This window comes from Myzus persicae, unplaced genomic scaffold, assembly GCF_001856785.1.
Source record: "Myzus persicae strain clone G006 unplaced genomic scaffold, MPER_G0061.0, whole genome shotgun sequence".
NCBI classification, from domain to species: Eukaryota; Metazoa; Arthropoda; class Insecta; order Hemiptera; family Aphididae; genus Myzus; species Myzus persicae.
In genome coordinates, this window is record NW_019103862.1 from 128,909 (window position 1) to 250,134 (window position 121,226).

General features: G+C 28.6%; 7 protein-coding genes across 12 annotated transcripts; 4 read left to right on the plus strand and 3 right to left on the minus strand.

Annotated features, from left to right (window-relative positions):
* Positions 1-2,875: 2,875 nt before the first annotated feature.
* Positions 2,876-5,052, minus strand: LOC111035562 (tubulin beta chain-like). Its single transcript, XM_022317232.1, has 5 exons — positions 4,996-5,052; positions 4,748-4,856; positions 4,018-4,213; positions 3,781-3,940; positions 2,876-3,691 (listed from the first exon to the last, which is right to left on the minus strand). The coding sequence occupies exons 1-5, from the start codon at positions 5,050-5,052 to the stop codon at positions 2,876-2,878; spliced, it is 1,338 nt and encodes a 445-aa protein (XP_022172924.1).
* A 13,874-nt stretch (positions 5,053-18,926) lies between these two features.
* LOC111035555 (bestrophin-4-like) lies at positions 18,927-44,349 on the plus strand. Its single transcript, XM_022317217.1, has 10 exons — positions 18,927-19,558; positions 35,115-35,225; positions 37,346-37,517; positions 37,620-37,749; positions 37,900-38,141; positions 38,393-38,665; positions 38,759-38,974; positions 40,681-40,915; positions 42,519-42,646; positions 42,711-44,349. Exons 1-10 carry the CDS (start codon positions 19,488-19,490, stop codon positions 43,101-43,103), a joined length of 1,971 nt encoding a protein of 656 aa, XP_022172909.1. The 5' UTR covers positions 18,927-19,487; the 3' UTR covers positions 43,104-44,349.
* Positions 44,350-45,939: 1,590 nt separating this feature from the next.
* On the minus strand, positions 45,940-52,104 carry LOC111035556 (RE1-silencing transcription factor-like). 2 transcript variants are annotated; one of them, XM_022317218.1, is made up of 6 exons: positions 51,729-52,104; positions 48,461-48,759; positions 48,080-48,384; positions 47,944-48,025; positions 47,392-47,517; positions 45,940-47,328 (listed from the first exon to the last, which is right to left on the minus strand). In XM_022317218.1, exons 2-6 carry the CDS (start codon positions 48,752-48,754, stop codon positions 46,804-46,806), a joined length of 1,332 nt encoding a protein of 443 aa, XP_022172910.1. In that variant the 5' UTR covers positions 48,755-48,759; positions 51,729-52,104; the 3' UTR covers positions 45,940-46,803. The 2 variants fall into 2 exon arrangements, with proteins under 2 accessions (XP_022172910.1, XP_022172911.1); XM_022317219.1 differs by lacking the exon at positions 51,729-52,104 and adding an exon at positions 50,218-50,627.
* A 235-nt stretch (positions 52,105-52,339) lies between these two features.
* Positions 52,340-55,417, plus strand: LOC111035559 (protein YIF1B). The gene is made up of 7 exons (XM_022317220.1): positions 52,340-52,622; positions 52,686-52,973; positions 54,104-54,360; positions 54,479-54,591; positions 54,656-54,853; positions 54,956-55,049; positions 55,131-55,417. Exons 1-7 carry the CDS (start codon positions 52,595-52,597, stop codon positions 55,305-55,307), a joined length of 1,155 nt encoding a protein of 384 aa, XP_022172912.1. The 5' UTR covers positions 52,340-52,594; the 3' UTR covers positions 55,308-55,417.
* Positions 55,418-61,876: 6,459 nt separating this feature from the next.
* Positions 61,877-68,108, plus strand: LOC111035554 (zinc finger protein-like 1). 2 transcript variants are annotated; one of them, XM_022317216.1, is made up of 7 exons: positions 61,877-62,001; positions 62,120-62,336; positions 63,575-63,770; positions 64,647-64,885; positions 64,951-65,260; positions 65,969-66,257; positions 67,855-68,108. In XM_022317216.1, exons 2-7 carry the CDS (start codon positions 62,259-62,261, stop codon positions 68,075-68,077), a joined length of 1,335 nt encoding a protein of 444 aa, XP_022172908.1. In that variant the 5' UTR covers positions 61,877-62,001; positions 62,120-62,258; the 3' UTR covers positions 68,078-68,108. The 2 variants fall into 2 exon arrangements, with proteins under 2 accessions (XP_022172908.1, XP_022172907.1); XM_022317215.1 differs by lacking the exons at positions 61,877-62,001; positions 62,120-62,336 and adding exons at positions 62,379-63,252; positions 63,345-63,488.
* Positions 68,109-70,720: 2,612 nt separating this feature from the next.
* On the plus strand, positions 70,721-87,908 carry LOC111035551 (transcription factor kayak). 4 transcript variants are annotated; one of them, XM_022317213.1, is made up of 6 exons: positions 70,721-70,988; positions 71,592-71,779; positions 85,265-85,721; positions 85,807-86,165; positions 86,280-86,387; positions 87,114-87,908. In XM_022317213.1, the coding sequence occupies exons 2-6, from the start codon at positions 71,615-71,617 to the stop codon at positions 87,759-87,761; spliced, it is 1,737 nt and encodes a 578-aa protein (XP_022172905.1). In that variant the 5' UTR covers positions 70,721-70,988; positions 71,592-71,614; the 3' UTR covers positions 87,762-87,908. The 4 variants fall into 4 exon arrangements, with proteins under 4 accessions (XP_022172905.1, XP_022172903.1, XP_022172904.1 ...); XM_022317211.1 differs by having other exon boundaries at positions 70,723-71,057; XM_022317212.1 differs by lacking the exon at positions 70,721-70,988 and adding an exon at positions 71,112-71,425.
* A 6,035-nt stretch (positions 87,909-93,943) lies between these two features.
* LOC111035553 (neuroendocrine convertase 2) lies at positions 93,944-115,941 on the minus strand. Its single transcript, XM_022317214.1, has 13 exons — positions 115,810-115,941; positions 115,266-115,631; positions 109,596-109,700; positions 106,876-107,188; positions 106,186-106,223; positions 105,817-105,982; positions 105,340-105,515; positions 103,760-103,972; positions 103,309-103,409; positions 102,902-103,135; positions 100,179-100,343; positions 98,723-98,840; positions 93,944-94,401 (listed from the first exon to the last, which is right to left on the minus strand). The coding sequence occupies exons 2-13, from the start codon at positions 115,584-115,586 to the stop codon at positions 94,057-94,059; spliced, it is 2,295 nt and encodes a 764-aa protein (XP_022172906.1). The 5' UTR covers positions 115,587-115,631; positions 115,810-115,941; the 3' UTR covers positions 93,944-94,056.
* Positions 115,942-121,226: the final 5,285 nt, after the last annotated feature.

The following is a 121,226-nucleotide window of genomic DNA, read 5'->3' on the forward strand; positions in this document are numbered from 1 at the left end:
TTATCTAGATAAAATTTTGCCCAACACTGCTCTCAACAAATTGTTGGCTACCCACCAGCCACCGGTTGAGAATCGCTGCTACAGAGTCTTGAAACTTTTTAGCCATTGATTAATTTATTGTTAATTATTCTATAGTCTACAACGATAAAATTTTCAAAATATTTAAAAGAACTCTAATCTATTTATACCTCACAGTATGAACTTACAATAAATTTATGTGAATAATTAACATAGTTCTGCGGTACGTCACTTTTGACTCAGAAGTTCGTAACATTATAAAAAGAGAGGATCGAGGATGGACGGATAACTGTTTTATATACTTTGTATACTGTTTTTTGGCGAATTATTTTTAAAATCGTTGTTATATAGAACCGGGAACGTATTAAACAATATGGGTGACTTATTTAAAAGTATTTGAAACGGTGATTTTCTTTCTTTGTTTAACACACATGGAACGTACGAATTTACACGTGTTTTCATTCCAACTTACCTACCGATTGACCTAGATAATAATTCTAAAAACAGATTTGAATTTGTCGTCTAGTCTATATAATTGACTAATTTAAATATTCCTTTTTCTTTTTAACACGATTTTTTAGAATTTAGGGTCAAAATTTGGGAAAGTCGATCTCTAGTAGACATAATGACAAATTTATTTTGCTTAAGAATTACTATTTTTTTCACCTTATTGTTTTTTTTCAAAAGTACCAATAGATTATCTTTTCTATCCAAAAAGATTCTGAAGCCGAAAATGGGAGCATACGGACTTGATGACCCAAAATTTGATGACAAAATAAATCACATCATAAAAGTATTAATGGTTTTGAAAATATTTTTTTACCTGGTTTCAAGTCGTTACTAAACATTTTATAAAACAAAATTATATTTTCTAATATTTTTTATTATTATAATTGTATAAGTTTTTACTTTTTTTAGTGACAACACACTGTTTTAATTTCATCTTTGAAAGTACAGAATACAATATTTTTCTGAGTATTTCGATACATAAACATCGAATTTAGGATCAGTAGTTATGAATTATAAGTACAATTTATTATAATACTCATGTTTAAAGTTAAGATATATTAGACAAGACTTATCGATACGCATCCATCTATATTATACAATACAATATTATATTATTATGTAGGTATATATTAATCTGATCTGTACAGTTGTGCATAACTACAGAACATTTAATTTGTAATACAACATACCTTGTATGATGATTCCATTGCTTAAAATAAATTGTTAATGCGTCTCATTGTGTTATTATTAGGTAATATTTTTTTTATGAATTTCGTTAAATTACAACTAATAGATTTGTACATAACCACATAGTACATTCTCCATAATATGATTTATATTTGGTATACAGCTGGGTCCGTCACAACTATATTGATATGCCTATACACGTTTACTTTTAACTTATATGTATTAATATTTAATAATAAACTTATTATATACTTTAATATAATACTTAAATGAATCAAAATAACATTGCTAGGTACTAACAACTACATACTATAAGCTTATATTACGCAAAATTACACATACAAATTGTATGTCAATATTACATACAGGTGAGATAGAATAATTTTTGCGCACTTTTATCTGTGAAACAGAATTATTTTTATTTTACGAATGTTGTATAATTTTAGCTCTTCTAAGATTGATTATATCTATATAGTTCTGCCCAGGATTGGGCAGTATCTTCGATACAATTGTATCTTGTATCTCGATACAACTATATGAAGTATCGAGTATCTTGTATCGCAATACATTTTTAGACAATGTATCGAGTATTTCACAAAATAATTTTGTCAAAAAATTCTCGATACTAACTCGATACTTTAAAAAATTTGTTAGGATTATTTTTCCTCACCGCTATTGTTTGACTATGTTTTAGTATAATACTAATAATATGTGTAAAATAATAAGAGCGATGAATTTAAATTTAGAAATCCATAATTTAATTAAAGTACAACTTGTACTTGTATATCTATGTGTACTGTGACGCACCACACATACACGTTGAATGGGACTTTACGTCTTTACCGTATGTTTTTTGTCGTGCCATATACTAATCGATATGATATCTATTATTTATTGATGTAATTTAACAATTGACTTATAATGATATATTTATACTTAATTAATATTTGGAATTTTAAAGTTAAATGCATTTAACGTTTTTTGTCGTGTCATATAATATACTATTCAGTATTCGGTGTGATGATACCTGTAATTTATTTTTATTATTATTTATTTATTTATTTAATTTAACGATTGACTTATTATAATATATTTAATATTTATACTTAACTAATATTTAGAAATTTAAAGTTAAATGTATTTGTCTAGATTCACAACCTACCTAATTATGTATGAATAACATTTTTTAAAAATCCTGTGCGTCGTAGCCTCGTAGGCTATGACTAATTTTTTCAAATGTATCGAGTATCTAAATACTTAAAATGTAAGTATCAAGTATGTAGTATCTAGTATCGCGTTATTGATTTTTGAGTATCTTGCCCATCCCTGGTTGTGCCTATTACCTATGGGTATGAGGTATCACTAAACCTTTTTTTCTAATTGTACCCAAGGCAAATGCTCAATAGGACGTGGGACCCAATAGCTTCTTGAAAAATTAATAAAAACAAGTCAGTACTAAGACACTAAGTACCACAGATACGACAAGTTATTCCACTAAATTATGACCAACAAAGTCGTTAAAAAATAATAGCAACAACTTAAAAATACTTAAAATTGGAATATTCATAAAGCATTTATGAGCTGTGTCATAAATATTGTTTTATTTCATAAATAAGTGTCTGTTTTTTAAATTGTTATCGAATATATAGACGATAAGGATTTACGCTTCGGCATCCTCATCGTCGTCATCTCCTTCACCATCCTCATCGATGGTCGCGTCCTGGTACTGTTGGTATTCGGATACCAGATCGTTCATGTTTGACTCAGCTTCAGTGAACTCCATCTCGTCCATACCTTCGCCGGTGTACCAGTGCAAGAAAGCCTTGCGCCGGAACATGGATGTAAACTGTTCAGACACGCGCTTGAACATCTCCTGGATAGCTGTTGTGTTGCCGATGAATGTGGCCGACATCTTAAGGCCCCTGGGTGGTATATCGCACACCGCTGTCTTCGTGTTGTTCGGTATCCATTCGACGAAGTAACTGGAGTTCTTGGTCTGTATATTTAGCATCTGCTCATCGACCTCTTTCATGGACATACGTCCCCGGAATATGCTCGCGGCCGTCAAGTACCGGCCGTGCCTAGGGTCACACGCGGCCATCATGTTCTTGGCGTCGAACATCTGCTGCACCAGTTCCGGGACGGTGAGAGCACGGTACTGTTGACTTCCACGGGATGTAAGCGGTGCAAAGCCAGTGATGAAGAAGTGCAGACGTGGGAAAGGTACCATGTTGACGGCCAGCTTCCGGAGGTCTGAATTTAGCTGCCCAGGAAACCGGAAACAAGTGGTCACGCCGCACATTGCTGCCGATACCAAGTGATTCAGGTCACCGTAAGTAGGAGTGGTGAGCTTTAGTGTCCGAAAGCATATATCATACAGCGCTTCGTTATCGATGCAAAATGTTTTGTCGGTGTTCTCTACCAACTGGTGTACGGACAACGTGGTATTGTATGGTTCCACAACTGTGTCGGATACCTGTGTCGGATATGGTCCATTAAATTAGAGAAACTAACATATTCATGCAGTTTAAAAAACTTGCAGCACATTTCGAAGATGTTTAATACCTTGGGCGAAGGAACTACGCTATATGTAGTCATGATCCTGTCCGGGTATTCTTCGCGAATTTTCGATATCAAAAGTGTGCCCATCCCGGAACCAGTTCCACCACCTAACGAATGAGTCAATTGGAATCCTTGCAAGCAGTCACAACTTTCTGCTTCTTTCCTGAAAGACGATATTGTTAAAATCATAATCAATGTGGAGGTTGAAAGTCGAATAATATAATGATGATATTTATATACCTGACTACATCTAGCACTGAATCCACTAACTCAGCACCTTCCGTGTAATGTCCTTTAGCCCAGTTATTCCCTGCACCAGATTGCCCAAAAACAAAATTATCTGGTCGAAATATTTGACCAAAAGGGCCAGATCTTACCGAATCCATGGTTCCAGGTTCCAAATCAACAAGCACTGCTCGAGGTACGTATTTACCACCTGATAGATTAAAATGTTTTTGTGATGTACATTGTATATATATTTTTTTTTAATATGCCTACATTTTAATTAACTACGTTAATTACTACGGTCAAAGACCTATTAACTAATCTAAAAAAATATTTTCTGACTGTTACAGTTGCATGGCAAACACTAACTAAAATTATAATTTCGTTAATCGTTACTAGGTTACATAAATCAATCGTTATTCCATTAAATTGATTATTTTCTTAACGATTTCAAGTCACCTAATTGGGGAATTACAGATGCAATTAATAAATATATAAATAGTACTTTGCAAACCAATTTTGCAATTAACTGCATTTTTAGAAATATTAAAATTATTTTGCGCTATATTTGTTGTATGGAACAGCGAGCATCAAACACATATATCATTAAAATACGCTTCAATGTTTTCCGTGCAGCGAAGAAAATAACAAGCTTTTTAAAATTAAATGAATCAATTTTTTATGCAACTCAGTATAAAAATTGTATTATACCTACTATTAAATATTTTCTATTAAAAATTATTACCAAGTGCTTCAGTGTAAAATACATTAATTCTTTCTAACTGTAGATCGGAATCTCCATGATATGATCCAGTTGGGTCAATGCCATGCTCGTCGGATATTACTTCCCAAAACTAAACAATTATTCAAACTAGTAATTGTAATTTATAATAACTATACAACTTTGTATGTTTGTGATAATACACACAGTTATTTGTATGCCAATTGGAGCTCGAAAGTTAGGTCTTATAATATAGAATCGAAATATATTACCTTTGCTCCAATTTGGTTTCCACATTGGCCAGCTTGCAAGTGACAAATTTCACGCATGATTATTAATTAATAAATTACAAATTAATAAATAAGTAAATGTAAATTAGAACTCAAGTTAGGACACCAAATGGCACAGACGAAAACTAGACAACAATATAGAACAATTGTCAATTTATTTGGATGCAAACAAATATTAGTTATAGCAAAATTGAAGTGGCCAGCACTACCTCAGAAATTCAATAACACATTTTTTACAAAAAAACACATAAGTACAATTATAATTTATTGTAAATATATTATTATATTATAACAACTATACAACAATTATGTACCCATTTATACTGCTGAATACTGCAATGTGTATAAGAATAAAAAAATTCAAGGATAAAGTTAAAAGTTTAAATGATGGACAGCCGAGGCATATCCTAAATATTAATTGATGAAATATGATTTTAATATATACATAAAAAAATAAAATACCCAACGAGGTAAAGACAATAGACCCAGCGTCATCAAATGACAGGCTGTGGACGAACTTTATCTGGCTTGCAAACAAGAAATTAAGTGTTTTATTAATTTAAATACCTTCACTATAACTATTATACGATTTAATTTGTTAATGGATTTTTTTTGTAGAATTAAGTTGCATTATGTATATCATATGAATATCAAACTTTGTATACACCGATCAGACATAATAATTGTCACGGTAGGTTTATGCCTTTATGGTTATACTATATATTATATTATTATCATTATTTACGTACAAAAAACATACAGTATAATAATGATACCAATAATAACATTTATTGGCCAAGCACTTATAATTTTCAGTAAGTAGACATATATAACATATTTAAATATCCCATCTCACCACTAAGGAGTGAGGATAACCACTCGTCGGTGATGATGGAATGCTATTGAAAGATAAGTATACATTTATAAATTTTAGTAGGAAAATATTACAATATTGTTTAAAATATTTTTAGTATTTTAGTCTTTAGGTACATAGCCTAGCTACCTATGATTACTATATTTAATTTAATAACATAATATGGAATGTTCATTTTTACATTTTTGTAGACACGCAGTTCAAGGTTTATCCACACACTTCGGTATTCTAATATTGTTGTAGTTGAAGAAAATCAAGTCTTACTCAACAAAAAAACCCTTGAAAGTATTTTCCTGAAGGACGATGTTAAATATATTAAATTGTTGTTGTATACTCGTACCTAAAATAAGCTGTTACCGGAGACTGTAGAGGAAAATCATTTTTGATTAATTTTATCCTCAAGTATTTAAAAAAATACTGCTATTAAATAATCATAACAAATAATTATTCAACATAAGATTAATAAGTAATAATGTTGTAGAACTTATCAATTAATCCTATTGAACGATGGTGTTGATTGAATTGGTAATGAAGATACACAATTGAAGGAGTTTTTCTGGTCTAATGGACCAAGAATAGTAACACGCGTAGTACCTATTATTATGATTTAAAGCCATTTAGAAATTTGTGAAAACGCACATTTGATAGTAAAACTACTATCGAACAAGAGTCAGTGGTTTTTGCATTAAGCACCACTATGAATTATGATAATATGCTTACCTCAATACAAATAAATAACCTACACCATACTTTTTAAGAAAATAATTTACATAAGGTAATTATATTGTGTTTTATTTTCATTAAATTAATATTAATTCAATTTACTCTTAATTTTTTTCTTTTAGTATTGCACCACATAATATGGCCATTAGCACTTAAAAATAAAAAAATAGAAAACCATTAAAAAAATTACATATTTTGGTTAGAGATTTGTGATATTCATACGCTGCAGCTATAAGTGGTGCAGAAGGTGACATAAAATATTAAATAACTATCAAACAACTATAACAAACAATTAGGCCTTATCATACTAGTACTAAGTAAACCAGGCATACCTATGTAATTTAAACCAAAAACAAAAAATATATATATTATATATGTAATTTGCGTCACATCTAAAAATGTATTTTGGTAATTTCCACCACTTTTTAAGGTTATAGTTTGTGCCACATACAACTTAATAAAAGTGCATTATATTGTAATCTGCGCTATCTTGTACCGACAAAAATTGAACTTACTACACTTCAAAACAACCAAGCAAATTTTTTTGGAGATTTAAGTAATACCTATTTATTTTTAATCATTGATCAATCAAGTTCATTTTAGATTCTGATCGGGGCCATGAATGTATTCATTTTACATGATAAGTGTTTTCTTATTTTATTTTTTTTTGTGTCCGTCATAATGTTTTGGAACAGTAAACGTGCTTCGATTTTCTTTACTGGTAGGAAAATGGATCTAGTTGGTACTCTAAGGATCAAAAGCAACGAAATTCCCAATAATATTCAAAAGCGGCAGAAAAAACAAAAAATTAAGGAAAAATGGGAATTTGTACGGAAACCCGGTTTTTTACAAAATCAATTTTGATTTTTTATGTAAATCTAAAAAACAATATCGTAGATACATGAAATTTTCAATAAATGTTTGTATCTGCATTTTCTATACACCATACAATTTTTAAAATATTTTGACTCATGTTAAACTATCTATAGGCATATGAAATTTTAGATTATTATTTGTTTTTTTAAACTAATGTCGATACAAACATTTTCGATCTGTCAAAAAAATTGAAAATATATTAAAAGGTTCCTGATATATATTTACAATATCGGTTGAAAAATATTAAAATTACATTTGTACAATTTTCGTTATAAGCATTTAAAATTCAAATGGTGACAAAATTCATATCAAATAATTTTATTGGTGAAAATATTAACTGTTAAAAGTTAAAAATGTAAAATTATAACTTTTAACCTAAATTATTCTGTATTAACTTTCAAACAATTGTCAACTCGTTTAACCTTGCATATAGGCAAATGTACAAAATGTGTATCAGTCATAGGTATTTAACTAGCTGCCCGATCTTCCTCCGGGAGAAATTATTTTTTTATAATTTAATTTAAAAACATAAGACTATTTTTTGGCTATACAAATAATACAATGATTATAAAATAAAAAAAAAGAAACAGACATCGTTATCGGCGCATACATGAAAATAATTGGTAATTAGTTAATTATTATTATTATTATAATGATGGTTCAAAACCGGTTTCCTTCGTCTCCAAAATCAAGGTAGATTCTTATATATATAGATTATTAACTATTTTATTATTGTTATATATTATTCTACAATAAATATACATTTATAATATAACAACATTTTACTAATAGTTTATAATATAATAATTAATAATCAATGCTACATTATTGCTAAACTGATAGAACAATAAACAGTTTTATCTCAATAAAAGTTTCATTTCAAAATAACATTTATTGCTTAAATTTTATCAATGTCAACACTTAAAATAACTACTTGAAAGGGACGAAATAATAAACAATATATGTGTATATGAATTATAGTTTTGAGTCTACAATAAAATATTTACATTGAAATTACTAGGCAAATACACGAATATTTCAAATATTCATAAAAATGAATTACTATCTACGCTTACACCCTACAGTGTTTCTCAAAACAAAACTTGGTACTTGAAAATCAAGAGGAAAAACAACGAACACTTAGTAAATAAAATGTATAAAATAGTGCAGGACGTCGCTGTTGGTACTTTTGGTCGGTAGAATGAGAATCTGGTATTAGGGGTTCAGAAGGTGTCTGCTAGCAGATGACGATCAATTGAAAAAACTGTTTGTGTTTCACGCAGTTGCTAGTTGAATTCGAGTCAGAAGTGGATTTTATTCTTATTTCTAAAACCAAGTGTTTCGGTTTAAGTTTGACCCTCAAAAAATAAATTACACAAATATCAGTGTACACTGTACATACCTATACCTGTACCTACTAATGTTAGTAATGATTGGTATACGGTCATTAAGCCATACTGGTGTGCTATCATATTATATTAGATGATCTATACGTACATACAACATTCCACTTAATATAGATTATAGTACGTGTATCACGATATCAATACCACGCATTATCTCATACGTAGATACAACAAGTCTACAAGTTATAACTACTCTACTCAATCATATTTATTTTTTATATCATAATTTAAACCATACAGGTTAGATGAATAATAATTTTATACCTCCAGGCTGCTAGTAACAACCTACAAAGCACTCAAAGCAAATAGTTTAAATTATTGTTTACCATAGGCGTGTTTACGGGTGTTGCTGGGTATGCTATAACAACACCTGAACTTTTGTTAGATGATTTATCATACTAGTATACTACCAAGTATTAAGTAACATCAATTTGACAATTTGTATTTTAGTTTAAAGCACGGCTACTACAGCTGTTGTTAAAACTTTAAAATATAAAAACCTAATATTAATGTCTATGGCCTATGGGTGTAATTGTTATCAATATCGTGGTTTCATAATCTCGGTATACATAGATCGGTTCTCAACAGTAGATAACCGTAGTATACACCACTAGTTTACACCACGAAATTATGGTATCATGGTATCTTGGCATCTTGTTAAATTGTAATAGTGATAATTTTATTATTAAATGATAAGTGATAATTTTTTTATATTGTTTTGTTTTCCATTCAATCTTTTGAAATTTTACTGAAAATCTTCTGACACGCACAGTGATTATTTGAATATAATAAAAATAATAAAATATTAAAATGAATTATTATCAGAACTTGACTATGATAATATAATTGATGAGTTCAAAAATATCATTCCTCACAACAGACGTTTGATATTGTAATATTGTATTATTTTATATTTTTAATGTATAATTTACAATTTTTTATATGTTTGATTTAATTAGTTTATTTAATATTTTTAATTATTTATAATGTAAGAAATATATAAATTACCATTTACTACTCTGTAAAAATATCTAATTGATAAAATAAACAACTCATTAAATAAAATTTTTAATTTTTGGAACTTTTCAACTTTTGTGACATTTTAGCAACACTTGACAAGAAAGTCTGGCCACGCCTATGTTGTTTACTTACTGGCTACTGTAAAACACAGATTGACTATTCCTAGAATATGAGAGGGAAATTTTAAAAAATACACATTTTAATTGGTTATGCGTCAGTAAGTATTAATATAGTGTAATTAGTGACCTAGGGTCCGGAAGTTTATACATTTGCATGTTTTTACTAAGTACATCAAAAAGTTGCTGGCTCAGCTATAAATTTGAAGCACGACCTAATGAGTTCAAAAATGAAATTTCAGTTTAAATATTTTTGCATATTTAGAAGTTTTTTACTTAAACATACGTATTTTAAAATAAAATTGCATTTTACGTAATTCATTATGTTCTTATTTTTTTAAATAATATTTCATGAAAATATAGGACTGAGTTTACTTCAAAATATATTTGTTGAAAAATATGTCTTTAATGAAAACTTAATAACAAAAACGTCGAGAATAGAAATTAAAAACTTATTTAAAATTATTAAGCCGTACTTTAATATTATATAATTTATGTCCCGATAGTATTTCGGTAATAATAATATATTGTTTATATTATTCTCAAATACTCCATCGTATCCGTAGAACTATTATGTTTACTTTTGGAAGCAATCAAAAATGCCAACCATTCATGATATGGTTTAATGAATTATTTCATATGTTCCCACTTCAAAAATTGTAATGTATCACACTGTCGTGATACCACATCCTTTCTGAGCTCTATTCCAGCACAAGGTTTCGTTGTAATTATTCTTAGGCTGTATTTAGTTGAATTTCTAAGATATAAATAATAAATACAACATATTTCATATTAATAAAATTGTGCATCTTTTCCCCCTTCTTTTGATTATTAGTTCTACCAAAAACTTAATAAACCTTACAAAAAATAAAATAAAATGCATATTTTTAAAATTTTGAATGTATGAACTTCCGGGCCCTTAGTCACTTATTATTAATAAGTTATTAACACTTTTTAAAAGTCTAATTTTTGGCTAGGTACTATTTCCACAAAATATTAATTAACTAATTTTGGTTTTTTCTTTTTGTAGGTACCTAATATTAAAATAGTGTTTAACTATTAACTAAGTACCTATAATGTATTTGTACTAGAAAAAATGCATACATTATATTATAATTTATAATTATAGAATAGGTACAATAATCTTTACTCGGGTTTTTTATTTTTCAAACTCCGAATTACCAAACGTTACTCATTAGTCATTAGGGCAGATACGAATAAGAGGCAGACCCCCTTGAATTTTTTCTGGGTCAATCAGACTTGATAAATTCCTGCGAACGCAAACTATACTTTAGAGAAGGATGGTGTGTGTAGGCTAAAATAATTATTTGACAAATGCTGAATATATTTTATATATACTATAAATTAAAACACTACCACAATTAATTTAATTTACCAATACCTACGTATTTAAGATTTATCTTAAACTAAGGTTAGATACTAACTTTTTTCTGAGATATTTTCAAAATAGGTTTTTTAGATTTTCAGATTTGAAATCTACACTTCATAAATCAAAATAATGTCATACTTTGGTATAGGTAATTCTTGTAGTGCTAAAATACTATTACCAAAATTCATAAATATCCAAGCTCTATGAATTATACAATATAAATAATTACAATAATATAATATGTTAATGAAGTTAATATATTAATGACTTATAAGTCAATACACCGACATACCGTAGAATAGAAATGTAATTTTATGGTAAAAATGGCTTTGAATTAAAAATCTCTGAAATAATTAACATAAATGGTATTACATATAGGTTCCTAGGTAGCTAGATATTATATTTAATCTTGTTATGAAGTACAGAGTACAGACTATTATTTCAACAACAAAAATAATCTTAAAAAACCTGGGACCTTACTCTGTTGTAAAGAAGGTGTCGAGTGTATCCCACCATAGGTAGGTCACTGTAATAAATGTATTGAATTCAAATTCAATGATAAATCATTAAAATTTTAATTTAAAAATCATAAAAGTTTCTCAGTAGAGACAGTCGTCAATCTATATTATGCCGACAAAACAACTCACGTTTTAGATATCAAATGTCCATAAAAAAGTAATGTGACTTTACGATAGTAAAATAATTTAGTACGTTATAACTTAACTGTTATTTTATTGAATGTGAAAAAACATGAGGAGACCGTCAACATGTTAACACGGACGAGAGGGAAAGTGCTTCGGCAGTCACGAAGTACTGCAGTTAACAAACGGTTTTAACTATTTAATAAAAGTGATGTTTGTATTTATTTGATGATATTATACTTTGAATAATTTTGTGTTTTCGGGGTCAATACTTATTAAGTAAATATATAACAATATTATAAATGTTTGAAAATATAGTCAATGGTTCTAAGAAAAACTTGCGAAGAACCTTGTGTCAAATCGTCAAGTTTTTATCCTTACAAACAATAATTTTGTCAGACATAAATAGAATAAAAACTAAAAGAGTTGACAGTTTAAAATTTCTATGAAAAGCTTTATAAGAAATCCAAAATACTTTTAAAATTGTATCATGTCTATAAAAATTTTAATTTATTGTTTTTGAATAGCAACAATATAAAAATTTGATTTTATGTATAACTATTAACTATTATTGTGAAAATATTTCAGCATTTTCTTAATTCTGAGAAGAGCAAATAGATGGAATTGATTTTACAGTGATGCTTGTTTTTTTTTCATTTTTTTCTGTTTCTAATCACTTTTTGGGGCAATTAAAATGCTTTTATTTTTAATTTTGAGTTAGTTTCTGGTAATAAAGTAGACTTAATTAGGACTAGGGGGTGGGGGTTCAAAAGTAAAAAATTAAAAGTGAAAAACAAAAAACAATACAAAGAGAAAATGGGAATTTTTACAGCACCAGTATTCAATATAACCATACGATACAGTATTTTGGTTTTTTTGGTGTAACTCGAAAGTACCATTAGTATTACCAAAGTATTTTATTTTAAAATTTTTATATTATCATTTTATATAAACCACAAAATCTTCAAAATATATTGACTTATCTAGAGTCATTAGTTATTTTATATTACGTATATATGTAAATATTATGTAATATATATTTTTAAATATATTTTTCTTTAAATGGCATTAACCATTTTTTCTCAGTCGGTCAAAAACCTTGGAAATTTAATGCGAAGTTCCTCATAAGTTTTTCATAAACCAAATAAAAAAACTTGGAAAATATATGGTTACATTATTTTTTTTATAAGCACTAAAAGTTAAAATATTGACAAAATTCGTCAAAATCGGGAACATTCGCAAATCATTTTGTTGTTAAAAATTCATATAATGTTCAGTGTTAATACCTACGGTTATACAAGGGGCCTTATAAGTTGTGATTTTTAGAATTGTATTTAAAAAAGTTGAATATAATTCCAGAAATATTTTTATGAGAGTCATCTTATGTTTAAATTTTGATGAAATTGAAATAAAATAACGATTTCTTATTAAACGAATTTCTATTGTGTTATAATTCAAATACGAATAACTGTATAGATGGGTCTTGATATTTTTGTCGAAAGTTAGTCAATTCGAGAAAATTTGAAAATAATTTTGTAGTTAAAAATTTATAAAATGTTCAATTTTTAAAAATAAGGGTAGCAAATGTAATACAAGGTTTCTCGTAAGTAGCTAATACTGTGATGTATAGGTAAATATATTTGTGCATAAGCACTAATAAAATATGTATATTAAACCTAACATATTTTTCTTGCTCCACTCCAATATTTTTTTCGTGTGTAGCTCGAAAAACTTAAGTTGACCCCTTGTGTGTTTATAACTAACTTCTAATATCACTATAACATTATATTATCGTAAGTAACGTTCCATTTTCATTGAATTGTGGTGAAGTTATGTTAATATATTTGGAATATTTATTCAAATATATTAACATAAATAACACCAGTGGTCAAGCTCAAGATATACATCGTACGCGTTATAAACTTTACACACTTATAATTTCTTAAACGTAAGTATTAAGTTTCCCCTAATACAAACTATTACACATACGTTAAACATATCTATTAATATATTATGATTTTTAAAAATTATTAAATTCCTGAGAAACATTTTAAGTAGGTAAATATATTATTCATATAAGTCTCAACTTAATATTTTGTGTTATAAATTATTATGCCATCGCTTTAAAAAAAATATTCCACATACAAAATTGTCATGGTCCAAAGAAGAAAATATGAGAACATTGGTTAAAATTATATGAAAAATTATTTATAATGTAGGAAAAATATTGGTTAGGTAATATACCTATTCTTATTTTTTTATTTGTATTTTTCTTGTACATTATGATACTTGCCACTTGGTATATATATAGTAGAGTTAAGTTGGTCTCTATTCATTTAATAGGCTGGTTTATTATTATGCTGCACCTGGTATGTATTTGTGCTATTCAACAAAGAGAACAAATACATTCTTCACTCGGTATACTTGTATCACCTGTCGACCATCAGCGCAAAATATGATCCAAGGACAACCCAAAATGTACATAAAGGTTCAAAAAAAAAATCAAGAGCAAAAAAATCACCTTTTAAAAAACCCATGTAACAATTTCCGCAAAATAAATTATGACCTACAAATGTTTAATAATTCTATTTGAACAATTAGTTTCAAAAAAATAATTTAAAAAAAGTTTAAGTTTTAAATTGAGTACCTATATAGATAAAAACAACGATAACAATATAATATATTATCGAACATCCTTTTCTTAAAAATTTCATTCAGTAGCCAAATTGTCAATGTTAAAAACCAAATTGTAGTTCCACAACAATCGTATAATAAGTAGAAGAAATGTAAATAGTCATGTAATATTCATTAGAAATGCTATAATGACCTTGTGAGTTAATTCACGGGCTACTTTATAAATATCATTAGGTACTTGTCACAATAATTAGTTAGTTTTTTTAAGTTTTAAATTATTTTAATGAATGCTAGACACAAATATCATACGCCATAGAGTCCCAAATTCTCAACTCTCAAGGATAAAAAAGAAGGTAAATCCAAAATTGTCCAGCATCATCTTAGACCGAGGTAACAGTAAGTTAATCATGTAACCTGAATGATTAAAAAATATATTTTTTTTTTTATGGTAATTAATTAATTTAGTCTGCGTCACTAAACAAGTATTGAATCTTTCTTGAAAAATCCAAAATCGCATGTAAGTACTTAAATAATATTGTTCTCCGAAGAGCAGAAAGTCTGTTTTGCTGGAAGGTTATATTATTTCCTAAAATAATAAATAAATAATAATATATTGTAGACCGACTACTCAGTAATCACCGTCGAGTCGTACCAAATAAAACTGGTTTACAGTGGTGCGTGTGTGTGTATGTGCATATTGTATCACAGTATTTGTAATGCGTATTTAAATGGTTCAACGCTCCTCGGCTTGGAAAAGGGGAGGGAGATTTGTGCGTAGCACCGCAGAACAACCCAACGACGGATCAAACACGGCGGGCAACTACCGACCGCCAAGTGCCGACCGGCGACCACAGTCCACGGCCAACAGGGTTTGACTTCGGTAGTCTGAAATCAATGGTTATTGTTCATTTGAAACATAATGACTTTCAATTTTCAAATAAACCAATTCAAATTTTGAGAAAACAAATTGAATAATTTGACGGTTCCTGATAAAATTTAATTTCACACCTGAGCTCTAATAGAGTTTGTTTTTTAATTTTTTACTACTATTTAAAAAAATTATACTTTTCTATTCTATCAATATAATATAATTCTTTCTAGGTATGCTTATCAAAAATAAAATATATGGAGAAAGGCATAAAATTGTGAAACATTAATTATTGGTCCAAAAACGGTGTCTGGTGGATTTATCATTATAACTTAGAAGATATAACAAATATATAAAATTAAATCAAAATGATGATAATGTAGAAATTTAATTAACTGTAAGGGGTACTATGTCTCTTAATAGCCGCTCTAAATCCCTGTATTTTCAAAATAATTGTGAACATAATAATTTAGTAGGTAGTCATTTTACAAAATTAATGGAATATACTTATATAGGCACCTACCTTCTAATATTACAACTAATTTTCTGTTAGGTAGGTAGTTGATTTTTCAAATAAAAATGTCAAGACCAAAATAAGAAATTGTTCATTTTATATTTATTAAATTTCCTGGAAATCTACAAAATATTTCCATCAAACTTCGTTAGTGGATAAGTACGATTTGTGGTAAATGTCCAATTGTTTTATGTGACAGCATGCAACTATAGAAGCTATTCAATTAGGCATAAACAATATTCATAATACAATGTGTGTATGTTTAATGATTTAATTTGTAATTAACAAAATTAGTTTTTGTATTTACTAGTAAAAATAATAAATAATTCGTCATCTATGAATTTGAGAATATGTAGATATTTATTTAGTATACATATAGAAGTTATGTAATGTTAATTAAGTTGTTATACCACATTATGAATTACCTGCTCACGCATGGTGAAAACATTCGTATTTTACATTATATGCAATGACACATCGGTATGATAATATTTGTGACCTATCTGTTAACACTGTTAATCATAAATCATTTGTATCAATCATACAATTAAATAATTACTAATTAGTATAGTTGAAGCTAACAGACCACTTTCAGTGGATCATAGCAAATGTCTTACTTTGCAGAAATACATTTCAATTTAAAAAGTATCACAAATGGGATACTGATGATAACTACCTACTGGCTACCAATTATTATAATAAGTAGGAACAACACGTTATTAAAAATTTCTCACATTTTCTTTAGTAAATAATTTAGATTATGATTATATTATTTATCAAAGAATAAAGTACATAACTAAAACTTATTTAATTTACTTATATTTAAACAAAAATATAATATACCTATCAGCTATTAGACAGAATATAGTATTAAAAGTACTCAATAGGTACGTACCTAGATGGTGACAGAAAAATACGTTTTAATTAAATTTAAAAATATCGTTTGACGAGAATTTCGATAAAAAAAAGAATAGGTATTGCGTTTATGTAAAATAAATAGTTTTAAATTAGTATAATACTTCAGATATTAGATAACAAACTATGTCACTTTGCATTTTGCAACCATACGTTTTTTCAACCAATCCTCTATTTACTATAATATTTATTATTGAATACATAATCTCTCGTAGTCTCACGAGTCATGACTAATAGGTACTCTATAGTCTATGCAGTGTACAACGACAATAAAATAAAATTAACAATTCATTATCGTTGTCGTACATATATTACACATACCCTATTATCCTATCATATACTGACGTACAAGTTTTATGTCATTGACGTATTTTATTAGCTGACAGGTGACAATTGATCATGTATCAATAATATGTTGATTGTATTGACTATTGATGCAATGTATTTACTTGGTAACGAGTAGTTATAACGACCATTACTATTTAGTGACAAATAATAATACGTTAACATATTTATATGTTACGTATTATTATTTTTAAACGACAATAATATTAAAACTTTGTTCCTCACAATAATTATACGATTGCACCTATAATATGACCATGAAACAATTCATGTCCTTATTACTGCGGCCCGTAGCCCGTATAGGTTTTCCAACGTCCAACATACCTCCTTCAAAGATTTTATTCGAACCTCACCGGAAACTAGTATATAATATTATATGTAACCATTCTAAAAGATAATATACATAAAGCGCATGACATACCTACACTGTATGATGCATTGTATAAATATCAAAGGTTAGAGATATTATGTACCATTTGTCTATTTACTTGATAAATTCATACTTATTAAAATAGGTGATTAGGAAATACAAATGAATAGTTATTACTTATTATTAATATAAGCTACATAGAAAAAAGGTTAAAATATTACATTAATTAGATATTTTTGGAATCGATAAATAGAAAATATTAAATAATAATAAATATTTCTTTTGAACATAAACCTGGTAAGTATATAATTGGTATATGTGCATTCGTAAAAGAGTCTATACATAAGACATAACATCAATATTCAATGTCATGCATACAGCATACTGATATCTTTATTATTGAAAATGGGAATGATAATTTAATTTGATGTATTTACAATAATATCTCAATAGTTGACTACTGATGACTAAAGTTTGATAAAGCCCAACCTGTTGGTCAATACTAAAAAATTGTTCAAGTGTTTTAAAAAAAAAAAAAACAATATTCCGACTTAAAATGTAATCAAATGTTCCCATTTATCGATTTAAACTTTATCCGTTTAATTGATTTGTTCGAATATTTTGATAAAAATAACACAATTTGTTTGATATTCAACATTTTGGTTTTTTTCTTAATCAAGAAAACATCATATTATGTTAATGGAAAGGTTAAGTTTAAAAATATTACAATCGGCAACCGCAACGTTACGTGTTTATAGTTTATACCAATCGTGCTGACGTGATTCGAAATAAAAAAAAAAACGTATTTTCCTAACATTCGCTGCGGAGACCGTGAATATAGGGTTATTACACGGGTGTAATAAATACCTGTGAGTATATAGTCGTCTGGGTTAGGACGTTAGGCTATAATAATGTGGGGATAAATCTAGTGTGTATGATTAACCCACTCGTACACTGTCATTACACACGTATTGTTGTTATTATATACCGTACAATAAAAACACCACGCGATGTATTAGCATTATTGTTGTTATTATTATTATTTTATTTTTATGATTTTATAAAGTTCATTTGCGTGAGCAATCGCGAGTAAAAACTAAAGTCGCAAGTCGCCCGGCTGGCGCGTCGACCTCACGAGATATAGGTATACTCAGTGGCGGCGGCGGCGGCGGCGGCGGCGACTCGATGTCAGCGCGCGCTATTATATGAATTAGTTGGTGCACATGCCGCCGCAGTGTCGTGCCGACGTTCGCACGAGCAACTGCAACCATGATGGCTACTCGTTGGGATGTCGTCGGACGCCGGCGCCAGTAGATTTGTCGCACTCGCGTCCGGGTAAATTTTTTCGTTCACCTCCCCAGAGTGCCCCGTCGGTCAGAAAACAAAAAACATTTTGGCGACAATTTGCCACCGCGTAGACTTATAACAGGTGCATTAATTTTTTTGCTCGTGACGATATCATAATTAAATATTATACTATATTATAGTTTACGCGCGCCTTACGATCGCGACTAAACCGTCTGACTTCAGTCCGTCCGCCGACCATTCTACCGGTGTCGCCGTGAAAACTGTAGCAATAATATTATACACATAGTTCGGAATACCACGTGACTATAATAATATTAATTATCATATTTAAAAATTATTTTTACCACATCGTCGACTGCCGTGGTTTTTTAGCAGTACCATATAACTGTGTGGTAATATATTAATAAATATATAATATTAAAATAGTACATATTATAATATACGACGACGACGTGACGACAATATCGTACAACAATGACAGTTACTTATACAGCAGAGGTGGCCACGTGCAGGGGTTTCGGATGTTTTCTCAAACTACTATTGAGGTAAGGTTATAACTTATAACACGTTTAATATCTACCTATAGATATTGTACAAAACACACAATCATTATCGAGTAACCACGATTAAACGTCGCACTATGGTAGTATATAGGTAGTCGTGTATTATAATATTATTAATTACCTGTGATTAATTGGTTGATATTAATCAACCGTCATAATATACAATATATATCACCATTTTATACCTACTACCCTTCATTATGCACTTTTTTTTGAATAATAGGCACATTCGTAGTGTGTTTGTGTTTGTTCATTGCTATACATAATATGTTTAGGTCGCAGCTATGTACCTACTCGCTGTTATACATTGAACCACCGTCGTTTGTTAAAAACGTCTGACAATTTATAATTTATTGCTGTATTTATAAAGTATAAGTGACCTACGATTGGTCAAATACCACCTATACCGTTTATCGCATTACGCATATTTTATACATTACTTGTGACTGTTACGCAAATTTGCATTTCTTACACATACGAGTTTAGTTACATTTAACATCTTACTTACCAAATTAAACAATATATATTACTAATCTTAAGAATATGTCAAGCCCAGCATAGTAAATTTGAGTTCTGTAGATCTAACTTTGAGTAGCTAGTTTTAATTTTGGAGTAAATTGACATAATATTAAATTTAAAGTTGAGAATATCATCGATTTTTGTGTGACGGTTATTTTCTGAATATTTTAATTTTTAAGCTCAATTTTTTGATACTCATATGCCGGGTTGCATGAAGAATGTATTAATTTAATGATTCAATAAAATTTAATGGACCAACCACGGGCTACCAAATCATGTTTAAGGATCATAAGTTCACTACTGATTCGTTAAATGTTTAATGATTTTTCATGCAACCTGGCAGTAGTATGCGAAATATGACAATTTAAAATGTTAATGTCCTCCTTAAAAATGTAAATATTTTATAGTTGATATTAGATAAATTCACTGTAGAATTAAAATTAAAAACACAAAATTGGAACTGCTAAAAGTGAATTTGCTTTGTTGCACGTTTGTAGGACAGACACAATACATGCGGCGCCTTCCGTATTTCACTTATTTTATGATGACATTATTAGAATAAGGCGTCGTTATTACCAATTATAAGAACTATACAATAATTATGAAGATTAATTTTTGTTTTTATGAGACTTTTAAATTTTGAAATATTTTTAATGTCAATTAATTTCTTAAAAATAAAAAATATTAAGCAAGGATTTCAACATAACACAGATAAAGCTATTCTTTGTAGTTGATATAAATGATATAATAGCTTACATTACCTTAATTTCAACAATGTATACATTATAATCACAACGAGTGATATACTGAGAAACGGTTTTAACTATATTGCACGTGTCTAAGACGAGAAAAAATGTACTGGTGTGCCCTATTAAGTAATTAATTATTGCTTATACTACATTACAGAATAGTATTACTCTAATAAAATGTATTTTTCCTGTTTGCGATTCTTATAAATTTAATTAGAAGAAAGTATATGAAATAACTATAATAATTATGATTATCTAAGTTGATTATAGACAATAATAATAACAACTGAGGTTGATTTATCGGTGATGACAACTGGATCGCCCATTTCCCACTTGGTCTTATTTTGTTTGCACATATCAAAATTAATTCATTGATTTTAAAATGTACAGATAAAGATACTTCTTGACAATAATAGCTTTCAGATACGCTAATGAATTTTCATCATTTTATAAAATCCATAAAAAAATCAATAGTTGTAATGTTTGTTATGCTCATGAATACACAAGAGACACAAAGAAGTCTGCAAACTACGGCCCGTTAACAAGATTCTACTTGTCCTGCAAACTGCAGCCACAAGCTACCTGATTTACAGATTTTGGGTCCGGGAACTTTGATTTTCAAAAGGCCACCACCTCCGTGGGTTATATACTTATATGACAATAACATCAAAATAATACTAACAGTACTATCGTGGTTTATAATATGATCGACGGTAATACCATTAATACCTATACGTTTTAACGCTGATAAATAATCACTTTTAAGTTGTTTTTTGTAATGATTATTTTAATCGATACAAAAATGTTGTCCTTAAACAACATTGGTCTATTAAATATAATAAATATAATGAATCAAAATTAGGCCTGTCATAAATCGAGGCCAGGTGACTAGTCACCAAGGTACTATATCGCCTCAATCAGGGCCTGGCAGCGAATAATACAAAAATGAACTATTTTTATAATCTAGTTTTTTATTTGGTGAGGTTTTTCAGGAAGAACATTGAACATAATACTATTATAGTTATATTATAATCAATATATTAAACATAACTATGATGCAATTTTATTTGTTGGAGTATATGGGCGTACTCGGGAAAAATACACTAGTCACTAAATTTAAATGTCTCTTCTCTAAATAACGGCACGCCGTAACAACCATTAAAAACTTGCACTTATTTATCATGTTTATAAGTTCATTGCATTTCTATAAAACTAAAAATGGAAAATGTTGTTATATTTTTTGTTTTTTCTTTCAAAGTTTTTCATTTCTTATAAGGCTCTCGAGTAAAAAGTTTAGAGACACATGAGGCAATGCATTAGGATTAGACCATACTGTTCCCTAACGTATAGCCGTATAGGTGGTTGTGCCCTGTTTACGGGCCTCTCTATGAAAAAAATACATTATCACAAATTATTATTATTATTTTACTCGATCACTGGCCGATACGAAGGACCACGTGATTTAATGTAATAATGTAAAGATAATAGCTTTGTTCGAGCCGCCTTTTCTGTTAGTGTGCGTGCTCGACCTTGTACTGGGGAAGTGACTGATCGAACACCGGTTTTTAAATATTTTGGTATAGTTACTATTATCAAAAACCTCGAATGTTTTACTCTGTAAAATTCAGAATACTATACTATTAAAATTAATTTAACTTTGAATTAAATTGACTAGATTAAAATTTTTATTTTTTGTATTTCTAAAAATTCAAAAAGAAATTAAAACAAAGAAAAACCACAGTTAACAGATACACCTATTATACAAACCTAGTTAAAATAAATAAATAATCATAAATGTATGATTATTATTTTATAATAAAATATACATAATATGCAATAACTACATGCCACGGAATAATATATAGACCATAACACTAAGCACTTCTAGTTTTCAAAAAGACTGAAAAAAATAGTCACAGATTACGTTTGTATCTACATAGCGTTTTTTTTATTTTTTAACAGAAATTTTTACTGATGCAATTTATTTTTTAATGTATAAACATCAGATACTTTAAGTTAGTAGACAGTAATATAATATATCCAATATGCATTGTCTCTGACAATCATTATTAATTGGTCTCTGTGAATTTATTTAATTAATATAATATATATTATACATTTATGAAATCTAAATATTTAATATTATAATATTTTTTTTATGAAAAAATTAATTTTAACACTTTTTAATATACATAAATATAATTACAATCTTGTAACTTCAAATTGCTATATTGGAGCTTTGATAGCATTATATTTAAAAAAAAAATAATTATCAAGGTCGGTTACAATCATTAGGATGGATAGGAGAACATATATTTATTTCTCTCAATCATAACAATTTTCTATGATGACTATTGTCTATTATTGATTAGATATATTATTCATATTTTCGTTTGGAAGATTGTGTTGTTTTTGTGTGGTTGGTGATATGAATTCACAATTATTAACTTATGAACAAAGGCAATATTTTTAGATGAGCTAGTAATAGTATATATATATATATATATATCTAAAAGTTTGTAATACAGTAAAGGAAAAAATATGTTTAAAAATAATTTTAGAATGTAATATGAAAATTTGTAACTTTTAAGGTGTGTTGGTTAAAAATTATTTGAAAAAAATATTTTTGAATAAACTCAAAAATATTATTAACTTGGTATTTTAATTTATCGTAATTTATAATTATAATAAATTGGTAGGTCGTAGGTAGGTATATAACTACCATATCATCAATACATCTACATTATTTTAAAAAGTAAACTTTAATTAGGTTGTTATGTAAATAGTGTAAGCATTATTTTCTAAGACTTTAGGTACTTAAAATAAGAGAGATATAGTCAAAAGCATGTATATAATGCATACAATATCAATATACTGAAGGTATTAATTATTCACCACATATGTTTGAAGATTTTAAAAATAAAATTAACTAATCATCTATTGTACGACGACAAAAATGTAGGTATACCGACAATTTTTTTCTTAGACGATAATTAAACATGTTTGTGTTACGTTTTAACGTTGTAGCTTTTTCAATCACAAAATAGTTCCACTCTTCGAGACGATTTATTATACTAAGATTTTGGTCGTTCAGAGTTTACAGATCCCTATTGTTCATTTCGACCTTTTTTGTAGTTCGCATCTTTCTATTCTTGGGTGATTCATCGTTTGCGCATCGTTCGCTTTTACGTTAAATTATCGTAAGTACATCAATTGCGTATCATCATATTTAATAATACAGCGGAGAGAATTCAGGAGTATTCTAAAGCTTAAGTTACCTATCAACTGGCTTAAAATGTAAAGCTCATGTTCGTCTAACATTACTCTAATTATTGATTTTTGAATATTGAGTAGGTATTTTTGTTTGAAATTACAAACATGTATACAAAAATATTAAACAACTGACCTGTACGGATGACTCGTTGCCGCACGATCACGATAGATTTTTATCAAAATATGTATGTCTATATATATTATAAATTATAATTATGAGTTATGACTATTATTTAAAATTGAATTGAATAGACAATTTATCTTTAATTTTATATAATTATACAACTACATAATTACTATATATTACCTATGAATTATAAAAACTATTGAATTTTCAAGTTCAACCACAATTTAGTAAATATTAAAAGTTATTTTAATATGTGATGTACAACATATTATTTCAAATTTATTATACCTTATATTGTTCGGTATGTTAATGCTCAAACGATTTACGATATTTTAGAATGAGTAAACAGACGATGTACAAACGTACCTGGCGAAGATTTTGTATTTTTAATCTCAAAAACTTCAAATGTCTGATTCGAACTAATGGCTCTAAGATTTAAAAAAAATAACTTTATGATGATTAAATGACCACAAAACAATTATGTGACAAGGCCTGGGCTAATGTAAAATTAAAACACTACTTTGAGAGAAAAAATATAAAAGATACTACCTGTGTAGTGAATAACAATAAAATGTATTATTTTCTAATAATTATATATTATATACAATGATTAAGTCTTGATGATAGTTAACAATAGTCAAAACATTATAGTTAATAATCAATGTTGTTTATGTTGTCAATGAGTTGATATCTTAGTGTTATATTAACTTGAGATTTACTGTTAATGAAAAATATTTTGATTCATTTTAATGTATATTAGAATTATGAATCAAAATATGATTGTATAATGAGGGATGGGCATATTCCTCGATTAATTGTTACTGGTTGTGTTACAAGTTACAAGATACTGTGACTTGGAAATTTGTAACTGACTACAAGTTTCAGTTACATTTTAGTAACTTAGTCTTAAATATTTAAAATTATTTTTTTTTTTATTTGTATGCGGGATTAATGAGAACAATTTAAATTATTTACCCAACAACCCAAGTTAGAAATACAATTTAATAGTATTAAAATTGAAATGTATTTTTACAGCAACATATTTAAAAATGTAAAAGCCAAAACATAACTAGGATGTATGCCCTATGGTAAGACACTAAGACTATATAAATAATTAATAAAATATTATACGAACATCAGATGATGAACTATAATATTATTAAGTTGACACGAAAAATGGAAATCACCCTTCCCACAAACAATAACGTATACACCAATATTACAAATCCTTTATACATAATATAAAAATTATTGAATTTAGCAACGTTGGGTGAAAAAAAAAGCGTGCTCAATCATAATACTAAAAGTGCTACTCTGATAAGGACCGTGCTCAATCATGTTTTACATTTTTACAGCCATACTTATATTACTATTTGTACAAAAAAATATTGTAAATATTTGTACACTATTTGGTATCTTTTTGCAAATGTCTGTCTTTACATAATAAACAAATTTTGGAAATATCTGAAAGGAGCACTTCGTATAATCGTATATTATTTACATAGGATACTGAATATAAATCATTCCTTCACAAGTAGGTATAAATGTATAATTATATTCTATACGACTATACCTAGTATTATATTCCAACTTCCTTGTTATAAATAACTAATCTAAAAATAATTTGGGCTTTAGATATATCTAAACTTAATACCGAGACATAAAATATTTGTCCTTGTAAACAATAATTGTATGTAACACCTATTTTTGCAATTTCCATTTCTAAATTTCAACCAATTATGAATTATTTTGTTTGGTTTATATGATAAAGATAATATTCAATTCAATATATTATTGTTTTAAATTAAATGTTAGTCAATATTGATCAATGAACTCAATAAAACATAAAAAGAAGGTGGGTAAGTTGATACAACTCTCCTGTACATTAGGAGTCGATGTGTTACTATATAAAGGACGTGTTAAATTTAAACTCAATTATATAAAATCTGAGCTAAGATTATATCCACTAGCCTATAACTAAATAGGTATGTTTTATGATATAATTTATTTTAAAGTAATTTATTTTACTATCAGACATTAGTACATTGCTGCACTAGTAATACAGTTGGTTAGGCTGAATTCATTTTTGAAGAAAAAACTGCATTTGAAAATGTCACTGTGTGCATCGTTATGAAATCATTTTTATCCGTCAAAATATCATTTCATCCAAATTGTAAACTAAAATGTCTACGAAAAAACCCGAGTTTATAATTTTTAGATTCGTTGGTTACTACTTATGAGAAAAAATATTTTATATTTTTAATCCTAAACTAAAAATATTGAACATTTAATGCATTTTTAAATACAAAATAATTTTCAAATGATTGTGATTTTGATGAATTTTGTCAAAATTTAAACTTGAAATGCTTATAAAAAAAAATGTGCCTATGTATATTTAATATTTTTACTGGCTATTATACTTAATAATAACCTCATTTTTCCTGACGATTTTAAAAAGTACTGGGAATTTACTATTTTGATCCTCAAAAGTATTACCAAAATTCAATGTTCTATCAGAAACCAGATTGAACCGAAATTTAGTAAGTAATATTTCGACTACTTAACGTGAACACACACACACACATCATCGTAAAATCAATATATTTATCGCTTCGCTCAGAATCTAAAATAAGTAGATACCAGTTGTTAATAATAATAACCATACATCAATAAAAAAAAGTTATTATTACATTTTCCCATGTATATAATCACATCATACGTATGAATTATGCTGTAAACATTTTAAATGTTTATAATTGAATGAATTCCATTTGTGTAAGTTAAGTAATATATGACTTAATCAACCTTAAAAAAATGTATTTGTCGTTCATTCTACCATGTGCCTATTAGCATAGTATACAACTATAAACTATACATTTTGTGTTTGGTTGGTAATATAATATTATAAATTCATTGAGTCATATGATACTTTTAGCCAAAAAAGGTTTTTCCAGTCCTTAAATAAAATAAAATGTAATCCATATTATATGAGAGATTGTTAAACCTAATAACATTTAGACACTTGAAAATAAAATAAATATTTAAAATATTCAAATTAAATAATAATAATGTAAGATCATTATACAAATTAAATATTTTGGTTCTAAATAAAATTGTACTTTATTTACTGAAAGAAATAACATCCACATATAATAATTGAAATCCGATACTAGATTATTTATTTTTTACTTATTGAAACGAATTAATTTCAGTACCTTAAGTCATATGTAATAGTTCATAATTATAAAAATAAGAAAAATCTATCTATATGACAAGTATACAATACAAATATTGTCTATTTAAATATACATTATACATATTAAATCGTTTCATATTTCTTTTATAAATAATTAATAATTAAAAACAACAATAATGTTATCAAAACTTTTGAGAACTGAGTATTGGAGCCTGAAGGAAGTGCTAAGATTTTCAAATATTCTCGAAAGCAAGTGGCCTTGGACCAATTTTACTGTTAAAATTAAGAACATAATTTTAAATTTAGATTATGCACAAATATTTATTTCTTAATAATCTTTCTTATATAAATGTCAATCTTAATATTAAAATACAAATATTCGATATTTTATCAATGTAGAGGTCTAACTTTTTGCATATTAGGTTATCGATGTATTATCCGGATGTTTACCTAAATAATACCTACTAAATATTTTTTTATGTTTTTAGATTGTTTGTAAGTTGTTAGTTTAAGGTTTAGTAAATATATTGTACAGTTCGTTCACTCAAAATTATGGCTATAACTTATAAGTTATAATAGCATCTCAACATGTAACTACTTATTAACATATATGTACCGATGTTGAGTAAAATAACATGTTCCCTGGTTTCCGGGTGTGGTATCCCTATTTACAAGGATACTACAATTCTGAAAACCGTTCAACAGTTTTTACGTCTTCTTTGTTTTAATTGTAACATTCCTAGAGAGCCTCATTCCGATTATGGTCCTATTCTTGCCTCTTTAAATCTGGATTCCCTCGAAATTCGGAGAACTAAATTAGATTTAAATTTCTTACATAACTTACTTGATAACAACGTTGATTATTCCCAGTTTTTACACCAACTAAATTTCCAAGTTGTAGTTTATTCTACTGGATCTAATACGACTTATTTAATTTTGCATCAGAGGTATTTTAACTTTTAATACCCTATCCTTTCGATTAATGCGTTCAGTAAATATACATTAATTCACTACAATATTTTAAACATCACGTGTAATTTACACCACGTTTAAACGTTGTAACTTACTAGATACTTATTATTAATCTAATTTATTAAATTCATTTAATTACTGAATTCATTGAAATCACAACAATTTGTAAATTATTAAAGCTAAGGATTGAAAAAACAAGGTAGGTATCTCATAAATAATTCATACTGTCACCAAAATACCTAAAAAATCTAAAAACAATTTTTTTTTATTGCTATTTTAAGCTCAAATTTGGACAAAATGAGATATTTAAACAAGGAATAAAGATCTTAGTTATTTCTTTTTTATAAATTAAAAATATAATTCTTAATTTTAAAATATAGGCTGGCTGGCAGAACGTCTCTGCTCAGAATCGTTTTTCATAAACATTTATATTTTTTATAATGTGTAGGTGTATCTATGTATTATTAGTTATTACATAAATACATTAAAATAGAGTTACAACTATTTAAATGTTTATCGAAAAAATAATTGTTGGAAAATATAACACAGTCGTTGTCATAGTAATAAAAAAACCTTCAATACTTCAAGAGATAATGATTGATTTCATTTAAGGTTATTCGCTACAAATGTATGATAATTAATCATCACAAGAGTCAACACCTAAATAATACCGACATATGTAAGAATGTATATACTATAGTACCTACTTAGATAATAATATATTTTGTTATGAAATATCATAATAGCATCTTATAAATTAATCGTTTTGAATCAAATTCTGCCAAGTCCAAAATAAATTGTATAATGCGGATAATAGAATTAACAATATTTTTAAATTTTTGTTTAACTAAGCCTATTGTAGATACATTTTCAGACAATTTTAATTGTTTCATTTCTGCTGAAATTTCTATTTTTTTAATGTTTCGGCTAGTAGTACGCTGGTAACTCTAACTAGTTACCTCATATGAAATAATTTTTTTTTCATACTATTTAGTATCCATTTCATAAGAATCATTTATTATAATCAAATACGACTATTATTTTTTCTATTCCATTGTTTTAGCTAAATATTATTATTAATGTCTGAATTATTAGTATATGTATAATTATTATCATTTATCATTTACTCGTTTGCTGATGGAGTAGGTACACTGTTATATAGTTATACAGAGGTGTACAGTTCGCAATTTCAATATTGTATACGTCAACGGCCGTCAACAGACAATATTATCTGGTTTCTCCCACTTGTACATGTGAATGTCACGACAGTGTTCACTAAAAAAATTGCATTGTCTCTCTTCCCTCAATAAGGCAATGGATTAAGAAAAAGGAGTGCTGATATAGAGGAGTGTTGTGAATAATTTTTTAAATTATTTAAAAATAGATACAGAAACAAAAATAAGATTCTGTGTGTACCTATATACTTTAAAGTAGATTGTATAAAATTGATGATCCTTTTATTTTAAATATGGTCATACAAATATTTGAGGTAAATGTAAAGGTCATTATTGTTTTTGATTTTGTCAAAACTGCTATTTCCGTAAAAATGCAGGTTTTTCTTCATTTTCTTTTGTTTTTTTGACGCTTTAGAAGACAACTAGGAATTTTTAATTCATAAGTACCAACTAGATCCCATTTTCTACATGAAAGTATCCCCCAACGTTTACAATCGAAGAAGCATTTTACAAAAAAATTTGACCTAGCAAAGAATTTTTTATCGATAATAATTTTTAAAAAACTATCACAATTTAAAATTTTCTTATGCCTATAAATAGTTCAAAAAGAGAAGCAATATTTGAAAATGTTATGGTGCATAGACATTGCTAATATAAAAATGTTGTGAAAAGGGATCTACCTCCGGTTATACTGTACAATAAAATCTTTTTTTTTAAACTGATTTTACTAAAAAATCTCAGTTTTTCTTTAATATCAAATTCTTCGTGATGCGTTTGAAAACTATTAGAAATTTCTTTATTTTTTACTTCCCTTCCCGAAAAGTACCAACTACATTCACGTTTCTACCAAAAAAGTAACTTGCAAAAAAAATCAAAGCATTTTTACAGTCCCAAAAGGTGATGACAGACACAAATAAATAGAAAAACACATCATTGTAAAATCAATACATTCTATAAATAAAGTGCTCAGAATCTAAGGGTGCAAATATTTATTTATTTTATTTATCATTCAATACGACAAAGGACATGTTTCTGCGGGGGGTCACATCAGTTCATAATTTGTAATAAAATGCATGATGATAAACAATTTAAATAGAAACCATTGAAAGTTATTTGAAATAAGTGCAATCAAAACTCTAGACTCTAGAGTATATTTTGTAGGTAAACATATTTAGAAATATCAAACATGTTTTTAATCTATGTATACAAAATTGAATATAAGTCTGCGTGGTCCTGATGGACTCAGAAACTACTGAAGCAATTAGCACTACATTTTGCACACACATTCCAAGAGAATGATTCCTCATTCCTTGATCCTTTTTTAATCCCTAAAAGTTTCGATAGGCGGCTAACCCATAAATATTGTCACATATGTATATCAAATATTTGTTTGTTATTGAAATGTACAACAAAAAAACTACGTCCACGTATTTGTAGCTTGTTGATTTAAATACTACACCACCAATTTTGACGAATGTTTCAGAGATTGTTCTTAGGGATATCAGTAGGATAAGTTTAGACAGTAATTACCTAGTTTGAATCAAGTTCGAATACATACCAAGTGCTATATTATCCAAACCACCGCAAGTAGTACATGGTCGGATTATCCATCTTGGTAGAATTAGTTCACAAGGCAAAGTTACCTATACCGATTTTACCGTTAACACTAAAACAGATTGCTGATAGAGCTGATATAGTGCCGTATTTTATGTTTTTATGTTTGTTAGTTTTTTTCTGGCCGAAATCCGATCATACATTTCTTAACATCTACATAAAATTGGTAAAATAATACAATATTAAGTTTATATTCCTAACTGGAATAATTAATACAAGTAACGGCGACGGAGCATTCATTATTCATTTATATTTTGCAGTTCTTACGACTTACAGTATCCATAATTTTATTTTTAAGAATCTTGAAAGGTCATGGACATAGGCCAGTTTTACCTAAAAACATTATATTTTATATTTTAAGCCCAGTATACAAATTGCGCTCTTTACATTTTACGGTCAGTAAGCCAATTACTCTTAAATTTAATTTTACTTTCAGGTATGAAAACTATATTTTTGTCCAATTTCATTTCATTAACATTGAATTATCATACATTGCTCATAAACTGTGTATATTACAGTAGTTTAAAATTAAAAATATTTACAATATTGATCATTAATTTCTATGTGATTGGTCAAATATTTTTTGTTACAAAAAAAAAAAATTATGCCAATAATTCTTGTGTTTAAAATGTTCATATAGCTGATGGACAGCCAATAAATTAGTACCGTTACTTTTATGAAATGTAATTTGACCAATATGCACAAGTATGAATTTGATACCTATATAGTAGGTATATATAGACAAAATAGAGTTCTCATTGATGCAGGCTATTTATCAACTTAATCGGTTTATTTCACTGCAAAATTACAGCTCATCATCGTAATGATGATATCTACTTATGGATAGTCTTATAATTGTATAATAGTCATTAATTTGATTATATTTATAGTAAGTACCTAAGTGTTCATTATTATATTATGTTTAATGTTTATATTTTGTTTAACTAAAGTTGTTCTGGATATAAAAAAAACTATTTTAAATTTTTACATATTATAAATTTTATAATGAACAATCATCATTATTTATCTTAATTATCTACCCTGAAAATAACTGAGCGTAATTTCTTGGTACCTAAATACATAAAAAGGTCATTTTACGCTCAACTGGCAAACTTCACCTTAAAAAAGAGTTACTATGTTTAATTATGGTTGTGACTAGTAGAAAGAAGAGAGCATAAGTAAACCTATAATCTATATTATAGTAGGAACACTAAACACTTGTAGTATTAATATTTATAATTAATAGTGGGCATCATACTCAAATCCAATCCAAAATAATTTTAATAATTATAATTTAATAGAATTTATACTATATTAATCCACAACATTAATCTTTCACAGTTTATATTAGAATATTCTTTAAATTATGATAATTTCAAAATTATGATTGTTGATTAGGGTACCATTATTTGAAAATCAAAAATCGATACAAACTATGTTTTTTTTTTATAAATATATTTGAACTATGGTTATATTATTTAAAATAATATTTTATTTTGAAGATAAATAATATAAAAACATTTGATATATTTTTTAAGATATATATATAAGCTAAATTGGAGGGATCCATTCTCTTATCTCTGACAGCTCCTTAAAAGCGTCACCTTTAACCGAAATTTTTAAAATTTGATTTATTAAATTTAATTATTGGTTCTTGATGAACTAAAATTATTGTAACTAAGTGATAAACATAATTTTTTTTTTCATTTTATTTGATAAAGTGTGCTTAATACTTGATTATAGCTGATATGTAGTAGTTAATACATTGTGACACCGTTTTACATATCTAACCAGCACGTGTTGTCTCTGTTGAACACACGTGTGACCATAGTATGTACCAGATTTTTGCTTCTGTTTATCTATACTTATAGTAAATATTAGACAAAATTTTCTTACTAGTTATTTTCGAATTCATAGAAAATATAAACTGTGATCGACCAATTGTATTTTGTTTCATATTTTTGCTTTAAAACGATTCATATTATGAATACAAAAACTAATTATCCAAGTACTATAAACTCATTTTAAAATGAAAATATGAAGAAAAATACTGTTAGCTCGACTATATAGTTTATATTCTTTGAATCTTTTATTTCTCTATGATACTCGTGTGTAAGATGCATACGGGTACGACGCCCTATTAAATCAGTCTTAAACAACTAACGATTTTGTTGAAAAATTATCTCTTGTATAACTCATATTATTCATATTTTATTCATCGTGTTCAAAGGTTTGTTAAAAAAAAAATAATAGGTATTAAGTAGCACTGTAGCAGTAAAATATAGAATTACAATACACATCTACTACACTACTTAAACGTTCAAATAGTATAATATAAAATAATAAATGTTGTGTTAGAGCATGATTATTAATTGAAATTTAGATGTGTAATGTTATTTTATTTTAAATTTAAATCTCCAATTCTTATTGTAAGTTTACAAAATTAAATAATTTATAAACACAATGCAATATGGGTAGTAGGTACGTATTACATTGCCATAAATAAGTACTACATGAAACTCTCAACATTTCTAAGAAGTCAGAGTCCCTGGATAGACATGGATATAACGCGACCATCTTATGAACCTATAGATGTTATGAAGTGTGTTTTTTGTGTTTATCAATGAACAATGAACATTTTAAAAAAATGTTTATAAAATCAATATAGACGTACAACAGTCGTCGCCAAATGACTTGGCATAGCAGTCATTGCACAACAATGGTTCTCAAATTTTTTTATTTAATATACATCTATATATTTGAATAGTCCCCGTTGCAAACTGAATAATTTCATATTTTAACTAATGCACGCCATGTTTTCGATTTGCATCTATATAGATGATATTACGAAATTAAGAATGGTTGTCAAATATTTTTTGTTGAGTTTACCTCCCGTCTGATTTTGTTTTTTGTTCAGACTAAATTCAAGAGTTTTTAATATTAATACCAATATATGTGTTTCGGTTTATCTGTGAGCTGCAATACGTAATATTGTCATTATAATATATACTATACGCATTGTCGCGTAATGCGAGTCAACGAAATAAATCAAACTTCATTCGCTTTGCGTTCGCAACAGCATACAATTTATATTCGTCTATCGATTTCGCCAGAATAATAATATTTGCTAGTTGCTACCCGACCGAGTACATTTCAAACTGTTGTACCTTTTCCACAAACACGGCCGATTGAATCCAGTTTGAGACCGATTGCCGCCAAAAAAAAAAAAAGCGGCTCAATCGATGTGCCAAATGCCCAAATTATAACTGCTGACGACGCTGCAGTCCTCCGATTGAATTGCACGCATACCTATACTATTGTAACGCATGTGAAACATAATATTAGTTACAATAATTACAAATTATAACAATCTCATATTGAACATAATCAAACAGCGTCTTCGAACCATTGCGATCAGAAATAAACGAAATGAGCACATTTCACATCCCACTATCCCGGCTACCCGCAAGTATTTTATACAATAGGTACCTAATTAGCAACTGATATAGGCGTGATAAATTTATATGGAGGGGGTTATAGTCTTTTTTTTTACTTGTGGTTAGGTACAATATTAAGTTAATGTTTTATCTTAATTGTTAATAATATAGGTACGTGTGTCCACTGAGTTGATACAATGAGTGTTGTATATAATTAATATTAATATAGGTACCTGTTGTATTAGATGATAATTTAATAAAACATAATATTAAAACTTGTTCGAAATGTGCACATAGGGATGTGGGAATTTGATGGGATTTTAGTTTATATACGAAACTACATCAATGCAATAAAAATGAATAATAATATTATAGCACCTAAAGCAAGTTATTGATAAAGTTCGTGCATCGACTTTTTAAACATATTTTATGCTTTTGTTGTTTTTCTTAAACATATTGGTTTCATTGGTTTTTAGGTGGCGAGGGAGTATATACAAGTTAGTGTGGCCCGATTTGGCTGCATTCCTTGTTTGTTATTATACTCTGAATTTGACGTATCGCTTCGTATTGAATCCACAGCAAAAACGGTAAGTTTTCCTCGTATGTAATATTTTAAACCCTTTGCGGTTAATTCAATACCACCTATATATGTATACATTTAAATTATACGCCTAAAACGAATAAAAAGAGATAAAAAACAAAATTGTAGACATATTTCTGTTTACAGACAAAACAGCTGATTTTTGTATCTATATACAATTTATATAGATAGATCAGAATATAAGGTATACTTATATACTTTCTTTATTTACTATTTAACAAGTTTAACAACTATTTAATACATTAGAAATGTTTTTATTGTTTTCGTTAATGATATATACCTACCTAATAATTTGATAATAATTAATTATTTTACCTACAACTATTTAATAAAATACTAGATCGTGATGAATTAGTCACTGCGGGATAATTGATCGTCAAATAAAAACTATTTTAAAATCTTTTCAACAATTATATTATACTATATTACATACACAAATTAGCTATCACACATAACAAACAAATATCCGTTCAGTAGTTTTCTTTTTATACAATGATTTAAACTATAAAATAATATAACGATAGTGTTTTAAAAAGTCTACTTTATTTAACTTTCCACAGCCCATAGACAACGCACATTTTTATAGTTTATTATGTTCGCTATATTGTATTCCACGGGATTAAAGTGATTTGTTCTGTCTGTAACCATGTGTAAGACTCTTCATTTTTAACGAATCTATGAAATAATTATGTCTATCTATAGTGATGGGAAGTTTTGAAAGTAGACGCAAAGCCATTATGCCATAATTCAACAGTATTGTTGGTGGTTATTAGACTATAGAGTAGATTATAGATGACGATTGTACCTATACCGTATCAAGGTTATTGCCATGCTTTCAATAGTTTAAATAATAATGACTACATTGTAGTATAATTTATTTCAGTTTTTTTATTTCTAGCTATACAGATACGGCTTTTTAAAAGAACTATATATGAAAGTCCACTTTTTGAAACTATTCAAGATGACCAAAAAACATTTAATAGTTAAGGTTTTTTTTTGAAAAATTATACTTCCTTACATTTTGAATTCTATGAAAGATACTGGACACTGTTGATTTATCTATTTTATAAAAAGGATTGAATTTGACCCGACATGAAATTTGTTGGTGAAAATAAGAAAAGTCCAGAGTAAGGTACATAGTTTTTGCACCAAATTAAAAAAACAGACCAGTGAATTTATCATAAAAACTATACTTCCTATCTCTATACGACAGACTAATCTAACTGTTACACACACTTTTAGAGAATTTTTTTTATTATTTTCATTTTTTAAACAAGCCCTTCATTTAGCCTCATCAGCTAGTGTGTTTGCGAGTTTGCATGATGTAACTTTTTCAGACCTCGTAATTTGAATTGATCAAAAATTAAAAATTTATATAAACCAGGTATATAATTTTATTACATAGGAAGATACAACAAATAATTTGTTTTAAAGTTTTATAAATATTTTCATATTCTTTATGAAATATACCTAGTAGAGTAAATAACTAAGAAACTAAAAACTTAGGTTTGGCGATCGATTATTAGAGCGACCAATTTATTATACCCGCGATCAATTCACTGCGATTGGTACCAAAATTATTCCGTTGGATATTCCTAGATATTTTAAGTTTGTATATTTATACTTTCGTAAATAATGTAAAGGGTTATGTTTGTCGGTATAATATACTAAACAATATATAAGTTATATTTAACATTTCAGAAGCCTTAGGACTTTGACTTATTTATATATTCACTTAAATAGTTGTACAATGTATATTTAAACTAACATTTAAACAATACATAAATCAGAACAAAAATTCGATAAAATAAAGAAATTCCGTTTCAAATTCTTATATTAGGTATACTACATTTTTTTTAAAACTATAAAATAATACAAATACCTATGTCATGTTACATAAGCAATCATTTAAAATTTAATGAATCTAGTGAGATAATTGTCCATAAACATGATTTAGTGGCCCATTATTGGTACATTAAATTTAAGTGAACCATTAAATTAATCAATTTGTGTGCAACTTGGCAATAGCATAATTTTTATAGTTTTTTTTCGTATGCGCGTTTTGCATTAAAAATTTAACATCGTGTGAATTATATTTTATTCAAGAATATTTGAAAGCATAGCCGATTATTGCGAAACATACAGCGACTTGATACCATTGTCATTTGTGCTGGGATTTTATATATCAATAATAATGCAACGGTGGTGGGACCAATACTGTTCGATTCCATGGCCTGATCCTATAGCAGTTTACGTGAGTTCGCATATTCACGGACAGGTATGAACAATTCACAACAACTCTTTGTTTAAATCACGTTACAACTAACGAAATGCCGGTTTGCTGGATTTAAACTAATATATTCGTTGTAAAACCGTATAGGACGAAAGAGGAAGATTGATGAGACGAACGATCATGCGGTATGTCTGTTTGGGTCTGACTATGGTATTCTCTAATATCAGCCCTAGAGTAAAAAAGCGTTTTCCCACACTGGATCATTTTGTTGAAGCGGGTAAGTATTATAAGACTTATTACCATATAGTAGGTACCTATAATACCATTGCCCGAACAGATATGTAATAATAAATGATGTAGATGCCTACCTTCTTATATACTTTTTATAATAATAAAAATTCATAGTGCGATATTGTTTGCTGTGTAGGTTTATTGTTGGAAAACGAAAAAACGATCGTGTTGGATTTAAATGACAAATTTCCCAGACACTCTAAACACTGGTTGCCAGTCGTGTGGGCGGCGAGCATAGTGACCCGAGCGAGGAAAGAAGGACGGATACGCGACGATTTCGCTGTAAAAACAATTATTGACGAATTGAACAAATTTCGGGGTCAGTGTGGTTTGTTACTCAATTACGATTCAATAAGCGTGCCACTCGTTTATACTCAGGTAAATTATATATTATAATTAATATTATTCGTTGTATTATAGATTTAAACTGTTCAAATAACGCATACAAATCTGCGAAATGTTCGCTTTTGCTTCTCGTTTATTAACGTATATGATTTGAGTTTGGTAACGCATACCTATTATGACTATTGTACTTTTAAGACTATTTAACACCTAACCAAAAAAGTGCCAAATAAATAATTCATCATTAGATACTATTTATTTTTTTGTATATGCTTATTATTTCTTAGGTTGTAACATTGGCAGTGTATTCATTTTTCATTACAACTGTAATGGGACGACAATGGCTGGATAAACCAGTAATGCCATTGGCAAATCTTAAACACCAAACGGAATCGAATCCGGGAAGTTATAACTATATCGATCTGTATTTTCCGGTATTTACTACTTTACAGTTTTTCTTTTACATGGGATGGCTGAAAGTGGCCGAATCGTTGATAAATCCTTTTGGAGAGGACGATGATGATTTTGAAGTCAATTGGATCATTGATCGGAATGTCCAAGTATACCTATAACACGATTAAAAATATGTTACCTCATCTGAATTTTCGACGAAGCATATAGATTATTAAATTACTTATCGTCTGTCGTTACAGGTTTCGTATCTAATAGTAGACGAAATGCATCACGAACATCCAGAGTTGATCAGAGATCAATACTGGGATCAAGTGTTTCCGACAGAATTGCCATATACTGTAGCTGCCGGAGAACGGGAACGACATCCCGAGCCATCGACAGCTAACATAGCTGTCTCAGATGCAGACGCCGAATACTCACTGCCACCCAAAGGTTGCGACGACGGACAAGCCCTAGTAAATATAATATATTAATTTGTATCACACATTCACACCACAAACCTTTTAGGCTTTTTTTTTAATAATTAGAAAAAATGGGAACTATAAACAAGCATTCTCATATTTAAATGTTATCCACGTCTCTAAACAAAATATAATTGGATTTTTTTGGTAGGATGTAGGTAAATTTACTAAAAAATAATAATACATTTTTATCGGAGAAGCCAACTATAAAAGGTAACTCAATGTGTGGTATCTGGGATTAAAAATGTATTATGTCACAGGGAACTAAATATTTACACTCGAGGTAGATAATTAAAATTGAAGTATGCTTAACCAATTATTTTATCCCATGTAGTATTTTAAGTACCCCAGCCCTGATTATTTGCTACTTATTATAATGAACGTCGTCCGCAAGGTTAGGTTCAATCAGAACCTAGACCTAAACCTAACTTTCAATTATAGGTATAAGTCTTATTTTATACCAAGGATAAAGTAAGGGGTTTATCTTAATAATTATTGTTACCGACTGCTGCCTGCCAATACAATACTAGGAGATACTACACAACACACACGTATGGAACTTTAAAAACGGATGCATAGTGTGGTCGAGCGAGACCCGCCAAAAGTCAAATCGGTGCATATATAGTGTGGGCAGGCTTAATTTCGTTTATTTGCAAAGGCAAATCCCGTATTTTTCTATACGTATTACCAAATTGCTAAATTAGTTATTTTTTCAAATACCTAGTTACGGCTGAGTTACTTTCATACAAAAACTAACGAAGTTAGAAGGTGATTAACGTGTAACAAGAAATAGGTGTATTGCATAATTAATAAAAAATAATACAAGAAAATGTTTTTATCGTAAAATTAAAAATACTCAATATTCATTATTAATAAATTATCATGGTTATAAATACTAATAGTCGGCAGTCAGCTGCTGTTGACACGGGCAATTGGATTTTTGGAATGAAAAACAAAAAGCGGGTAGGTGGAAGTTGTTCTACTGTACATTAGGTATTTAGAAGGTCGCTGAAATGGATGGTATTAAATTTAAATTCAATGATATATCATTGAGACGGTATGATGTTAGTCTAGGCTATTTTATATTGTTATTATTTATTATTAATACGGTAGCCGGTAAGTTTAATTAATATTATTCTCAAATTATCAGTGACGCTGGAGAATTATTAAATATACTTATGTAAAATTGGGCCGTTTTGGAACCGAATTACAACAAAACATTGTTCTCTGTATTAATATGTAATTTCGTCCAAATTTGAACTTAAAATATCTGTTTTTATATATTTTTTAGTTATTTTAGTTACGGAAACACTGCTTAAGTGGAAATGTTTTAAATTTTCAATCCTAAGCTTTACAAATTGAAAATGTTATGAATTTTCAACTACAAAATCATTTTCTATTTTCAATTTGATAAATATTGTCAACATTTGAACTTGAAATAATGTTTATAAAAAAAACCGTACCTATGTATTTTTAATATTTTTCAACTGCTATTATAACAAGTTATCGAGAGTATTAAATTTGCATAGTTTTTGACTCAACCAATAAAATTCTATTGACATTTATAGGAAAATAGTTCAGTTTATAGAGTGTAAAATAGATAATAAATAAATAATATGAGATCGTACCCATGCATAATACCTACCTATTGTAGTATTGTATTATGAACTATAATCAACGATCACGCATTTTTTTTGCAGGATGACGACGACGCTAACAGCGGCATACACTTCGTTGCGACAGCGGGCAGCTACAAGAGATCAAACAGTCTGTTGCGCGGTCGTCCCATATCGTCGCACAGCTCCAACGATCACCACCACCATCTCAACAACCAGAGCGTGGCTAGCTCGCTAAACCGCGTCGGTTCGGTCACGTCCATATTGAAAAATCTGTTCAAACGCACCGGTGGTACATCCGCCCAGTTAGCTGGCGACGGTGAGTGGTGTTTTATTTCTTCATAGACATACTCTGTTCGATACTTCATTTCTGGGAGGCAAAGGGGCTGGCTGCACGGACACAATAAGGACTTGGAGAACGGACGGCTAGGGATCTTGAACCAAGCCAATAGCCATTATTTTAGGGTTCCGAAAGCCCAAACTTTTAACTTGTGTGAGAAGGAGACAGGTTGGACTTTTGGCAAGGAGAGTGGATCGGGTGAGAACATCCCGGGTAATGGCAAGTTACAATACAAAATAATTTGCAAATTTGTAACTTTAAATGCTTATGAAAAAAACAACACACCTTTAGGTGTCTTTAATAATACTGCTATTACAATACATTAAGAAGAACATCATGGCATACATCTTCAAGCTTTTCAATCCAATCAGAATATTTTGAAAATTGTATCATATTATAGGAAAAATCATAAAATAAACATTTGGTGAAAATTTCAAGTACCTATCTACGGTTATTCGTATTTGAATTACAACGAAAAAAGGAAAATCATTCGATAAGAATTCGTTAATTTAAGCCTGAAAATCCAATGTCAAAAAAACTTCCAACGTTCATAATTGACGGTAGGAACATATGCCTACTTATACTAACCTATGCTACTATAGGATGTATTTCAGTTATTTGTAGTAAAACTATAAAATCTGAGCTCTGCTTATGAGGAATCTTGTACGAGTATTACATTTTTAAATCTTAGATATAAAAAGCATAGGCGCAAATTGACTAATTTTTTGGAGGTACTGAAGCTCCCCTCCCCATAGGCTATAAAATAAGTACTAATTACTAGATTTTTAACTGGGTGACTTGACGGAAATTCGGGGTGACTAAGTCCCCCCAAGCCCCCCTCCCACTATTTACGACAATGATAAAAAGAAAACATTTTATGAATTTCAACAAACAAAAATAGTTTGCTTATTGTCATGATTTTGTCGATTTCTTACATTAAATATTTATAAAATAATAAAGTGACTATGTTGACAATATTTTCGATATATTAAAATCAGGATATCAACAAGTCATGGGTATTACATATTCAAACGTACAGTTTACAGTTTTTATCCACAAACATTTTTTTTGAAAATTATATATTGAATGGAAAATGGTAATACAAACACATTTGGTGAAAATTTAAAATATATGCAATAATTTTTTTTTTGTTATCAAAAAAAAAGATTTTGTCAAAAATTCCTGTTTTACCTTAATTTTCATTAGTTTTTCGGTTCACCTATCCCCCCTCCCCCTCCCCAAAGTACAAACTAGATTCTCTTTCATACCAGAAAAGATGCTGAAGTAGAAAATTGAATAAATTTTACTGACAAAAATATGATGGCAGACACAAAAAAATAATTTAAAAAACAAAGTATTGTAAAATCAGAAGTAAAATTTAGGTACACCAGTCCTACAATACGATAAAATTGAAAAGTTTAGTTTCAAGACAGCATGGGTAAAATTGGGAGAGGCTTGAGGGCCTCGTATTTCCATATTAATGGATATGTATTACACTATCACTCTAACATTTTCATAATTTTAATAACTAATATTATATTATATAATCAATTTTATAATGGTGTTTACTTGTTTTGCACAGGACTGTTATCAAGGGTATCGAGCAGCAATAGATTGCCAGGCAGTAGCTGGCAGAGCCAAGAAAGTTTACAGAGTAGCAGTAGTAAATTACTACAACAACAGTTTGGTAGTGTTCGAATCGCCGATCAGGTATTATAAAAAAATCAATGACAATAATACACAATAGGTCAAAATATTTTATTGCTTTGGTTAGGTGATTGAGGAATTAGATGAACAAATGACAATTACAGCAGGGGGGCGCCTAGAGAGGCGCAGTGAAAAACCAAACGTGCGCACAGTATTCCCACCTCAACCGCCATTGCCGAACGACTCTGCATCATCAAATTTATCAAACATCACATACACGGAAGTATTATCAACTAACGACGATTTTGGCTATCAGGATGGAAAACAGGAAGATACATTGATGCGCAGTGATAGTGATAGTAGCAACCACCATACACCTAGTACATCTAGTTTATTGTTTGTTGTCGAACCAGTGGTGAGCCAACCCCATACTATAAACAATGAAGTGCCTAACAGTAGGACTTCTTCAGTTACTCATGATTATGAAACATCTAGACGGACACCTGACCATCATGACTAGTATTTTATTGATTATTTTATTTTTATTTAGAAAATATACACACATATTATAACAATAAACAAGTCATTTCAAAATATTTAAGTGAAGTATATTTAAGAAATGTGATTAAAATGTACAATATAATATTACAAGCTATTAAATATTATTTTTTTACTTCTCTTGAACTAGATTGCTTTAAATATTATATTTTTTAATTTGCTTAATGTTGAATGTTTTTTCAGTTCTCACGGTGTAAAAACTGAAAAAATGTGATTTTTCTAAAAGTTTTAATTTTACTTGTATCAAATACAAAAATTAATTCAGGTACCATAAACTTATAAAATACAAAAAGTTAAATTATAACAAAAATCTTTTGGAATTTATTTTAAAATCTATACTTTAACAGTAAAATGTTTGACTCTGATTGTACATACATATTTTTATTTTTCTGACTTACAACAGTAGGTAAAAAAAAATCACATTATGAAAGCTATGATTAAGACTCAAACATAAAGATGTTACAAATTTGTCTTACAAATAATTATAAGTTGGAACAAAATTAAATATGAACTTACAAATTTAACATCTAAATATCTAATATTAGCTTACAGACACTACACAATAAATTAATAATTGAATTGGAAATTATGAATTACTTTTTATGTATTATTTTTATTGCAGGCATCCAAAAATGTATTTAAGTAACTACAATTACACAGATAAAGGTACTACTGATAAAGATACCAATTTCAAAAATATAAACGGTATTTTAAATCGCTATCGTGAATATAATAGTATCTATTTAGGATATAATGAACAAAAATAAACATGAGTCTATACTATACAGTATAATAACTTAATAACCTAACCTAAGCTTTATTAAAACTATGACAAAGATTCAAGCATATTCATGCATCTGAACTTGTCTTAAAAACTAATATGATCATTGCTACTTTTCATTATGAATACCATTGAATTCATTTGATGCTTTTATATTAAATATGTACACCTACTAAGATTTCTTAAAACTATGACAAATTTCAGGCACATTTGAGCCTCTGAACTTGTCTTAAAACTAATAGCAGTGAGTCTCACGTGTCTATACTATGCAGTATACTAAACTAACCTACACATTAAGAAAATAATAAATACAAATTAAGGACTATGAATAATAATTAATATTTTTTGATTTTTTTTTTTTTCCATATAACAAATTTAATCTTAGAATTCACTCCTGTAAGCAAATGTAGTTTGATTTTACCTCTTACAATTATTGATTAAGCTAAGATTCATTAAAATTATGACAAAGATTCAGGCAAAATTTCAGCCTCTGAACTTGTCTTAAAAACTAATATGACAATTACTATTTTACATGCCATGAATACCAATGAATTCATTTAATACTTTAATATTAATATGAAGTATGTACACCTACAAAGATTAATTAAAACTATGACAAAGATTTGAGCATATTTATGCATCTGAACTTGTCTTAAAACTAATAGCAGTGAGTCTCACGTGTCTATACTATGCAGTATACTAAATTAACCTACACGTAAAGAAAATAATAAATAAAAATTAAGGACTAGAAATAATAATTAATGTTTTTGGATTTTTTTTTCATACAACAAATTTAATTTTAGTTTTCACTCCTGTAAACAAATGTAATTTGATGTTAACTCTTACAATTATTAATTAAGCTAAGATTTATTAAAACTATAAAAACGATTCGAGCATAATTAAGCATCTGAACTTGTCTTAAAACTAACTGTAGTACCCATTTATACACATATATACTTTTCAGTATACCTACTTAAATTACATATTTAGAAAATAATCAACGATTAAGTATTAATGAATATCAATAATTTATTAGTTTTTTTTTATTTATTTTTTTTTTTTTTTGGGGGGTGGGGGGTTATCTACACATTGATTTTTATACATCTACAAATTTAATTTTAGTATTTTACTACTTTAATCAAATGTAGTTTTTTGTAACTTTTGAAACTGTTGATTAAGCTAAGATTTATTAAAACTATGACAAAGATTCAGGCAAATGTAAGCCTATAAACTTGTCCTAAAACTATATGATAAATGTTCCGCAAAATACTTCACAGTATTATAACCTAACTTACTTATTTAGAAAATATTAAACAACAATTACAAACTACGCGATTTTAATTAAAATATTTTTTTTTTATATGTATATACTAAAAATTTAATTTTAGCACATTGTAAGCAAACATATATACCTATTTACAACTATTGATGAAGCCCAAGATTAATTAAAACTATGACAAAGGTTCATGCATAAAGCATCTGAACTTGTCTTAAAAACTAATATGACAAATAGTACTTTTCATCATGAATACCAATGAATTCATTTGATGCTTCAATATTAAGTATGTACATCTACTAAGATTTATTAAAACTATGACAAAGATTTAGGCAAATGTAAGCCTATAAACTTGTCCTAAAACTATATGATAAATGTTCCGCAAAATACTTCACAGTATTCTAACCTAACTTACTTATTTAGAAAATATTAAACAACAATTACAAACTAAGCGATTTTAATTAATATATATATTTTTTTAAATATACTAAAAATTTAATTTTAGCACATTGTAAGCAAACGTATATACCTCTTTACAATTATTGATTAAGCTAAGATTAATTAAAACTATGACAAAAATTCAGGCACATTTAAGCCTCTGAACTTGTCTTAAAACTAATCCATTATAGATCCACAATATACTATTCAGTATACTAACCTAAAATAAAAATCTAGAAAATAATATACAATTAAGGACTACTTGATAACTAATAATTTATATTTTTTTTTGAAATGTCAGGGGTAAATATAAATTTTATTTTAGTATTTTACTGTCTGCATAATATCAAGTTTAAATTTACCACACCGAATGATTAAGCTAAGATGAATGAAAACTATGACTATGATTCATGCATAATAATATGTCTCTGAACTTTTCTCATAAAAGCAATTTAAATATTTGTACTCATAATTATTTGTATTAAATGAATCATTGTTAACTTAAACAAAAATAAATCAATAATTACTTTTAAAACTGAAAAATTTAAATTAATAATTCTGGTCACTATTATATATATTATATTCTATTATTTCTTTTACAATTAAGTTGTCATACTTATCAATTTAACAAAAACTATTAGACTATGAAAAACAATGTATGCATAGTTAGATGTCTGTAAGTCGCTTGGAAGATGATTATGATTGAAAATTGAATATTAGTCTGTAATAATAAGTTAGGTACATGGCTAAAATACATTTAAAAATCACAAATATCAAACAATGAAGTACTTTTGTGTAAGTAAAAACTAACTCGTTTATGAATTGTCTAAACAAAGTTAGAATTTTTTCAATATTATTGCAAATAAGCTAGTTTGATTTAAATCCGAAAATCAGTTAGTGTGGTAAGTAGTTCAATTAATATGAATTGTTTAATGTTGAAAAACATTGATCAAACTTTTTTATTGTGTTATAATTATACTTTATATGTTCTTAATAATTAATAAAAAAAAAAGGTTTAATTGCTATTTTTATGATAAGTAATACCACTTAAATGTAATTGATAATAAATATTAACCAAAAAACCAAGGATAAATTTTAAATTTTGAAATTGGAGCTTATAAATATAAAATTGATTAAGTACTAACTTAGAAGTAAGTTGTATACATTCTAAGCTTTACTTTGTGAATCTCCACTGTTAGTTGGGGGATTATCATTATGGATTGCAGCTAACATTGACTCTATGTCTAAGTCACCCGTTTTGTTTTCCACATTTGCGTCTTCATTGACTTCTTTTTCAACACTATCTGGAGTTTCTTGATCTGCTTCTTCCTGTTCAGGCACGGCTGTATCTTCTTCATCCTCTTCAACTTCAGCTGCTTCTTCTTGTGCCGGCTCAGATTTTTTTTTAGATTTGGCATCTTTTGGAGATGTATCCTCCTGAGAGTTTTCAGTTTCTTCACCTCCGCCTGCATTTTCCGGTTCTTCAACCTGTTCATCGACATCTGCAGATCCTTCAACGGGGACATTGTCATTCAACATCATGTCAGTGTCTACAGTGCCTTTGTTGTTATCCTGTTGATTTTCGTCTACATCCATAGGTGTTTCGGCTTGCTCATTATTATCCTGAGCCTTGGATGGTTCCGATTTTATAACTTTAGTTGCAACCGGACGAGAATCTTCAGTTTCTCTTTCCTAAAAATAAAATAAAATAAATAAGACATGAAAATTAGTTATAACATTTAATTTATCATTTACCCCATTTGAGGTTGATGGAGTTGGCTGATTATGATCTTTCTGAATGTGATCGAGGCAATTTATTCGACTATCAAAGGATTTGGAACATACTTGACATCTATAAAGTCGTTTCTTCTGTTGTGGTACCTAAATTAAATTAACTATTAATATGCTTCAAGTTATAAAAATAAAGAGTTTAAATCAAAATTGTGTTTCATAATATTAAATATATTTATAATGCTAGTAAATGAGTTGCGTGTATTATTGAAAAAATTCTTTTACAAATTAAAATTAATAAATAAAAACATTAGTAAAATACTATATATTTTTTAAATATGACCTCTTGGAACACAATAAGATATTGAAAGTTAAAATTTGTCATAGTTACAATTCTAACAGCAATATAGTTTAATGATGCGAGACACAATTCAAGTTGAGTATAGTTAACAGAGCATTAACATTTAATATTAATAAGTGTTAACAACTCAATTAAAATATGAAATGCAAAAATATTTACTATCTTATACCTAAAAATCTATATAATTAAAGAGAATATTATTTTCTTTTTCTTACTGGGGTTAATGTTTTAGCAGCTGCTTGATTAAGAATAGGTTTCTCAGGCTCCTTTTTATTCATATGAGTGCGCATGTGGAATCTAAAATGAAAGTGTAAATAATAACTTTAAAATAATATTAAATAAAGTACTTACCGAACATGTCCTAGTTCTTTCGATTGGAATGTACAAAAGCCGCACTTGTATATTTTCATTTTATTAGTGCTTTCTTGTTGTGGAGGAGGTTGTTGTTGATGATGGTGTTGTTGCTGTGATTGATGTTGTTGTGGTTGATGTTGTTGCTGCTGTTGTTGTGTTTTTAACAATTTTAAAGGAGTTTGTACTGGAGTAACAACTGCAGCAGGAGTTACAGTAGGAGAAACTCCTACTGTCAGACCACTGGGTACTTTACGTTGACCTTGTTCCAGTTGTTCCTCTGCCTTTAAGTGTCCATTGACAATCTGAGTAAAGGGTAAAGATATTTATTTATAACAACAATATTATGTAACTTGTTTCTAAGTAGGTTTTTATCCTTACCTCAACACCCTTAACAGCCTGATCAGGAGGCAATATTCCATATTTCTTTTGTATATATGACAACATTGCATTTTTAACAAGTTTCAGATCATTTTCCAACTTGTCCATATGAGTCAAAAGCGAGGTACATTTCTTGCACATGTGATCAGTGGGGGTTACAATAACTACAAATTCTTCTCCCATAAGCTCGACAATTTTTTCTGGGTATGGCACATTACTATGTGGTGTAATGCTTGAACACACCCGTGTGCGTTCACCGTACAATTTTGAATCACAAAGAAAACAGACACCCATCGTAGCTAGAAAAAAAACAAAACAATTTTATAAGTTAGGAATAACTCATAACTCATAAGTGATAACTAAATTGACTGTAGCTAATAGAATATTAAGAATACCGTTAAAAATATAATATTAGAATATACACTAGATATTTTACATTTTACTTTATGATAAATATTTAAAATGTTCAATTAAACAATCTAAATCAATCATCACAGTAAAGGATATTTATTAGGATAAAAAATTTGCTTTTCTCAAAAACTGATTGGCGCTTTAGAATTTAGAAAATTTAACAGTACAAACTTAAATGGAAATTATTAACAAATTGGATTTACTACTAATTAAAACTCAAGCATTTAAAGCAAAATACAGTTTGATACTAGGAATTTAAAAATAAAATTTAATTTATATTGTCATTACTTATTTATGAAGCACAAATTTGTATGTAGTATGAGTAACGCAATATGATTTAGGAGCCTAGCTGTAATATGTGAATTGTGAAAATATGGGGAAAAAATTTAGACAATTAAGTAGGTACATAGTTTCTTTTATTTATACAGTAATGAAACCCTTCAATAGAATTTATTGGTTTGTCTATTAGCAGGTCAAGACACCAGAGCTATTCGAGGCTACATGGTGGATTGACAGCAAAAGTATGTGATGATAGCTGGGAGACCAAAGGGATAGAATGGTGTTGGAATTAAGAATGAAACCCATTATAATGGATTTTGGTTAGTTAGTATGTTTCTATTTATAAGGAGTTTAAGATTGGTTTGTGACGTACCGGGTTACATTACTCAGGGGGTCTGAGACTAGAACAAATTACGAATGTAAAATGAATAACAACATGTAGGAGGGAGGCTAGAATATTCAAAAATTAAATAAAAATAAAAATCAGGTTATTTAATTTTGATTTCAAGTTTAAAAAATAATCAACAATATTATTAAATTTCACAGGAATTGATGTTATTAGAAGAAACTTTAAGAGAGTTCAGATTCAAACATAAAATTAATTATAAGTTAACTATACCTAGTCTAATACAATCATAAGTAATATTATTTGACATGTTCTATAACTGAAATACTACCACTGATGCACATAAGTAGAATTTGTGGATTTGACGTAATAGCCGTAATATTAATGAAAATATTTAAAGTAACAAGTATTGTAATTTTGTTATTTTTCAGTAGTAATTTAACCAACCTGAGTCCTTATGCCACTGGGTTTTCGCCCAAATTCAATTAGGAATGTCAGTACCTACAGTATACTGTACATACTAATTACTTGTTACTCGACTAATATTATACACATTCTTAAATATAGATAATTCATTTTAAAACAATTAAATAATAAGAAGACATACAATGACAGTTGATAATATGATGAACGCCTCGAACAGCACAATTATGAATGGTATACGATAGTAAATGTATACCGACAGAATGAATAAACAAAACAAAAAAAAACAAATAATTACTTGAGATAAATATCCAGAGAAAAATAAAAGTAGGCAGGCAATTTGGGCGTCGTAAATAAAATAACGATGTTCAACGCGAACCGCGGGAGACAATTCCGTCACAGCCGGGAAAAAAAAGCTAAGCACGCGCTATCGAACTGCGTGAACGAGCGGGTCACAGGGCGGCGGCCATTGCGTAGCAGACGAGTAAACGACGGTGATATGACTGCAACCACTGCTAAAAGTTAGGATGTAACCGAGCAACGACAAGACGGGGAAAACGACGGAACGCAATCACCGCATCCAGTCGCGTACGTTAAAAAACGGCTAACAAAAAAAAAAGAAGGAAACCGGAGAAAGAAAACGCAACCGGCTGGCTCGTTAGTTGTTAGTTGTTACTTTGTAGTTTGCGCCGTTTGTGGTCTTTGTAAGCAACACGTATGGGCAGATGGCGTCCGATCGTTGTTAGTATACCGCGATACCAAGCAGTTTGCCGGGTTGGTAACCTTGTATCGACCGACGACGATGTGGCGGTGGCGGTACCGGTGAACAGAGCGGTCAGCGGTGTACGCTACTCCTCCTGACTGTTTGTGCGACGAATCTTTGAGTGGCGAATAACCGGCGTCGGCCAGCCGCCAACGGCTAACGAATAACGATCGAACGCGGGACGGCGCGGCGGGTCGGATGCTCCCGAACACGAACGACAAGGCGCGCTGTTTGAATATCGAACGAACGATTCGGTGTGACGCGATCGTCAAAAAAACGAATAATTTAAAAGCGATGATTAAAACGGACGGGATAATAGTCGAGCATTACACGACAATCGGACATACCGACGCCAGTACTATAATATAAAACTCTGACAAGAGGCCGGCGCAATAATAAATGTAGTTTAAAAATGGCGTCCTACAACACCGCCCGAGATAGCTTAGACTTCCTAAGCACAAATCTTTTAGGGAGTTTGTTAATCAGTCCCAAACGAAAAATTTCACACTAATGTAGTTCGCGATGAGATTTAAGTACCGACGTCAAAATGATCGACTACGCACGACGATAGTAGAACCCCAACGTCACCAATGAGAGAATACAAAAATGGCGTCCTCAAACAGCTCAATAGCAGTCTCGACGAATACGACTAACACGAGACCAAAACACTTTTTGGGCAATACCTTTTATTAGTCAATAGTCGATCCCTTACGCCAAATTCGTCTCTAACATTTAGGGCGGTAAATAACGTTAAAAAACATTAAGAAAAGTCGACAAGTGACAACAAAGGATACCTATTTGGTTGGTTTCAAACATTTTAACCACTGTCTACTATTTAACAACGCGTATACGGTATAAATGAAATCGGCCATGGCTGCCTATTCACCAAAACTTAAAAACTAAACAAAATAAATGTATTGATTTTTCAAACAATCCAAGCTTGGTGAAAACGTGAGCAAAAACGAATTCCAACCATGGCCGGGAAAGTGTTAGTTAAATTTGACATTAATTATTGTAGATCAAAAATGAAAATGTTCAATGCTTACCTTTTCGTTCGACGTCGTGCGTGTACGTCGTACAAACCAAAAATCGTAACAAGACGACTTCCCCTGATCAAAGACCAGCTCTTCACTCAGCCGTTGACAATAAACATCCACAGCAGGACGTACGCACGCCCCACGATTAAATAATTAAAACTAACAGACTAAAATAATAAATGACAGAGAACTGAAAACAGAAAACACACAACAACAAATGACGTTCGGCGCGAGAAATGAGAGGTTGACTCGCGTAGAAGTGCGAGTGTGCCGACTGCCAAGACGCCGTGTGTAATGAACAGGGACGCGACGGGTGGGGATGAGAACGGCACGAACAGCCGCACAAGACGACAGACGACCGAAATTACCGTCACTGGCGTCACTGCTGTACTATGGGCATTATGTTAGAAACGACGCACACGAACTGAAACGAGCGAGACGAGACACTCCCATTGGCTGTCAGACATGGCTGGTAGGCATCATACCATTGTTGTAGTAAAATTTGCGGCACCAGCTTTATTGCTAATACCACTACCCTGGTTCACAAACTCAGAGTTCAACATTATCGGAGGCTACTAATTCATTATCAGTTATCACTTTATCATGTTCATACATCGTTTACGCGGCCACCGATCAAGTCTGGAACGTGTATAGTGATAGTGAATAGTGATAGCGCATTATGCCATCGCTCAATCGTGAGCCGTATTAAAATAATAAAATGTACACGATTAAACTTTACTTCATAGACGTTATACCTTAATTTTTCAGATTATTTTCATCCGTGCGGTATTTGTTTCGAATATAATTCTCGTATCGTGTTCTCTCGGCAGTTTATTCATTAACTCTCAATATTGTGAACTTCGATTGACAGTGCAATGAATTATAACGACAACACATTCAATAGTGAGTCTTAAAAAATCAGAATGCATTGTAAGTTATTTTGTTGTACGTTTTTTTCTTAAATAGCTATGCCGGGTAACAGCAGCAATAAACGTCTAACAAGACGACCTATGGAAACGCCTGGTTTAGATGTTAATAGTATGCCTCCACAACAAGTACAGTACAACTATGCCCAACCAACTATGTACTCTCAGCCATCAGAGCCCCAAACAATGCCTTCTCAACAACAATTCTATTACAATGACTTTACATCAGTTCCATCACCACCACAACATGGGTATGGCAATAGCGATTTTGGATACGTTGGATCCATGCCAACAGATAACATAAATCACCGACAACATTACACGCCAAGTAACTATTAATGATTTATATCAATAAAAATATAGTTTTAAAGTATTAAATCATGTTATGTACAAAAGTAGTTGAATAAACTGTCAATCCCAAATAAAAATATAATTAAGAATGGAGATTATTCATGTAATAAACAATTTCAATTACATATGAGCAACAGCAAAATATATGTTTACATTATAAAGAAATAATGTTTACATATAGGGTACCTGTTAATAGTAAAACAACCTTGTGTAAATAATATTTACCAACCTACCACACACTTATTTAAAAAAAAACTTAACTAATATTAATCATGTTTAACATCGGCACCATATTGTAAGTTTTTATTTTTAGCATTTCCACCTATGTCATCGTTACTAATATCTACCTATGGAGGACCATATTAATCAGGAAATAAATGTTTACTTGAAGTAATTTAGATGACTAACGATTACCACTTTTGAAACTACAGTTATTGAGTTTCAAAAATCTATTAAATATTATAAGTAGGCTTACAATTAAGGGATTATTTTTTATTTAAATTTAAAAATATGAATTTTGTGTTTTTTACCATTTTTTAATAAAGTATTATATTATTACTATGCTTCTAATAGATCCTGAAACTTAATACATTCACATTAATCATTTTTTGCTAAATTTACAAGGTCTTATTTAATAATTACAGAATTTTGATTCATTAAATAAACACAGAATAGTCAATCTTTTTTATTTTGTCAGTTTTAATGTACACCTTTTAGGTTTTTAACGATTTTTGGGTTTATGCTTCTTTGAGAAATAAATTATTAACTATTAATTTTTATACTTTTTTGGCGTGCTAGTATTACATAAAATATTTTTATGCAGTACTTGAAATATATAATAATTAATAATTATTGTTAATGTATAAATTTATTATTCTAAAACAATTATCAAAAGTCTTAAAAGTAATAATTTATTACCACTTGTATACATAACTTAATTATTTTTCTTCCCCTTTATTTTTAATTCTGTTGCTATTGGCATTCCTAGGCCCACAAACTAGAAATTTTGTGGCTATCCTTTTGTATTAGAAATACATATTAAAAAAATTGGATACTTCAAATATTTCTATCATTCAAATATTTAATGTTTATTGTTTATAATTTTAGGCCCTGGTCCAAGTCCTCAACCAACACAACCAGTAATTTTTAATCCTACAACTAATTTAGTTGATGCATTTGGAAGTAATCCTCTCTTAGCAGGAGCTACTGTACGATACGGACAGAAAATTTTGGGGCAGGTTGTTGATGAAAATGTTGGCAAATATACAAGCGGAATAAGTTCAGAAATAAAACGTTATTTTGCTGTAGACACCCGTTATGTGATCAACAAACTTGGTTTATTATTGTTTCCATTTGTCCATACAGTAAATTTAAAAAAAATACTATTATATTTATTTCAAACTAAACTGTTTTTAAATTAATATTTAAAATAAAATATCTATTTTGTATTGGATAAAGTTAACTCATTTTATTGTTTTCAAGGATTGGTCCATTATGCTAGAATCAACAGAACAATCGGATGATCGTCGAAGAGCAAGACCAAAAACAGATATCAATGCACCAGATCTTTATATTCCTACTGTAGCTTTTGTAACGTAAGACTAGCATGACTGTTTCATTAATTTGTCTTTCAAAATTAAATTATTAACTATTTTACAGATATTTACTGTTTTTGGGTCTCATACTTGGTAAACACGGGCAATTCAGCCCAGAACTTTTAAGTGTACAGGCTTCTCGTGTTCTTGCTTGGGAAGTAATAGTGGTTTTAGTGGAGATAATGGCATTATATGTTACAAATATACAAAGTTCATTACGTGCTTTTGACCTAACTGCGTATTCAGGATACAAGTATTTTGGGTAAGTAATTGTTAAAAATGTCTGAAATGTATGCTGTTCTTATATTATACTATTTATAAGAAAACTTTCTGTATCTTTGTGGTAAATGTGTTTTTTTTACAGAATTATAAGCTGTATTCCAGTTGGTTTGCTTTTTGGAGAAACTGCATTTTATCTTTCCTTACTATACATTGGAATTGCATTTATGTACTTTTTGGTAATATATATTGTATTATAATTTTTGAATGAACCCAAAATAAATTATAGATATACAATTTATAAATATTTTGATCTTTAGTTATTTTCAATGAGATGGCAGTTGAATTCAATAGCGACAGTTGCAAATGTTGGCCAACCAGTAGTAATGGTCGAGTACAAGCGTAAAAGAACATTATACTTCCTGATTTTAGCAGTGGCCATTCAGCCGATAACTACGTGGTACCTTATATCATATTTAACATTTACCATGAGATGAATATAACTGGAAGACATTTCAAGAAAATTATTTATGCCATCAAGCAATCCAACCATGCTATTAAAAACTGTATATATTATATACATATTGTCTTTTCATGTTTTAATAGTCTTTATTGGTATGATACTTTTAGGGCTACATTTTAACAATGTATCATTCTACATGTATTGTAATATGCATAGACAATTCATTATTTTATATGTTTAATAGTGTAATTGATTTAATTTTGGGCTTTTTAAATTAAGAATGTAATACATACATATAAATTGTTATTTTTTAATAAAAAAAATACCGCATAAGCAATCAATAGAATTTGTATAATGATTTTAATTATTGTATTGCTAAAATCAATCTCAAAATTATTCTTTTTTTGTACAGCAACAAAAAAACATATAATACCTGTATGAAGATAATATTTATAATATATATTTTATGTAATAGCACTTATCAATTTTTAGTTGGAACTACTAATAATTTAATTTAAATGGAGCCCTAATATAAATTTTTATTTTTAAAGTTACTAGCTTATTATTTCATTAAATTTTCTACATTGTTTTATTATAATATCTTTTGTTTTTTTTAAATTTGTATGTTTTGCATACATTATGATAATTATTAAAAATTTTGAATTAAAATATATTCTTCTAACTTGTAAAATATGTTATATATATTATTATTTTTTTTTTTGCCATCAGTATTTGTATAATTCTTTAAATTATACAATCAGTGTCCTAACTTATAAATTACTTCAAACTAATTAATTTCAACTTAGAATATTATATATATACAATATTTTGTGAATGAAAGGAAGTTGAAGTTTTATTCTCCATGTTTTTGTCAGCCATGGAACAATAATACTAATTTGGTGTTGTTGAGAAAATAATCGCATATATATATATATATGTATATATTAATATACTTTTATTTGTTTATAATTTTTACAATGTACTTGGTAAAACATAAATGTTTATGATGTACAAATCATAATGAATAAAACTTCAAATTGATATCTACGGTCAAATTTTAAACTATATCAAAACTGAATTGAATTAACAATAATGTATAATTAGAAATTGTCATCAACATTTAAAATAAATTCTTAGTTCGATGTTAAACATTTTTAATTTCCACTAAATGTATATATTATATATTTTATATTATTGTGTATTACAATTCACAATACCATCATTTCATGGGTATGTAGCTAATTCAAATTGAAGATTTTTTTACAAAAATATTTGCTTTGTTATTTTGTTAACATAGCTTTTTAAAACCATACTATGGTGCGAAATCCTGGATTTAAAAGCAAAATATTTTTTAATGGAATTTTTATTTCAAATAATACAACCAAAACATAAATTTATTTTTAATTTTTGACAGTCTCTCGCCAGTATGCATTTTTCCTAAAAAAGTCTAATAATAATTTTATAATAAAATGTTATACTTAAAGGTCTAACATTTGGAACAAATAAAACTAATTCAAAATAATAAATATAGTTCGATAAAATAAAAAAATAAAAATAAAATTATTTTTGATTTTATTTTTAAAATTCATACTTTAGGTATATTTTTTATTTTGCTTATAAATGCATATTTGGTGGCTTTTTATGGCTACAAGTAATTAATAATAATTAAGTAAAAATCAACAAAATATTTTTATATTTTTGAATTGAAGTATGATAATAATAACAATTTTCTATTTAACATCCTTCTCTAAATTATCAAGGATATGTGGACAGGTTGTTTATCTCTACTATTATCCAATTAATGCTGATCCTCATTCTTTACTACTATAATATTATCAATTCTTCAAGTTTTACTTTATACTAATCATACATAAATATTGTATAGCACTTAAAAGAACAATTATGATTATTTTGATTGTAGCATAAACAGTTGTCTTGAAGTGATATTTGTCTTTACTAAAGTAACTTGACATTAAGATAATACATTAAAATAAAAGTTATTTTTATGTAAAAACTATTTATTTCAAAAGAGTGAAAGAATGTTATAAGATGTGTAAATGACTCAGGACAAATGGGGCATAGAATTTAAATCTTAAGTTGATTTTATGAAAAAATGAAATACAATAATTGTGTCGGTTTGTTTTTATAAAACTACACAATTAGTACACCAGTATATAAAAAAACAATTTGAGGCTAAAATAAACATATCAAATGTTAATATTTATTAAATAGGAATAAATAATATTAAGGGGTACAATATATTTATTGTAGTTTTTTATAAATAAATTATTATAACCTTAAAATTATCAGCATTAAATATTGTATTTGGTAGTGACATTAAATTATATTAAACTGGCTGTATAATAAGCCATGTATGCAATAATTGCCGATACACTAGGTCAAGGGTCGGGAACTTGCATCTCTTTAATATGCAACCTGTGGCTCTTTGGAAAATTCATCAATGTATAGAGATCCATAAAATATAAATTATATAATTATACCTGTGTTATTATAGTGATTAATGATAATATTTCGGAATTTCTTAATAACGATTTTCAGGTAAAATTAAACAATATTTAGTACCTAGTCATTAGGTGCTACATATATAAGAAATAGCCATTAAGAAACTCAAATAGAAAATTTGATTTATTTAAAATGGGAAATAGTCAATACACAGCATGATTCTTCTATACTAGCTCTTAGTATAAGGTAGACATTCGGTCAAAGTATCTAAATTTAAAATGTAGAAAAAATATTTTATTTTCTGATGAAATTAATTCATATATTAAATTTTAAAACTAGCTCGAAAAATTAATTCAACCTATAGGAAGGTTATACACTTATACCTTATACCTATACTTGTATTAGGTAGGTACTAAATAGTAAAGACTAATGTTTAATAGTAAAATAAATTACTTTAACAGCAATATTATCACAAAGTATACTTCACAAACATGAAACATTAGTTGTTAAACTTTTTTTCTTTATTAAACAAAGTTTTTTATTTACAATCTGTAATTACTAGGGTTATGATGTATATGAGTTTTTCACATTTTTATTTTAGTTGTGCACAAGGAGACCACATTATAAATTCATTCCTGAGACACAGATTCACTAAATTTTAATTTGCTTAGTTTTACATATTTAAAGGTTTTGAAGTACCTGTGCATATTTAAAATATAAATGTATGTCTTGCATATTTATTTTGCGTATTTTGATAAAAACTGAAAAAAACACAAAACAAAATATGAAAAAATGTATAATTCATAAGTAATAATATTTTTGTCTCGTCGATTGTTTCACGGGCCGGTTATTTCATAAGTGGGTGTTAATAAACCAATTAATAGTCTATACTGTCTATAGATTCTCTAATACATTGGCCAGTTATAATTGTGAAGAAGTTTATACTCTATCGTTTTGAAGACCAAGAATCATGATTGTGTCACAATGTCGTTACTCGTTAGTTCCTACTACCTACCTACTGCCCCCATGACTTGGACGTCTCTAAAATTAATATTGTATAATAGTTTAAAAATAATTTTAACAAATTTTACGTAATTTTAAACATTATATTTTAGATGCCGAACAGAGCAAAAAATTGATGTGTGTTTTTTATTTTTTGTGTCTATCATCACGGTTTAAGGCAGTAAAAGTACTTCGATTTTCTTCAACAGCAATCTTTCTATTAGGAAAGTGAATCTAGTTAGTGTATTTGGGAGGACAACATTTAAAATTCCCAATAGTTTTCAAAAGTGACAGGGGAAAAACAAATAACAAATTAAGGAAAAACGGGAATTTGTATGCAAAACCAGCAATCGAAAAAATCGATTTTGGTTTTTAGTGTAACTCCATAAAATATGACCATAGAAAGGTACCTACGTAAAATGTTCATCAAATGTTTTTGTTAGCATTTTCAATACACCATGTATTTTTCAAAATGTTTTGAAACTATTTTTAAACTTGAAAAATGTTAAACTATTTATAGGCACAAGTAATTTTCGGTTATTATTTGTTTTTTTTTTAAATTACTGTCGAAAAAAAAATTTTCGCCTTGTCACAGAACTTGAAAATGTAATACAAGAATCTTGATATATTGTTACAATACCTAGCAGTTGAAAAATATTAAAAATAATATATAAGCATAGTTTTTTTTTGTAGTCATTTAAAGTTGAAAATTTCACAATATTTATTAAATTTAAAATAAAAAAATAAAAAATGATTTTGTACGTTAAAATGTATAAAATCCTAAGGTAAGCATTTTTTTCCGTAGGTAACTAAAAAACTTAAAAATAGCTTTCTTATTGTTATTTTGAGTTAAAATTTAGGCGAAATTACACATTAACACAAAGAATAACGATTTTAGTCATTTTGTTGTAATTCGATTCCAAAACAGCACAATTTTACATAAGTATAAAATATAAATAATATTTCTCCAGCATCAATGATAATTTAAGAATAATATTAATTCAACTTACCGGCTACCGTACTAATAATAAATAATAACAGTATAAAATATCCTAGACTAACATACCGTTTCCGCTCAGAATCGTTTTTTGTATACAACGATAAGTATATCATTGAATTTAAATTTAATACCATCCATTTCAGCGACCTTTTAGATACCTAAAGTACAGCAGAGGAACTTCCACCTACCCTTTTCTTGCATATTTGCATGAATTTTCAAAGATTTTAAGGTCATAAACATTTAAACCCTAGCAATAACGTAGTTATACAACAAGTAAATTGGAGGAAGATTTTTGACGTGAAAGGGAAATCGAGTTCAAATAATATAATACTATAATGATATCGTACTGTTATATTGTCATTTTAATTTTTTCATCTTAGCTTTCGACAAAAATTAAATGATCAACTTAGGGGCTTATTGGGGAGAGATTTCAAAAGGGAGAATACAAAAGTACCAGCCTACTTACTAGTTACTATAACTTACCAAATATTATTTTTGCCTTTGGATACTTGGACCTAGATGTATAGAATATACATACCTAATATTGACAATGTGTATAGTTTGTATTTGATTCAAAATCATTAGTTTATTTGCTGAAAATTAAAAAAGTGTACCTATCTGTCCTACCTATCTAGTTTAGTGACATTTTTTTTTGAACTATCTATTGAAATTCAAATTTTGAGGACATTGATGTTCGAACGTACCCATATAATATGTACCTACTTATCGGTTTATCCTATATTCCTATACCCACTTTTATTTTGTTCTTTTGTTATTCAAAAATATTGATCATAGACCATAGCAATTTGAAACATCCCACTATCACTTTAAAATTTAAATTTTAACTATCATTTTTTATACGCAATCCAATTTTAAAAGTATGTAGGCTAAACTTAACCTATTTAAACTTTAAAGACATTTAAAATTTTTGATTTTGTTATAGTTTTTTAAGCATTGATGAAAATGCTTAAGTTTTAGACTTTTAAATTGAATACAAAAATTAAACATAAGTTGCTCTTATAGCAGTTTAAAAATATAAAAAATTACACATTCATTTTTTTTTTTATAAGCATTTAAAGTACAAAATTGTCGACCAAAATCGTTGAGATTACGAAAATGCATAAACTGCAGTTTATATTGTAGACTGGACTACTGGAGGGCATTTCAAAGGAAAAAAACCCAGACAGCTGACAGTTACATTATATTTATTATACTTTTGGTTGGATTTTTATCGCTCTGGACTTCTGGTATAAATAAACTCGTCTTTTGCTTTATCAAATTCAATTAAAATTTAAATCAAAATTCAAAATTTTAACATCAAAATCGTTTCTGACGTCGCCGTCACTCGTTGGCATTATAATCTATTTTTACTCTCATTCGTCTATTATAGGTATTCCAATTATTATATTAAAAACCCACAAGCCGCCACTATAGACGGGACTTGTATTTTTAATTTGAAAAATAAAACTATAGGCTTAATCAAATGCAACGAAAAGCCCAAAAATGGAAGGCTGCCAGCTGCTTCCGCCGTCGCTGGCACTAGTATATTCTATATAATATCTTGAAAATTGTTATTTTAGGAAAACGATATTAAATAAATAATATATAATTATATAAATAATTGGATCTCGAGTATAATTGACAACTGCCCTTATATAACGATAATGATTATTACCTAATGGTTGTATAAAGCAACATTTTAATCCGTGTTTCTTATATTATTATACATATTAATTATACCCACATTATGATAACTGATGACTGATGAGTATTCCAGGGGAGATTGTAAACTCGCGCCGGTTGTCATTTGCGCATCGCTATTGTTAATTTAGACCTTTTTGTAAGACATTTGCGCATCGTTCGATTTTTGGGTTATATATCATTTGCGCATCAGCCGTTTAAAAGGTCTTACATCATTTGCGCATCAATATTATTTAACAATAGAATTTTAAAAAAGGTGTACACCCAAAAGTGCTAGTTGTTTTCTAACTTTGATCTTGAAATTCATTCATCAACTTTCAAATATTGTACAGATATTTCTGTTTTAAAATATGTTTGACGACGCATATGGTAGAGAGAAATGGAGAGATTTTGTGATAGCAGCGATGGCACTTAATGGGCCGATAAGCTGAGAATATTGAGATAATATTGTGTAGGATTATCATTATAGTTAGCAATAACATAACTAAGATAAAAAAATTGTTATGCCTCAATAAAAATTGATGAACATTGAAGATTTATTCAATTTATTTTAATTATATGGGTTTGTTTATTACATATGATTTATGAAAATCATTACATTTTCAATGAAAAACTATTTTTTATACAATTCTATTGTTCAGCATGTTGATGCGCATTTGATGTATAATAATTTGGTGCAGGTAAAACGGACAATGCTCAAACGATAATTAGCGCTGATGCGCAAATGATGTACGATATTTTGGCACAGGTAAACAGACGATGCGCAAATGATGTACGGCCGTAAACTCGGCCCGAGGAAAAAACATTTTCAAAAGGTCGATGGTAAAGGTAAACTCGGCCCAGGTTTTTTTCAGGTCAATATTATTTAGATGTAAACTCGGCCCGGGTTTTTTTCAGGTAAAAATTATTTAGATGTAAAAACCATGATTTTTCTTATAATATTTTTGAGAAACATTTAGAATTACCCAGAGGACACTACGAGGAGGCGGTTCTCATTATCCTCCAAAAATTATTTTCATAAATATTAGAGCATAGCGTAATATCTGTCATCCGAATAATATCTGCCTATTGTTTTTACTCATTATCTATTATAATTGTCAATCAACAATCGTCAGTTTAAGGAAAACAATTAAATATATATTAAAATTGTAGGTACTAGGAAGTCTTGAGAATTGTTATACAATGTGGACTAGAAATTACAGTTACCGACACTCTAGTGCCCCCAACTCTGACCCCCCCCCCTTGGATCGCCCCTGAACAACACAGCGGTATCCAGTATCCACTGCCCGTCTGCCCACCATTTTTAAATTACAATTTTTTTAATTAGAATAATTTGTAATCTTGGATATTTAATCCCACTTACACTAATTATTATGGATTACTTTTTACTGTGCTAGAACTTTCTGACCGATTCACCAATTGACGATTAGTGATAATTTAGTATCTAAGTGCCTATTGATTACGTAACGTGAAATATTTATCATATTATTATTTTTTCCGTGTTATCGGTTTGGATTTCAGCAAAAAATTGACGTGTTCTTATCATTTACGTTATCGAGACATCGAGCTGAATCCCGAGAAAATTGAGTACTGACTACACTGTACAGAAGTATAAACGCCTTAAACAGTAATCATTACATTTACAATTTACATTCTTAACTATAGAATGTACTATGACTACCTCGTAAAAATATTTAATTCAAAATAAATTCGAATAAATTATTATTTATTTACGTTTAATTTTTATATTTGATTTCGTTTTGACTCAACCTCTCAATTACACCTATCATTGTTATTATGTTATTATAAATAGGTACGTACAAGTCGCTCCATTCGTTAAATAATTCACTGTTTATGTTTTTCCGTAAAATGTTATGTGTACTTAAGTGAAGTTTTCAAATTTAGTATTACCATTCAACCACACCCATAGCAGTATTATCTTTAGAAATGGGTCTTTGTAAATGTCCAAAACGCAAAACTACGAGTCATTTTTGTTTTCATCATTGTGTCAATGTCTGTGAGCATTGCATCGTTAACAATCATACAACAGTAATAAATCATATCAAATACAATTATTTATTTTTTATTTTTTTTGTTTTTTTATTACATAATTTTTAATAACAACCATGCTTTAGTGTACTGTTAAATCATATACCACCTGGTTGAAAGAAGCAAGTGGTAGCATATCATCGTCATCGGTTACAGCAGCTGCACTATGTGCTGTTTGTCAAAAGCAATTCGTTTTATCATCAAAAGAAGTTGACAATTCAACAGTCCATTTTAATGGCGCTAGAAGTAATACAAAAATTCCAATACGGCTTTTATGCTATCGTAAGTAAACAATACAAATATTAGAGGTCTATAAATTTTGAAGTCATAAATTGTGTATAGGTATCATAAAATAAATTTCAATGCATTATTGAATTCTAAGAATAAGTGCGTATTTAATTTATGTACCTGTTTAATTAGATATATGTAAATGGATGTGCAAAGTAATCTTTTTGAATGACACATGCATTGAATTTTATTTTTGAATTAAAGCTACAATAAAACCTGATTAATCCAGATAGTCATTTAATAATACTTATTATTTGCATTATCAAAAAAATATTCTCAACATTTAGCAGTTTCTTCAAACCAGAATGAGTATCAAGCTTGGTAAAATAAAAGTGTGCTTTGATTACCATGTTCTAATTCTGTGCTATACTAGTTGAACCACCTATTTGAGATACGGCGTAAGTCCATAAAAGGTAGTTCTGAGAAAACAAGAAAAAAACTGTTTGTAGGCTGCCAATGATAACTGAGTAAATATTTTTTTTTCACAAATGTTCACACATGATCCGTCTATCATTTGAAAATACATTCCACTCAATATCTCAATTTGTGATATTTTGTGACTTACATCGTTTCTAAAATAGGTTGTTCAGTTATTTGTATACTGTATTTCATTATGCGTTTTATACTAAAGAGTTTCTGTATTTCTTAAATTTAAAACAAATTATTTTCACCAACAAAGTCTATAAATATTAAGCTTGAGTCATTTCATAAGTTATTTTCTTTAATCAGAACTTTCATAAATTCGGAAAATCTAGACCCCCAATTAGTCTGGATCAATGAGGTTCTACTATAACTATATTGACAATTTTGATACATATAAGACTTGTTCATTATTGACCAACAGTTATTTTATGAACTGATAATTAACAGATGTAGTGCATACACGGTGTTTATCATCTTATGTTAAAAAGCAATTTAAAGAAGGAAACATTTTAAAATGTCCATCATGTGATCGACAATTGTGGACACAGCAACACGGCCAATCACAAGTTTCTGATGACAACTCAGGAGTTGAATCCAATGATTTAACACCTGTTGCATCACTGTTGTACAAACATTTATTGGATAATGGCAGTTGGTGGGGCCAGGCATTGATTACAAATAGAAATGTATGTAATAAATAAGAAAGTAACATTTATGTGTACATTTTATAAAAAAAATTATCTTTTTTAAGGGGAATGATATTGAGAAATATTTAATTGAAGATGAACTTCATGAACTTGAAGAAGAGTCAGATGAAGAAATACAACAATTTGAAAACCTATCAACATTAAAAGATAATACATCTCAAATAAATATTAGTGGAAACAATATATCTCCAATCACACTAGCTGAAAAAATGCATTTACCTGATAGTAATATTGGTTATTACAATAATTATGAATTAGCACAAACAATACCGGATGTAACAACTATCAACTACCGCAATAATACAAATCAAATGTATCAGCCAATCCATCATCGACACTTCAATAATAACTATGGTAAATAATAAAGATTAATAGTAAAATAAATATGATATAAGATAATAAAATGGAAAACAGAAATTTTGAAGCTTATGATATGTATGTTCTAAATTGTATATTAAGAGGACGCCATATCTGCGTGCTTTGTTCCAGTCTTACAAATGCATAACATAGCAAATTGTACATTCTGAATAATCCATTAACTCTGTTATGTTTAATCTTAGAATGAATTGACCTGTTATCAAATTTAAAAGTAAGAATATCTAGTTGATGAAATCGGTTTGTTTTTATATTTTAATTTTAAAGCAAGTTGTGAGCATCTTTAAATAGTAAATTGTTGATACATTTTAAAATGATCATATTTCAATTTAAAATTGAAATAATATAAAAACAAACCTATGTCATCTAGTGTGAAAAATGTTAGTTTATGCTATAGGTAATCCTAATTATAAAATATTAAACAAGATACACAAGTTAAACATAATAATGGGGCTTAGCATTTATCAATAAGTAAAATAAATTCAATTTTTACACAACTAGACTGTCTAGACTTCATACTTTTGTAGTTAGACTAGCTTGACTGTTAGCTCGTATTATGCAAATCTTTCATTTAATATGACTTTTGTTTAAATACGGCTAATACAAAATTATTTGTTATTATGATTGTAATTTTAAAAGGTATTTAAAAATGTTCATATTGAAAAATTAGTTATTAATTTTTTTTAGGTCAAGATTCTTCATTAACATTTCAACAGCTGCAGCATCAACAACAACAACAACAACATCAACAACAACAACAGCAACAGTGTTCATCTGTTAATATGACAACAATTGCACAGAATTCAGATTTGAATAATAGACATGTGATAACATCCACTACTCCATTACTGTTAAATAATGAAAATCATTTAAATCATGATGAACAACAAGATCCTAGTGGCAAATACAGACCTAAAAAGTTTAATAATCAATCTTGGTCTTTATGTTACCAACGACTAATGCAATATTTTCGTGGGTAAGGACAATTTCCTAGCAGTAGTCAGTGCAAATTTTTAGATTTTAATTTTATACCATTTTTTTAACCAATTTTTATATAATGTTATAATAAAATGAATTGTTTTAATCATGATTATCTGCTCAGGTTGGGAATCTAAGTGTTATTGGTTGTAATTAAATCAAACAAGCGATGTATTAAAAAACTAAACCGTTAGTACTCCTTGTGCCATGCGCCCATGTCACACATCCATTGCAACTTAACAACATTAATTTATATACTTTAATAATTGAGATATAAGAGTTTTGTTTAGATAATTTAGTACTCAGAAACAATTGTTTCCTGTCAAGATCATCAAATTTAACTATTAATATCTAAAAATGTTTACTGGAAAAGTTTATCAAGTATAAATATCTAGTATACATGCTAAATAAAAAGGAACAGTGAACAAATGTAATGTATTTTATTTTTCAAAAATAATATTTTTAGTATAAATCATTTTTAATAAATTGAAAAAAAAATATTATCTTTACAATTAAATAAAATTATCATATTTACAAAATATAAAATAACATAATACATTTTAATCAAAATTAATCAAAATTAACTAAAATGAATAAATAACTTTTCTTCTTAATTAAGAATGTCGATTCACTGCTAAATGAGATTAGTTCTGGAGTAAAATGTTTCTCACATACATGTAAATTGCCATTAACAATACAATTGAGTCTAAGTATAGCATTTGACAACTTATACTTAATTCAGAATCACAGCATTCTCGTGGTTCACTTTTTATCTGAAAAAACCCAACATGATTGCACACTTTTTACCTTTTATATTTGAGCAAACACAACAATGATTGCCCTAAATAAATATTTTATATTGTTAGATTTAAAGAAATAACATTTATCATTTAATATCTTAAATGGTTTACTTACACTACTAAAACTTAGTTTAGAGTATACGCAAAAAACAAATAACAAATTATAAATAAATACTTAAATCACGAAATTAAAACATTTTCCTGACATTAATAATAACATAATGTGTTTACTCAAAAATAAATAATTATAATACATCTCAATTTTGTGCCTCAAAAGGAATAATATGCCAATACTCATCTACAAAATTAAAAGAATAAGGTTTACTCATAACGATGCTGATAATAATAATAATAATAATAATAATTTAATGGGCATACCTAGCAGGAAATATTGATTATGTCAAACAAATAACAAATTATTACACAAACTAATGTTTATAAAATTTCAAAAAATTTCTGCCATAAACTATTCACTGGCCGTAGCAATTGTGTATAGGTACATAATGTACCTTACTGTAAGCAGGTTTCAAAGTCCTACCAGACTGTGTCCTGTGAGGCTAGCAATGGAAGTACACCCCAACTCCTAACCTGTATAGATAATCTAGTCTTAATTAATGTTATATAAGTGCATGACAGTAATACTTAAGACAGTTTCAGTATATCAGAAAAATGGATTATCTTAAGCTAAAAAATTCACTATAATTGTAACTTATTTACAATTAACAATAATACATGGAACATTTTAGCTTGTGTATTATAAGTTATTAAAATAATGTTGTATTTTTTTCTTTTCAGTACAAACAATAAAGCAGAAGATAATAGTACTACAAGAATTGCCACAATAATAATTTTTGGTTTATTAATCATTGTGGTGTTGTTAGTAGCTATTACTAGTTATACACGTTCCAATAATGAACCATTTGATAATAACAGCATAGATTATGCTGGAGATGAAATTGAAAATAATGGCGGTGGTGCAGCAACAAATTTAAAAAGTTTCAATGTTAACAACTTGTAGCACTAAATGTAATTTTAGTGATATTACCAAGCATTTTTATGTATTGTTTCTGATTTGTTGAAACTCAAACTTCTTTTGTTCATGTGGCAAATTATTTAAAATCATGTTAATCATCATACTTTATTGTGAGATTCTCACTCAGTTATTTTATCAGTCACAAAAATATTACATTCAAATTGTTTCTGAAAAAGTGATATTATTTCACACAAAACCTAGAATTTGAATCAAAGTTTATTTTTATAATATTTTTATTTTATTTTTAAAACTGAAATTAAAAACTTTAACTATTTTCTCTTTAATAAAAACATTTATTTGACAAATAAACATTAATTAGCTGGGAGTAATTTTAAAATTTTTTTTTTTTAAATACCTATCTTATAGATCAGTGTTGCAATGTTATAATTTTTAAGTATGCATTTTTTCTTTAAAATACGTATTTAAACAGTTTTAAAAAGACTTAATATAAAACCTAAATCTCTTCAAACTTTTTTTTTGTGATGTATATCTTAATTATAAAAGTTATAGCTGTTCATAGTCATATTTGTTTATGTATTACATTTATATGCGATTATGTGCAATTTGCTATTATTATTGAAATAAAGATGGAATTTTTTAATTCCTTACTAAAATCTATCTAATTAACTAAATGATCCTGTGCACTTGGGTTGCCCGTTAAAAATGCCAACTCTATATGAGATTCACTTGTGATAATGTGAGCAATTAATTACCAGGTAGGTGATCCCACTATATGCATACTCTATGTGAATAATATGTTTTATTTTTTCTCTGGACCCACAATATTAGTGTCCCATTATTATTATTTTTCTTATTACCAACAGCAACCATTTATGCACCAACATTTCCACCAAAAATCTCAAAATCCTTTTCTGAGCACCTCTTGGGGTTGTACCTTTCCCTTTTTAAATTAGCTTATCTTCTTCCCAGAGGTCTATCAAACTATACCAAATTTAATCACAATCGGATGAATGGTTAAGGAATTCATAAAGGACAGTCAAACAGACATTCATTTATATAATTTATATATATAGATATGTATGAGTTTTATTTGGTAAATAGGACATACGGTTGTGACTTAATGGACACCAAATTTCAGAGGTGAATTTATAAAAAATTGTATTTGTTATTAAGAAAAAAAATTATTTCTAGGAAGTACCTATTGTTTTTTCTAGTTAATAAGCTTATAATATTTGTATGTTATTTTTCAAGAGTGATATCGTCCAAATGTACTGAATGGCGAGTGAAGTTGACCAAGAACAAAATGCTCTCTGTGTTGTAGTTACACAAAGCGTTTTTAAAATATAACTCGATTACAAATCTCCATTGTTCACCGGATCATGGCATGGTGACAACTGAAAAACCTTATTAGTTATTAATTACCCAACCTAATAATATTACAACTCTAATCAAATCAGTCTGATTACTCATCAATAATTATTTGAAATGTGTGAGTAAATTACGACACAATCTGTAGAAACTACTAAAATTAATAAATTTGGAATTTACATGGTCTACAGTATACCAACATTTGTCCATTTTCTCAGGAAATCAAAATGAGTAAATTTAAATATATTTTTGATTATTTAAAAACATTATATGTATAAATTAAAATATATCTGAAACATTAATTTGGTTATTATGTAAATTCAGTAGATTTATTTCTAACTACAGTTGATTGTGACAACAAACAGTTTTATTTTCATATTTTAAATCAGTATATTTTTTTTAGTATTTTGATAGAAACATAAAAACTAATAATAAATGTATTACATTGGTGAACGTATCAACAACACGATGTAGGTAGATAAATTATTTAATCTTGATAATATAACAATAAATTATAATTTATAACAACGGATCATTGTAATACTATACAGATACGATTATTTGAATATACAATATCAACTAATATAATATGTTTTTTAATAATAATTTTTATTATGTACCTATTCTATTTCATATATACCATATATATAGCCATATAGGTACACGATAAATAGCCATCAACATTAATATTCATAATAGGTATAGGCCTATTATAATGGGCGTATCATAATATAATATGACATAATCATATACGTAGAACGTAGATATCTTATAATTAGTTATACTACAGTGTACACTCTTAGATTACCTACTGAATATATACTTATGTAAGCAATAAATAAATAATATTAAAAATTAAAGTAATACAATCATATTGACATATCACGTGAATATACGGTTTAATTTTTCGATATTTTGATTGTCGACCACTTGTCGATTCGAACTCGTTAAGTGGTTGCCTATTATATATTTCTTATAGAGTAGAGATACACAACTAACATGCTAATTGCTAAGACAAACGCGAATATATAATACAATATCTACTCTACTCTCTAGATTTGTGAGTACCCTCCGTCTTTATTTTATTGGAAATTTGTTACTACACTCTAACGTATTGAGAGGGCCATGACGCATAAAACATGAGTATTACATAGTATTATATCACCATCAGTACTACTACCAGTTATTACTACTACTAGTCGTCCACTACTGCTACTATTACAGTAATACAGTACTACTACTACTACTACTACTACTCATATAGTTATTACTATTACTACAACAATACTCGCCGTACCGCTCTAACACGTAGCTCTCACCCCACTTATCCTAACACCGTTCTGATCAGCTGCCACCCAAAAATCGTTGCCCCACTACAAAGTGCCGGCGATGAGTCATCAGGAAAACATTTCGTCCGCGCAATACTATTATCGCGTTTTCTTTTTGTTTTTTTTTTTTTTAAATTTTTTCTCGAACTTCAAAATTTCTTGACTACCAACTCATCATCTGAGTGGCCGGCACTTCAACAACGCAGCATCAAATATTCGCTGGTCGCTTTAGTACGCCCGTAAGTCAACACTCGGTGCAATTTTTTTTTCGATTTGTTGACAAAAGTCGTACCTAAGTATAGATAGAGGTACGTACCTACTTATCTTATTATTTTGACAAATGACTCACTTGTCTTATCCGTGCATGCGCAAGTGTTTAAACTTAATTTCTGATTAAATATTTTTGTGTCTAAATGGGCCTATGTTTTATATTGGAGATTATTTATATTAAATACGTACGTCGTACACGGTACCTATTATTATAATATAGTAGAATATCGTAGTTTCTAAGCCTTCCTCAGTTTTATAATTTTCGAATTGATTATAAATTATAATATTATACATTAAAATATAAACATTAAAATGTTATCGTGATAACAAGATCGGCCGTTATCAATTGAGACATAACTTCAATAGTTCAATACTTCAATTGACAAACCCTATATAAATCTACCAGGTATGAGGCAGACAACATAATATTACACTCTCATATTTTTCTAAGTAAAAAAATGTTTCATAAAAATAAATAAAAATAAATTAATAAAAATAAATTAAGTCTACTTTGTGTTACACAAATTAATTTTACTAGCATTTTTCTTTTACAATTTGTTGTATTATTTTAGCTAAACTTACGAGGCCATTAACAATGTTTTCAAATCGACAACAACAAAATTCTTCAAATTTGTTACACCAAGCAATCTCATCATCTGGTTCAATTGTTCTACCTCCTCCGCCACCTGCAATTGCTATTCCTACGATGGTATCAAGCAATAGTTCAGCTGTTACATCAGTGGCTACCACCATTTTGGCTGTGAGTAATGTTCTAAAATATTTCTAGGTACTAAATATTCTATTGTACATGATGTAATAGTTATGATGCTAGTAAAAATATAATATTTTTAGTTAATTTTAATTGATAACATTTTTTTCACTTTCATTTCTATTTTGAGTTAAATTGAGGGAAATAGAATTATAATTATAGTCCTATTCCGAGGAATTAACTTTAGGAATGGAAATGTTTTGATCTTATGACGTATTTATGTTATATCTTTTATTTGAAAGAGAAAAGCAATGCTATTATGTTATTATTATTATTATTATGTTATGCTATTATCCTATCTATTTCTGATGCGTGGTATATCAGTAATTGATAAATACTTAATGAGGGAACACAGAAAGAATTTGATGTTAATTTGTTAGTTTCAAATTAAATTTTACAACATATCTAGTACAATTTAATGTTTATTAAAATAAAATTCAAATATAGATAGTTTAATACTTAACTTTACTAATGGTAAAGTGGCTGATAAAAATATACCGAGTTACAAATGAAATGAGATTGCTTGAGCACTCTATTTGATACGAGCTCAAACACTTTTATTATACTTAAAGAGATGTTATAAAAATATAAGTAGTTAAATATGGTAAGACTCTTTAATACTACAGAATAAATGTAAGATGACACACATTTGGATATGTGTGTATTTATGTTTATCAGCGTTCCCTTATTGGATTTACAATCTATTATAGTTTATTATTTGCAACCTATACATTTATTAAAGAAGCTGGCGACAAATTGATAAAAATTGTTTTATAAGCAGACCACATTATAATATTATTTTAGTACCTATTATTATTATCTAAGAGCTTGAGAAAGGCATATTTTTGATTCTGAGCGAAGCGATGAATATATTGATTTTATAATGGTGTGTTTTTTGTAGGTATATATATTTTTTTTTAAATATTTTTTTGTGTCTGTCAACACGGTTTGGGACAGTAAAAGCACTTCGATTTAATTCAATAGCAATTTGTCTGGTGAAAGTGAATCTGGTTGGTGTATTCGAGTGGTCAACATTTAAATTTCCAACAGTTTTCTAAAGCAACAGGAAAAACAAATAAAAAATTAAGAAAAAACAGGAGTTATAACGCAAAACCAGTTTAAAAAAAATTGATTTTGGTTTTTAGTTTAAATTTAAAGACCGTAGTTACATGAAATTTTTACTGATTGTTTGTGATAGCATTTTCTATACTCCATAACATGTTTAACATATTTTGACTCATGTTGAACTATTTATAGGCATATAAAATCTTCTATTTTTTTTTTTTTTTTTATTAATGTCTGTTAACAAACTTGAAAATATTATACAAGGTTCATCATAAGTTGTTGTTAGTTGAAATAAAAATAAAAAGTTGAGTGTAAGTCCACATTCATTTTTTATGAGTCTGAATTTCTAATTTCAACAAAATATATAAAAATCATGAAAGTTTGCAAATAATTTAGAGTTGAAAAATCATAAAAAAAGATTTGAAAATTTAATACAAGATTCCCCATAAGATTTTCTACCTTCATCAAAAAAAATGTGTACCAGAAAATCAAATTAAATTTTTATAAACGTTTGAAATGTTTACAATAATTGATATACACAACATTTCTCATGTAGCGATTTTCTTATTTTGTTGTAATTCTCAAATGAATAGCTGTGGATACTTTAAATTTACATCATATGCTATCTCTTTCAATTCATATGTTTGATACAAATTTTAAAAATTAATTTGTTTTTTATATACAATGATATTATATCATTGAATTCAAATTTAATACAATTTTTTACAGTGACCTTCTAGATACCTTATGAACAACAGAGCGACATCCACTCACCTACTTTTTTATATTATTTTGTTCTTAGTTTAATAAAAAAGTTTCAGTAAGTTATTTGTTAATAAGTTATTAATAATTTAGCTATCTAACTATTGCAGCATTATATTTTTATGAATTCTGTAGTTGCTAAAAGAAGCCCATTTTGAAAGGTATGCTAACAACTGGGTAGGCAAAACAATTTTACAGCAGGCCAATATATATTATACTATAGAGTTAATACAAAAAAATTGTATTATTAAATTAGAGTCTTTGTAATAACCTAACACATTATGAATATTGTACATCTATCTAATAATTCTAAGTTAGTACTTAAATTATTTATTTATTGATTCTATTTTACCTAAAAACAATGTATGTAAAACAAATCCTGAAATCCTTAGTCATACATAAATTATTTAATAGAAACCATAATTTTATTTCAAATAAACAATGCATTTATAATAGAATTGCATTGGTATAGTTGCAGATATTTATACAATTTATTAAATTGTCTTACTAAAATCAAACATTTAAACAATATCATGAGTTTTCCAGCGGGGCGAAATATTATATGTTGCGCAAAATTAAAAATCAATTTCACAATAAATTGTTAACAGTCAATTATGAAATATAATTATATTCATTATATTTGTTGTATCAACTCCCATTTAATTCTATTTTAAAATATTAAATTTAATTCAGTGAGTATAATTTATTTTATTGGTGAAATATTCATTTTTATTCATAATAGTAGAATTGAATCCATTTAAATATGTAGAGAAAATGTAATCAATCTTTTCCATTTGTTTCTTTTTGTTTCGTCTTAATTCTTGGGTATTTATCTGTGTTAAGAATTAATATATGCATGTTATTACGTATAAATTAAACTGTTGAAAATTTTACTGATGTTAGTTGTTTAATTATACATACGAAGCAGTGTTGTACATATATATTTTCAATGAGAAGGGTTACATAAAAAAAATTGTATGTAAATTTAAATGTATATATAGGTATCAAAATGTTTTTTTAAATTGTATTAGTTTTTATACATCAGTACATATAGTAAAAAGTACCAAAGAAGGGTGGTTGAATACCCCCTGTCCCTGTGTGTACTCCACTGATGTATAGTATTATTTGGAAGTACATTATTTTTTGTCAAATAATAAAAAAAGAACAGAATATAATATTATGACTTCATTTTTCAAATATATTATCCCAGAACACTTTTTACTTTTATTGTTCTCTGTGAGGTGGTAGTGAAACCTTTTTGGTTCAATTAAACATAATGTTATAATATATTACCTTGACCTTGTAGCTCATTAAATTGCTTGAATCTATCATAATTACCAACTAGCCATTTAGGTAATGTAAACTACATTCAATATTCTTTTAAATATTTAATGTAATTAATATCTTATTTATTTTATCATTTATATTTTTATTAATGGCTTTATTATAAAATATAATAAGGCGATATATATCTTACTATATTAAATGTACAAGTCAACATATTCTTAATAGATTATTTATAATATGTACCTACTTAATTAATATGAATTTGTTAAAGTAAAATTTGTACACAATATTTTCTTCACTATAGAAGTTTTTTAAATTATCAGCAACATACTTATATATTATATTTTATAAATAAAGAACAGCTATAAAGTATAATTTTCAAACTAAGCATATGAATTGCTGTAGTCAAATCGATTTAAGCAGTTTAGTTTCAAATGTTTATTTGCAATATTACATGTTATAATCAAAAAATATATACTCAGCTCTCCAATTTGTTTTAGTTCTAAAGATAAATATTTAATTAGTCTAAAATTTGATGAATGTTAATTTCTTAGTCTTACTTATCTTGCTAGTTTTGTGAAATAAACCTTGTGGTCTACTTAATATTGGAACAAATATTATTTTAAATATTAATCATAGAACTATGAATTTATATTCAATGTTTCTGCAATCTGTGCTTCTACGTGTTATTTATTGATATATGTTTAAATTTGAGTATTATTTTAGTGTAAACAACATTTTGTGGGCAGGAACATTTGCTAAATCCAGTCATGTCAATGGTTACAATAATTAATTATTTTAGGTACTAAGTAGATGTCAGCAGCCAGCACACTGTTTGGTTTTCTCTGGCACACAACACAGACAAAATGTAAAATGGGTTTTCCTGTTTTGATTATTCTTAGAGTAAAATCACCTATTTAAAAAATTGTAGAAGATAATATTTTAAATGGTTTCAAGTGTCACTAATCGGTTTTGTATTTTATTTATTATTTTGTTTTAAATATGATTTGAAAAATTAAAAATAATTTTTAATATTAAAATGTTCAAGACAATATTTAGAGTTACTGATAAATCCATGTCAATTCTCTAAAAATATTTTTTTTATAATTTTTGTTATACCTACATGATTTTGTCATAAAATTATCAAAAAAAAAAACAATAGTGGGTATGAGTTTTGTCTATGTTGTTGCGTGCGAGTCAGAGGGAGAAAACAAATGCACTCTGACATCCTCTTAAGAGGACGTTATATCCTCATGTGTTGTCTCCGTTTTACAAGGGCGTAACATAACAAATTTTACTTTCAGCTGATCACTTTAAGCTCTGTTAGCTTAAAAATTAGAGTGAATTGACCTCTTTTTAAAATTAAAGGTAAGATTATTATGAATGGCTTCTCATGGAATTTTTATTATATTTTTATTTTTAAGAGAGTTATGAGTATTTTAAAATTGTAAATTGTTTGTATAACCTAAAATACTCATTACTCAAAAGCCCATGAGAAGCCATTCATAATAATGTCACATTTAATTTTAATAAGTGGTCAATTCGCTCTAATTTTTAAGCTAACAGAGCTAAACGTGATCTTCTGAACGTAAAATTTGATATGTTACGCTCTTGTAAGAAGGGGACAACACATGCGGGTATAACGTCTTCCTAAAAAATAAATGGTAAGATCAGGGCCTTATTTAGGGGGGGAAATGGGGAAATTTGCCCCGGTCGGCCACCGCAGTAACCCAGTGTAGTATTGTATCAATAAATATTTTTTTTTGGAAAGAATTTGTATTATGACACGACCCTTGTGAACTAGCAGTGAATGCAACGATAACGGATAAGTGCTAGCATAGAATATAATTAAAATTATTTTAACATAACCACGGTTGTAGATAGACAACCATGACTTAACCTTAAAGAATTAAGAACTAAAAATGTGTTAAGAAAAATCAAAATAGTGGATCTAATTTTTTTTGGTGGTTGGGGGGGGGGGGGTAAAATTATGGTTGACACAGGGCGCAAAANACAGTGCGCAAAAATTGTAAAAACGGCTCTGGGTAAGATCAAATAACGCGCACTATTTTAGTAACTTCTTTTAGTAAAATCTAAATAGTAAATAGTTGAATTTCAAAAACACTGCTGAATAATTTTGGTTTGTCAATTAATAATCTAAATATTCTTTTAAAAAAAAATTATAAACTTCTGACCATGTAGTTAATAGAGAAATATTATTGATGTTTTTTTTTAATTTGCGAAATACTGATAATGGTGGGAAAGGTGTCCCATGACGTCAATAATGAATTCGTCATATTGGTATTTCCCGTCACCACATACCTGTCACCAACGCCACTGGCTAATGGGTATAACAAAAACTTTCTCTACGAGTGAACTGACCACTTTAGTCTGAAATAACCGTTATTTCGGATTTTTGTAGTAGAATTTGTTTAACTGTGAAAGGCTTTTTAAAATTTAATTATGTAATACCTTATTTCGGTATTAAGTTTATTGTTTTGAATTTGTAGAGATGCTGCTTGTAATAATTCTGAATAAACAAGTTGATTAATATCTATCGAGGATTTTTTCCTAAAATTAAGCTCAGTAGTTTAAATTAAAACTAAGTCAACTTTAATTGCATTGCTCATTATAATAAATGCAGATGTATGCAATTGATTTTACTGTTTTATTATTAAATAAACATTTAAAATAAATAAAAGGAACGTCCTCCCAATCAACAAATATTTACGTCTTTACCGATGAACTCAATAAACTAAATTAGGTACAACCAATATTTTTTTAACCTTCTTTTTCTATCATAAAATTGTTACTAAAAAAGTGGGCTGGTAAGTAACCAGCTCTACTGAACAGAAGGTTTTGAGTGTGCCTCATCATTGATTATTGAGTAAAAGGTCACAAGGATCACAGGTCACTGTAATGGAGGTGTTAAATTTAAATTTAATGATAAATGGTTGAATGTACGAAAATCAATTCATAATGAAGACGGTCTGTCAGCCTTATTAGTTATTACTATATTAAATATATATTTTATTATACATTTATATTGCTATCATATAGTAATCTATTTTTCAATTATTAGTAATATGTCAGGGTATGAATTAATTTTAGCGGAAAACTCTCATTTATTACCTATATTATATTTTTTTATGTATATAATATTTATATATAATAGTTATTACCATTTTTGTTCGATGCCGACTTACCGCGTGTGACGATATGAATAGGTTCGTGGTATATATGCAATTATTTAAAATTAATTTAAATATTTCGAAAATTTCCTTGTGTTTACATTAATGATGTGCGTACAAGTTCCCGGTTCTCGCAAATAATATTTTTGAACGATAACAAAATAACTTAAAACGTTATGACTTGTTTTAATGTCCAATTACCTCAAAATTTGAACTTAAAATATTTATAAAAAAAAGACTTTTTAGTTCAGTAAGAACTACTAATACGGAATTGAAAAACCTTTTATTTAATTTACGCATTTTTATGATTTAACAAATTTTATCAGAATTTAAACTTCAAACGCTCATTAAAAAAAAATCATATCATGCATATTTTTGACATTTTTAAGTTGATTAAAGAACAATATGTGTGGAATCTTATATTAAATGTTCAAGCGCTTTGCCGAAGCATAACAATTTAAAATGACTATACTTAAGTAGCTCAAATAAAGTCAAAATATTAAAAATGTATCCAATGTACAGAAAATGCTAGTATAAACATTTAGTGAACATCTTTCAAGCATGTACAGTTATTCGTTTTTGCGTTATAACAACATTATAAATCGATTTTGTCAAAAATTAGTTTCTATATTTTTTAAATTTTTCATTTCTTTCAATTATAAAGAAAAGTACTGAAATACTCCAACCTCTCCCCACAGATCTTCGGACAAAAACATAAAATAAAAAAATGCACACTGTTTTCAATCAATACTTGAGTTTTATAATTTATCGACATATATTTAATCATTAACCTGTTAGGAATATTTGAATATGTTCAAAGCGTCGATAATTATTATTATAATATTAATGATAATTATGATTAGAGATAACGTTGTAATAAATTTAATAAGATAAAATTGGCAACGATTTTTTATATCACCATATCGATTACACAATCTAGTGACTAGTTGTTCTTGTTGGTTCATTTGTTTTTTATACTATTAAAAAATTTAAAACTATTAGTATATAAAAACTATTTTGTGTCTTAAACACGTACCTATTTTTTAAAAATTGATATAATGATAACTTATATATTTTGAATTAAAATGTGTGCATAAAAATTGCGTGCCCTAGTCATAAATCATGTCGCTTATTTTGTTTTTTAAATTGTTTACATACATTTTATCGTTGCCTTTTGTTATTTCAACCAATTCTTGAATTACTGAATTTTGTTAACTCAAGCTAAATTAATAATGATATATTTTAATTAAAAAATCAATAATACGTCAATTTTTGCATTTTTTGATCTTCAATTTATGGGAGAGATAGAATTTAGGGTTCTACTCCAATTGTAATTTTTATTTATTTTTAAATAGCAAATAATTAATATGATAGGCTATATAATATTTTTAATTTGAAAAGAAACACTTCATAATTTGATACCCGGTTATATTTTCGTGCATCAAAATCATTTTCCTTCAAAAATGAGATACAGTTTTTTTCTCTGTTGTACATTTTTAATCATAACTAAAATATGGTAAGTTGACAAACATTTTTATTTTATTTGTATTATGTACGAAATTATGAAATTATATGATTTGTATTTTTAAATTAGTATTAAATATATAACGTATTAAATATTATATGTTATTGAAAAATCGACGATAATTTGTTTATGATATTTTAATTTGAAGTTATTATAATTTATAGTTATAATTTATAAATTATTAAAAACAATTTATAGAACGATAGTGTTTGCTAGAATGCAAAAATAGTTGTTATTCATTTAAATTAAGAGAGTGAACATTTCGTATTTTGATTATGGAGGAAAATTGTCTATATTTTTTTTTTTTGTGGGAAAATGAATATAAAGAATCTCATCAATTTCGAAAGATAGTGTGTCTACTGTCATATTTTCAAATGGTTTCATATAAATATTTTAGTATTAACTTATTTTCCGGAAAATAAATTGTTCAATTATTATATATCATTCAATGTGCCTAAATGGTCGCAATATTACTGTCTAAAATAATATCAATATATATGAGTTGTCTTATTAAAGAGTATTGTATTTTAAATAGAAAGGGGTAATAAATAAAAATAGATTGTTCCTAGTTTTATTTTTCATGATAAGTAATATCATAGTAAATAAAAATTTCGAAAAAATTGTATTTAAAATCTTACAAATAAATGTATTATATTTATGTATATTACTTTGAATGTTTCTTTTTATTTTAATAATGAAGTCACGAGTTCATGACATTGTTTTTATATAAACTTATACATGTATGTATTCAGTAAATTGGTATTTGCACCTATTAAATAACTTTATCATTGGTCATAAATTATGATAAACTGTCTAACAATATTACGATAATGTCTTACAGTAAATAATAATTAACCAGTATAAAAAAAGCTATAGATAAGTACTTCCAATTAAAACATTTAAATATATTTTTCAACCATTTCAAGTCGATAACAAGATGACACTGTACCTGAGTATAACAGGTACCTATAATTTATGTTATATTTGTATAAGACATTTTTTGAACTTTATCTAATGTTTACAATTTACATGAAAATAATCAGATACCATTTATAATTAAGAAGTGTATATACTATAAATATATTATTTTAATCATTGATATTAGTAAGTAAAAATATCACGAACAACTCTATTCACAAAACAATTGGTGCTTTTAAGTATTAAAAGAAGTATTTTGATTTAACTTTTATAAAAATGAAACTGTGGATAGATATTTTGGTATAATAGAACTATATATTTAAATTGATATTGTTATTTTCACTATGTATACATTTTATTTTTAAGATAAAAAAATTAATTATTTAGAAATTCATTTCATTTCTTAATAGTATCTAGTACCTACTTTTCCAAAGAACTGGGAAAACAACAAACAATTTAGGATAAACGGGAATTTTTATGCAATAACAGTTTTTGTTGATTTTGTTTTTTTGGTGTAGCAGTAACTCAAATTTTTCAACATGATTAAATGATAAAAATATCATGAATTTTTTTCAGTTGATTAAAAATATTAAGCATTTTCGATTTTTTTTCATAAATGTCGATAAAAAGCTTCACCACTTGGTCAAAAATGTTGAAAATGTAATACATAAGTTGTTCAATTACCAATTAATAAATATCAGAAAAAATAAGTACTTATTTTATAAAAATTCAATATGTTTAGAAGCGTTTAAAATTAGAACCTATCCTTATTTTTAGAAACAATTACTACTTCTTTAAAATTTAATTTAATAGTTTTTAATCCTCGAGTATCCTTAGTCCCACAACATGCCTACCATAAGTATACAATGACTTTCTTAAAGGTAATATTTTTTCGTATTCTATATTCTACAGAGCAGAGCGGTGAATGTATTGGTTTTACAATGATGTGTACCTATTTCCTTGTAAGACATACAACCGTTAGACCTTATAGGAACAGTAAAAATGCTTCGATCTTTAAATTTAAGGGTGATGTCAGGTAAAAAATTGGATTTAGTTGTTTTAGTTGGAGATTCAAATTTAGAAGTAAATAATTAAATAAATATATATAATTAAGAAATATCCGGGAAAATTGTTCTGTCGTATAATATAGGTGTTGATTGTTCCTCGAAATTGATTAAGGTCATTGTAATGGATGTGTTAAATTTCAATTCAACGATAAATAATTGTACACAAAATACGATTCTGAGCAATTTGTCAGCCTTTAAACAGTTTAAACATTTAATGAACCAATAGTGAGCTAATGGTTCCATGCATAATCTAGTGATCTATTAAATTTTATTAAATGAATATATTTTTTATGCAACATTTATTAGAATGACATACCGGATAAATATTGTTAAAAAATTATCACCTTTTTTTGTTGTACTATATTAATAGATATTTGAAGTTATCGGGGTTTTCGCATTTTATTTCCTCCATATTTGTATTTATCATGAAAATCTTCCATAGAATAGCTCTTCATAGCTAATGTTATGGAATGTAGCTAAATATCGGTTATGCTCGTAAAATGTTGAGAGTATTTATAAGACTTCAAAAGTTAAACAATAATTTAACACTTCCGGAGTGGTGGAGCTCCGAGAGGGCTTATGGAACTAAGCCTTCCCAAATATAAAATTATTTCCTCACATTTAATTAGAATTTTTAGTATTAAGTATAATATAGGTACCCAAGTATATTTTATATGCATAAATAATAAAGCCTATGTAAATAATAGTTCGCGGTTCTTCGGCCCTTCAGTTAAGTTTATTTATCTTTGCTAATGAGTCACTTAATAATTAATAATTAATATTAGGTATAATAATATAATATTCATTACCTATAGATAATCACTAATCACTAGTAATCAGTAAACACATAATGATTCGCCGATTATTTTTTTTTGTTCGTTATAATATTTGACGTAAACTGACTAGTTCGCAATATTAAAATATTTTTTATAATCGACCGTATAGTGACTTGTACGTGCAACACAGTATTATGATCCCTATATTCTAGCCTAAATAATCCTAACCATATTATAATACAGACCACGTAATAAATTCTACCCGGTACATATTCTACGTGCGTAGGTATGATTTTTTTAAAAAATTGATCAAAAATAAAGTTAGGTAGTATTATACTATTATGTAAGTAAAACGAAGAGTTGTGTATTAGTTTTAAAATGTATATGTATTATAATATAATATAATATAATATACATTTAAGATGTACGATTATTGTCGATCATGTTATTTTATTAATATTACTACCGGTTTGTGGTGCGCGTGTGTAAACGGCATACGCCACTCGCGATGGTAATAGTATTATTAATCATTATCTACCATTGACTCATACACGATTCCGAGGATACTAGGAAAAAAATATATAATCGCTGACTGCGTGTGCGTGGTTAGTGGCGGCGGTTACCCGTACTTCAAAATAATTTATGTTATTATGCTTGCGCGTGTCTGCAGCACAAGACGACAAACGATCGCGAATCGTGTCGTCGTGACGTAAATCCGTTTGCCGGTGAGTCATGCGGCTGCGGCTGTCCGGATTTACTGGGCGCGTCATCGGCGGCGGACCAAGTGGTTGGTGGTACCGTTGAAATAGTAGTGGCGGTAGAGCGGATAGCGGTCGTCGAGCGTACGCAAAGTTCCATTCACAATGTACCGCCACCAACGATACACACTGTGCCCTCCTCACCCGTCCATGAAATAACTTTACGGTTTTCCCACTCCGTCCGAAGTATCTCCTATTGCTTGCACCCGTCACCCACTGCGCCACAACAATATACTACGCGGGACGTTTTTTAGTCATTCAGTGTACTCTTGAAGTCTCGACTCGACAGTCGATTGCCCCGTAGCATTCGTCTTCCGCGTCGACACTACACCGGTGTGCAATCGTATCGTGGTGTTCGTCCGTCCGATTCCCCGGAGCTTTTGGATTTTCCCGCCTAATACGACGTTTTTTTATTAACCGTACCGTTTATACTAACCAATCGAAAAACGGACACGAATTTTGACGGTTCATTTTTAAAATATTATGCTTCAACCCGCACAAATGGTACCTTCGTCCGATATCTACAACGATTCGAGCGCGTCCGTTTGCCGCGATTGCCTGGACCCTGTTGGCGCGTGTTCTTGTAGCTGGCAAATCATGCAGTTGGACGCCAGCTACAGCATTTACACCACGTTAAACGATGACATATCCAAACGGCCGTCCTCTACCACGCCGTCGTTCCTTAGCGACATGCACAAGGTTGTTATTATATAGTATTGTATATTAGATGTTTTAAATCTTTTTAATCAGGCACCTATTATTATTACCTACTGTAAAATCGTTTAGGGTGTACTTACTTTAACGATTCCGGATCCGGGAGTAGTCCCGCGGGTGAACCCGTAAAGCGTAAAAGAGTTTAATTTATCGACATGGTTTGTAAACATATAAGTATCAATATTTAACAATGACATTTTCAATCCCAGCCTCCCTAGGATTTGTTGATTGAAAGTAAACATAAAATATATTAAAAGGTATGAATACATAATAATAATAATAATTAGGTACCTATATAAATTTTAATACCTATAGTAAATATGTTTATTGTGATTTGTGACTAATACCTAGTAAATATAGGCAATACATTTTTCTCTGAAATTATAAATGATTTAGGTACATAGATATTTTACTATTAATTATTATTTATTATTAAATAGATATAAACTCAACTAAAGGGAATTAAAAAATAAAAATAAATGTGAAATTTGTTTTTATCAAAATACTACACGGTTAAAAAAATAATCCATACATTTTATTATTATTATTATAAATTATAATATAGTTGTACGTAAAAGAAAAAGATTACTGAAAACTCTTGATATGATCAACTTTTTAGCCTATCTGAACTAGTTGTTCTGGTTGATGTGAATAAGTATAATAAAGAAAATACACATTATCAAGTATATCGTTTTAATTGCAGCACAATGTAAATGTGCAATTTTAATACGACTGCATGACATTTTTTAAAAAATAAAATCATCTTTTTTTCCTTTTGTAACAAAATTTAAGTATCAAAACTTATTCTTCAAATTTTACAGTTTGAAATTTTCTAAATTGTGAGATAAATAATTTTTTATACAAAATTTCAATAATATAAAATCTGAATTGTAAAAACTACTTAACAATGTTATATTGTTGTATCCCCTTGCATAAACAAGACATATAATGGGTTAACTTCTAAACTTTAGAGTTGAGATCATAAATTATTGAGTGTTTGTATAATAATAAAATTTGAATTACCTACTTATATAATATATAAATATATTGTATTATTAAGTTCAACAATAAATTTAAATCATAAATAATAATTTAAATTATTCTGTATTAAGTACTTGATGAGATTTTTTTAATGGAAATATATAATTTGTAATAAATTAAATATTGTTGTCCTATGCATACTTAATTTTAAGTCTGAAAGTTTTTATTGGATAAAGGATTATTATACAACATTTTGATAGAACATCACTTATTCTGATTGTGTTAAAGTAAAAAATTGTATTTTTGAAATTTGTGTATTGAAATTTAATGTTCTTGATTATGTTATATATTATTCAAATAAATTGTCAATATCATTAATAGTCAATATATGACAAACACATGTAATTTGTATTATTTAATTTTTTTCTTTAGTTGGATGGTCTCAATTGTGGTGGTATACCTACACGTACAACTCCAACTTTAACACCAACTACACTTCGTACCATAGCTGCTGACATAGCTGGTTTGTCACCTGGCCCATCTGAAAATTTTGCAGCTGCGGCTTCCGACTTACATCACCTTGTGTCGTCTTCGTGTTCTTCTATAAACACATCAACATTAGAGCCTACTGATCGCACTGATTTACAAGAATGTGTTAGTATTCAAAATCTAAGCAATCAAACAATAAGTCTTCAAAGCTTAAATAATCAACAAATTAGTCTCAATAATTTACAAAACCAGCAAAATGTAAATCAAAACACTTTAAACCAACAACAGCGTAATGATTATAATAATTCTTTTTCTGCGGCTGCATCAAGGCAGGCTGGTTTTGTGCCTCCACTAGTATTGCAAATCAATTCTAGCAACCCTAGTGTTCAACAATCATCAGGTATATGATCCTACAAAAATGTTTTATTTATTCTTGATACGTATTACATTTATTAGTTAACTAATACGTTTTTTTTCTTACATAGGTACAACAATCTTATTAAACAACAATAACAGTTCTGGTTCAAGCTCTATATTTAATGCAAAAGGTTCATCTACTTCAACATCATCTTCACACTGGCAAGGAGCGGTAGTTACCCAAAGACCTCAAAATGGAGCACAAAATGTAACGAGACGACAGTTCACCGATGAAGATGATGAAGATAATGATGATTATGATTCTATAGCTGATGATGGAACAGACAGTAGCGATACAACATCTAGTAAAACAACTCTCAAACGAAATACTAAAAATAACAAATCAAGTTCAAAAAACAGTATTAAAAACGAATTCAAGAATAGTACTGGCGGTGGTCGTCGAACTAATAATAAAGACAACAAAATGGTGAGTTAAAATCTCCTCTTTATAATTTTTAAACTGATAATTTAATAAATATTCCATAGCTTCATAGATATTTAGCGTACATAGGATTATTTATTTATCCTTACTATTTTTTAGATGTCAGCTGAAGAAGAACAACGTCGACAGGTCCGGAGAGAACGTAATAAGCTGGCGGCAGCTCGTTGTCGTAAACGCAGAATGGACCATACAAATGAACTTTTAGAGGTATACAGCAAAATATTATGTTTTTAATAGGACATCACTTGTTTATTTTAATTTTAAATCAATATAGAAGCAGTATGGGTCTTAGGTTAATGTAAAAGTTCAAATTATTATAATTTAATTTTTAGTTATTTTTCAATATTTTTATTTTGTAAGTGATAAAATAGAATTATGATCGTACAGTAGAACCTCATTAATTCGGCCTAATTGGGGCTCTAGATTGTCCGAAATAATGAAAGTCCGGATTAAACAAAATAATCAAAAATCGTAAATTATAAATTCAAAAAAATTTTTATTGGATAAAATGCATCATCAAGGGATGGATCTAGTGGCAACCGCATTCTTTTTACAACACTGGTTTCTTTTTCTACATTAAATTTCAAAACAAATTTTCTTACATTATCTTTTTATACTTTGTTTTCGTGTTTATTTTAATCTACTGCATAAACTAGCGTAATTTACGTATTATAAACGGCTGTCCGGATTAAACAAAGTCCGAATTAATGAGGTTTTACTGTAATTTCTTTTAAATTTGAAATTGTTGAAGTATATTAATTTTCATATTGAAGAACAAGAAAAATATATAAGTTTGTGATGTCCTATAGCTATTCAGGTACAAGAATACATTTTAATAGTGATTATTCTGTAAATGTTCACATTCCTAAAATATTTCTATAAAATTGTATTGTATACCTTTTATTTACTTTGTCATATTATATATTTGTTTAGGAAACTGGGCAGTTAGAAGAAAAGAGGTTGAGGTTACAAGTGGAAATCCAAGGCCTTCGTCAACAGAAATCTGACCTACAACAGATGTTAGCTCAGCATAAGTGTGCTGTAAACATGAACAATGTGCAGTTATCAAATTCCATTACTACCGTAAATCATGCCTCTACAATATTAGATTCAAATGAAATTTCTGAAACAAAACCTACTGTATTAAGTAATCACCTATCATCAATTAAGGGAAATCCTTTACAACAAAACATTAGTACAAACATAGTGATCAATGATAATGATAGTAATAATGTTGATGATATTATAATAAAGCGTGAAGATAATTCTATAATACAAACTGATATTGATAATAAGGATTCCATAAATATTATTCCTACTTCTGTTATGCAGCAGTCTCAAAGAAGACGACCTACTACACTATTGCAACTCAATAATGGTAATTTTGGAAATACTAAAAAAATATCTGGAAATGGTTCTACGGGTGTAGTAGTATTGAATTTTGATTCGCTCATGGACGGTGGAACAGGATTAACACCCGTATCATCTAGTGGTGGAAGTGTACAAAATCATCAACAAGTTCAACATAGTAGCACAGGGAATAGTGGCGTGAATACTGAAAATAATAGTGTTTTATCATAAACAGTCACCATTAATAAATTGAATTAGTCAACTAGAATTAGTCAGTCAATAAAGTATCAGTCCGGAGTTGGGCTAAACATAATTTTTTTAAATTATCTTTAAAAAAATAAAATGTTTAATTATGGTAGGGTTTAAGGGTGTTTTTTTAATGATATAAAGTCATGATCATAATTTATCTAGTCAAATATATTTATAGTAGCCATAGTAGCTTATAAATTATTTAAAAATAAAAATAATTCATGTTTCTGTCAAAATAAACATTTAATAATCGGTGGAACTACTATAATTTGAATATTGACAAATATAATACATGAGATTCACTATTCTTATGAAAAGTTCTTGATAGTTCAAACTCTATTTTTATTTCCCTTTGATTTTTAGCTGTGCATGTTAAATGAATGATGAAAATATTCCAATGTAACACTGGTTCAAGCAAATCTTGACTTGTTGTCAAACATGCTATTATTCCTTTTTATATTAATCAAAATTTAAAAATTCATTATACCTTTATTAATTGAGTAAGACATATTCTATTATAAATAATGGTTATGACATTTTATAATCATATCTACCCAACTCTGAGTACTAATTTTTATTTTGATAAAGGTTAATTGAATTTATGTTATGACTATTTTATAGTTTAAATGGTACATTTGTATATTTTAAAAAATCAAATTTTATTTCATTTTGTATGTTATGTATTTCTGTATTTATTTATTTTGAAGTTAATTTAAAGCATGTCCAAAGAGGGAAACTTCAAAAGTAAAAATTAGTTGTATATTTTAATAATACTACTGTGAATTATTTTGTTCATTATAATTTAATTTTATGTTCTTTCTAACTCAATTTTATATATAATGTAGACATAGTTGTTATATATATATATAGAATCCAGACATATAAGGTATATTTTTATTTTATTGCCATTTAATCATTTTTTATTATTAGACCTTATGTATACTAAAGTGTATTTTAGTTTAAAGAAGATGAGTGTAATGTAACATTAAAGATAAATTTAAAAAATTAACATTTACAAAAACAAAGTGATATTTTTACATTCATCATTTTTAACTATCATAGTTGATTTTAATTCTCTACTTAAATTTAATATTGTATACAATTAAAATATTACATTGATTCCATAAATCAGCTGTACATTTTAACTGGTATTTTTTTTTATTATAATTAATTTATTGTAAAAGATATGTATTTAACAAATTAAAAATAAAGTAAAAGAAGATGAAAACATTTTTTTTTGCTTCCACTTATGTTTTTCAATGTATTGAAAATTAGTAAAATTCTACATAAATGTTTATAATCTTAATTTGTAAATACTGCTCTGTATAGGTACTTTGTTTATAAAATATGGACTGGACAGCTGATCATCTAAAAGTGGTAGAACAAACTAAAGATGGGTATAGCTTCATAGATAGGCCAAAACTTAAATTTGTTAGAACAACGGGGTATGATTTGTAATAGGAGATAATAAAAAAAATTCAGTTGTAAGACTGGTAATATTTTAAATTTTAAACCATTATTGTGGTTTATTTAATCTCTTTTATTACTCTTATACCTGTATAATAATAAAAATAATAATACTTTTATGTATATTACAATAAAAGGTAAATATTGTTGTGATCTTTTACTTACAGGTGTTGTTTCAAGGAATAGGATGAATTGTATTTGTTGTTAAATTACAAAGACTGGATGACTATTGTATTCTTTGTATGATAAATGATCAAATTAATCACATACAATTTATAATTGTATCTGTTATGGATGTATAGATTAATCAGCTCAGTGAATAATTTCTAAGTGTTAGACAATAAATCAATTTGACTCGTTTATTTTCAAAGCTCAAACTAAAATTATAACTGTTCAAATTATTTTAAGTCCAGAGTAATAAAATTAAAAGACTGACTGTTGTAAAGGCGCTCTTGTTTGCTCGGTCAAATCACATCTGAATGTAGGCTGCTTGGGCCTACCCTCTACTTTTCCAAACTTTTTCGATAACAGTATCGTCCCCACAGATTTTGGTGTTCGTACACAATATTCTCGGTAACGCTTACTACACATGTCCCTATATGAGAGTGCAGCTGCATTTTTGATAATCTATTACATATTTTTTTTTTAATTGTAAAATTTTTATGATTTATTATTTAATATTATAATATACTATATTTCAATTTATATATTAATAACTATTCTTATGGCTTTTTATCATTGTCGTATCTGACCCCTATATTAATGGTCATTAAAAAACATGATCAAAATATTCAATAGAGTACTGATTTAGTTTTTTTTTTTTAAAGAATGAATACATTAATGAATGCCTTATAAGTTTAAGTTTAATTAATTTATGTACATATTGATAAAAAATAGAAAGATAATTTAAATTATCTTCTATATGTATTGAAATTAAATATAGATGACAAATATTGACAGCCAAATCCTCTTTTGTATGAATATTCCCATTCTCTGTTGACAATTTGAATGCAATATCTTCATAATATGGAGGACCAGCGTGGGATCTTAAGATTGTACCTACATTATGGCTTAGTTTAACTACAATAACTGTTGTTTTGAATTTACAAAAAAATACTGTGAAATTGAATCTTTACTTATTAAATCTGAATAAAATATAATCACCTTATATCCTTGAACAATTTTTGGAGGAGAATTGTCCATGTCACGTTGGGTATGATTGTACTTATTCCACTCAAATACAGTATGTACCTGCTATGTAGGTATATGAAGTTAATTTTATAATTTTTTACATTTGAAATAAACAAAATTTATTCTATTGTCAATATCTAGGTTTTCATGGACTGTACTTATCTGACCATAAGTAAACATGATGGTCAAATTCAGTGTCGTATTTACAGGGGGAGGAATATGAAGAGGATCATCTATGACATTTTTTTTCACCATTTTGCATTTCAAAGAAATGTATGTTCAGATGAGTATTCTTATAATATTGATTTTCTTTATTAATATTTGATTATAGAAGGAAGAAAATCTTATACCAGAACATCAGTTTGGATTTCGCAACAAGCATTTGACAATCGATCAAGTACATAGAGTTACTAATGTGATTAGTTAAGCTCTTGAAGAAAAAAGTACTGCTGTGGAGTATTCCTTGACATAGCCCAAGTTTTTGACAAAGTCTGGCTCAAAGGATTCCTCATAAAACTCCTTGATCAACTGCCACATACGATATACCTGGCGGCTGGCGTGTACTCTTGATCATACTTGACCGACCGTCAATTTGCCGATAACCGAATGGAAAGACATATCAGTGTCATACTGTCATGGAGCAACGAGAAACACTACTCAAAAATCTTAAAAAACGATTTTAGGTTTAGCTGAAAGCTTTTAATCAATGTTGCTCGTGGGTCTGAGAAAGAAAACAATCATGGCGCTGATATCTTCTTAATTAACTATGTATACCCAACCCTAATAATAAGCTATAATATTTTATATTTATGCATTATGCAATTGACTTATGAATAATTATCTACGTTATATTGCATAGGATGTATCTCACTATATCATGCTTTATGCTTAAATCATTATTAAATCTTAAATAATAAAAATAATAAACGGGGGGGGGGATAAGCCTCACTAAGCCCTCCCCCTCCCCCTCCCACCAGCACATGTGTGGTGTGACGTCGTCGATAACGCCGTAACGACAATATAATATAGTATACATATACAGTAAATTTGGAAAAGTAAAAAAAAAGGTAATTGTGAATTTATCGATTTGATATCGCAGAGGAGGATTGAGGAAATTATGACTAACCTAACCGAGAGGGTATTGTGTAGTGTAGGTACCGGCCCAGTAAATCATAGGTCCCGCTACAGAGCAAACTGTTGTCAGCGTATTTTTCAGGAATGCTCCTGTGACCTGGTGATATTGTTGTTGGTGCCGTGATGTGTACTGTCGTCATGCTAGAAACAGTAGGAACGGAGAGTGTTTGCGTGTGTGCGTCGCCGCTGTTCTAGAGTTAGACCCAACGCACATGTTTCGTCAATTGTCATTGATCGTATCCACCATCACCGGCGCCGCGAAACTGCAGCTCAGGTGGTCTTCGTCGACATTTAGTGTCTCGTCATCGTGGTGTAAATTTGATAGGCTGAGCGTTTTTAGGCCGTCATTATTTTGTACACGTCAGCGTGTGTGACTGTATATGTTGTAAGGAAGTAACTGCGAAGAAAAAATTTAAGTAATTAATTAATTACGAATATAATAATAAATTTCGATAATAATACTTAATTTAATGATTGCATGTTAAAATATAAACAATGATTTATGTTTTTCAACAATTTTGTAGGCATTTATCCAAAATTTGTGCCATTAGATTAACGATTTAAGTGTATAAATAGATAGTTTAAAGAAAATAATATTTAGCTCTTGTATACGTAAATTAGATGTATACTAATTATTTAAATTCAAAGTATTTATGCATTCACTTATCTTTAGGGGATCATAGTTAATAAACTGGTAAACCAAAATTGATGATTTAATTATCAAAATTAAAAAAAAAGCTTTACCAGAATTCATTAAAAATATAGTTGTTACCATTTGAAAAAATAAAATTGTTTTGCTTGTGACATAGGTACAACTGCGTGTTTAAAAATGTTGAAATAAAGTATTTTCTAGTTTTTTTCGAAATTTTATATCACCGATCCGAAATTGTTAAAAAAAACTGAGTACAATGACGTAAGATACATCCGATATACATATATATTATTATGTATCGTATGTGTATTACATGTATTCCAATATAAAATTTAAAATATTGATTTCTGGTGTTTTTTTTATTATTATTATTATTATTATTTTTTTTTTGATTTAAGCTTCGGCAACTGAGGCCATTAGCTGTAGGTTGTGGTACTATAGGGTTTGGGACTGTAGGGGGGGGGGAACACGTGTGTGTTTTATTATTTTATTATCAGTAAAATTGTATGACTGATTTTTACTCCTATGTATAATTTAATAATTTTTAAATTTGCATTGAGTTAGGTAAATAGATAAATTGTTTTAGTTATAGCTAAGTAATAAATATTTTTAAATAATGATTTTGGTGTCCAACAGTTTTTTTTTTTAATGTTACAGTGCATACCAAAATTGGCTATGTATCGATTTTTTAGGTAAATATTTCAGTAATTTTAATTGCATAGACATCTCTGAAACTTACCTACTTGTCACTCGGAGTACCTTTACTATTTTTTCTATGCACTGCCTATAAATGTCGACACTCGGTCCTATTTTAATCGACCAATGGACCAAGACCGTACAATTGTGTAATCATTACATAGTTCAACCATTTAAATACGTTTAAATTGTAATTTTTACTAAAATTAAAAACTAATGATTAAACATAAAAAGGTACAAATAAGTGTTTCTATATATACTTAGTCGAAAAAATTTCAAGATATTAATTAACAATGAATCTTTTGTAATCATAGTGAAATACTGAAATAGATACAACAATGAATAATATTAATTCTGCAATTGTGAAAAGTAGTATAGGTACTTCATAGTTCACAAGTCATTGAAATCAATAGAACTATTAAAGTTATTAAATTTATAAAAAAAAAAGATTTAGACACTTGATTGGTCCAGTACCTATACTTAAAAGTAGTTTTAAAGCTATAATAGGTGTCTAACCACTTTATACTTATGGTTGGGACAATATAACTTATAAGGATAACAAAATCAAATATATAGGTACCGTGTATATTGATAGGCGTTAGCTAGGTAACTCTAGGTACTTAAAATAAGATAATTTAGTTCCTATACATGTATTCTAAATTATACCTACATATATAATTAATAATTAATATATGTATAATAATATTAATACTTATTTGGCGTTAACTCAGACTAGAATTACTGAGGCTATAATATATACGTATATTTTGATGAAAATTATATAGTATAATATAATAGGACAATTGTTAATAATCATCTAATCATAAGATATATAATATTTTTTTTTTAATTGGAGTAAATGATTTGAAGATAAAATCAAATATATAATATGGGAATAGATTCTTTGAAAAATATAATATAATATAATATGTAATACGTCTACGCGTCACACTGACAATATAATAATATGAGGGACTGTTGTTGGGGGAATCATTATAATATAATATAATATATATTATATATGTATGTATATAATATTATAATAATAGATTAATAATTGTATATGTTTGTAAATGACAATCGCGATATTCCCGTATTGATTATTTCATTGGTGTCTTAATTTCAGCTTCTGTAAACCTAATATGCGCTCTGCTTCTGCGGTGATGCGGTAGTGTCGGGTCCAGCTATGGTGTGCGCTTTCTTGACAATTGCCAATTTAGAATGGGGATCTCGGACGGACAGTTGGCTGTACGGCGGTTCCCGGGTTCCGTGCAGCATCAGTGTCCATTCCTTCAGGAAACCCGTGTGCACTGTTTCGTAATCGTCTTCCTCTCCCTCTTCTCCGCCTGAATCCCGGTCTGCCGACGACCCGTCCCCTTTAGCTGTCAACCCGGAGTTCGCTCTAGATGCCTGTCCATTGTTCGTCTGTGTCCCGCCGCCGTTAGTACCTTGTGAAAACTGATTCGGTGTATTGAATTTCGCCTGCAACGTACAACATAAAATACAGTGGTAATTATATTCCTATATGCGTGTTCGTATATAATAATTAATGTACATACATTTTATGTTTCATATTTTTTATGCCATCAAGATGTAAAGGGAGTGTTTGGGAACTTAGGTATGAGGTGAATTCGTCAGTTCAGTACTACAGTAGGTATAAATCGCTGCAACCCGGTTGAGCACAGATTCAATCAAACGATAACGTCCATAATTCAATTTGATATTATAGTCAGTGTTTCTGTACATCATTGCGTAACAATGTGTCATAGTCGCAATTTCAAATTTTGACTTGGGGAGCTATCTTTATATTCATCAAACAGACCCGTCAGCAGCTCCACTCCCTCCCCCCACCAAACAAACATTACCTATACAATATACAACAAGATGTATTTGGAATTTAAATCTAATCACCTTTCCTACTTAGTACTTATACACTTTTCCTACTAGGTACTATAATTTAACTGAAAATTATTTTATGAAAAATACTTATACCTAACACACATATTTTGTAATTCTTAGATAATAGGATGATTAAAAAGCAGGGAAGTGGGTGACGTTTTTCTGTGTAGTAGGTTTCAAATGGGCCACTGCAGTATGGATAGTGTTAATTTTGAATTCAAAGATATTTAATATCATTGTATACGAAAAACGATTCTAAGCGGAGACTGTTTATCGGTCTAGGATATTTTATATTATTTTTATATTTATTATAATATTATTATTTATTATTTATTATTACTATACAGTAGAAGTAGACGGTAGGTTGATTTAATATTATTTGCATACTATCATATTTGTATATAGTAGTATACTTTATTAGTTTCAAGTATCCATGAATAATATTTTAAAATTACAACAACAAATCTAAAATCGTTATTCTTGGTTAAATAACTATATAAATTATGAAAAATTGTGTTTATGTATTTTTGGTTTTTTTGGGGTACAGAATGAACTACTACGTGGAACTTTGTTTTAAATATACAATCTTTAGCTATAAAAGTTGAACGTTTAAAACAATAATTTTTAACTAATAAATAATTTGTACATTTTTAATTTAATATATTTTGTAATAATTTGAACTTTAGACGCTTGTAAAAAAAATTGTGATTACGTATTTTTTAACTTCTATTGTAAAAATATATCAGGACCATTGTATTACATTTTAAAGCTTTGAAACCAACGAATAACATTTTATTGACATTTATGAGAAAACCTAAAAAATTTAAAATTAAGAATTTTCTTAAACAGCTTGAACGAGTCAAAATCATTTAAAAATGTTATCAAACATAGAAAATGATAAAATAAACATTATAATAGGAATTTCAAGTACTTATCTACGATTATTTATTTTTTTAATTAAGTACAACAAAAAAAAAAAAAAAATCACTCCTTGGAAAATCAAGTGAATATCCGATGTTTTAGAAATTTGAAGTAGGTATTTGATAAAAGTAGACAAGCTTACGAGGAATCTTCTATTAAACCATAATATATAATAACACTACAGTCTGCAGATATTATGTATTAAGTGGACGTCACAAGCGTATGTGTCCGTTTAACAAACGTAAGTAGTAAGTCCCAACAAGTGAAAGTTTGGTAAGTTACCACTCGAAACATACCAGATAATCGGTTTGCAGTTAGTTGCATGTTTCAGTTAGTCGTGTCAAATATTTGTAAGTTCAAAACCGAAAAAAGTTTGTTTTTGTGTTGCATAATTGTAATTAAAATTTGTATCATTATCATCCTAATATATTAAAAATAAAGGCGCTTGTAAATTGCGCAGACATTGAGCAGGTAGTAAAAATACTGTAGTAAATTAAGCTTTGGATTTTTTTGGTTTCTAAAATAGATATTATAAAGAGTTTCACCATGGATTTTTCGGTTTCTAAAACGAGTTTAGTAAATTGCTCCCATAGTAATTAAGTGACATTGAATTCATCGATATCTATTATTTATATTAGGTACTTAAATGTTTGGTCTAAAATCATAACTATAGGATGTTGATTTCACTTTACTAACTTGGCTGAGACGAATTCAAAAAGTTGGTTTAAGTTCAGTGTATACATCAAACGGATCTATTTTTAAAGAATTGTTATTACATGTGTTTGTAATGCTATTTTCAGAGCCATAAGATGTTTGCAATTATTCTAATTATGGATTTATGACTACGATGGCTGAAGATGGTGGACTTAGATAATTTTCTTGCTTTATCTTAAACAAGTATATTTTATCTGTCGAATTTCCACCGAGTATTAAGAAAACCAAAAAATTATTTTTGGTGGACAATGATAGTCGCGTTCTCGTGGTGTCCTCTGAGTAATGCTAAATGAATATCATACAAAATAATATTTTTATTTAGTGCAATTTACTGCATAGAAATTTGTACTTGAAAAATACGGGGCTCAATTTACGTTTGTCCAAAAAGAATTTAAGTTTTAAAAACAATTGAAAAATATACGTCTCAAAAACCATCATATTGCTATAGACCTCGATAAATATACAAAAAAAAAAACTATATCAATAACACAATTTCAGATTACAGCTTTAAAATAATATATGACTATGTGAAGTGTTTCACAATAAGCCACATATAACATGATTTTTATTCTTTACTATTATTATTTTATATTCGTTTAATTTGTGGACTTTACCTTTGCAATATACAGTAGAAGTTGCTTATTAAGTATACAGATAATTGATACAATCACGTTATTGAAACAAAATTTCTAGGGGCCGACTGGCCTACTACAGAGTCTACAAGTATAAACCATCGATAAATTGACCAATTTCACCTTGGTCCAAATGTGTATCTAATACTCGGCTTCGACTGTATATATTATATGAATTTGATTCAATCAATAATTGGATTAGACTTTTTTTATGCAACTCAAAAACAAACACATCTTAACTACACAAGCTACATTTAAGTTGTCAGTCCTAGACTTGAACTAAATGGAAAAGAAATTTGTATTCATTACCATTTTTTTCGAGTGGGAACTTACGAACAGAGGTGTATTTATTTTGTGAGGGAACTTATGTATATGCATACTCAAATATTCCACGGTGATTTTTACATACTTTATCTCGTGTAGGAACTTACATTGGCCTATAATAAGTATACGACGTATCAAATTTACTTAAACACTACAGTTCTAAGTTAAGACCCTAGGTACACACAATTGGTTCCGTTGCGAATCGAAATTATTGTCAAATATTACAAGTGACAACAAAATATGTTAAATATATTGTCTGTACAAAATCACAATTTCATATTATTTAATTTCTGATAATGCTCAAAACAGATCTCGTCAGTCGTAATTAGGTACCAAAATAAGGAGTTAATCAGAGCTTGCGCTAATGTGTATTTGTGATGCATAAAATGTGCAGTTCTAAATTTAAATGTGTAGTTCTTATTTAAATGTGCAGTTCATAAAAAATATTATGATTTGAATTTTTAATAATTAATTTTATATTATGTCTATGAGCTTGTAACCATTTGACATTTTGATTTCGGAAATTATTAGAAATTATGATTAAAACATTGTTATAGTAAATACCTATTTATTTATGATTATCAAAAGATTAAAACTACGAGAATACAAAGGTTCTAAAACTGTGGTGATAGTGGTGATACTGATGAAGAGGTTGTCATAAAAAATAAAATCATTTTAAAATTTAATTAAAGGAATTTGTTATTTTAATTGTTAATATTCATATATTATGACGTATAATATAATATTATTTAATATGTATGATAGTATGTATTATTCATTATGTGAGAGCGAAGCGAACATCAAATTTTTTTACTTCTGTAAAACAAACAGTGTGTGCAACTCTTATATTTCTTTAGCGTAAGCTCTGGAGTTAATTAAGCCTCTATAAACTACATAGTTAAAATAAATGTATATAAAACCCAGGAGAGTCAGCCCTCAATGAAAATATAGACATTTGAATTTTTTTTTTCTATATTATATGTTTGTTTCCTATAAATGTTGATAACACAAACATGATTAACAAAAAAAATTTTGTTCAGAAAAATGCTTGAAAGTATAATACATAATTCCTCTAAAATGTTTTAATATCAATAGAAAAAAGATAAAGGTGGATCACATAGGTGTGTGATATATTTTTATTCGCATTTCAAGTTCAAGTTTTGACAAAATTTGTTAAAATCACGAAAATTCGAAAATATTTTGTAGTTAATAACAAAATTATTAATTTTAGTAACTAAGGCTTGAAAATTTATCTTTAAAAGCTTATGTAAATGTATTTTTAAGTAAAATAATTTTGTATATTTATAAATTACCTCGAGTATCCATTCGCCCCAGGGATATTCACCCCATGTATGCGTTGTCATAAATGGCCATTTTGTAAATCCATCTCTTCGGTCGTCATCATTAGGCCTTCTACTTAATATCATCGATCTATAAACATACAAATTTATTAAAAATGTATCGTTATTTCTTATAAGTTATTATTGTGTTCATAAAAATATTGAGTTGATACATTTATTATTGGATACTCTATATAAATATCAATGGACCCATAAGTAAATTGTTTTAAATTTTAAAAATGTGTATACATTTGTTCCATATTTCAATTGAACAATGAACAGTATTTTGAAAATACAGGTACTGTATTATAATTACTACTGTAGTGGTCTGACGACTATAGATTTCGGTGAAAGGAAGAGGTGTATTCTTTGAAATGAGCTTGTTAACCGTTGAATGTGTTATAATTTATTGTATTATTTTCAATTTAGACACTTTAAATTTAACTGGTAAACTATTACTCTGTATTTAATTCAGAAAATTATTCTTAGTGTTCAAAAAATAATCGGTTTAACTCGAATATTTTCTAGGTCCAAATAATTCACTGTTTAAAATTATTCTAATTCCAAAATAATAAATCAAAAGACTGACGGCGTAAAGGTGCTCTCGCTCGTCTGGTCAAATCACGTCTGAATGTAGGCTGGTCGAGGCTCTCCTATATAGGTCTACGGCCTACCATCTACTTCTTCTAGCCCCCTTTTATGAGTATCGTTCCCACGGATGCTGGGTCCGCCTGAAATCTTCTCGAAAATGCTTACTGCCCACGGACTTGACGCGAGTGCCCGTCCTGCGTGGTTGCATTTCCGTCAAAATATATTATTGTACCTAAATGTATGTACTTTCCGATATCTGCTGCGTAATTTTCTAAGTATTATTATAATATTGGAATTTGTATATTGTGTCTTTATTGCTCACTGTCGTACCCGATCCCATACGTTACTTCATTATATCATGCCTAATGTTTAATGAGTTGGTATAATTCGTAGGATATTTACTCCTGACACCGGTAATGTCGATATTATAAATGCGTACTTTCTACAGTTTATAAGCGTTTATATTCTACTTAACATTCTGCTTCCACCCCCGAGGACCGAGTTTAATAGTTGTGTATGAATATAATGTAAATTACATTATTATTAAGAAAGCGGGACACCAGCACTACCTAGCTATATGGGCTATTTGTACAAACTAAATATTTGATATTATCTTCTTCATTTAAGAAATTTACTTAATTATTATTATTCCACAATTACCTACTCAATTTCAATGATATGTCTTAAGAGTATTTCCTACATAATATCATTTTTAATATTAAGATATGAAAGATAATAATTGCAAGATAGTTGTTAAGTTATGTTAAATTATTAAGTTACCTAATTAATTTTAATTTTTATAAATATATCTATGAAAGATAGTTGTTCTATTAATTACCTTGTGCCCATCGGAGATGTCAAAAAAAGTTCAACGTCACCACGTCTTGTAGAATTGAGTGTAATTACAGCTTGTACATGTTCCAGATATTTCACATGGGTATCGGTGTCACGGCATGCATCAGTATTCAATTTCAGTATTATGCCTGACTTAGTTGTAAATTTCCTTCAATAAAATTAATATTTTAATATTTCACTTGACCAATTACTTAGATCAACATAATTAATTGATGGGCGAGAATCAAACATCCTGCACTTAATAAATTGTTTTTCTATCAATTTATTAGTTATTACTTGTTACTAAAAAATAATAATTTTTTATAATGTGTATCATATCAGTAGATATACATATTAACCAATAAATTTATTCATGTTTCATCATTATTGAATTTAAAATTGTAAAATGTAGAACGCTAATAAAATTTTCATTTGTCAATTTGGCATAATAGAATAATAACATATTAAGGTAATTACTAATTACTAATAAGTAAGTATAAATAAATATGATTCAATATGTACCTTGGTAGATAGCTGTGTCAAAAAATATATATCTACCTACTCTTTTATATGTATTCCCTCCACTTTCCCCTCTTGGTACACTAAGGAGCTCAAAGAACTAGTGTTTGCTAAGTCTCGCGCTCATGCCAAGTTTAAGTCATCCCAGCTATTATCAGATTACAAGCATTTTTCACTTCTTCGCGCTAAATTTAAATTCATCTCCAAACAATGCAACCGCAATTTTGTCTCACGTACCGAATCCTCCCTATTACACAACCCTCAATACTTTTGGAGTTTTATTAGAAAAAACCGCTCTTTTCAATCTATACCTTCATGTGTTTCACTTCATGGTAAACAAAGTACATCTCTTCCCGAAACTGCTAACCTTTTTGCTGCACATTTTTCCTCCGTGTTCACCCAGCCTTCACTGACTCCATCCCAAACATTACATCCTATCTGCCTCTTTCCGCTCCCGTCTAATTCCTATTTTTCGATCAGTGACGTCTACAAATGCTTATGTTCCCTTCGCAATGTTAAGTCTGTTGGTCCTGATGGTATCCAGGGTGATTTCTTGTACAAACTTCGATCTGTTCTTGCTGAACCGTTATGGTTATTGTTTAGGCGTTCTATTGACTCGGGTATTTTTCCGTCTGCACTTAAACTTGGCTCTATTAGACCCATACTTAAGTCTGGTGATTCAACTGATGTTTCAAACTATCGTCCCATAACTATCCTCCCTCATTTATCCAAAATATTTGAAACGCTTGTTCTTAATTCGATTCGTTCTCCCTTGAATCATATCCTAATTGATGAGCAGCATGGCTTCCGTCCTGGTAGATCAACTCTTACTTGTAACCTTAGTCTACATTCATATATATATGATTCTTTTCGCGATAGCTGCCAAGTAGATGTAATCTACACAGATTTCTCCAAGGCTTTCGATCGTGTTGATCACAATCATCTTATGTCAACTCTAGACTCCATAGGAATCGGTGAACCATTACTTTCCTGGTTTCGCTCATACATTACAAATAGGATCCAATGGGTAACTGTTGATTCCACCTCTTCGGACCGCTTTACCCCCTCCTCAGGTGTACCACAAGGTGCTGTTCTTTCTCCACTCCTGTTTGCCCTATTCGTAAACTCAGCGGTCTCCGTCCTCCAGCATGCCAAACTTCTTATCTTTGCTGATGATATGAAAATCTTTCTCCGCATAAAATCCATCTCTGACTGTCACCTTCTTCAAAACGACCTTCAACGATTAGTTGCGTGGGGTGAATCTTTGGGGCTAGCTCTTAATGTAGCTAAATGTTCAGTAATGACTTTTGGTCGTATTAATGCTGTAATCGAACATATTTACACCGTAAACAATACCGCCTTAACAGCCTGTAATAATTATGTAAAGGATTTAGGATTTACTCTCACACGGAACCTGTGCCCTAATATGCATATTCAGATAATATGTTGTAAGGCTCTTAAACTGCTTGGTTTCATAAACCGTGTCTCTTCTGACTTCCACTTGCTCTCCCCTCTAAAAACTCTTTTCTGCTCCCTAGTCCGTCCCATCCTTGAGTATGGTTCCGTCCTCTGGGACCCGTCCACCGCTTCCGCACGTAACATGATAGAAAGGGTTCAAAGAAAATTCCTCCGTCAAGCTGCTTACAAACTAAAGATAGTCTGTCCACCTCACGATTACACGCCAATCCAACGCCTCTTTTCCTTAGAAAGCCTCACCGATCGTCGTCATTCAGCTAACCTGACATTTCTATCCAATCTTCTTTCATCTAAAATTGATAGTCCTGAATTACTATCCCGTGTCTAATTTAAGGTCCCCTCTCGCTGTACACGATCATCTGTTCCATTTCATATACCTTTCTCTTCCTCAAACTACTATCTTAACTCACCGATCATCCGTCTTATGCGCATTGCCAACACTGACCCTTCATTCTCTCTCTGATATTGAGCCACGTTTCCATAAACTATTAAAACTATTATTATTATACTATTATACTCATGTATTAAAGGGTTCGTTCCGTATTGTAAAATAAAATAAATAAATAAATATGTATTGCTTCCAAAGTTCCAAACTAAATCTTATAAAACAAATTATTTGAGTATTAACTGAATATATAAATGCTATAAATAAGAAATAAAATTTACAAACAATAACGTAGGTTGAATTGTAGAGATTATGTATATACATATATTATACAAAAATATGATTACCTGATTTTTGTATGTGATCCTCCTTGGCAATGATATCTAGCGGGTACAGTATGCCATTGTCGGGCAAGTGAGACCATACCTCCAGCATCAAGCACCCCAAAGCCAAACAAATGATTAAATTCCAAGCCCACGCCGTTCATTGTCCACTGAAATCGATGTTTGGCATCAAATAAAGAATTCCGTTTTGAAGTCAATACGGTCAAATGCTGTATATCTCTCCAAGTCAAATCGGGGCTGTTAAATGTTCACAAGTGTAGTAATTAATAACCAAAATCAAAATGTAAAAATAAATAAACACAATGGTTATATATTATAATTATTAAGATTAAAGTAGTACATAATAAAGTAGTACATAATAAAGTATTATACTAACAAAATACTACTATATTAGAATAGAATATACATACTTTGCTTCCAGGGCTAAAGCGAACACGCCTGCAGCTTCAGGTGCGGCAGCAGATGTTCCACTGTGAGATTTAGTACATTTACCATACAAATCTGTAGTCGCCTAAAAAACGTAAAAAAGTAGTTACCAATATAGTATATATACGGAATATAATACATTTATTTACAACTTGATTTTAATTTTTAATAATTATTCATTGTACATTTGTACCTAAGTTGTAACTAGATATACAGTTTGCATTATACTCGCTAAAATACTACAATTATTATTAATTTAATCAAATAAAGATTTTTCTTTTTTTTTGTGTGTGTAAGAAGTATTTAATTAATGTACCTATCTATAAGCAATAAACTTTAGTCTGCAAGCGATACACAATTACTGTGATTGAAATTTAACTTATAGATCTATATCAATGATTATTGTTATAAGATTGTTATAAACAGAATACTTACTACTCCAGTATTAGGATCTTTGGCACCATTGCTGAAAGTTGATGCTAGTGTGCTTGAACAACTTTCATCATAATGAGCATTTTGTCCATCGTTTATAGCTGAATTTATCGATATCGTCCACATACTAGCAGCATATCCATCACAGTTGCAGTCATCAGCCTCTCCACCATCACCGCTAGCCCACACGTATATATTACCCTTCCCACGACGACCCTTAAAAATGTGTTTATCGTTAAATATCTATATTGGATTAGCTAGGAAAAAGTTTTTATAGAAAAAAATGATTTAACATTAATATCTAACAAACATAATATATGATTTCTTAGAATTGATCAAAACATTAAAAATATTACATATGATATGATCTTGCTGATAGGATGAAAATACAAACGGTAATTTATGTATGACCACGCTTTAAGCTGAAAGTAGCTCTATTATAGTACCTATTATTTGGTGATAAACTATGATGACTTGATAACTTGTGTAATCACTAATCACTAATCGAAAAACAAAGAACAGCCAAAAAAGTAAGTTATAGTGATGCTATAGTCTATAATCTATAGGTATAAATATAGACTATCGTAATCTTCTTATAAATGGTTAAAATTATAAATATCTGAGTATAATAACTAAAAGAATGGACTTAATTGTAATAAAATAATCAAAATATATATTAAAAAAATTTAAAAACATGTTTTTCTGGTAATTTAAGAAATAAACGAATAGGTATTTGAATATTTCACCACGTATTTATATAAGCTTTGTATTCATGATATAATTTTCAATATTTTGTCTCTTTTTGAACTATTTGTAGACATTTTAAATTTTAGACTATTTGGAACTTTTTAAAATTTATGTTGAAAACATTTTGTTTTTGAATTGAAACGTGTTAAAAATGTAATAGGTACAAGATTCTACTGAAACTGTTTTTACAGCAATTAAGAATGTCAAAAAATATATGATCGCATTTTGTTTATAGTTTTGATTGTTGGAATTTTTTAATACAGATATTTGTCTAAATATTGATATTAGTGACTAAATTTTAAATTATTTAGATTTATAAGTATATAGATACCTACACAATTAGTTTGATAATTTACGGTAAAAGAGGTTGGTTCTCAATTGAAAAAAAAATTGAAATCGACACAGAACATTCTTTAAATTGTGTGACAAATCTAAGCATTTGGTTAATTTAAGAAACCATCTTGCAGCATACACACACGTACTTATCAAATTTTGGGTCTCATTGAAGAAAACATTTTTCGTGACTTATTATTCAATGTATAATTTAGAGTCTATGCCCCCAATTGGTTGTGCATTTGCATTCATCTCATCAGGTATAATGTATACCCCATAAGCCACTATCAAGCTATTTTATGATAGTAAAAACCCCTGTGTCTTGTTATCTTAATGTAAAAAAATAGTTAACATTTTATAAAGACACATTCTACTATGCCACAATTTTTTTTCATAATGTTTACATATCATGTATAATATAATTGCTATGTTTACAATATATACTTTTATAATATATGTTTATTGCTTATATTATTAAATTTGAACTATTATGTATAACTCACTTCATTGACTCCGCGGACTATAGCCCTCATAGTGGCGTTACGAGGCCCGTCGACTGTTCTTCCATCGTCCGTAGGTCCCCAAGAAGCACTGTAAATATCAATCAAATCTGGTTCGTGGCCCATACTATTCGCTTCGATAAGATCTGTCATGTACGGTTGATCGAGCATCCGGATCCCTGCAACGATTTTAATATATTAGGTACATAGAACATAGGTAAGCTAAATTAGTTTTTTTTTTAAATGAACTAGTTTAATCAGTACCTAACCATAATATATTGTACAATATGCGAGCATATCGCAGAGTAAAGTCTTCAACTCGAAAACGTACAATATGTCTACTTAGTTCCCCTCTCCCCCCAATCAACAGTAGATACGCAACATGTAGAATGTAAATATATACAATACAAACATTAAGTATTGTTGTATTGCTTCATCGATTTTTCTATAAATCCAAATCCAACCAATCCAATCACTTACCGGCGATTTTTGAGTCATATGCAACACCGGTACCACAAACACCATTATCACGTGCAGCTGCAACTTCCCCGGCACAACGTGTACCGTGGCTGTTGAACCAATCATCGGTATACCTCGGATATGGATAGGGATCATTTGAACTGAAATCGTAGCTAGCTCGTGCATTCTAAACGACATAGTATTAATAAATACAGTGTATGCAGAACATAAGATATGATTTGGAATTGTTGGATATGTGAAAATAGTCGACAGGTGACAGTTATTGGTGTATTCGCATAATACATTAACAAACATGAAACAGTTCTATATTTTTGCATGAATTCCGTCTTAATATTTTAAGCAAGGTAGATTTTATTTTATACTACTCACGTAATTATATTTTAGATCTTCGTGTGTATAATCCACTCCTGTGCATAAAAGAAAAACAAAACAACTATTCACTATAACATGATTTTTACAGTTGTATGACTAGGTATTAACAACCATTAAATTACTCTACTAATGTATACACACAGTATTACATTAGAAAAATTAGATAGTATATTATTTTTTAGAAAAATATTTATAAAATACAATGGAAGTTAGAAATTAAATCGAAAGAAATTTAAGTTTATATTTGTGAGTTAGTGACTATATAAAATTCGTTGAAAGTCATAAGTACGATAATAGTTTGACTAGCTAATAATGTTAAAGTAACACTGTAAGTCTGTAAGTTATTGCCAATTTTTATTAAGCATATAATTATTATACATTTATTTTATTACATAAGCTATGTTTGAACTTACTTCAATTTTAGTTTGAAATATTTCTAAGATAAATATATATAATATATGTAATGTTTATGAGAGAGTTATGTGCTCATATATCAAAAATCCAAAATTAACATAAAAAAATAGGAATCTATTTTCAGATCAGGAATTACATTTTTAGAAAAAATAGAAACTTCAATTTTCGATATTTATTTAAATAAAAGTGTATTTGTTATAGAATATCTATGACAAATATTTGACATTTTTTTTTTTGATTTAGCTGATTTTAAAAACTAAGACATTTTCTTACCGTCGTCCATTATAGCTGTAGTTACGTTCTTGCCTGATACTCCTTGAGCCCAAGCGGCTCGTACATTCAAATCCAATTTTGGTTTACCACCGTTTTGTCCTGTATTTCTCAGATACCATTGCTCCTTGAATAATGGATCCATTGGTAACTTGCCATAACGATCCAGATCGTCATCGATTTCAATTGGTTTACCAGAATATTCTCTATATTGACTTGCAATAAATTCATCTCTATTCAAGTATAAAGATGGGATATATGCTTTGTACCCACGTTTCACTCTCTTGAATCCCGGTTGCTGATGAACAGACTTAACCTGAAAATGTTTATATACATTTATTTAGTTATTTCCATTATTTTTACTTTTAAAAAATGAGTGACATTAAAAGTTTTTAAAATTGTATGTTAATATTATATTATAACTGTAAAGAAACAAACACGATTTTCTTCAAACTCGGTGGACAGAGACAACAAACTTGAGTGTGGCTTCTTCTTAAAAGGGGACACTAGTCTTTTCAGTTATATTAACAAAATATTTATGATAAAGAATTACACCAACAGATATGAAATAATGAAAATATTAATTCTGAGCCAAATCAAGATTGAAAATAAAAACTATAGGGGTGCTTAAGAAATATAGTCCCGCGCGGGACCCCAAACCTCTGAATCTAGTTCAAACTTGGACTTAATCAGGGAAAAGCCTATAAACTATAGTAAAATTCAATGTAAATTAGTCTGTGTACCTAATCGTGATACGTCATATTAGGGAAAGCCAACGATGAGAGAGTCGAGAGTCGTACAATATTGCGATACATAATATAAAGATCAGGAAAAGAAATGATACCTATTAAGTATTATTATTGTAATGGCGTGGAACACCATTACGGTTTTCATATTTGTATAATTATAATATTACTTATAGTATTATATTATACTATGCATATATGACGGACGTTCGTATCATCTTTCATTCGTTCTGTAATCACGGAGTAAAGCCATATAAAGGTATAACTATTTTGACTAGAAAACAAAATGTTTTATAATAATCATTCGGCCTGCTAGACATACGTCTACTGAACGAGTTTCGTTTCACCACCTGATCCGTGTATTGTTACTGCCAGGTCATCGGTAAAGTAAAATAATTTATATTACATTTTGTTTTATTTTAAATATGCTTTAAACTGTACTCGGTTTAACTAACTGTCTTGTTGAACATCCAAATCCTCAAATATTCCCCCATTTGGTACAAGTCTATCACTACGGATACACAATAACACACCGACACCGTACACCAACAGTGATAGACAACAAATTAATTGTTACCACGTAGCATTATATTAGTTAAAATGTAAAGACGCAAGCGCACGAGTCCATAACGCGAGCCTTGATTTGGCCTGCCGGTAGTAACAACATGTTGATAGTATAATATACTAATAATTGTATATTGTGGACAGTGGTTTATAATATTCAATAATAGTGATTAATGATCATATTCAGCGAATATTGATAGTCACTTAATAGACACTATATAATAATATATTATGGTAATATAACAAATTATTATACCAAAGTTGTAAATACGTGGACGTCATCACCATCATCCATAGAACATATTATTGTGTTTAGAGAAAATTTAAATATATTGTATTTGAATTCAACATGGTGCTTATCACAGACACTGAAGCATTTCTTTTTTACATAATTTTATGATAAAAACTAAAATTTGTGCTTTAAATTTCAGATAAGGAGAAAAATAGTTACTACTAATTAAAATAATTACATATCCTTCTAAAAACTGTGTCCATAATATTACTATTTGTACAAAATCAGGCCAAGGTCAGGCCATTAACCCTAGGAAAGTAGGGTACAGTATTAAGAACGTTCAAGTGAAGGTGCTGTAGTCTTTGGATTATTAAGAAAATAATCTCTATATGAAAACATAATACCAAAAGCCACTAAATAGTTATTGAAATAACGCAAACATACCGATTATGAAGGTGAATAAAAATTAATAATAAAAAATATAAGGAAACCAAAATGCTTAATCTTACGTGGATGGTATAAACAATAATTATTGTACCAACACAGAAAATAGGAATGCAAAAAGAAAAAAAGTTATTTTGTAAGACGGCGCATTGTATATGCAATTTTTATACAACGTCGGTTTAATGTTTCAATGTTGTGTTTATGTGTATAAGAAAACTAAAAATGTATAAGTTAATAATTATGTAATACAATAAATTCCGGATATCTAAATTTATTTTTAAGAACAATTTTCAAACATTTTATTAGAAATAAATACCTAAGTTATTGATGGTAGTTCTCAGTATATTAGTATAATAATAAAATATGATCAAATGTATGATAGATTTTGTTGGAATAGATTTATTTTATTCTTAATATTTAAATAGTTTATACAATTTATATTACATATTATGTTCATAATAAATAATGAAGACAAAAATAATTGAATCGTATTTAAATTATTTTGTGTTTACATTTGTTCTTTCTTATTTATTTTTAAATGTTGATAAGTTTGGAAAACTACCACGGCGATTTTAATTATTATGTGTTCAGCGTTGCTATTGTTTTGTATAATAGATTGATAAATATAATATATTTGAGTTTGAAATCCAAAGTGTAAAATAAATACACTATATACTTATTATACATAATAATTTTATGTACATTGATTATTAATAGGATTTCATTTATGTACTTACTGATGGATCCTTCTTCAATAGTAAAACTGAAGGTAGAGAACGGCGGCCACGTATTTTTGGTAATCCATGATGCACAAATTGGAATTCATCTTTAGTACCACGAATCTGTAATATATTATTGAGAAATATATTTATAATTGGCATTGATAAAATTTAATTAAAACTACAATACCTACTCAAATATAAAGATCATACTATTTAAGAATAATATAGAAAATATAATATTTTTCAACATTCCAGTTGCCCAACTTAATGAATAATGTTGTCCAAAACATGTTCAAAAGGCACATACAAAAATATGTTTAAATTTCAGTTATTTAATTAAAAACAATAATTATATTGGCATCTGTATGATGGGCATGGTATATTTTCAAGTGACGTAACCTTCGGCAACGGCATAGTATACGAGTGCCGTAGGATTATGGAATAATTTAAATATTGTTTCATATTTCAATTATAACGGGTTGATATTTAAAATAAATATTTATTATTAAACCCAGCGTTTCCACCTAAAATTGTATTCGAAAACTATTATTTCACATACCTATATAACAAACATTTATTAATATATGTATAACATCAATTCTATTAGAATAATTGTGGTATACATAATGCGTTTACTTTTTAGTTATTTTATGGTATTCATACTCATGTTACCCTGACAGCTCTTCCCCCACAAAATCTGATTTTTTTAAATTTTATATAAAAATTGGATTTATAAACATTAGGTGAAAATTTCTAATATATACGGTTATTGGTTTTTGCGTTACACGAAACAAACAAAATTGATTTTGTCAAAAATCATTCAGCTTAAAAATTATAATTTTTCCTTAATTTAAAAGTCTGAGCTTTTTTATTGTATTTATAGCAATAATTTGTGTTATCTCTTTTTGAGGTATTTATTGCCTTGAGAAATTTTTCAAATTTATATGATCTTTTAAAACTATTCAGGATAAAAACTTTTTCACTCAGTAAAAAAGCATGCAAATTGAATGCAAGGTTTAAGTTTATTTGATGAAAGTTCAAAAATATTAAAGATACATAGGCACGAGAGGTTTATATATGCAATTTAAGTTCAATTTTTACAAAATTCATCAAAATTTAGAAAAATTTTTCCATTTCTATTATTAGACATTTTAATGGAACATTCCACACAAATTTTACAACCTACACAAAAAAAGTTGGCAGAGCTATTCATAGAATATTTATAAGAAATTTTTTTAAATTAAAAAATTTTCTAAATTATTTTTCAGTTAGATATTCATAAAAGTTCTCTAACGATATAAAAAAAAGTTACGCTATTTATGGTCATCACACATTTTTAATTTTTATTAATTTTTTTTTAAGTTTTAAATTTCATTATTCATGTAAGTATTACAAGCATGACACAATGTCTCCGCTCAGAATCTTTTTTCGTATGCATTAATTTATCATTGAATTCAAACATCCATTACTACTACATCCCTACAACTATTATGGTGTACAGCAAAATAGTACCCGCTTATCCACCCTTTTTTTCCTCGACAAAAAAATGTACTTTAAGTATCTACATAAAAATGGGAATTATGTTCAAGTTTTTATAGTGAATACAATATTCATTATAATATATGCGTGATAGCAATAGTTCTAAGAGCGAACTGGAATTAAGTAGCAAAGGATAGAGAGAGATGGAGCCATGGAGGAATATTTGTTGCACGGGATGGGCTTAAAGGCCGGAACCCCCCAAAAAAATGAACTTATTATAAGAGTTTATGTAATAATTCTAATAGTCGCTCAACCAACATCTAGACTCCATATGCAACGTCAACAATTTTGAACAAACTCAAAACATTATTAAACCCATTAATCTCTCTGCAAAACCGTAATTTTAAACAAACTCACAACAAAATTCCCATAACAGTCTTTACCTCCAAAATTAAATTTCTTATCCACAAACCTCATTAAAATTATCTTATTTAATTCCCTTGCTATTTTGTATTGTAATATCGGTAACCATAATCTCGTTTGTTTTGTATACTTTATTAACATGTAAAACCGTTATTATCTAATTATATACTTATTAAACTTGTAATAGCATGCTCATAATATGCTGTCACATTTTAAATCTAATAAATAATTTAAAACAAATATATTTAATAATAACAAACTTTAATAAACATAACAAATTAATTTGACCATTAGCTTCCTTTTTTATTCTTCTAGATGGTCTTGAAAATCTATTAATCATTTCATCAATATTTACAGATATTTTTTTAGGAATGTTTAAGACAGCTAAGCCGTTCAAATGCTCCTGGCCCATGGTTGACCTCAAATAATTTTTTAGACATCTAAATGACGATAAACTTCTCTCGGAACTATCCGTGGTAACTAGTATGGTAGCAAATAAATGTAATAATGTTTTTATAATAGGGAAAAATTCATCATATCGTTTTAAAGTTTCGATCACCGTACCTGGTTTCATAGTTTGAATATTGCGCCACTTATTATTCCAGATTGATATTCTGATTATGTATCCGTTTTTTAACTTGACTAATCTTCACTACATAATATCATCGCAGCTTTAATAATATTTGATTCATCGTATTTTTCAATATGTGTTAAAAATTATAAAAGTGAGTTAGGCACTCCCTTATTCTTTGCGCATGTCGATTTGTATTTAATACGAAGTCTTTCTTAAGTCTAATCTTTGAAATATTTTAAGTAATTATGTCCTACATAATGCCTAGGGGGGCTTCAGCCCCCATAGCCCCCTCCCTCTTCTTGTACCCACGCCTGCATACAATATAGGAGTTTGCAGTGACCTTTAATCTAAGGTCATTACACCCGATATGTCACTACAACCGGTGTCATTGTAAACAGTTTCTACCGCATATATGTAATTATAACTAGTTACCATCATAGTTTATATTTTTGTTCATTAGACATTTAGAAATAACATAATTTGAGCTATAATTATGAATGACTTGTCTCCCATTTTTTTTTTATTTTAAAATCAATCATTCTTCAGCATATTTATGCATAGGTATAGGCACCTATAACATTTTTAATTCTATAGAATACTAAAATATGCATACGTTTGAATTTTAAATAGCGTGAAGGAGCTACATTAATTTTACATTAAAAGTAGTGTTCGTTATTTTTCGTTAGCACTTTTTTTCACTGATGCAGGTAAAAAAATATTTTAATACTTTTGATGAAGCCTGTCTATAAATTAAAATATAGTAAAAACTAAAATAAATGTTTAACATTAAACCGAACCAAACGATTATGGATTTAGTGAAAAAGTCTTAAAGATAAGTTTCTCTTAAAATATATTAACCGACTAAAAGTTTTTGATGGCAAAACTATGAACGTATTAAAAGATGTCATAAACACAAAACCAAAAATGCATGGATATCTGCATTATTAAAAATAATCATAATAAAAATATAAAATATAAAATTAAAAAAAAAAGATACATTACTCAATTTGTATTATATTAAACGTATCAATTTTAGAAAGCTTAACCAATATACTAGAGGCGATATTTGAAAAAGAAAAACTTATAAAGGGGGTGCAAAAGTGTAAAAAAATATGCATACCTACCTGAATACTTAAATGTCTTATGATGAATAAGAATCCTGGCCACAAATATCTATTAATATAACGGGTATTATAAAAGGTTGTTGTATTAAAATATGTTTAAAAAATAAAAGGGACTGTAAGCACTGAGTCTATTAGGATAAGACAAGAGTAGGTAGGTATTGTACATTTTATTTCAAATGAAAATAATAATGACGTGAATTATTTATAACAAAATATAAATTAAAATAGAATAAGATAAATGTTGGATTGTAAATAGTTTTCCTACAATATGGTATTATAATGGTGTGTTTAATATTTGTATTGATTTCTCATCACAGATCAAAATCGATATTCGATATAAACGTACATAACCTGAAAATAAATAGAACCGTATAATAGTTCCTCCATAACATTATATTTATCGTTTATATACAAACAAATAAATAATAATATGATAATATATAATGAACAATATATTATAAATTATAGGTATAAAGCTAGTATATGTACATTTATAGCACAAGGACTAGAGGTGATTCTTCCGAAGTTCCGGAAGTTTAAAAACTTACATTTACTAATTACTTTTAAAAACAAATAATATTTTAATATTAGCTATCGTACCTATTGTAATTTATCCATCCCATAATTAAATCCTCGTGTAATTATAGTTTTATATATCATATTTTATGTATAATACATTGAAGAACCAAGGGAATATTTAATCACTAACATTCAATTAATTTATGTCAACTCCTCTTCAACTAAACAACTTGAACCTTCTGTAATTTTATAAAAGCTTTCGCTACGGCCATTAAAATATATACCATCATCACTTATATTTGTTTTGACGTGTACCGACCCACACGTCCATCAATCAATATCGTAAAGCCCTGATCATCGCCAGTAACCCGACTGCCATCTAATATGTACTCGTATATATAAGTGTGTGTGTACATAAAAATAATAAGGGTTGATATTTTTCATTTCAAAAACCAGCTCTGATAATTGAATGAAACTCGGGATGCTGACCATGATATAAATTATAGCAGACATAATAAATAATTATAGTCTTATACTCGTACCGTCCGTCTAAACATCAAAGTATATAGGTGTATAATCAATTTAATCATAATGTAATATTGTAATAATATAGGATTTCATCTCCAAATTGAATATGTCCGCCGTCTAATAGAGTTACAGATATATAAATATAAAAATACGATGTTTTGAAATTGAATAAAATATAAATCCCGTCGGGTGCAATGACGTCAGTAGGACTAGCGACAGCCGCGTTTAACTCCCAGCCCCTCTGCACTCCCACGCACCCTATCTACACCTACTTGTATACTTTTCCGAAAACTCTCGACCCACTCCGTTTTCCCACTCAAGCCACCTCAGCCACCAGCGGTCGATATATTATTATGATATATACCACCATCTCTTCACCCACCCGCCGGAATATTACCCTTAACCTCCTCCGCAGTATTTAATTAAAATACACCTGATGCTCGCCCAAAGCCATGATATTATAATTTATCGCAGATGGCACTGAAAATTCGGTTCTAATCGATTTAGAAGAAAAGATTAAATATTTATGTACAAATAATTATATAATTGCCTTCAAATCGTGTCGTTCTCGTGGTATTATAAAATTCCGATATTTCCGCCTATAGTGATAAATTGTAAAATAATTTTATCCACGAGTATGCACCTTTAAGAAGCACCTATGTACAGTATAATAATATTATGACACACAATTTAATAACATACGTTGGTCAATGGTCATAACGTGGCTTTAAGGGTAATAAGGGTGTGGGGGTTACCCGCAGCTTTATACATTAAGTCAGACATAACCTGCGCCACGCGAGTGTGTATGTGGCCGTACACCCACAGCGGAGTGCTCACTTCGTATACACTGCATCCACCTAAACGACCAAGTATATTGATATTTGATAATGATACCCAATGAGCTGGTCGTGATGAGTATACTCGTGTGGATGTCTACTAAATAATAATAATCTCAAAATATTGTACGGTTATTATTCATACTATTTAAACGCGGTAATTATACATTATTATACTGTGCATAATATATTACGTTAGTACCTTGCCGACGTTTTCGAACCCACTGCCGGCCCTCTTGGCAACCCTGTGGGCCACCGCCTCGTCTACGTGCCCGGTACGGTCCCGGACGTCGCCGTGTAGCCTCACAGCGAACGTGTTCGTGTACAGCTGAGCTCCGGCCACAGCATGCGGCTGCGGCACGAAGGCTGCCAACAGTACGCACCACAGCAGCGTCGCGGCAGCGGAGGTCAGCAACGCCCTGGCCGAAATCTGGTTGCGATGCCGGGCCCTTCCGTCGCTGTCGTCGCCCACCCCGGCGCCGGAATTGTCCGAATCGCCGTTGTTGTCGTCCGACCCGGTCATGGTCGTCGGTCGGCTTTCAGGCAATACGGCGTGTAGTGGATGTACCTATACCATACAGCATTGTGACAGTTCATTGTAATATTATACTGCATACAATATGCGCGTATGTGAAGTATTGAGTACGCTGCAGTAGACAATAACAACAACAACAACAACAACAACGACAACAACAATAAAAGTAAAATAATTATAACATAATAATAATATGGTATAGTCTAATCACCTGTAGCCACGGTCTGTATGTGAGTGCGCGCGCGCGTGTGTTCAAAGCACCTCCTGATCCACAGCGATAGCACGACACACTGGAGCCGCTGACTGCTCGAGCGAAGATCCTTACGATGAAAGTATTGTTCGCACAGAGGACTGTGAGGTGGCGCGCGTGTCGTGACGATCGTACTTCGGCGTCGGGCGTCGGCGGGCGTGGACGAGGCGACGCCGACCATTGGACTGGCGGCGGGTGTGCTGCCGGCGGGGGTTGCTTTTATCTGCAGGGGGCGCCGGCGCCGTGCAGAGCATAGGTACACGACAACCACTACCGCCTCGACCGCGCGTGCCCAGTTCTATGATAATAAATATTATTTCATATAATATATTGTAAATGGAAACTTGGAAGTATCATTAAAGACGTATTTACGTCGATCGGTAACAATATTTTACAATTTATTATCATCACAAAAACATAAAATAATATGAAGATGTTTACCCTGTACCCTGTAAGTAATAATAGGTACATCTATTCAATCAAAATCAACTGTTTTAACTTTCTACTTATATTTTATTGAGTGAATAATGGAAAATCAAATACAATAAGTGTATGTTTTAATGGAAATTAAAAATAAAAATTATCTAGTAGGTACTTAAGTGGAAATATTTAAATTAATAATTTTTTTCTTTTTTGAAAATAATATAAAATATTACACTATGATGCATAATTTTTTCACAATTATTTCAATTGATGTATATTTTCATTATGTATGTTAATGAAATACATCTATTATACTCAATTTTCACAAAAATTGCATCAATACAATTTGATTATTAAATGAACTTAAATAATAACACTTAAAAAATCAATTTGGCATGAAAAATATCAAGAAAAAACGGGAATTTTTGAGCAAAATCGGTTTTCAACCAAATCGATTTTGATTTTTGATGTAACTCTACAATAAATTACCGTAGATACATGAAACTTTCACTGTTACAATGTAGTTAATAGCATTTTCTATTCATAGAATTTTCAAAATATTTTAACTCATTTTGAACTGTTTATAGGCATATGAAATAATTTAAGTTATTTTGTTGTTATTCAAAAATATTATTCGTAGGTACTTCAAACTTCTGAAATATATTATACATACCATGAATTTTCAAAAATATTGTTTTTGCCAAAAATTAATTTAACCTACTGTAATACTAATTGCCAAATATAGTAAAATAAATTACCTACTTCAATCACAATAATATCATCAAAGTATATACTAAGTAATATTATAGGCTGACAGACCGTATTCGCTCAGAATTGTATTACATATTTAATAATTTAATAATATTGAATTTAAATTTAACACCATTCATTATTGCTATGACCCACTTGGCCACTTATAACCTACTGTACAGCAGAACGACCTCCACTTACCTGCTTTTTAGAGTTTGTTCGATTTACATACTTATTAAGGCATTAAACAATAAAATAAATTTGAAGAAGAGACCAACGACGTAAATCTGTGACTCGGAAATAATTTCCATAAAAAAACCTCTAAGTTACATAAAGACACAAATACCATTAAAGTGTTTTAACGGTAAATAATTACTAATTAATATTATAACTTTTAGCCTATACGTCTTATGGTAATATTTTTTTGTGTTGTAAACTTGTAATACATAAATATTATGTTCATGCCAACTAAATACGATCTGTAATCAGTATGGAAAAATATAATAGGCCATGGATATGACTGGCAGGTGCAGCGCGTATATAAAAATATAATAGTATACATAATACAATACGGGTTGGTAACAAGAATAATGATGAGTACAGAGTAGGTACCTAGTGTGCAAAAAGTTAAATGAACATTTACTGTAATATATATTTAAATTGAACATCTAAAATATACATAATATTATATATTCATATTGCTACTTATATGTAGTAAATAGTAATACATTTACATCATTACATGTGTATAGTGTATACCGATTATATTACTACATTTTTATCGTTTTCAGTTTGTACATTTTTTAATTTTTTAGTAACAACAAGCATTTTAAATTCATTATTCCAAAGTCGAATACTCTTTGGAGTACCTATTTATCGGTGTATTAAAAATAATTTTGAAGGAGCAGTGGTTGAGTTATACCTTATACCTTATACACCTAGTTGTATCATGAATGTGTATTCAACGTTTAGATTAGCGGAATGTAGTCGTACATGGTACCTCACAAAATATTTGCTCACTACTCCAACTATCGAAACTTAAAATACTTATAAATTATAACTAACAAACTATATAGGTACTTGTCCGAAATTTGATTTTTTATAGATCAAAATACTCCCTACTGTGGCGTACGCAGAGGTAGGATTTTAACCCTTTGATTTTAGTGGATATAAAATAAATCTTAAAATGGCAATGACATTGAGAATCATGCTAACGTCTGCATTCTGCTATAATTACCGTATCGTGTATCATCGATTACTTCCACGTTTATTACGGCCGTAAGTCTCAATAGATGATCCAGCTTTAACACTCTTTTAATGTACACTAAATATTTGAGACTAACTATAGAGTTAGTATAGCTCTATAGAGTTGGTTTTAACCAATTATATACAAACTGTTTAGAAAAAAATGTATATAAATGAGGATGAATTGAACCTCCCCCGCCAACTGGTATGTGATTAATTTCAGGTAAGACTCTAACCGAACTAAAAACATGCGTATACTACTGACTCCATATAATATTTTGCTTCGAAATATAAAATAAAAAAAGTGTGCTGAATGTGGGCACTGGCTCAGCTGCACAGTAGATGTCGATTGAGTCACTGTAATGGATGTGTTAAATTTGAATTTAATTATGTATACTTTTGTCTACCAAACGATTCTAAACAGAAACGGTGTGTCAGTCAAAAATATTTTATGCTGTACTTATATTGTTATTAGTATTTAGTATTGATAGGATGAATTTATTCTTTTGCAAACTATTGCATTGACATAACTATAATAATTAATAGGTATACCTACATTATATTTTCCTATTACAGTATTATCCCAAAATTATTAGTATTTTTTTGTTTTGGTTACAATACCTATAACTACTTATGAGAAATTTTGTATTTCATGTTCGTTCCTCAAATTGATCATTTTAAACATTATTAAATGCAAAATTATTATAAATTATAAATGTAGAAATTGTACCTATGTAGGTACCCATTATTAAATAATACCTAAATAACTATTATGATAAATTAACGAATATTGTCAAAAGCTGAACATCAAATGCTAAGACAGTAAAACTGCATATATAAGAGTATGTGACTTAATATTACAGATGATTATTAATTGCTGTTGTGAGTTTGTGACAAATTTTTTTAAAACTTGTTTTAAATTTTTAAGACGACTAAGAAACTATTTTATCAACTTAAATCGAAAAAAAATGAAAATAGTTAGGTTTTGTTAAAAATGAATGTTTATAAACTGCTAAAAGAACAACTTATTATTGTATTGAAAACTTAAGAAAAAATGAAAATGTCTAATATCTATGATCCATCAATGTCCTACATCTAAAATCAACATAACATAAATAAAAAATAATATGTACAATTTCAATTTGATACATTTTGTCAAAATATGAACTTTAAATGCTTATAAAAAAAAATCGTGCCTTTGTATTTTTAATGTTTGTCAACTTCTAATGTAACAATATATCAGGGCCCTTGTGTTAATTTTCAAGCTTTTTGACCCAACAAACAAAATTGTATTAACATTTATAGAGAAAAAAATTTTAAATTTCGGTAGGTAGGTTAGTCAAAAATTTTTAAAAAAAAATTCAAGTACAGGAAATTGTATATTAAACATATTTTAAGTAAATTTCAAAAATCTACAGTTATTCGTTTTTTAATTACAACAAAAAAAGATAGTCGTTTAATGAGAAGTCGAGTCATGATCCATTGATCCAATGTTGTATTCATTTGAACTTCAAACTTCGATTTCTGGTACATTTTTTTTTTTTGATAAAGGTAGAAAATCTTGTGGAGAACATTGAATTCAATTTTAAAATCGTAGATTTCAAAATAAACATTTTTATGGTTTTCCAACTCAAAATAAGTTGCAAATTTTCGTGATTTTTACGTATTTTGTCAAAATTTAAAATTCAAACAATCATAAAAAATTATTGTGGATACACCATCAATTTTTTTTTAAATTTCCACTAACCACAACTTACAAGGAATCTTGTATTACGTTTTCAAGTTTTTTGCATACAATTTTTTTTAATTTAACTTATACAAATTGAATATTCGTATGAATACTTAAACATGTTTCAAAATATTTTGAACCATTTTATGGTTTATAGAAAATACTAATACTATTCAGCTAATAAATATTCAGTGAAAATTTCATGCATCTACAATAATTTGTTTCAGAGTTACACCAAACATTTTGAGTAAAAAATCCAGTTTTTCCTTAGGTAATTTTGTTTTTTTTTTGTTTTTCCAGGACATTTGATAACTTCTACTAGATTATACTAGATTTACTTTCCCACCAGAAAAGTTACTTAAATTGAAAATCGAAGCATTCACATCATTGTAAAACATGATCGCTCCTCTCAAAATCTAAAACTTAACTGCAGGAATTTCACATTTATTTTTTATAAACGTGTGAAGTTCAAATGTTTATGATTTTATGTTTATATTCACAAGTAAAATGATGAATTCCCATCAAACAATTTATTATTTTCTTATATTGTTTTAATTAATAACCTCATAAGTCATAAGTCATAACCAAAAAATTTGCCATATTAATAATGTGTATATTTTGAAGAATTATTCATAATTTAAATGATGTGTGTGTAGTGGCATAGTCAGCATTATAAGATTAGTGTGGGGGAGGGGTTAAATAAAAATTATTTTTTTCAGTTTTTGTTTATATACGCTGTAAAATAAATAATTCATTAATCATTTGCTAGGGAAAAAATGTCAATGTTTAAAAACACCCCCCTCCCACTGACTACGACACTGTATGTTAGACACGTGTAGTTTTTTGTTGTGTTTGTTGGTGATAGATCAGTATACAGTGCCGGCGCTAGGGGAGGACAAATGGGACATTTGTCCAGGGCCCCGCGCTCTTTAAAGGGCCCCGTGATTTTTATTTATCATATCTAGGTCCGTTACATTAGCACCACCATATTTGAAAATCCGAAATAAAATTATGCCAACGATTGTTATTCCATTTGTACACGTTTGTAATCCTAATATAAACATTTGTACACTAACACAAATGCCCCAAAAAATCAAATTTCCGCGGTGGTGCTAACGTAACGTTACACCAGCACCACACTTTTTGTACAATCAAGTTATCAATCCCGAAATGGTACCAACGATTGTTATTCCATTTGTACACATTTGTAATCCTAATATAAACATTTATA

Excerpts from the sequence above, each read along its gene's own strand:
- LOC111035562 (XM_022317232.1), bottom strand. The coding sequence starts at position 5,052 with ATGCGTGAAATTTGTCACTTGCAAGCTGGCCAATGTGGAAACCAAATT. Across the intron at positions 4,214-4,747 it reads ATTTTACACTGAAGCACTTG|GTGGTAAATACGTACCTCGA; the intron begins GTAATAATTTTT and ends TTAATCTATCAG. Across the intron at positions 3,692-3,780 it reads GCGTAGTTCCTTCGCCCAAG|GTATCCGACACAGTTGTGGA; the intron begins GTATTAAACATC and ends TATCCGACACAG.
- LOC111035555 (XM_022317217.1), top strand. The coding sequence starts at position 19,488 with ATGACAGTTACTTATACAGCAGAGGTGGCCACGTGCAGGGGTTTCGGA. Across the intron at positions 38,666-38,758 it reads TCATTGATCGGAATGTCCAA|GTTTCGTATCTAATAGTAGA; the intron begins GTATACCTATAA and ends CTGTCGTTACAG. Across the intron at positions 42,647-42,710 it reads GTGTTCGAATCGCCGATCAG|GTGATTGAGGAATTAGATGA; the intron begins GTATTATAAAAA and ends TGCTTTGGTTAG.
- LOC111035556 (XM_022317218.1), bottom strand. The coding sequence starts at position 48,754 with ATGGGTGTCTGTTTTCTTTGTGATTCAAAATTGTACGGTGAACGCACA. Across the intron at positions 48,385-48,460 it reads AGGCTGTTAAGGGTGTTGAG|ATTGTCAATGGACACTTAAA; the intron begins GTAAGGATAAAA and ends CCCTTTACTCAG. Across the intron at positions 47,329-47,391 it reads CTCCATCAACCTCAAATGGG|GAAAGAGAAACTGAAGATTC; the intron begins GTAAATGATAAA and ends TTTTATTTTTAG.
- LOC111035559 (XM_022317220.1), top strand. The coding sequence starts at position 52,595 with ATGAATTATAACGACAACACATTCAATA. Across the intron at positions 52,623-52,685 it reads TAACGACAACACATTCAATA|CTATGCCGGGTAACAGCAGC; the intron begins GTGAGTCTTAAA and ends TTTCTTAAATAG. Across the intron at positions 52,974-54,103 it reads CCGACAACATTACACGCCAA|GCCCTGGTCCAAGTCCTCAA; the intron begins GTAACTATTAAT and ends TTATAATTTTAG.
- LOC111035554 (XM_022317215.1), top strand. The coding sequence starts at position 63,387 with ATGGGTCTTTGTAAATGTCCAAAACGCAAAACTACGAGTCATTTTTGT. Across the intron at positions 63,489-63,574 it reads TCGTTAACAATCATACAACA|TGTACTGTTAAATCATATAC; the intron begins GTAATAAATCAT and ends ACCATGCTTTAG. Across the intron at positions 63,771-64,646 it reads AATACGGCTTTTATGCTATC|ATGTAGTGCATACACGGTGT; the intron begins GTAAGTAAACAA and ends GATAATTAACAG.
- LOC111035551 (XM_022317210.1), top strand. The coding sequence starts at position 83,621 with ATGCTTCAACCCGCACAAATGGTACCTTCGTCCGATATCTACAACGAT. Across the intron at positions 85,722-85,806 it reads TAGTGTTCAACAATCATCAG|GTACAACAATCTTATTAAAC; the intron begins GTATATGATCCT and ends TTTCTTACATAG. Across the intron at positions 86,388-87,113 it reads ATACAAATGAACTTTTAGAG|GAAACTGGGCAGTTAGAAGA; the intron begins GTATACAGCAAA and ends ATATTTGTTTAG.
- LOC111035553 (XM_022317214.1), bottom strand. The coding sequence starts at position 115,586 with ATGACCGGGTCGGACGACAACAACGGCGATTCGGACAATTCCGGCGCC. Across the intron at positions 107,189-109,595 it reads TATTGAAGAAGGATCCATCA|GTTAAGTCTGTTCATCAGCA; the intron begins GTAAGTACATAA and ends AAACATTTTCAG. Across the intron at positions 103,973-105,339 it reads TAGTCCGCGGAGTCAATGAA|GGTCGTCGTGGGAAGGGTAA; the intron begins GTGAGTTATACA and ends CACATTTTTAAG.